The sequence below is a fragment of the Stegostoma tigrinum genome, chromosome 19, assembly GCF_030684315.1.
Source record: "Stegostoma tigrinum isolate sSteTig4 chromosome 19, sSteTig4.hap1, whole genome shotgun sequence".
NCBI classification, from domain to species: Eukaryota; Metazoa; Chordata; class Chondrichthyes; order Orectolobiformes; family Stegostomatidae; genus Stegostoma; species Stegostoma tigrinum.
The window spans coordinates 4,622,325-4,766,503 of NC_081372.1; the positions used below are offsets into that span (position 1 = coordinate 4,622,325).

At 44.9% G+C, this 144,179-nt stretch overlaps 1 protein-coding gene across 1 annotated transcript; it reads right to left on the minus strand.

Moving 5' to 3' along the window:
- Positions 1-2,213: 2,213 nt before the first annotated feature.
- Positions 2,214-121,191, minus strand: rims4 (regulating synaptic membrane exocytosis 4). The gene is made up of 6 exons (XM_048549973.2): positions 120,891-121,191; positions 70,867-71,008; positions 34,035-34,147; positions 15,812-15,913; positions 13,644-13,783; positions 2,214-8,522 (listed from the first exon to the last, which is right to left on the minus strand). Exons 1-6 carry the CDS (start codon positions 120,916-120,918, stop codon positions 8,304-8,306), a joined length of 744 nt encoding a protein of 247 aa, XP_048405930.2. The 5' UTR covers positions 120,919-121,191; the 3' UTR covers positions 2,214-8,303.
- Positions 121,192-144,179: the final 22,988 nt, after the last annotated feature.

Here is a 144,179-nt window from a genome sequence, read left to right on the forward strand (position 1 = left end):
TTAAACAGTGGTGTCACGTTAGCGATTTTCCAGTCCTCTGGGACCCTCCCTGACTCGAGCAATTCCTGAAAGATCACCAATAATGCTTCCACTATCTCTTCAGCTATCTCCTTTAGAGCTGTGGGGTGTAGTCCATCTGGTCCAGTGTATTTGCCCACCTTCAGGTCAATCAGTTTTACTAACACCTTTTCCTTGGTGATGGCCACAGTACTCAGTTCTGCCCCCTGACTCTCTTAAATTTTTGGGAGATTACTAGCGTCTTCCACCATGAAAACTGACACCAAGTAATTATTCAGATCCTCAGCAATGCAATGAGAGGTTTCTGCTTCTCCCACTTTTGCAGGCAGTGAGTACCAGATTCCCACCAGCCTCTGAGTGAAAAAGACTTTTCTTCACCTCTCCTCTAAACTTCACATCCCTTACCTTAAATCTATTCCCCCTGGTGTTCCGATGTATCTGCTGCCCCTGTCCTTCTAGATGGATGCGCTGGTGGGTTTGAAAGGCACTGTTGACAGAGTCTGGGTGAGTTACTGCAGTGCATTTTGTGGATGGTATACACTGCTGCTCCTGAGTGTCAGTGGGAGGGAGTGAACGTTTAATGGATGTGCTGTCAATAAAGCAGAACACTTTCTACTGGAAAATTAAGGATGGATCTGTACTGGGTATTCTAGTAACAATAAAGTGTGCAATATCTTAGCTTTACTTTGGCTACATTGAAATTTGAATGGAAATCTGGTTCTGCTAGCTGTATGAGTTTGATAAAATATTCACTCAATGCGCCAGTCTCAATTATTTTACACTGAATTGACAGCATGGAACAAGCTATCTGGCCCAACTGATCTCAGTCAGTGATTATGCTCCATAAGAATCCCCGCCCCACCCCTTTGTCACATGCTCTCAACATACCCTTCTATTTCTTTCCTCCTGACGTACTTCTCTAGCTTTGCCTCAAATACCATAGAGCTGGGGTTGGGGTGAGGAATCAGTTCTGTTCCTCCAGTTTCACAGGAATTGAGATTTGCAGAGAAATAAACTCAACTTTTACTGGCAGCCTCCAACAGTGGCATTTAAGAATCTCCGGTTGGCCAGGTGTAGACCCCAGAACTCTGCATTGGGCATTTAGTCAGTCCCATTGAACTTCCAGTTAAAGACCCTTACTGGAAAATACAAAAGGTCCTAGCGTCTTTTTCAGCAGTTGTATGTAATGGTTCAACTTTGCTTGCTACATTGTCACACTGGATACACTTTAGAATAAACTGAGACGGTTTGAGACCAGAAACAGAGACAATGACTGCTTTTTTTTTATGTCTTATTCAGTGTGGGAAGGCAGGAGAGAACAACAAATCCAATTTCCCTCTTAGTGCTCTATATTTACATGAATTAACTCAATATCGATAGGATTAGGATGTCATCGACTCCTAAAGAGCAAGAAGTGCCAGAAATAATTAAAGGATAATAACTAACTGAAGAGGTCACTTGGATTTAGCAGCAAGACTAGACCCTGTGCAGATTAAGCCAGGACCATCTCACTGGGAAATTAGTTAAGCTTGAGCAGAAGGACGTAAGGCATAGGAGTTGATACAGGCCATTCAGCCCCTTAAACCTTTACCACAGTTCAATACAATCATGGCTGATCTTCTTCGTTGACTTCACTTTTCCACCCGACATCCCTTTGCCCTTGATTTCCTACAATCCAAAACCCTTTTGAATTCTAATATGGTTAATAACTTGAATAACCACAGCTCACTCTCCAAATGCTATTCCCCTCCCTCTGGCTCTATTTTCTGTCTCAAGATTCTCACTCCATCTCCCTCCTCTCTGTGACTTCACCCTTCTCTCTCTTGCTCTCTTTTCCTTCTCTCTCTGACCTTCATTCTCAAGGCTTTCATTCCACAGTCCCTCTCTTCACCATTCCTCTCAACCCATGTCTCCTCCTCCAAACCCACTTTCCAGGCTTTCACTTCACCACCCTAAAAGCACTTTATTGACTCCCGTTTTATGCCCATTCACACTTGGGAAACAGGAACGGCACATACCAGTGTACCCTCTCTGTCCCCGCAGTGAGCATCTAAGGGAAAACATGGTCTGCAAAACCAGGAGCCTAATGCAAATCTTTTTTTTCCATCACCACCACAGCCAACCCACTGCCCACCATGCACACACCTCCACTCCACCCCACGCACCCACCCACCCCCACCAACCCCGTCCCCGTCCACATCCCCCAAATAGTACTTCAGTTCCAGAAAGGAAATTCCAAACTGCAAAGCTCTGAAGTGAAACGTGTACAAGTGATAGACAAAAAAGTATTCACTGGTCCTATTTCCTGCTTCGTGTTAGAACAATTATTAAGGTCTTTCATTCGTTTATGTTTAAAATTAAGTGGGTACTATAACTGCTGGGGCCTTTGAAAAACCATTAGGAAACAATCACTTGCAAGTATGGAACGAATAGCCAGAGCAAGTACAGAAACTCGTACAACTATATCATTTAAAAAGGAATCAGGATGGGTATATGATAGGGAAGGGTTTAAGAGGGATATGGGCCAAATGTTTGCAAAAGGGATTAGATTTATTTAGGAAACCTGGTCAGCATGAATGAGTTGGGCTGACGGGCCTGTTTCCTTGCTGTACAGCTTTACGACTCTATTTCAGAATGTGTATATTGCTGAAAACAGGCTTCGATTTGGCAAGCAGGACGCTGACGCTGGAGAATCTGAGATAACAAGGCGTAGAGCTGGATGAGCACTGCAAGCCAAGCAGCATCAGAGGAGCAGGAAGGCTGATGTTTCGGGTCTGGACCCTTCTTCAGAAATGGGGGAAGGGAAGTGGACTCTGAAATAAAAAGAGAGAGGAGGGGAGGTGGATGGAAGATAGATAAAGGAGCAGATAGGTGGAGAGGAGACGGACAGGTCAAGAACGCAGGGATGGAGCCAGTAAAGGTGAGTGTAGGTGGGGAGTTAGGATGGAGGTTGGTCAGTCAAGGGAAGATGGACAGGTCAAGGATGTGGGGATGAGACTGGTAGGTAGGAGCTGAGGGTGGGAGTTGTCCAGTGAGGTGGGAGGAACGGATAGTTGGGAGAAAAGACGGGCAGTCAAGGAGGCAGGGACAAGCTGGGCTGGTTTTGGGATGCGGTGGGGGAAGGGGAGATTTTGAAGCTTGTGAAGTCCACATTGAGACCATTGGGCTGCAGGGTGCCCAAGTGGAATATGAGTTTCTGCTCCTGCAACCTTCGGGTGGCATCGTTGTGGCACTGGACGAGGCCCAGGATGGGCATGTCATGCAAGGAGTGGGAGGGGGAGTTGAAGTGGTTCGCGACTGGGAGTGCAGTCGTTTGTCACGATCCGAGCAGAGGTGTTCTGCAAAGCAGTCTCCAAGCCTCCACTTGGTCTCACCGATGTAGAGGAAGCCACATTGGAAACAGCGGATACAGTATACCACATTGGCAGATGTGCAGGTGAAGATCTGTTTAATGTGGAAGGTTTTCTTGGGGCCTGGGATGGGGGTGAGGGAGGAGGTGTGGGGGCAAGTGTAGCACTTCCTGCGGTTGCAGGGAAAAGTGCCGGTGGTGAACAGCTGGTGGGGAGTGTGGAGTGGACAAAGGAGTCGTGGAAAGATTGGTCTCTCCACAAGGCAGATAAGGGTGGGGAGGGAAAAATTTCCTTGATAGCGGGGTCGGATTGCAGATGGCAGAAGTGCCGGAGGATGATGCGTTGGATCCGGAGGTTGGTGGGGTGGTACATGAGGACTAGGGGGATTCTCTTTTGGTTGTTATTGCGGGGACGGGGTGTGAGAGATGAGTTGCGGGAAATCTGAGAGATGCGGTCAAGGGTGTTTTTGACCACTGTGGAGGGGAAATTGCGGGTCCTTGATAAACAAGGACATCTGTGATGTTCGAGAGTGGAATGCCTCATCTCAGGAGCAGATGTGGTGGAGGCAGAGGAATTGGGAGTAGGTAATGGCATTCTTGCATTCTTTGTTTTGGCAACATGTACATAACACTTTAATAACATTTTAAACAACCTATTTTTCATCTCCCTTTTCGGAGTGGACATTGTCCACTTTTTAAGACAGCATTAGTTGGACAGATCTCAGTCAATGGCAGAGCAGACTCAATCTGCTTCCGCTGCTAAGTTTTATCATACTAAAGGCTTTTAAAATGAAAAACTGAAGGCAAGACAGTGAGGTCTGTACTCTGTATGCAATACTGCGCACCCAATTTTCCTCTCTTAATTGTAATACCTTACACTTAAAGCTTTGGAAGATACCATCTAAGGAGCCTTGCTCAGATTCTGTAGTGCATCATGTAGATCGTACACACTGCAGTGTTTTTTTTTATTTTGAAAGCGTACTTTATTCATAAAAATATACCTTACATTAAAGATATATTATGTCATGCTTAGCATTTGCTGCCAGTGCTCTCACACTCACCACTGCTTTGAACACATAGTAAAGCACTAGGCATGTGAGACTTTCTAATTATTCTCCCAAACCTTATATGGAACGAAATGTCTTTTGAAACAAATTTTCTGATTTAACATGCAGTAATAATATTTAAGAAGTGTGACACCATTCAGGACAAAGCAACCCACAAGATTGGCACCAGATCGACCACATTCAACAATCGCTCCTTTCACCACCAACTCTCTAAGTGTAGTGTTTAGGGCACTACCTGTGAGACTGTTCATGTACGCTCATCAGTCTGCACCACGACACACTGCCCTCAAAGTGGCTACAGGGGCGTAGAGACTGTTACACACACCTCCTGCTGGAATGTGCCTTTGTGAAGAAAGCCTGGGGAGAGATGCAGTGATTTTTGTCAAGGTTCATCTCTAGCAGCTCTGTGATGCGGCACTCTGTGCTCTATGGCCTGTTCCCTGGGACGCACATTGAGACAAACACTGACAGCACCTGGAGGACCATCAACTCCGTGGAAGACACTCTTTGGTCTGCCTTCCTAAACAAGGAGCTGCCCCTGGCTGAGTGCTGCAGACTGGCACATTCCAAGCTGCAGGACTACATGCTGAGGGATGCACTAAAGCTGTGGGAGCAGCTGCTGCCAAGGTGCAGTGGGGAAAGACCACCGACTAACATCTTTCTGCCAAAGTTAAATGGGGGTCTGTTCAGTTATCGGACCCTCCCGATGCTTCGAATGTATGTAAATATATTTTGTACAAGTCAGAAATGCCTTTGGTTTGTTTTCTGGATTGAGTCAAACTCCAATGTTTGTTTCTTCACATACTACTGCACAGAACCGAACTGCTTCAGTGACTATGCGTGTATACAAAGATATTTTTATGAATAACATATCCTTGCAAAACAAAAAACACACTGCAATGTGTACAATCTGTAAGATGCACTACAGAATCTGACCAAGGTTCCTTAGACGGTATCTTCTGAACCAATTATCACTTCCATCTAGAAGGACAAGGGTAACAAATACATGGGAACACCACCACCTGCACGCTCCCCTCCAAGCCACTCACCATCCTGACTGGGAAATATAACGCCGTTCCTTCACTGTCACCCGTCAACATTTCAGCATTCCCTGATTACATTATGGGTTTATCTACCAGCACACGGTCTACAGTGTTTCAAGCAAGCAGCTCATCACCACCCTCTCAAGGGCAATTGTGGATAGGCAATAAATGCTGGGCCAGCCAGCGACATCCACCTCTCTTGGATAAATGTGCATTTTTACAAATCGGAATGATTATCAGGATAAACATAGCAACAAAAGTCATTCTCTAACCTTCTCTGATGAGAGAGCTCCATAACCAAGTGCAACACAGCTCACTCGAGAAAGGTCCTTACAGTGCACAACTCTAAAGGTTTAAAACAGTTTTAAAAGTTCAAAGTTAGTTTTATACATATATTAAATTAAACCACTAGCAGGCTTTCATAGATTAAAGCAATCAAGGAAAATGTATCCATAATAATAATCACCTAGATAGGAGTTTTGTTTCTGTATGCTCACATTATCAATTGTTCTATAGTTATAACTCAAAACTGCTTGTAGTTTTGCAGTAATTTTGAACCCTGTTCTTCTTATTTATTACTAATGTCTACAATAAGGCTACTTTTTCAATACATTTTCTCATATTTTCCAACATATTGAATTGCTATGTGGCTGAGTACAGCCTGTTCCTAAGCTGCTACATCTGCTGTATCTACAGGTTTTAGTAACTACTGACTAGTGTAGAAGTAGTTGTGTCAGAATTTAGAAACGCGTTTTGACTTTCAAGTCACCACAGCTTTAACACCCAAGCATGCAGAGAACTAACTCCTCATCAAGTTAATCTAATGGTTAATACTTAAACCTATTGTAACAGCAACCAGTAAACATGAGATTTCCTTCACTAAGTCTCTTTATCAATAAGCCTAGAAGATGTCACAACCTTATCTTCCAGTACCATTAAAAAAAATGCCAATTTTCTTCCAAAAGTTGCTGTATGATTATTCTAAGGTAGAAAATCTGGGTTAAATATGAAGAATTTCTTTTCTAATAAAGAATAACATGATAGTAGGGATTGTAACTACATAACTACAGTTGTGTGAAACAGAACTGTTCCATCAATTAAAAAAGTCAGTGCTAGTTGGAAGGGAATGGTCTGTGATAATTCTGTTCTTAATTTAGTGCTTTGAAGGAATTAATTCCTTACAATGTCATTGACAAATCCTTCTGTATCATAAGTTAACAAAAATTAATTTTGGGTTTTCCTATTTTAATACGGGCAATTATTCCAACTCAATCTAGTGTATTTGGAAACCACACAAAGAAAGTGCTGATTTGATGCATTTAGAACTAGGTTTAATTTAATAGGCAGCAATAAAAAAAACTGATTGAGAGTTTAAGAATAGCCAGTGATTTAAAGGCTGAAGATTGTGATTAAACATCGATTTTTTTCTGATAGATTAAAAGCAAGATTTAATTTGGAATACGAAGAGAAGTTATCATGAGAATTCTTCAATTAAACTGAAGATCTCCCTCCCAACTTCAGCTTGCCAACCATTTGTTTTCATTTATTAGGACAAAGCTGGTACAGTTCTGAACACACTTGCTCCATGCTAAATCCAAAATTCTTAGTCTAAAATACTATGCTTGCATGCTGCAACCTACAACTATTGCATCCTCTCTTGATACATGGAGAATGTCTTAAAAGTTTCAAATTATTTTTAATTAAATAGAATTGGAGTTATTTTACAAAATATTCAATACACATCCTTGCGCTGCTTTCCCAACTCCATCGTGTGCAAACTCTCTTCACATCCTCTCACAATCTTTCTTCAAATAAACTGCTGCTCCTAATTCACATCCATTAAACTGATCCTAATCCATGAACGACATTGAATGTTGACACAATATTCCACACCTTGCGAGACAATTATTGCCAAAAATAGTACTGCTATTCATTGATTTTTTTTCTCAAAAAAACAGTGCAATAATTGGTGTAATAAATTAAAGCAGCACTGAGAACTACATTTAAAATATTTATTGATGTAGACTCTAATGATAGCAAACTGTTTATATAGAGTATGTGGGAAGCATGTGGTAACATAACTAAAGTACAACCTCGACCCAGCGTTGTGTTCATAAAGAACTCGCCAGGGAAATTGGTCTTCCAGTTCTCAGGCATAATAGATTTTCTCTCGAACTAAAGACCTAAGACATCCCGTTTGTTCTACAGCTATCAACATCTCCAAACTACGTTGATGAGTGGAGCTCATAAATAGGCGTCAAGTTTTAAAACCAGCTTTCCATTTTTAATTTTGGTGGTCGTCGACTCATTCAGCACAGAAAAGGCTCAGAGTCTGCAGTGGCCTATCCACACTATAACAACCTCACTTTCCAAAGCTGTCAAAGCACATTGCTTGCATTCTAAAGAGGTGGGCCTTTCAAATGGTTGTGGCTTTGCCTGCCACTGTAAAAGTCTAAGGAACTATCAGTAGGATTGTAAACTGTGGTTGGAGAAATCCACTTGGCACATTGACTAGATGGTGAAGTAATTAAGTCTACTTTTTTAAAAAAAAACGTTGTGGATTTAGACAACGGCCACATGAAACAATGAAACTACCACCATCCTTCACAGGGACAGTGCCAGACACAAAGGTGCCATATTTACCTCCTCCCCTCTTTGATGCTATTGCCAGGGACTCAATCACCCTTTGGCCAAAAGAGGCTCCCAAGGTGGAATGACCGAGTCAAACATGCATCTTGTGGAAGGACACCCACCTCCCTCTAGGGGGCCCCCCGCACAGCCCGAAAGCTCGGCACTAAATAAAGAATGAGAAAGGTTCCACCGCTGTTATGACCGGTCGCAGCAGGGTCCCACTGTGCTCTCCAGGGAAAGCTGTGAGGCGTTACGCAGGAGAGGAGCCAGGGGTGGGTCCACCATGGAGCAGGTGGGAAAGAGCTTGTACCATCCAACTGCTGCACTCGAAAGATCCAACTCCTCCAGCAGCACTTGAGCCACCCCCATGAAGTATTTGCGATCCATCCGGCCATAGTTACCCCACACAATCACCTGGTCACACAGAGAGAGAAAGGAGGGAAATCAGTCAGACCATGCAGATTCTCATCATGTCATCCTTGTAAAACAAAGCACTGTTTTATATTCAAATGCACATGAGACTAGAAATTGTTTTTTGCTTCATTCGCAGGATGAAGGTGTAACTGGCCAGGCAGCATTCATTGCCCATCCCTAATTGCCCAGAGGGCAATGAAGAGTCAACCACATTGCTGTGGGTCTGGAGTCACATGTAGGCCAGACCAGGTAAGGATGGCACTTTCCTTCCGTAAAGGACATTAGTGACGATTCCTCATCGGGCCCATTCACCAGACAAGGAGGAAAGGCCCCCAAAACCATTTTGACTTTGGTCATTTTTCAGGCTCTTGGATCTTTCCCCATAATCTGGTAACCTTTTCGCCTCAAGCACTTGATCCAATTCCTCTCATAACCCACAAATGAATCTGTATCCGCTGAAAACAAAGAAACAGAGCAAGTAGGCTTAAAGAGAATCCCAAAGCATTTACACATATTTTACGAGCAAGGGGGTAACTAAGGAAACCGTAGGTCTACTTGAGGCTAAAGAAAGGAATTTGTATATGGAGACAGAAGAAGTAATACTTTGCATTAGTATTCATCAAGAAGACAGACATGAACAATGGTAAATTTAGAGACGGGTTTGTTGATAATCCAAGGCATGTCAATATTAAGGAGGTGGTGGTGTTGGCTGTCTTGAAAAACATTAAGGGCCTGATAGGGTATATCCTAGGATACAGGGGGAGGCAAAATATGGTTGAGGACTTGACAGAGATCTTTGTATCCTCTTTATCCAAAGGCAAGGTCCCCGAAGGCTAAACAATAGGACATCAGGGATATTCCAGGCAATTAAAGCCAGAGAGCCTTACATCAGTAGTAGGAAATTATTGGAGAAAATTCTTTGGGAGAGGGTTCACTTGTATTTGAAGAAGAAAGGACTTATTATGGGTTATTAGCATGGCTTTATCCAGGGGAGGCCTTGTCTCACAAATTTGATTAAGTCTTTTGAGGAAGTGATGAAGATGATTGCCGAGGACAGTGCAGTGGATGTTGTCGACATGGACTTTAGCAAGGCATTTGATGAGATCCCTCATGGTAGGCTGATCCAAAAGATGAAATCCATGCTGAGTTCCTAAGCTGGATACAAAATTGGAATATTATGTTCACTTCTGGTCACATCATTATAAGGAGGATGTGGGAGCTTTAGACAGGGTGCAGAGGAGATTTACCAGGATGCTGCCTGGACTGGTGGGCAGGTCTTATGAAGAAAGGTTGAGAGAGTTAGGGCTTTTCTCAATGGAGTAAAGAAAGACAAGAGGTGACTTGATAGAGGTGTACAAAATGATGAGAGGCATAGATAGAGTGGATAGCAGAGACTTTTTCCCAGGGTGGAAATAACTATTACGAGCGGGCATAATTTTAAGGTGATTGGAGGAAGGTATAGGGGAGATGTCAGAGGTAGGTTCTTTACAGAGTGGTGGATGCGTGGAATGCGCTGCCGGCAGTGGTAGTGGAGTCAGATACAAGGATGTTTAAGCGACTCTTGGATAGGCACATGGATGATAGTAAAATGTAGGGTATGCAGGGTAGATTGATCTTAGTAGGATAATTGGTCAGCACAACATCGTGGGGCTGAAGGGCCTGTACTGTGCTGTACTGTTCTCTGTTCTAAAGTTGGCTTGGCTATAGAAGACTGAGGGTAGTTGTGAAAGAGTGGTATTTTTGCCTGGAGGTTTGTGACCGGTAGTGTTTCTCAAGGATCGGTTCTGTTGTTTGTAATATATACAAATGATTTGGATTACGTGTCAGTTGTCTGATTAATAAGCTTGCAGATGACATGAAAATTGATGGAGTTGTGGATAGTGAGGAAGGTTGCCAAAGGATACAGATGGATATAGATTAACTGGAAAGTTGGGCAGAGAACTGGCATATGGAGTTTAATCCAGGCAAGTGTAACGTGATGTATGTTGGGAGGTCAAATGCAAGAGGAAAGAATATGGTAAATGGCCACACCCTTAGAAGCATTGAAATAGAGGGATTTTGGGATCCAAGTCTATAGCTTCCTGAAAGTGGCGACACAAGTGGATAAGGTGATGAGGAAGGCATTCGGCATGCTTGCCTTTATCGGTCTGGGCACTGAGCATAAAAGTTAGCAAGTCATGTTGCACCTGTGTAAGATTTTAGACAGGCCACATTTGAAGTACTATGCAGTTATGTATAGGAGGGATATGGAGGCTTTGGTGAGGGTACAAAAGAGGTTTACAAGAATGTTGCCTGGGCTGGAGACCATTAGCTATAAGGAGCGGTTGGACTGTTCTCACTACAGCATCAGAAGCTGAGGAATGACCTGAAAGAAATCTATAAAATGATGAGCCGCATGGGTAGGATGGACAATTGGGGTGCCCTGGCAGGGTAGAAATCTCAAACAATAGGGAGCATAGGTTTCAAGTGTGAGGGAAGATGTATATAGGAAATTAATATAGAACTCCCAAAGTGTGGAAGCAAGCCATTTGGTCCACTGAGCCCACACTAACCCTCCAAAGAGCATCCCACCCAGATCATCCATCTATCTTTTCCCTGTAACCCTGCATTCCCCACAGCTAATCCATCTAGCCTACATATCCCTGGGCAAAATGAGCAATTTAGCACAGCCACCTTGGGAGGAAACCGGAGCACCCGGAGGAAACCCACGCAGACACAGGGAGAATGTGCAAACTCCACGCAGACAGTCGCCCGAGGCTGGAATTGAACCTGGGTCCCTGGTGCTGTGAGGCTGCAGTGCTAAACATTGAGCCACCGTGCTGCCCCACATGAGTTTTTTTACACAGAGGGTGGTAGGTGCCTGGAAAGGACTGCCACACAAAATGGCAGAAACAGATACGATAGCAAAGTTTAAGAGGCATTTAGAGAGACACATGAACAGGCAGGGAATACAGGGAAATGGTCCATGCGCAGGCAGATGGGTTTTGTTTAGAAAAGCATTGTGGTCAGCACAGACATGGTGGGCCGAAGGGCATGTTCGTGTGCTGTACTGTTCTATGTTCTAAGCGCCAACAAGAAACTTGAAAGGGACCACACACTATAGGCTGGAAATCAGAAACTGGACACTGCTACGTAGCTAAAAAGTACAGAAACTTTCTCTTTTGCCTGCAACTTGAAGATCAAATAGGATGGCGTAGTGAATGTTTTCGTTATCTAAGATTGTGTTACTGCTTGGATCAATGAGACGAATACTTTGTGGGACAGAGTGGCACCAGGAGTCTGAGATCAGAAAAAGCTGAGAAAAATAAAATCTCATGCCACCTTGTGGTCTGGATTCTTGTACTAAAGAATTTGTTTCTCTTTCCCTCTGTATATTTATCCCACCCACAATAACAGGCATCAAATTGGCTGTTATTATTGCAATCGTGTTTGTGAATTATTTGTGTTTAAGATTTTAAAATTGTTGCTTAGTGTTAAAGATATCGCTTATCCATTTCCACCTGTTGCTTCCTAAAGAATATGTTGTTCACAACATATTTACTGTTAATGATGAAACCTGTTCTGAAATATTTTGGCCCAGAGTAGCAGTCAGTCAGGCCATCCTGGCAGTTTATCAGGTATTAAACATTTGTGATGGTTTCTGAAACAGCGGCACCTGATTATCAGCACACTCCTTGCAACTGGGTCATGATAAATTGAGCTTGTGAAAAATAAGAAATTTGCATTTCTTCAATTCTTATCACAGCTAATAAATTATTTTGTGAAGTGCGATTCCTGTTGAAACGTAGAAAATGCAGCAACTAATTCACACACAGCAAGATCCCAAAAAGAGCAAAGTGATAACGATAAAGTCATTGTTTTAGTGTTGTTGGTTGAGAGATAAGTATTGGACAGTTTCATTTCTGCCTGATTAACTCAGTTTAACGTTTAATCCAAAAACATGACACCTCCAACAGTCCAGCATTCCTCAGTAAGAAAGGATCAGCTTGGATTCTTTGCTCACATCTCTGAGTGCACAAAATGATGCATGGTCACTCTGGGAACCGACTGTGAGTGAACAAAGAAAATCAGTCTTGACCCTCTAAGAGTCTTGAATCATCTCAGAAGTACCCTATACCAACCAGTGTGGTCACGCACTGTGGGAGGCATCTTAAAATCTCATTGCCAAATTTCAAAGTGAAGTCTCCATTAGAAGGGATATCATCTTTCTGTACCCATTGGGTGAATAGTGTCCACGTTGCAGGGCCGACAGAGTGCAGAGCTTCCAACATCTGGGGCAGATACAGGTATCAAGTGGGACTTGGGGCAAGATTGTTTTGCAAATAGCACTCAACAACTCCCTGAAGCCTCTGCATCACACACCTCCAACCTTTTACAGTGCCACTACTTCCTTTGCCCCATCATTGGTGCCTCAACAGCTGAGGGTCAAACCTTTGCAATTCCTCCCTCTCATTCCTGTCTCCTTGACCTGACACAATGTGTCCATCTTCTCTCCCACCTATCTGCTCCGCCCATCCCACTGACCACTCCCTACCTGCACTCACCTATCACCATCCCACCTGCCTTCCCCAGCCCCACCCCTCCCCTCCTCTCTTTATTTATTTCCCAGCTCCCTTCCCCTCTTTATTTCTGAATAAGGGTCATGACCCGAAACATCAACTTTCCTGCTGCTCTGAAGCTGCCTGGCCTGCTGTGTTGGCTTTGACTCCAACATCTGCAGCTTTTGCTATCTCTGTCTGCCACTAGGTTTGCTTTTTAGGGCAGCCCTTAAAATTAGTGTTCTTAACAGCCAACACAAACGCTCACCTATGCATTCATACATCCTCATACTCACACGCATTCAGGTACGTACGTTCACACGCTCACACACACACAGAGACAGACACAGAGACAGACACAGACACAGAGACAGAGACAGAGACAGACACAGAGACAGACACAGAGACAGAGACAGAGACAGAGACAGACACAGAGACAGACACAGAGACAGACACAGAGACAGACACAGAGACACCCCCCTGTCTGGCCAGTCCTATGAGCTATAACCACTCAGTGTATCCTTTAATCTTACTGCGTCCTGGAATTTAGACCCATCTCACCTCAATGCTGCTATGCACTGACCTGTAGGATCTTTCCCTGTGGATTCTCAGTGAAGATCAGGATTTGCTGATACAGGGGATCCAGAGATTTCCGAGCCATCTTCGTTTTCTTTTTCGCCACACACGTTCCATTCTCCAACAGGTAGAGTTTAATGTAAGCAGCTGAAAGGAGAAAAAGAAAGCAGTTAGACTCATAGAGGTCTCCAGCACGGAAACAGGCTCTCCATGCAGCCCAGTCTTCACAATTAAACTAGTCCCATTCACCTGCATTTGGCCCCGATCCCTCCATACCTATCCACCCAAATGTTTCTTAAATGACAAAATTGGACTCATCTCCACCATTACCTCTGGCAGTCCATTCCAGACACTCACCACCTTCTGTGAAATAATTACCTCCTGGACCCTTTTGTATCTCTCCCCTCCCACCTTAAACCTATGCCTTTTAGTTCTAGACTCCCCTACCTTCGTGAAAAGCTGTCCACTTTCTACTGTATCCATGCCTCTCACAATTTTATATACCTCTATAAGGCCACCTCTCAGTCTCCTATGCTCCCAGAGAAAGATATCCCTGCCTGTCCAACCTCTTCCGATAACTCAAATTATCCTGTCCAGGCAGCATCCTAATAAATCCTTTCTACATTCTTTCTTGTTTAATATCCTTTCTATCGTAGGACCCTCAGAACTGCATGCAGTATTCCAAATGTGGCCTCAGCAACATCTTGTAGAGCTACATCAAGACAACATGTTGATTGGGACAACACATCCATCCTAGGACAAACCAAACAGAGACACGCACGAGAATTCCTAGAAGTCTGCCATTCCAACCGGAACTCCATCAACAAACACATTGATTTGGAGCCAATCTACCATCCTCTGAGAAAAAGAACAGGAAATGACATCACCAACCCAAGGGAACCTAAACAGATAAATAGAAAGCGGGACATAACACCAGCACTTCACTGGAGGCTCACTGATGATGTTACCTAGAATGGTGACGAAATGTCTGAAAACTAACCTTCCAGCTCAGCGAGCAAACTCACATCCAGCTACATCAAGACATCCCACCTCTGATACTCAATGCTCTGACTGATGAAAACAAGCTCGCCGAAAGCCTTCTCCATCATCCTGTCAACCAGTCACTCCACTTTCAGAACATACAGCAGTACAGCACAGTACAGGCAGAGGGCTATCATTAAGTATATTCAAAGCTAAGATTGATTTTTAATCAGTAATGAGAATTAGGAGTTGCAGCAAAAGTCAGGAAAAGCATAGAATTATAGAATCCCTACAGTGTGGAAGCATTTAGGCTGTCAAGTCCCATACTGACCCTTCAAAGACTTAACTTATCCCTAACCTATTCCTGCAACCTTGCATTTCCCATGACTAATCCACCTAACCTGCATGTTTGAATTATGGGAGGAAACTGGAGCACCCAGAGGAAACCTATACAGACACAGGGAGAATGGACAAACTCCACACAGACGGTCACCCAAGGCTGGAATTGAACCCGGGTCCCTGTGAGCCAGCAGTGCTAACCACTGAGCCACCATGCTGCCCCTAGACTTGAAGATTATCAAATCGATCATGATTTCATCAGATGGCAGATTAGACTCAATGACATGAATGGCCTACTTCTGCTTCTCCATTTTATGGCCTGATCATGCAAATTGCAGCATTTTATTCTTGCAGAATTGAGAATCACTCTGGGTAAGATATCAGCTTCCCAGAAATCCTTGAAAGGACTATTCACGTGTTTTTCTGACCCCAATGAGTCTGTCAAAGTATAAAGTATGTCTATAATCTCATCATGACAAACCACTTCCCCTTTCTCACCCAAGCCAGATTGAAGAAGGGACAAATGAAATAATGAGGGAGGGGAGTGGACAGTCAAGGTGGAATGGTTAGATGAGGATCAGTTGGTTTGTCAAGTGGGGGGGGGGTCACTATATAGTCAATGAAGTGGCTAGATGGCCAAGGTGAGGTCAGGATGGTCACTGAGGGGACAGGATGGTCACTGCAGGGACTGGATGGTCAATGTCGCAAGTGGATGGTCAGTGAGGTGATTAGGCAGTTGGGGGGGGGGGGGGCAGGAGATCTGGATGGTGATTTATGGTGGTGGGGTTGGGGTCGCTGGAAGTTGGGGGTGGGGTGAATTGAACAGTTGCAGTGATCAAGGCCAGAACACATTACCTGGAGGAGACTTTGTGCCTGGTTTCGGGGTGAGGCCACGAGCTTGAATCACCTCCACCTCGAGCTGTCCGTTCCTCTCCAAAATCCCAATTTCCACATCACCTGTCAATCAAATCAGAGCAAAGATATCTCAGGGGCGTTTGTTGCTTCGTGTCATAGAACCAGGAGCACCACAACCTGATAGGAACAAGGATGGATGTGGAGAAGAGAAAGACTTCCATGTCTACAAACACAAGGTACTGGAGAACTGCAAGGAAAACATAATGTGCTGGAAAGGCAGTACCATTGGCACGTCCCAAAACAGAATTAAAGAGTTAGAGTCCCCTCACAAGTCAGGACAAGCCTATCACTGAGAGTGGAAGGTTCACTGTTACTAAGAGGGGCAATGGAATAGCAAAGGCCTCTGAGGGGATCTATTGCTCAGGGTCCATTTACAGAGATGGACATGGCAGCTAGTCACTGAGAGACCCGGGCACTGTGCTGAAATTGATCAGAATTGGGATTTCAGCTCAACACAGAGGCCCATTCATCGGCTATTGAAATGCTAGACTCTATATCCCTCTCCATTGATACAGCTTGAGTATCTCCAGCAATTTCTGTTTACATTACATTTAAATAGTGCTTTTCATAACCTCATAATATTTCAAATTTACAGTTTTTTTTTCTAAATCATCATGTTCAGACACATTATGATAAACATTCAGAGCTTGAACCCTGGACTCCTGGCTGAGAGGTAGAAGCACTCCCACTGCACCACAACAGCCCTCCAAAACTGCTCTCCACTGTGTGTAAAAACCTGGTCATCAGGGTAAAACTCTCTCTCTGTTGTTGCACATGGTGCATGTCTGGCCCATTCCCTGAACCTGAACCATTGTAGTCACCTCAGCCATCTTCCACTCCATCTTCAGGTCTAGGATGGACAAAACTCTGGATAAGGTGGGCAAGAACATTAAGAACGCCACCCTCATCCTGATGGCCATCTTTGTGCGTGGCTACAGCAAGCTGTGCATAGACTCTCAGTACACAAACACCACATTGTCAGTACTTGCTGTGGTATTATGAAGGATAGATCTGACCTCATTGGAGGAGTAATTGGACTGTGCTGTATCACATGTCCTTCATAGTGAACTTACAAAGAAAAGCATCTTTGACCACAGGTCCATCAAGAAGTGGTCAACATGCAGCATCCTCGAGCTGCTGTAGGAAAATGAGAGGCAGGATTGTGTTGGATGGTTCCCTGAGCAGACGGTCAAAGTCATTTAGTAGAATTGCCCGATCCCAGGACTTACCAACAAGCACCAAGACATCGCCTGGTTGGTGGTGAGAAGGGCGCTATCTGTGAGATCCTTCATGTACACCCAGACTCTCTGTACCACCACGCACTGCCCTCTAAGCAGCTGCGCTGGTGAGGACACTGTCACACATCTCTCTCTGGAACATGCTTTTGCAAAGGAAGTCTGGAGAGAGAGATGCAGTGGTTTTTGTCGAGGTTCATCCTGAACAGCTCTACGGGTCTGTTCCCAGAGACAAACATCAACTGCGCCTGGAAGACCATCAACTCGGTGAATGCCACGCTTTGGTCTGCCCGAAACGTGCTGGCTTTCCAACTGAAAGAGTTGAATATACTTAATGTGGCAGATTGGCACATTCCAAGGCCAATGACTACAGGCTGAGGGACCCACTAAAGACTGGGCCAGCTGCTGCCAAGGCACAACAGGGAAAGACCAGCATCTAAGGCCTTTCTGCCAAAGCACAATGGGGGCTCAGTCAGTTATTAGACCCTCCCGATGCAGCAGATACATGTAAATAGTTCCTCGTAGCTAGCATAATTAAGAAATATGTTTGGATCTGTTGTAACTATCAAGAAAGTCAAACCCCAATGTTTGTTTTCTTCTCCATATGCAAAATCTGTATAAATCTGAACTGCTTTAGTAACTGAAATGTAAATAAAGATTTCTGTTTTGTATCAATAAAGTACATTTTTCTCAAAAAATACTTGTTTCTTTTGTCTTCCTCTCTACAACAGGTTTTCATGTGAAATAACCTTCACCTTCTATGATCAGGAATATTTATCTGATAAGTCACTTCATTAACCCTCATAACTATGGTGTACGGACCACTGAATTCATTTTCAGAAGATACAGAGAATAAAGCTAACACTGCATCTCCTATTTAAAACAGTTTGCTTGTCCATTCTTTCTGTTTTGCCTGTCCTGTTTTTAAATGCTATTTGACAGGCTACTGTTGTGAGTCTCTAGAAACATGGGCATATAATCCAACATTGAGAATTTGTCTTTTTGCCTTAAAAAAACTTCTCCTTAATCAATTTTAATGGACCTCTTATCTCATGACCTTAGACCAAGTCAAATGAAGTAAAATTAATAGATTTATTTGGCAGAATCTAGTGGCGAGTAATAAACTCTCAAAAGTAGGAACTGAAAGAAACAGTTAGGACAAAGCTTATTAGTGTGATAGGGGAAGGAATTCTCACTCTCCCTGGTATTTCAGTATTGTAAAGGGATGCCATTGGGATATGTGGAATTTTATTTTGCTACATGTTTTGAAATTTTTAAAATTACGTTATTTGTAAATAGTTCAGTTTATTCTATTTTATCTTCATTGTTTTTGCATTACAAACTTTCGTTTTATTATTGAAACCAAATTTGCAGTAATTTTCTATTTTCTTAAATCACATAGAGAATGCCTCCACATCCTTCCCTTCATTTTACTTATATGGCCTTGACAAACAGGCCACAGCGTATGGCTAGGACTTTCCCCACTAAAGTTTCCATTGGCATCTGAAGTTCTTTTAATTAACAGGATCATTGTAAGTTATTTTTCCCTATCTCTGTCCTGACACACTCATTTCTTCTCACTGAAATCCAAATTCAAGTCTTTCCATACCCATACTTCTAATTTATGTTTCGTATTCAACCTATTTGAACTGCAATTGAAAATTTGCTAACTCAAGTAATTCTCCACTCTGTGCATTTAATCCTGCCTGTTTTCTACCAATCCCAGATATTTTGCCAATTATCTCTCAATTTTAATCATCTCTGCCTTCTTGGCACTGGCAGACAATCCCACTTTGCATGTATTTGCTAATTCCAGCAGGCTGGCTGTTATTAATTCCTGTCAATCAATCAGGGATACCTAACTCAACAGCAGATTGGTTTTAGCTGTTTCTGATGTTATCTTATTTCAATATTTCTTCCTTTATCCTTTACCATTAACCATTACTCCACAATGGATCTTATATGATGCTCATCCAAAGATCCTGGTGGCAAACCCTTCAACCTTTGTCAGGAATTAATGGGAAAAGTGCGCCAATCATCATGCCTGATGCTTCTCAAGCTCTGACAGAATGTATAAATGTGTAAAAATCCAAAGTAAACCATGAAATAGGCCAATTTGTCTGGCTGACTGCTACTCTGGGCAAAACCAATTCACACCAGGTTTCATCATTAGCAGAAATGAACTGTTGGTTGCAACATAGTTAACTTTAACAAAAGCACATGACAAATTAGCTTTCTAATCAGTTCCATACAACTTAAGCCATATGCCGTCAGTATCCCAAAGGCACAGGCACATAATCACAATTAAGGCAGACAAAAGTCAAACAGTTTAACACAGATACTATGGGTGGAAAAGGAGATATACAGGATAAACAAAACTCCAACATTCAAAAGTTGAGACCACAAGGTGAAAGTCATTTTGCTCACTGTGCTTTTGTGTTTTACAATGATCACACACTGCTGCCTGTCGGGTATTCTTCAATTCAGTTGTTAATCAAGCCAACTCAACACATTTTTGTATGTTTTTTTTCCTTTTAAGATTTTTTTTTGTTACTTTTTCTCTGGCAAGGGGCAGACATGGTGCTTTCTGCCTGTAGGTTCTGGATGGTTCTTCCCCTCTGCTGCTCTTGGAACTTACAGCTTTTCAACTCAAGAAATCGGCTGCTGTTAGCCTTGAATTCTCCTTCTTACTGATTCAAAAAGCAACCATTGTTTTGCACAGCTCAACTGTACACTTAGCATTATTGTTGCACGTTGTTAAAATTTCTTGGTATTCCAATTATAACAGGCCAACATCTATTTCTGTTTATAGTCCCAAAAGTAAAAAATATCCAGGCTCTTAAAATATTTAATTCCTTTGAATGCAAAAATAGGATTTATACTCATGCCCCAGATATGGGGAAGGTAATGGCCTAATGATATTATTGTTGGACTGTTAATCCGGAGACCCGGATAACCTGGGTTCGGATCCCACCACGATGGTGAAATTTGAATTCAATAAAATATCTGGAATTAAGGATCTAATGATGATCTTGAATCCATTGTCAGGAAGAACACATCTTGCGAGTTTTGAGAAGATTTGTAGCTGAGGTTGAGGTTCTGGATGTGAGTTTGCTCGCTGAGCTGGAAGGTTCGTTTTCAGACGTTTCGTCACCATACTAGGTAACATCATCAGTGAGCCTCCGACAAAGAACACATCTGGTTCGCTAAGGTCATTTAGGGAGGGAAACTGCCATCCTTACCTAGTCTGGCCTACATGTGACTCCAGACCCACCACAATGTGGTTGACTCTCAATTGCCCTCTGAGAAATTAGGGATGGGCAATAAACATTGCTTGGTCAGTGACCCCTCATCCCGTGAAGGGGAAAGTAAGCTTGTGACACTAGATTACTAATATGTGACATTAGCAATATGCCACCATTTCCATTCCCCTTACAATATCCTGGGTGTTACTAGAAACTGAACTGGACCAGCCATATAAACACAGTGGTTACAAGAGCAGGTCGTTGGCTTCAAATCCTGCAGTGGGTAGCTCACCTCCTGACTCGCCAAAACCCATTCATCATCTACAAGGCACAAGTCAGGAGTGTGATGGGATACTCCCCACTTGCCTGGATGTGGGCAGCCCCAACAACGCTCTAGAAGCTTGACACCATCCAGGGAAAAGCAGCCGTTTGATTGGTACCACATCGATCACCTTCATTCTAGCCATTACTGATGCACAGTGTGCACTGTCTGGAAGATTCAGAGCAAAACTCCCCTAACCTTGTTTGACAAAACCTATAATGGTGACAAAACGTCTGAAAATGAAGTCTATGGTGTCTTTACTACCTTTTAGATATAGGTAAAGGGATCAAAGAGCACAGGGAGAAAACAGGAACAGGGGACAGAGTTGGACAATCAGCCATGATCATATTGAATGTGGGACAGACTCAGAGGGCTGAATGGCCCAGTCCTACTCCTTGTTTCTATATTTAAAGTTTCATCCAGAAAACAACAATTCCAAATGTGTACGATTTCCTCCACACTGTCCTAACAACACTGGCCTAGATTCTGGGATTTCAGAATCTGTACAGGGTCTACCTTCTTACTCTTGGACCAAGCTGCTGACTCACAGCTGCCCCACAGAGAAACCTAGAAACCAACTTTCCCTTTCCCCAGTCACATAAATCCTGAAGAGTCTCACATTAATTCGTGGATGTAGGATGGTGAGAGTTTGGTTGAAATGAAGGCCCAAACCACATCAGAAACCGTGAGGCCACTGTTGGATGAAACCGGATGATCCCTGTTTGATTCCTGAGATTCATTCGCTTACTGCAGACCGTCTGGTGTTTTGAAATTAAAAGTTGCCCTCATGAATTTTTGTTAACGTATTTATCGAAACACGGGAATCAGGCAAATAAATGTCAGGAGGGAGTTTTCATTTACATTAAATCAACCCTACAAGGCACCTCTAGCATATGTGGGACTTGAACCCCTGCCCTTCCAACCCAGAGGCAGGGACATTACCACTGTGCCATGCCCCTGAGGAAAATGTGAGTGCTATTTGAAATAAGCTGAGGAATTGTTTGCAGAGACTTAATTGTCCTCGAAAGGTGTTTTAATTCTATTGTTAGATAGTTTGAAGGAAAGACCCATAAAGAAATATTGGAGAAGGCATTAGGAAGCTGCTCATGTGGAAAATGAATTCCCAAAAGTGACCGATCGTGAAAATGGCTCTTTTCCCACCTTTTCTTTCCTTTCTCATATAATTTAGGAACTTGATGATTAATTGCGCTCAAGGGACTCGAGATATGGTGTTACACTGACACCATGTGGCACAAAGGCAGAATTGATGCCAGATTCAGGAACATGAGGGTGAAACCTTCACCACAGTGGTACTGAAAAATCAGGCTTATTTTGGAGACCTTTTACAGAATCTCAGCTACTCAACGGCACAGGGAATGGTGATCTCTTTAATTGGAGTGGTTTAAATGTAAAGTTGACCAAAACGTGGTCTTATAGAAGGAAATAAGAGGCTGTGCTGTACCCCTATTAAGAGATTTATTTCCAGTTTAACAGATTGCGAAGGAGCGGGTCTTAGAATGGGGATGCACTAGATGATGGACACTGTATAATGGGGAATTCCTACATTAATGATGATGATGTACATATTGGTGCAGGCCCAGCATCAACATTCACATGGTATCACGACTCAAAGAAGAGAAAAATTGAACAACTGGATGTAGAAATGTAGGAACGTAGAAATTAGTACAGATTTCCAGATTCACAATCCCTTGAGTGAAGAAACCTTTCCACATCTCAGTCTAAAATGGCATACTCCTTGCTCCTAAGACTATTTTCTTTGGATTCCCCTAGACTCTGCAATCAGGGGAAATATCTTCCCTGCATCTAGTCTGTCCAATCCTGTTAGACTTTTACACATTTCAATCAGGTCCCTTTTCATCCTCCTAAACTCCAGCGAATATAAGCCCAATTGAACCAATGTCTCATCATAGGACAGCCCTGCCATCTGCGGTCTCAGGCTAGTGAATGTCAGCTGCACTTCCCCTGTCACAAGTAAATCCTTTCTGGGGTAGGGAGACTAAAACCATCTGCAATGCACCAGGTGTGGTCTCACCAAGGCCCCGTGTAACTGCGGCAAGACATCCTGCTTCTGAACACAAATCCTTTTGCAATGAGGGCCAGTTTACCATTTGCCTTCCTAACTGATTGCTTCACTTGCTTGTCAACCTGGATTCAATTGTACATCCAGAGTTCCCAATATATCATCATCTAAATAAAATTCTCCCTTTCAGTCTTTCACAACAAATGTATAACTTCATACTTATCGATGTGGCACTGTGTCTGCCAGGAATTTCCTCATTCACTCAACCCATCTAAAGCACCTTGAAGCCTCCTTACACCCTCCTCATATCTCATAACCTTGTCCAGTTCTGTGTCATCAGTAAACTTAGAAATGTTGTATCTGGTCCCCTCCCCAAGTCACATGGATTAGACACCATAATCAGTAGATAGTAGGAACTGCCGATGCTGGAGAATCTGAGATAACACGGTGTAGAGCTGGATGAACACAGCAGGCCAAGCAGCATTAGAGGAGCAGGAAGGCTGATGTTTTGGGTTTTCTGAAGATGGGTCTCGACCCAAAATGTTAGCTTTCCTGCTCCTCTGATGCTGCTTGGCCTGCTGTGTTCAATCAGCTCTACACCTTAATCAGTATTCTGGTTGTGCAAATGAGCAAACTAGAGCAAGGAAAGAGTTACTCTGATGAAAGGTAAAAATGTGGATGAAGTGGTCTCTGAGTGGGAAATAATACATAGAACACTGGAGAAACTCAGCAGATCTAGTAGCATCTATGGAGAGAGAAACAGAGTTAGTGTCTCGAATCAGGTATAACTCTTTCTCAGAACTTAGTTCTCAAATTCAGTTTCTGGGAATATTACTGAGATGCAATGCAGCTCACCTTAAAAAGTTAATTTCTCTTAATTGGAATAGTAATGAATTGAAAATGGGTTTTAAAGATTGATTTAACTAGATAGCAAAGAACCAAATTAGAAAAGGGTATAAGGTATGGAAAGGTCGGGGTCAGAGATGAAATAACATCATCACTACATGGAGGCATTGAGAATTAGGAATGTCCCTCACATTTTAATTCTTTTATTGAGAATGTCATCAAAACCAGATCATAGGTGGGGCAAATTCCATAAGGAATCCAAAAGTGCAAGGGATAATAGTGATTTAGTGGTAATGACATGGGCTGGTGTTGCAGACGCTTCTGTTAATGTTTTTTCTCTGGAGGGTTTTGGCATTGGTTCGAATCCCACTGCAACTGGGGGACTTTGAGTTCAACTAATAAAGCTGGAATCAAAAATGAATCTCAGTAAACATGACCCATGGCACTCAATGTCAAAAAATACCATTCTGGTTGACTTTTAGGAAGGGAAATCAACTGTCCTTAACAGATATGCAACTTATTTCTTAAATGTTAAGAAGTTGCAAAGTTTCAAATATTTGATGCCTTGTCAATAAGTCATTGAATGCTAACAGTAAGCTATTAGGTAGGCTAATGGAACATTCATCTTTACTACAAGAGGATTTTACTCCAGGAGTAGTGAAGTCTTGCTTCAGTTGTATTAGAGCTTGATTAGACTGGTCCAGGAGTTTAGATCTCCTTATTTCAGGAAATATTTTTGCAATAGAGAGAGTGCAGCAAAACTTCACAGACTTCTTCCGGGGGTAAAGAGACTGACCTATCAATAGAAATTGGGTAAACTGGGCCTGCACACTCTCGAGTTTTGAAGAATGAGAGGACGATGCCCCTTATGCCCAGGGCAAGTGATTTTATTTTGTCAGGGGATTGAGAACATTGGGAATTCTTGACTCCAGAGGATTGTGGAAGCTCAGTCTGTGAACATGTCTAAGGTAGATGATGATAAACATCTTGTTACCAGTGGTGTACAGGGTTATTATAGGGCTGCCGTGGATAAAAGGTATAAAAGTATTCGACAAATCATGATCCTACTGAACAAAAGTAGTAGTTGCAGATGCAAGAAATCAGAAACAAGATCAGAAATTGCTGAAAAACCTCAGCAAGCTTGGCAGCACCCCTGGGGGGGGGGGAAACAGAGTTAATAGTGACCCTTCTTCAGCAATTTCTGATGTTCCTGTTAGAATGCAAGGCAGACTTGTCAGGCTGAATGGCCTACACCTGTTCCTATGTCCCCACATGGATGTTACAGGAATATGATGTCACATCACAGTGAATAACTTTGATGCTATAGCTGAGAAAATAAGATCTACATACACACTAAATTAGCAACGAAAATCAACAGTGTCTTTTCAACAAAATTGTCTATTTGTGTAATATACAGAAATGCGATATTCCCATCATACACACATACAACCATATAATACACACCAGCGCTGCGATGCTCTACAAATATAAACAGGAGTTGCTACCTGCTACAATATATACAGGAGCTGAATCCAGTACGGTACACACAGGAATCTGCTATTCTCTATAATATACACAGGGAATGGCTATTCTCCATGCTACACACAGGGAACCGCTATCTATGATATATACAGGAAACTGCTGTTCTCTATAATACACACAGGGAAGTGTTATTTTCTATAATATACACAGGGAATGGCTGTTCTCTCTAATTTACACAGGGATTGCTATTCTTATAACATACACAGGGAACTGCTATTCTGTATAATATACACAGGACTTGCCATTCTCTATAATATACACAGGGACCTGCTGTTCCTTACAATATACATAGGAGCTGATTTTTCTACAATATACACAAGCTTGCTGTGTATATTCTGTGTAGAGATTGCTATTTTCAGTCATCTGCACTGCAGTAGTTCTTCTCCATATTGTGCACAGGGTGTGCTGTTCTCTGCAATATATACAGAAGCTACTATTCTCTGTAATAAATACAAAGATTTGTTATTCTTGCAAGGATATAAAGGATTTTTTTCACTCTCAGGATGTGTGCATCACTGGCTGAGCCAGAATTTATTGTTAATTGCCATTTACCTTGGAGAAGTGATGGTAAGCTGCCTTCTTGAACCGCTGTTGTCCTTCAGGGTGTAGGGACCCCGACAGTTAGGAGGGAATTTCCAGAATTTATCCCAGCATCAGGGAAGGAATAATAATGTTTTTCCAAGTCAGGGCAGTGTGTTGTTTAGAGAGGAACCTGCAAGTGGTAGTGTTCTGGGTCTGCCCTGCCATTGTCGTTCTTGGTGGCATGTAATATATATTAAACATAGACATTGCCATTCCCTATGATACATACTAGAGCTGCTTTCCTCTACAATGAAAACAGAGACTGCAACTCTTTATAATATATGTGTAAACACATGAACAAGAGCCACTAGAGGAGACAATGGCAAAGTGGCATTTAGAGTCATAAAGATGTACTGCATGGAAACAGACCCTTCGGTCCAATTTGTCCATTCTGTCCAGATACCCTAAATCAATGTCATTCCATTTGCCAGCATTTGATCCATATCCCTCTAAACCCTTCCTGTTTACACACACAACCAGATGCCTTTTGAGTGTTATAATTGTACCAGCCTCCACCATTTCACCTGGTAACTTGCTCCATGCACACACCACCCTCTGCGTGAAAAAGTTGCCCCTCAGGTCACTTTTAAATCTTTTCCCTCCCACTTTAAACCTACGCCCTCTAGTTTTAGACTTCCCCACCCTCAAGAAAATACCTTGGCTATTCACTCTATTCACGTCAGTCATGACTTTATAAGCCTCTTTAAGGGCATCCTTCAGCCTCCGACGCTCCAGGGAAAATAGCTCCAGCCTATTCAGCCTTGCCCTATAGCTCAAACCCTCCAAACCTGGCAATATCCTTGGAAATATTTTCTGAACCCTTTCAAGTTTCACAACATCCTTCCTACAGCACGGAGACCAGAATTGCACACAGTATTCCAAACGTTGCCTAACCAATGTCCTTAACAGCCGCAACATGACCTCCTAACTCCTGTAGTCAATGCACTCGCAACAGACGAAAGTATACCCAACACCTTCTTCACTATTCTATCTACCTGCAACTCCACTTTCAAGGACCAATGAACCTATACTCCAAGATCTCTTTTTTCAGCAACAGTCCCCAGGACCTTACCATTAAGTGTATAAGTCCTGCCCTGATTTGCCTTTCCAAAATGTAGCGCCTCACATTTATCTAAATTAAATTCCTTGGCCCATCTGATCAAGGTCTCACTGAACTCTCCAATTTTGGTGTCATCTGCAAACTTACTAACAATATCTCCCATGTTCACATCCAAACCATTTATATAAATGGCTAAAAGCAGTGGACCCAGCGTCGATCCCTGTGGCACACCGCTGGTCACAGGCCTCCAGTCTGAAAAGCAACCCTCCATCACCTTCCTCTGTCTTCTACCTTCGAGCCAGTTCTGCATCCAAATGGCTAGTTCTCCCTGTATTCCATGGGATCTAACCTTGTTAATCAGACAACCATGATGAAAATTGTCGAATGCCTTACTGAAGTCCATATAGACCACATCCGCCACTCTGCCCTCATCAGACCTCCTTGCTACTTCTTCAAAAATTTCAGTCAGATTAGTGAAACATGACTTCCCATGCACAACCCCATGATGATCCCTAATCAGTCCTTGCCTTTCAAAATACATGTAAATCCTGTCCCTCAGGATTCAATCCAACAACTTGCTCACTACCATTGTCGGGCTCACCGGTCTATAGTTCCCTGGCTTTTCCTTACCACCTTTCTTAAATAGGGGCACCACATTAGCCAGCCTCTAGTCTTTTGTGACCTCACCTGTGGCTATCGATGGTACAAATTTCTCAGCCAGGGGCCCAGCAATCTCTTCCCTAGCTTCCCACAGAGTTCTAGGGTATGCTTGATCAGGTCCCAGGGTTTCATCTACCTTAACACATTTTAAAATGTCCAGCACCTCCTCCGCTGTCATATGGACATTTTTCAAGATGTTGCTATTTATTTTGCCATGTTCTCTATCTTCCATATCCTGCTCCACAGTAAACACTAATGCAAAATACTGGTGTAGTATCTCCCTATCTCCCGTGGTTCTACACATTTGTTGTGACAACAGGTCAGGATTCCAAAATACTACAGCAGTTTTAAGCCTCAATTCCAAAACTCATTGTAAACAAGGACTGCTACAGAGGCATAGTATCTGTAGGGATGAAATGACAGGCTGTCTGGCAAAAATTCTGAATGGCACCATTAGGGTATAGCACTTAAAGCAGTCAAAGAATCTTCAAACAGACTTGACTATGATCTCTTGTGGCTACAAAGTTAACAAAAAGCTGACAATCCTCTGTTCAACAACAAGCCACTGTCTTCAGATGTGTAGACGTTGTGTTTTGCTCTTTGAAGAAAGCACGGGCATTAGATTAAAAGGTCAGTTTCAGCTTTAACATTGTACACATTAGAATGAATGTTTTTGGGTGCACCAGCTTTGGGCTCATACATCAGTATGAAACGAAGATTACAGTCGAATAATTATTTTCCAGTTACCTCTACATTGCAGGTTAGTGTAAACTCTCACACGAAGCACTACAAACAAGATTTTTTGAGAACGGAATCAAGACAAAGGAACTCCAATTAGCCTACAAAACCCAGAGCCTCAAAAATTGAGCTTTTCATAACCAATGACAATGCAGTAATTAATTTCCACTGCGTTAGCTACAATTTTCAACAGTCCACTCGTTGCAAAAAGTCAGAGAGTGATCCTTTTTTTCCATTTCTAATTTGTGCGTCCTGTGTATTGCAATAGTAATTCTTCTCAATTTTAATCATTAGTAAACCTACACTTTGTTAACTAGGAAACAGTGTATCTGTCCTTTCTCAGGAGTTTAACAGTTTAAGGTATTCCATCTGGAATTGTAACAAATTGAAGAATATTGTCTGTGGTCTGGATTTAACGTGCTGTCATTGGATTAGTAATTCATAGACACAGGTCTGAATCTCACCATGGCAGATAGCGAAATTTGTATCTTTTGTTTTCAAATGACCTAAAAAGTTTAGTGATTTACCGCATAACCATTTTCAATTATCGTAAAAACCCATCTGGTTCACTAATGCCTGTTTGAGTAGGAGACTGCCCTCCTTACTTGGTCTGACTGAGATGTGACTGCAGATCCACAGCAATATGGCTGACTCTTTACCACCCTCCGAAATAGCAAAGGAAATCTCTTCATTGTATCAAAGCACAACGCAAGTTCATAAAGGGAATGGGACAGGAATGGAACCTATTATTAACCTGAAGAAGGACAGTGACAAAATCAGCCCTGTTGATTCTGCAAGGTCCTTATTACTAATGACTTGGGGTTAGCGCCAAAACTGGGAGAACTGAGTCACAGACTAATCAATAACATCCTGAGATAGTTATAGTCAAGGATTCACACCTCAAACTCAATAATGACCCAGAAGGCACTATCACTATCATTGGGTATGTCCTACCTTAGAAGCAAAGGTGACAGCACAGTGGTATACAAATGGGAGGTTGCTGACCTGGGGGTCCTCAAACATTGATGCTGGACCCTATGAAGTCTCATGGCATCAGGTCAAATATGGAAACAGAGAAATCTCCTGCTGATGGCCACGTACCACATTCCCTAGACTGATGAATCAGTACTCCTCCAGAATGTCCTCTGAATGTGGGACTTCAATGTCAACACCAATAGGAGCTCAGTAGCATCAATACTGAACAAAATGCATGAATCCTAACGAACATTGCCGCTAGGCTGGGCCTGTGACAGGTGGTGAAGGAATCAACATGAAGGGAAAACCTCATCCTCACCAAGCTGCCCTTGACAGATGTGTCTATCAACAAAGCAAAGTTCCATCTTCACTTTGAGAATACCAATCATGGTGTCATGTGGCACAACCACCATACTGAATGGGATAGATATTGAATAGATCTATCAACTCAAGGCCAGTTTTCAACAGCAACAGAATTGTACTCCAACACAATCTACAACCTCATGGCACAGCATATCCCCCGCTCAACCATTAACATCAAGCCAGGGGATCAACCCTGGTTCAGAGGAGAGTGCAGGAGAGCATGCCAGGAGCAGCACCAAGCAGCACCTGAAGATTAGGTGTCAACCTGGTGTAGCTATGCAAAAGGACTACTTACATATCAAGCTTCATTAGCGGCAAATGATTGCTAGAGCTAAATGATTCTACAACTAATGAATGGATCAGATCTAAGCTCTGCAGTCTTGTTACATCATGTGAATCATGTTGGACAATTAAACAACTTCACTAGAAGAAGAGGATCCAAAAACATTCCCGCCCTAATTGATGGGAGGCCCCGACTCACCAGTGAAAAAGATAAGGCTAAAGAGCTTACAGCAATCTTCAGCCAGAAGTGTCGAGTGGATGATCCATCTCGGCCTCCTCCGGTGGTATCCAGCATTACAGATACCAGTCTTCAGCCAATTTGATTCACTCCACATGATATCAAGAAATGGTTGGAGGCGTTGGATACTGCAAAGGCTATGGGCCCCGACAACATTCCAGCATTAGTACTGAAGACTTGTGCTTCAGAACTTGCCACTCCCCGAGCTAAGCTGTTCCAGCACAGTTACAACCCAGGTATCTATGTGACAATGTGGAAAATTGCCCAAGTATGTCCTGTATGCAAAAAGCAGAACAAATCCAACCCTGACAATTACCGCCCCATCAGTCTCCTCTCGATCATCAGTAAAGTGATGGAAGGTGTCAGTAACAGCGCTATCAAGCAGCTCCTGCTCAGCAATAACCTGCTCAGTGACGCCCAGTTTGGGTTCCGCCAGGACCACTCAACTCCTGACCTCATTACAGCCTTGGTTCAACACCTGGACAAAAGAGCTGAATCCCAGAGGGTGAGGTGAGAGTGGCAGCCCTTGATTTCAAGGCTTAATTCAACTGGTTCGAGTGTCAAAGATCCTTGGCAAAACTGCAAGAATCAGGGTGAAAACTCTCTGTTGGGTGGAGTCATACCTGGCATACACAAAGATGGTTGTGATTTCTGAAGATCAGTCATTTCAGCTGCAGGACAACTGCACCAGTGTTCGTCAGGGTAGTGCCCTAGGCCTAACCATCTTCAGCAGCTTCATCAATGACCTTCCTTTCAGCATAAGGTCAGAGTGGGTATGTTCATTGATGATTGTACAATGTTCAACACCATCCACAACGCCCTCGATACTGAAGCCATGACCAAATTAGGCCAGACCTGGACAATTACCAGGCTTGGGCAGTGAATGGAGAGTGAGATAGAAATGTCAAGCAATGACTATCTCCATCGTGACAGAATTAAACTTCAACCATTGATATTCAATGATGTTACCATCACTGAATCTCCCACTATAACATCCTATGGGCTATCATTGACCAGAAACTCAGCTGGACTAGCCCATAAATACAGTGGCTACAAGAACAGGTCGAAGCCTTAGGAAGACTGCAAGTAACTTACCTCCTGACTCCCCAAAGCCTGCCCACCATCTACAAGACACAAGTCAGGAGTGTGATGGAATACTTCCCATTTGCTTGGATGCATGCAGCTCCAACAACACTCAAGAAGCTCGTCTCTATCCAGGACAAAGCCATGCATTTGAATCACAGAACTGTTACTGTACAGAAGGAGGTCATTCAGCCCATCATGCCTAGATCATGATTGATTGGCACCAGATCCTCTTACATTCAATCCCTCCGTCACCAATATTCAGCAATGTGTTACCACTTACAAGGTCAGTTGCAGAAATTGAGCAAGGCTCCTTAGAGAGCACCTTCCGAACCCATGATCACTTCTATTTAAAGGGGTAGGACAAGGGCATACACGGGAACATCACCCCCTACAAGTTGCCTCCAAGCCACTCACCATCCTGACTTGGAAATATATCGCTATTCCTATAGTGTTGCTGGGTCAAAATCCTGGAATTCCTTCCCTAATAGGATTGTGGGTCAACCCTCAGCACATGGACTGCAGTGGTTCAAGAAGGCAACTCACACCCACCTTCTCGAGGGGCAACAAATGCTGGGCCCAGCCAGTGATTCCCTCATCCGTGAATGAATAAATGTTAAATGTGAACTCTCCAGCATGCTCCACCACATTATAAGATCATTGATGTTCAGATTGTAACCTCAAATCTACATTCCCACCTACTGGGGCAGTATGGTGGCTCAGTGGTTAGCACTGCTGCCTCACAATGTCAGAGACTCAGGTTTGACTCCAGCGCTGGGAGATTATTTGTGTGGAGTTTGCACGTTATCCTTATGTTTGCGTGGGTTTCCTCCTGGTGTTCCATTTTTCTTCCACAGTCGAAAGATGCACAGGTTATGTGGATTGGCCATGCTAAATTATCCAGGGATGTACAGCCTAGGCGAATTAACCATGGAAAATGCAGGTTTAGGCAGGTGCGACCGAGTGAGATGCTCTTCAGAAGGTTAGAATGGACCTGATTAGCCAAATGGCCTCTTTCTACACTGTAGGGATTCCACAATACTCCAGATAAACCTTTACCCCTTTTCTTACTCTACCTTAAAAAATTTCAAAATCTCTTCTTTCACAGACATTTTGGAAAAGGGGACCCAAAAATCTATGATCTTCCAAGCAAATAAAATTCACTTCAACTTTGTCTAAAATTGATGCCCCCTTTATTCTTAAACAGTTCTAGTCCCTAGTTCTAGATTCTCCAATGAGAAGAAACATCCATCCACATCCACCCTGTCAAGAACTCTCAGGATCTTGTATGTTTCAATTACATCACTTCTTACATTTCCAGACTGCAGTGGACACAAGTCAAGTCTCTCCAGCCTTTTGTTGTAAGACAACCCATCCATTCCAGGTGTTAGTCTCTGAGCTACTTCCAACACATTTATATTCTTCCTTAAATAAAGTGACCAACACTGTTCGCAATTGACATCTCACCATAGCCCTATAAAACTGAAGCACAACTTCCTGATGTCTATATTAAATTACTTCCTCAAAAAATGATCACATTCTACAGGCTTTCTTAATTACATGCTGTACCTACATACTAGCCTTTTTATGATTAATGGACTGGGACACCTACATCCCTCTGTATCTCAGAGTTCTGTAGTCTCTCAGCATTTAGATCATAGGCTTCTTTTTAATTCTTCATTAAGATGCACATGGGTCTGCTGCTTTGTACAATATTTAGAGTGGCTGGTTTTCCCAATAACAAACATGGAAAGCTATTCATCTCAGTATACACTGAGACTGCTATTCTCTATGATATTCGCAGTGGTTGCTATTCTCAGTAATATACACAAGGACTGCTATCCATCTGAGCGTAGACAAAGCTGACATTCCCTGGATATGCACAGGGGCTGTATTCTCCATAATACAGACAGTTACTGCTAATCTCTAAAACAGAGACAGGGACTGCTGTTGACTACAAAAAGTTGCTGGAATAGTTCAGCAGGTCTAGCAGCATCTGTGAAGAAAATATCAGAGTTAGCATTTCAGGTCCGGTGACCCTTCCTCTCACTGCTATCGTCTACAGTGTACATACAGCCTGCTATCCTCTGTCAGAGACTGCAATTCCCTGAATGATACACAAAAGCTGCTGCTGTCTACAATCTAAAAATGAAGCTACTATCCTCTGTAATATAGGCAAATGTTAACATTCACAGCTGCTGCGATTGTATACTATTTATGTATATATATCAATATTTCTGGGATCTTGCCATGCACATGACAGCTGTGATTTTCCACAATAGACAACTGAAAGCAATTCATTGGTTGCTAAATGCATTGAAAGATAGTGTGGAGAGAACAGGTGATAAGGAAATGCAAATTGTTTGCAGGAAAAGTTTTGGAACATTTCTGTGGCATGACACAGCAGTGACATAAAAAGACTCGCCTATATCTCTTCCCTCATACTCCTTCTTCCCAATGTTTAATGGTCTGTCTCTTTCTCACTTTTGCTGTCTCACTCTCTACATCTTGAACTGTTGTTAATTTTTTCTCACTTTGTCACTCACTCTCTCTTTCACAGTCTCAAACATATTGCACATGAGGTCAATCCTCCATTATGTGTGGTTGAAAGTCCTACAGAAGCTGATATCAAGAAATATACCACATGAATCAAGTTCCATTTTACCCCCTTTTCAAAGTGGGTGGGTAACTTTGTGTGTCCTGTTGTGGGCTGGGGACAGAGGACCTCATAATCAGATTGAAAACATGCTCCCAGGGTGAGTTGAAGAATTGTAGATGGGAGCCAGGAAAGCTGGAAGTGAATATGTAAGGAGCTGCTGAGTTCAGCAGGTTGAGTTCCCCTGATCATGTGGTCAGGATGACCATACTCTTAATATCTCTCTCATGTGGCTCACAAAATCACACTGGGTCAATGTTAAAGTTAGAATTAATGAGGTGTCAGAGTGTCTTACCCATCGATGGTGTGGCCAGTGTCTGACGACCCACAAACTGTGCTGGACCCATTCCATCCAGGAAATCCCTGAAGAGCCCATCAGATGCCAGGCAAACTCCGCTATAGTTCAAGCTGAAGACAAAAGAACACAATAGTTATTTGTATGGCAACACATGTACAGTTGCAACATAATCCTTATACTGTGTTTGACCAAGTTTAGACATGGGCCATGTCATTAAGCAGTACACATAATAACTTGCAACATAGTCATTGCTAATTCTTCTGATCATGATGCTCTCTACTACTGATAAGGAAAGTCAAGACCTTTATGAATTTCAGTCACACACACAATCCTAGTGGATTGCTTTTAACTTGAGAACACTTATTGTGAATAAGATCATCAGAAACAAGCTTGTTGTTACAAAATACCAAATGCTAACTTGTCCACCATCCTGATACCTTGCTCACTTCCTTTGTCTACCTCGCTATTATGGAGGAGTGTGCTTAGGATGCAGGCTTGGCAGTTCGGTGCTCTTAGTCAGACTGTTGTTGTTCCACACTTTGTTACTCAGCTTGGAATATAGCAGCTGTAACTTTTGCAATGTGTGCTGATTTCAGTATAAAGTGACAGATTGCTGGTGATTGCAGTGCCCAGATATATAAAGATATCAACAGCCTTCAGCATCACATTGTCAACGGTGATGGATGGCATTATGACAACATGGCAAATCATCTCAAACACTGCAACATCTCTTAAATAGACCTATTTATGGTGTTTGATAGATATGTAATATCCATTGTCAAATATATGGCACTGATTCAGAATGCTGGACTTTCCAATGAACATGTTAACAAGCTCAAAAACATTCAGAAATGAGCGCTGAAACTGATCCTAGGTAACATAGACCAAATCTAGTTCTGAGGAAGGGTCACTGACGCAAAATGTTAATGCTGATTTCGCTCCACAAATGACCTGCTGAGCTTTTCCAGCAATTTCTGTTTCTGTGTCTGATTTCCAGCATCCTCAGTTCTTTCAGTTTTTATTTATGTACCAAATCTACTCCCACACAAACAAAGTAATCTCTCGCTGAAAAACAAAGAACTGCTATCTAGATTTTGTTGGAACACCATCGAATCCTGCTTCCCACTTCCACCAACTCTTGCCTCAACCAGAGAAAAGTAAATGGAGTGATGGAATTAAGGAGAAAAGCTCCATGAGTACGCTATGAGACAGGTCAACCCCCTACTTTATAAGATTGATAAATAATTGCAACTGATCGAGAATATAATTAACTCAATCTGACAACATAGACTTTAATACACAATCTAAGAATCAATTGACCTTTCATTTTTATTCTGTGGGTTAAGGAGACATGCATTTTGCATTTGTAATTATTTATCTTCTTATCTTCATAACTGTGAATAATTTTATTATTTTCTACATTTTTAAAATTATTGTTCTGTAACTGTTAAATAATTATTTGGTTTCTTTTAGAATCTGGCTCTGACTCAATAATCATGAAGTGCTTCGAGACGCTAGTCATGGCCCACATCAACTCCAGTCTCCCAACCTGCCACGATCCCGTACTGTTTACCTACTGAGAAAAACGGGTCCACAGAGGATGCCATATCCCTAGCCCTGTAGTCATCCCTGGAACATCTATACAAAGACACCTACATCAGACTCCTGCTCGTTGACTAGAATTCTGCCTTCAACACCATTATCCCATCCCGACTGATCTCAAAATTGTGTGATCTTGGTCTTGGCTCTGCCCTCTGCAACTGGATCCTCAGCTTTCTGACCCACAGGGCGTAATCAGAGAGGATAGGTAACTGCACCTGCTCCACAATAACACTCAACACTGGAGCCCCCTTCACCCTGCCAAGGATGTGTCCTCAGCCGGTACTGTACTCCCTGTTCACCTGCGACTGTGTTGCCAAATTCTGAACGAATGCCATTTATAGGTTCGCTGACAACACCACCGTGGTGGGATGGATATCTAAAAATGACAAGTCAAAATACAGAAGAGAGACAGAGGGCTTCGTTATGTGGCGCAATGAAAACAATCTGTCTCTTAACATGGACAAAGCTAAAGAACTGATCATCAACTTCAGAGAGAAGAACGAGAACATGCCCCCATCTACATCAACAGAACTGAGGTCAAGAGGGCGAAGAGCATCAAGTATCTTGGACGAATGACAACCAAGGACCAGCCCTGGACTTCCCACGTAGATTCGACAATCAAAAAGGGCACAACAACGCCTCTTCTTCCTCAGGCAACTCAGGAAATTTGGCATGTCCATAGTCCTTCGCCAACTTCTATTGAAGCGCCACTGAAAGCATACTGTCCAGTACCATAATGGCCTGGTACAGCAACTGCTCTGCCCAGGACTGTAAGAAACTACTGAAGGTGATGCGCACAGCCCAGACCATCATGGAAGGAAACTTTCTATCCATGGACTCTATTTACACGGCTTGCTGCTGTAAAAAGGCGGCCAACATCACACCCCAGTTCAGGAACAGCTACTTCCTGGGCATTATTAAACTGATGAATGGGCTTTCTAGACTTAAACAATGATGATCTTACTAATGTTGATCTCATGCACACAGTGTGTAACGTAACCTGTATGTCTCTAAGTCTTTTTACAACCTCTGAACTGTACATCCTTGCTTGTTATGATCTGCTTGTACTGTTCATAAACAAAGCTTTTCACTGTACTTCGGTACATGTGCCAATAGATCAATATCATTATCACACTTTAGCACTTGTCGCCATGAGGATGTTTTAATGAACTACTTGTCCATTAATTACTTATCAACATAGGAGTTCAGTAGTTAGCTTACTGCCTCACAGCACCAGGGCTTGGGTTCGGTTCTACCTTTGATTTGCTGCCTGCGTGGAGCGTGTATGTTCTCCCTGTGTCTGTGTGGGTTTCCTCCAGGTGCTCTGGTTTTCTCCACAGTCCAAAGATGTGGTCAGTCTAAATTTCCCATAGTATCCAGGGATATGCAGGCTGGGATGGGTGATTAGCCATTGGGAATACAGGGTTACGGAGATAAGGTGGGGATCTGGATGAGGGTGGGATGCTCTTTGGAGTGCAGACTCGAGGGGCTGAATGGGCTAGTGCAGAATCGTCAGTGTACAGTTAACACAATGAAACACACCTACATCTTGATCCCAGGTCCTGGTATGAGCAGAGAGACCACCTGTAGGTGAACTGAATGCCTAAAACTCTCCAGCACTGCTTCACTTTTGAGATACTTCTTTGTCTAGCTGCTTGGCTTCCTGTCTTAATAATTCCTTATTTTCTCTTTTCATAGCCTACTATAGAGCACCTTCGGATGTTTTACTACAGCAAATGTGCTATATTAAGACAAGTTGTTGTTGTCATCAAGTCTGACCTGGAGTAAAGCAGGAAATTAATTATTAGCAGCAGGTTGCATTAATTTCACTCAATCTGCTTTTGAAATTCTTACACAGCACAATTATATAACGAGTTCCAAACTGAGACACAGTAATGAGTCATTTATCATTTTGACTGAATTTTACAGTCTAGAACATTTGCTAAGGTTTTATTTTGAGTAGTTCATGCATATGGCCTATGCTGAGTGAGGATAACAGATCAAAGAGTGTTCCAATTGAAATCAGTTTAGAGTTGTCGCCCCTTCCCCCACTGCATCCCAAAACCAGCCAGCTCGTCCCCTCCCCCCACTGCATCCCAAAACCAGCCAGCTCGTCCCCTCCCCCCACTGCATCCCAAAACCAGCCCAGCTCGTCCCCTCCCACTACTGCATCCCAAAAGCAGCCCAGCTGGTCCCCTCCTCCCTAACCTGTTCTTCCTCTCACCCATCCCCTCCTCCCACCTCAAGCCGCACCTCCATTTCCCACCTACTAACCTCATCCCACCTCCTTGACCTGTCCGTCCTCCCCGGACTGACCTATCCCCTCCCTACCTCCCCAACTGTACTCTCCTCTCCACCTATCTTGTCCTCTATCCATCTTCAATCCGCCTCCCCCTCTCCCCCTATTTCAGAACCCTCACCCCATCCCCCTCTCTGATGAAGGGTCTAGGCCCGAAACATCAGCTTTTGTGCTCCTGAGATGCTGCTTGGCCTGCTGTGTTCATCCAGCCCCACTCTTTGTTATCTTAGAGTTGTTGATTGGTTCACTGAGCTGACTGGTTTTCATGCAAACATTTTGACTCCCTTTTAAGTGACATTGTCAGTGCTGTGTAGCCTCCATTGAAGCGCTGTTGTTCTGTCCTGCTCTGAATTTATATGGTCCGCTCTGTCATGGTGATCTGTCTCATTTCTGATTTTGTCCCATAGTGGTATGTAGATGGGGTTTATTTCAACATGTTTGTTAATTGCATCAGAGGTTGAAAACCAGGCCTCCAGGAATTCTTGTGCCTGTCCTTGTCTCATTTGTTCTAGTACTGTAACTTTGTCCCAGTTAAACAGATGCCCTTCTATGTTGGAGTGTACTGAAATGAGGGAGAATTAGTTGTACCGTTTTGCTGCGAGTTGGTGTTCATGTATCCTGTTGGCGAGTTTCCTGGCCGTCTGTCCTGTGTAGTGTTTCTCGCAGTTGCTGCATGGCAGTTTATATGTCACATTTATCCTGCTCATTGTGGGTATGGGGACTTTTGACTGAGAGTAAGTGGCAAAGTGTGGCTGTAGGTTTGAGTGCTATCTTGACACAGCATTTGGAGAATTCCTTACCAGCATATACAGAAAGACTACACACAGACCAAATCCTGTATTACAACAGTAACCACACCAGCACCCACTAACAGAGCTGTGTTAAGACTCTGTTTAAACAAGGGATAACTCACTGGAACACCCTGGAGCTGCACAAAAACGAGGAGGAACACCTCTACAGAGTCAACCACCCTACCCCATGTCAGAAACACATCAGAACTGACTTCTATAACCTCTTGGAATAAGGACAGCGCACAAACCAACAGCCACACCTCGCCAGTTACTCTCAAAGACAAAAGACCCCGTACCCACAATGAGCAGGACAAATGTGATATACAAAACACCATGCATCAACTGCAAGAAACACAGCATAGGACTGATGGACAGGGAACTCGCCACCAGGATACATGAGCATCAACTCGCAGCATAATGGCATGACCAACTCTCCCACAGTACACTCCATCGTAGAAGTACATCAGTTTAAGCAGGACAGAGTTACAGTACTAGGACAAGTGAAACAAACACAGGCATGAGACTTCCTGGAGGTAACAAGGTATAGAGCTGGATGAACACAGCAGGCCAAGCAGCATCAGGGGAGCAGGAAAGCTGAATGCCTGCTGTGTCCATCCAGCTCTACGCCTTGTTATCTCAGATTCTCCAGCATCTCCAGTTCCTACTATCTCTGAAAGAATTCCTGGAGGCCTGGCTTTCAACCACTGATGTAATTAACAAACATGTTGAAATAAACCCCATCTACATACCACTATGGTACAAAACCGGAAATGAGACAGATCACCATGACAGAGCGGACCGTATAAATTCAGAGCGGGACAGAACAACAGCGCTTCAGTCGAGGCTCCACAGCACTGACAATGTCACCTACAAAGGGAGACGAAACATTTGTATGAAAATCAGTCAGCTCAGCGAACCAACCAACTCCAACCACAACTTGAGCTACAGATCTTTGTTAAGACATAAGATCAGTTTCCCTGAGTTAGTTAGAAAAGTCTCAATTAAAAAGTTGCAGAAGTTTTTAACCCTTTGTTGTTCTACAGTGCCTCCTCCTGTTGAACCTGAAACAGGCTGGAAAGGGTAGGGGTTAGTAATTGGAGCAGATCACGTACCATTCACACTGCATTGTCCTTGATGCTGAGTTCCCCACTATCAGGCAAATGGAGAGTATTCCATCACATTCCTGACCTGCATTTTCTGATTTTGAAAAAGTTTTAGGAATCAGGAAATGGGTGTCTGCCTGCAGGATTCCTAACCTCCTGACCTGCTCTTGTCATCACAGTATTACAGTTCAATGGTAACCCCCAGGATGTTAATAGGGGGGGTGTTCAGTGACAGTAATGCTTTTGAATGACAAAGGGAAATTCTCTCTTAATGGAGAATATCACTACCGAGCACCAGTGTCACACAAGTGTTACTTGTGGTTTATCTGAAACCAGACATTGTCCAGACCTTCTTGCATTTAGCCATAGACTGCTTCAGCTTCTGAGGAGTCACGAATGGTGTTGAACATCGTTCCCCAGTTTTGAGTTTATGATGGAAGGAAGGTTATTGATGAAGTAGTTGAAAAACGACCAAAGGCATTTCTCTGAGGAACTCTTGCAGAGATGTCCTGGAACTGAGATGACCGACCTTCAAAAATCGTAACCATTTTCCGTCATGCTGGGTGTGACTCGACCCAGTGGGATTTTTACCCCCTGATTCCCATCAATTTCATGTTTTGCTACGGATCCTTGATGCCAAACTTAAGTTGCAGGCTTGATGTCAAGGGCCATCACTCTCATTATACCTTGGAAGTTCAGCTTTCCTTCCAGCCGTATTGGATGCAGGCGATAATAAAGTCAGGAGTTGAGTGGCTGTTTGTGAGATTGTCATGACAGGAGTGAGAATGGGTGCGCTCTTTTGGACAATCCACAATTAGACCAAATGCTTGACCATCACAATGCATCCTCTAGGTCTGGTGTCAGTGCAGCGGGATTTGACTTCCATAAAATAATCAAATGAAGACTGATCAGCAAAAAATTCAACTGATCGTTTCATTAATATGAAATCTACCTGGTTAATTAGCTTAAGTGGATGGTCGCAATGTCTCAGCACAAAGGTTTGATAAATCTGGCTCAAATGCTTAACAAAACAATGCACTCAATTAACAGCATTAAAGAAGAATTTTTTGACAATTCATCAACAGCCCCCTATTTGGCAAGCTCATTGAATTTCACTGGAGATGAGCAGAAGTTCTGACTCAGCTCCTGTGTTGTGAGTTAGCAAATGAAGGCGAGTTACTTTTAGTTTTATAAAGAGTTCACATAAATCGTTGCTCCTGTGAATTTTCTTGATTGGATAAAAGATTTGTTCAGGTCAAATAATGCTGAATTATTTTCACTGAGGGTAACAGGTAGAGCCGGTGAGGTAAAGCAATTGATGTGTTAGGTTTGTCTGTGAAGCTAAAGACTGAAACAATAGGCTGTGGCACAGTGGCAGTGCCTATACTTCTTAGCTAGAGGGCTCAGGTTCAAGTCCTACCTACTCTAGATAAAATACCTGCACAGATCACACAAAATATCAGGAATAATTAGCAGCAAAGGTGTGAAACATACAGGGCAGAGCGCTTTCTTTTTAACTTGAGTACGTAGTGAGGGTCCCAGAATTTAGTATCAGGGCCATTGCTTTTCTCAAACTATTTCAATGACACAGACCTGGGAATGCAGGGTACAATTACCATGGATGAGGGATTTGTGTGGCGTGAATAGATTGAAGAAACTGGGATTGCTTTCCTCGGAGCAGGGAAAGCTGAGAGGACTTCTGATCCAGGTGTTCAAAATCATGAGGTGTCTGTATGGGCTATGACAGAACAGAAATTCTTCAGAGATAGTAGGAAATGCAAATACTGGAGAAACTGAGATAACAAGGTGTAGAGCTGGATGAACACAGCAGACCAAGCAGCATCAGAGGAGCAGGAAAGCTGACGTTTCGGGCTTAGAACCTTCTTCAGAAATCTGGCCTAGGCCCAAAAAGTCAGCCTTCCTGCTCCTCTGATGCTGCTTGGCCTGCTGTGTTCATCCAGCTCTACAGAGAAATTCTTCACATTGGCAGGGGGATTGGAACCTGGCATAGCTGATTTATGAAGTAAAAACCAAAAGAACTGAGGATGCTGTAAATCAGGAACAAAAACAAAGTTGCTGGAAAAGCTCAGCAGGTCTGGCAGCAGCTGTGGAGGAAAAAACAGAGTTAACGTTTCAGGTCCAGTGGTCCTTTCTCAGAGGAAGTGATTGACAAAGACTGACAGGCATGAAATGAGAAAACCCCTTTGTAACTCAGAAACTGGTTGGGATTAGAACCCACCGAGTGTGGTGGAGGCAGGTTCCATCAAGGCATTCATAAAGGAATAAAATGAGCTCTCACAGGGAGCCAGTATGAGCACAATAGGCCGAATGACCTCTTTTAGTGCTTTACCTGTTCAATAGTGCTAACAGCTAGAAATAGTGCCAGTGAGAGTGTGGCATGGGAAAAGATAGAAGCGAGAATTTTGCACAACCCTTACCCAAGTTGATGACAAGAGGTTAATGGGTCTGAGGCTCTGTAATCCAGAATGTGTGTTCTCATCAGGGAACACCCAGCTCCAGGTGCAAAAGTGCAAATGAAGCGGTCATGTTACAGGGGTGGCACAGTGGCTTACAGTGCCAGGGACCCAGGTACAATTCCCGCCTCCGGCGACTGTCTGTGTGGAGTTTGTACATTCTCCCCGTGTCTGCTGTTTCTCCGGGTGCTCCGGCTTCCTCCCACAGTCTAAAGATGTGCAGGATAAGTGGATTAGCCATGGGGAAATTGCCCTGCTGTGTTCAAAGATGAGCAGACGAGGTGGGTTAGCTGTGGGAAACTCAGAGTTACATGGTTAGGGGGTTGGGTATAGGAGGGATGCTCTTCAGAGGATTGGTGTAGACTGATAGGGATTCTATGATTCTACAACAACATTGAATATCCCATTTTCTGGCATTTCTGCCTGATCCACATGGGCAACACAGGATTTTACAGCAAGGGAAGAGGCCATCAGAACCACTGACTCTGTGCTGCTGATTAGGCTGCATGTGAATCTCTTCCCATCCCTCTTCATCTGACCCTTCGACTCCATTGTCCTTCATGCATTTCAATTTCTCCCTGAAGTACTTCATCGCACGTGTTCAATACGTTTGACAACATGAATAGCTAACACTTTTATTTCTTTATGAAGCTACATTGGCATCTCCTTTAGTGCCATATTTAGAAGTTTTTCTTCTTACCATGCTCTCCTGCACAGGGTGCAACATTCATCAGCTATTCCTCAGTACTGATGTTTCTTGGAAGAAGAGGAAGAGTAAAGAGACACCCAGCCTCTCGTGTCCCAGCCCAGAGTGTCATTGATAGACAGGTTCTTACCTATCGTCAGTTCACTGAGTAACATACAAAGAGGAAGATCGGTACACGAATCGTTCCTGAGCCTATGTGTATAACAGGAGTTAACGGAAAGGCTTGGAAGATCTGATCAATAAAATTAATTGAAGAAGAGTTAGTTCACTGGAATTCTATGCAATGAATTAACAAAATTATCCATTAGCAGTCTAAGGGTAGGACTGAAAGGGAATAGTTTCGTGCATTGGGAATCTAGTCAATAGGAGCAAGTGAAAGTGTGATTATTCATTGAGATTCCACACATTGCCGTGGAATATTAAAGGCTTGTACATTGGGATATAGTTCATGAGACTCAGTGCCAAGGAGAAACTGGTCTGAATACGTTTCACTTAATGAAACTGATTTTAATACAGATACAAGATATTTCCAATTCTCATCCCCAACTGGTGACAGTGAGAATAAGGAATGGTTTTTCCATGGTTTATTTGTAATAGGACAGCATGCTCTTTCATATATAGAATAACATAATATAAGATAATATAAATGTATTATATATAACTTGTAATATATTATATATAATAATATATTTATTATGTATAAATATAATTATACATTTTATGTATAATGAGGTTAAGTGTGTGGAAACTAGAAAATTCTACATTGAGCATGTCTGGCAGCATCTGTGAAGAGAGAATCAGAGTTAACATTTAAAATATTTAAGGCCTTAGGCCATTCATCATCAGCGAGCTGAAATGTGCTTTCTTGTTCTCTCCCAAGATGCTGCCAAACCTGCTGAGCGTTTATTTTTAACATTTTCTTCTTTTTATTTCATGATGCCAGCAGCAGTTATACTTTACTCTCATCCATAAGTCAGATCGATTACTTTAATCTGCAAAAATCTACCATGATTATTTATGTTGCAGAGATTCTTAAGCAAATTCCACAGTTCATCAGAATTCATGTTTCATTGGCGCTTGCGGCTACAATCTCAATGATGGATTGACAGGAACAGCAACACCATTGTCATGTCACAAACAGCATTCTGTGACCATTTGCTTTAACAACACAATTGTCTTTCTATCGAGATATTGAGCCAAGAATCTGGGCGCCATGTACTCCCTCGGCTGGGCATGTGGGAAGTCATGACTCCACTAAATGTTGGGTAGGGGAGGGGCTCCTCCCTGGACTAACCTATTTGAACTCATTCACAGGATGTAGGCATCACTGGCGGGGTCAGCATTCACTGTACATCCCTAGTCATGGGTCACATACAAATCAGGATGACTGATTTCCTCACCTTAAGGACATTAGTGAGCCAGATGGGCTTTTAAGAAAATTGACAATGGTTGCATGGTCATGAGGTAGATCTTTAATTCCAGAGCTTTTTGTTCAATTGAATTCAAACTCTACCATCTGCCGTGGCAGGATTTGAACCCATTATCCCGAGCACGTTAGTAGCTGATTTTGGCCCACTGATAATACCACTAGGTCACTGCCTCCCCTATAATCTTTCACCTGGTTAGAAAGTTCCTGAGCGTTAAGGATACATAGAAGGAGTTGCATTGAATTATGCTCACAAGAAATAGACTGGTATTAATATTTCTAATATGTTATTGCTTTCTTTAATTTGCTGTCACAGGTGCACAGCCAGCACTTTCTTATTTAGCATTTACATGGCTGTTGTGTGGTGTGATGTTCTCTTGGTGGTGGAATCATCCCCAGAAGCTGAGACTTTTGCTGCGTAATTTCAGGTGGAAATTTACAACTCAGCTAATCAATCATTTTAGCCACAATAAAACACCTTTTCAACAAACGTGATAACAGAAACTGAGCTCAGATACATATCTTGATTTTTTAAAATCATTTCCATTTTCTTCTTGTGTTTTGGTGCCTGGTGTTGTATACTTATCACTCAAATAAACATCATAAAAACAGCTCATCTCATTATGATCACATTTGTTTGTGGCAGCTTGCTGTGCGGTGGTCATGTTTCTGACATTACAACAGCGGCTACAGTTCAGAAAGTAATTCACTGGTTGTGAAAAACTGAGAGGTCCTGAGGACGTGAAGGGTGCTAGATAAACGCCAATCTTTGGGGTTTCATTTGCTACTAGAAGCAAGAGAGCATAAAACTGTCACTAATATCCATCCAGCTCACTAATGTCCTTTAGAGAAGGAAATGCACCCTCCCTACTTGGTTCGTTTCCGAATTCTCCAATTGACACAGTCTCCCGGCTGGTTTGAAGGAGAGGGGATTTGAACTTCCAGTAGTTCCTGACATCACCCATGAATGGCCTGGCTCTGATTTCGAAGTTATATTCATCGCCCTGCCTTTCTTATGGACTAGCTCCATTCCCCAGCTAGAGGGAACCATTTTTTCTACATCTAACCTTCAATTCCTCTAAACTCCTCAAGTGGTTCATCTTTAGTCCTCTACACATAAAGGAGAAGAAAATATAGATTTCCTATATGTAATATGACCTCATAATTTAAACCTTTCAGCTGTGGATTCACTCCTGCTGGATCTGTTTCCACCTATGATAACAAATGGCTTTTCACAGCTCTCTCGGTTTTAGATCCACACTTTAACCACAAAGGATCCTTCATTCCTTTCTGTCTGTGCTGTGGCTAGATGGTGTGCTGGAGTACTGTGTGCCATTCTGGTCACCCAGCTGTAGGAAGGATATTATTAAACTGGAGAGGGTACAGAAAAGATTTACCAGGATGTTTCCAGGGCTGGAGGGTTTAAGTTACAAGGTGAAGCTGGAGCCTTATCACTTGGGTGGGAAAGAACTTATAGAAGTTAGAGTCATGTAGATAAGGTGAATGGGATTTTCCCTAGGATGGGGGATTTTAAGACTGGGGGGCTGTATTTTCAGGGTGAGAGGAGAAACATTTAACAAGACATAAGAGGCACCTGTTTTTTGCACAGAGAGTGGTTTGTATGTGGTATGAACTGCCAGAGGAAGTACTGAATGCAGGAACAGTTACAATGTTTAAAAGGCTATTGATAAGTACATGTATAGGAAAGATTTGGAGGGATATGGGTCAGGAGCAGGCAGGTGGGACTAGTTTCGTTTGGGAACATGGTGGACGAGATCTGGTTAGACTGAAGGGTCTGTTTCTGTGCTGTATGACTCTCTGGCTGCTTTTTGATACAGACTGACACCAACAGTGAGGGTTCAGTTCCTGCACTGGCTGAGGTTACCATGAAAGACTGTCCTTCTCAACCTCCTCCCCTTACCCTGAGGTATAATGTGTCGACCCTCAGGTTAAACCATCACCGATCGTCATCTCTAATGAGAGAACAGTTCCATGTTCCTCTGGGATTGTGGTGACTCTACAGTCAACAGTTGGAGACAGATTAGCCTCTTGTTTGCTTTTAAGGCTGGAGGAAGCCGTCAGCAAGTTAATAATTGTTCATCACAAAAGAAAAGTCAAAGATTGCCTACAGTGTGGAAACAGGCCCTTCAGCCCAACAAATCTATGCCAATTGTCAGAATATCCCACCCAGACCCATCCCCCTATAACCCACCTAATCTACACACCCCTGGACACTATGGGCAATTTAGCATGGCCAATCCACCTAGCCTGCACATCTTTGGCCTGTGGGAGGAAACCGGAGCACCCGGGAGGAAACCCACGCAGGCATGGGGAGAATGTACAAACTTCACACCCTGAGGGTGGAACTGAACCTGGGTCCCTGGTGCTGTGAGGCAGCGGTGCTAGCCACTGAGCCACCGTGTCACCCACAAAGTGTTTGATTTTGTTTCTGACAGACTGCACTGGCATGGAAGCCAGTTGGATACAGTTGATGTTTTTATTCCTGACGGAGATGTTATTGTTTCTGGCTTGAAATAGCTTTATCTCACACCATCATTCCTTCCCATCTTTTAACTGCCTTCCCCCATCCCACAGGATCAGAGACTGTCCCTTCCTTTCTTTCCTCCTCTTCACCCTACCCTATCTCGGTACTTGCTTGAAATCCATCACTTTTCCAACTTTTTCCAGTTCCGTTGAAAATTCACCAACCTGAAAGTTACCTCTCCTCCACGATGTGACCTGACCTGCTGCAACTTTCAGTAATTTCTGCTTTCAATTCAAATTCCCAGTCTCTGCACTGGTCTACTTTCCTTCTCACCTCTCAGCAGCATAGTTCCATCTGCCTCTCAGGAATAATATTTCCAAGTGGATTATTTGTCAGAAAGTGGGACTCGGTATTGAGATCAGGAGTTGCAGAAAATGACACATTGTGCAATGCAGAAACAGGCTGTTTGGCCCATCTGGTCAATGCTTTAAGCAGCCTCCATCAAAACCCTCGACTGCATTCTTCCTCCTGTACTCAGAATCATTCAGTCATCGAGTTGGACTGTACAAAAACATACCCTTCAGTCCAACCTGTCCATGCCGAGCATAATCCCAAACTCGACTAATCCCACGTGCCTGCTGCTGGTCCATATCCCTCCAAACCTTTCCTATTCATGCTCCTATCCAAATGTCTTTTAAATGTCATAACTATACCCACATCCACCTCTTCCTCAGGAAGTTCATTCCACACACGAATCACTCTCTACGTAAAAAATTTGCCCCTCCTGTATGCTTTAAATCTCTCTCCTCTCACCTTAAAAATATGCCCCTAGTCTTGAAATCTGCCATTCTAGGGAAAAAGACACCTACCATTAACCCTATCTGTACCTTTCATGACTTTATAAACCTCCATAAGGGCACCTCTTGACCTTGTATGCTTCTCTGAGAAAAGTCTAAGCCTATCCAGCTTTTCTTCATAACTCAAACCTTCCACACCTGGCAACATCCTCATAAATCTCTACTGCACCGTCTCCAGCTTGATAATATCCTTCCTGTAACTGGGTGATCAGAACTGGACACAGCGCTCTAGAAGAGGTCTCACCAACAGTCAGTACAGCGTCAATACGTCTTTCCAATTCCTGTGCTCAAAGGACTTCTCTGGTTGTCCTTTAATACATGGAAATCTATAATCTCAGAGAAGGAGTAGGCCATTCGGCCCTTCAAGGCTGCACCACCATGCCATATGTTCTCAATAGCATATCCCTGCTTTCTTCCCATACATGTTGATGCTTTTAAAATAAAACAAATCTACTTCTTCCTTGAATAGTTGGTTTTACTGCCTGAGTTTGAGGCTGGTGACAATGAGAGATGGAAGACGTTGCAGGCAATTGTGAGAGGAGTACAGCATGAGCCGTAGTGGGAAGTGGGTACAGGAGCACAGTGAGAGTGAGGGTGAGGTATCAGAGAGAAGATGGTGATAGTTACCCTGGTGGAGAAGGGCATTGATCTTTTCCTGCAGCACAGGCCATTCCTCCAGACACTGAGACTGCTCTAACCTGGGTGGTAACCTCGGACCTGACTGGGCACAGTTTGGTATTGTGTACTGTCCTCTTGGTTGAGGTCGATGTCGAGGTGGGAGGGTCGCGGGGGTGGGGGGTAGTAATCTTGCCTGTGCGCTGCTCTGTCCAGCTCCAGATCCCTGCCTACCCAGTAAGGCGAGTATAGCCGCCTGTCTTCTGCATCTGGCACTCAAGTGAGGAACGGCTCAGGGCAGCTCCTGGCTGATGGTGCTTGTCCAGGGCCATGACAAGCTTCTAAAGATGGCAGCTGTGCCAGGGATGCTGGTGAATTCTGGGAAATCCCAGCAGGCCTCAGCATCACTATAGCAGTGGGGGTAAGGCTTGGTGAGATAGGGTAAGATCCTTCACTCAGCCCAGTAGTGAGAAACCCTCCAAAGGAGGTGCTAAGACAGGTTCAGCCCTCCATCCATCTCCCCACAGAAGCTGTTAGACCAGCAGAGTTCCTCCAGCACTTTCTGTTTTTATTTCAGCTTTGTAGCATCTGAAATCTTTTCATTATATTGCTGTCATAAGGTTGGTCATTTAAGACTCACCAATAATGTTTATGCCCAGCTGTGGTTCCACATTCATTTCTGCACAGCTCCAAGAGATATAGTGTCCTTGGAAAGCACACAACATAGATTCACCAGGATAACATTGAGTAAAAAGTAATGAATTACGAGAACAGTTGCATTGACTTGTGCTTGTGTGTTCTCCTGAATGGAGAAGATTAAGGGCTGATTGATTTGAGTTGTTTAAGATGATTGAAGGAACTGTTGCTCTAAATAGAGAGAAACTTTATTTTCCTGGGGAGACAGGTCAGAACACAAGAGGAGAAAACAAGCAACGACTGTTAATACGTTTCGATGACAAAAAAAACAGGTTGGATTGCGAGGAGGACACAAAAACACTTCAAGGTGATTTACACAATGCCAATGAGCGGGCAAACACATGGCAGATCCAGTACACTGCAGGAAAATATGAAGTTATCATAGAGCTCTTATGGTGCAGAAGCAGGCCATTTAGGGGAGATGATGATCTAGCAGTATTATTGCTGGACTGTTAATCCAGAGACACAAATATTGTTCTGCGGACCTGGGTTTGAATCCCTCCACAGCAGACGGTGGAATTTGAATTCAATAAAATATCTGGAATTAAGAATCTAATGATGAACATGACTCCACTGTCGATTGTCAGGAAAAACCCATCTGGTTCACTAATGTCCTTTAGGGAAGAAAGCTGCCATCCTTACGTGATAAAAACAAAAATAACTGTGGATGCTGTAAATCAGGAACACAGTTCTGAGGAAAGCTCACCGGACCTGAAACGTTAACTCTGTTTTCTCCTTCACAGATGCTGCCAGATCTGCTGAGCTTTTCCAGCAACTTTGTTTCTGTGCCATCTTTACCTGGTCTGGCCTACATGTGACTCCAGACCCACAGCAATGTCGTTGACTGAGCTGCCCTCTGGGCCAGTAGGGATGGGCAATAAATGCTGCCTGGCCAGTGACGCCCTCATCCTATTAATAAATGTAAAAAAAATAAAAGTTTGCCCATCAAGTCCACATTGACCCCATAAGCCTACATTCCCCACAGCTATCTCACAAACCGCTGGGACACTATAGCAAGGCCAAACCATCTAACCTGCACATCTTTGAACTGTGGGAGGAAACCAGAACACCCAGAGGAAACCCACACAGACACAGAAAGAATGTGCAAACTGCACGCAGACAGTCCCCCGAGGGTGGGATGGAACCAGGGTCGCTGGTATATGGCAGCAGTGGTAACCCCTGAGCCACCATACCATCCCAGACTCCCTGAAAAACAGAAGAGTATTATTTAAATGGTGATCTATTAGAAACTGAATGTACGAAGGGATCTAACTGTCTTTGTGCATTGTCAATAAGAATACACAAGCAGATGCAGCGAACAATTCCAAGGCAAATGGTAAACTGGCCCTCATTGCAGGAGGGTTTTTTCAGAAGCAGGATGTCTTGCCGCAGTTACACGGGGCCTTGGTGAGACCACACCTGGTGCATTGCAGATGGTTTTAGTCTCCCGACCCCAGAAAGGATTTACTTGTGACAGGGGAAGTGCAGCTGACATTCACTTGCCTGAGACCGCAGATGGCAGGGCTGTCCTATGAGGAGACCGGAGAGTGAAGGGGTCTGTATTCAGAGTTCAGAAGAATGAGCGGGGTCTTCACTGAAATGTCTAACAATGCTGGACAAAATAGATGCAGGGAGGATGTTTCTCTTGTTGGGAAGTCCAGGACTGGGGATGCAGCCTCAAGCTATAGGACAAACCATCTCGGACTAAAATGAAGAAATTATAACCATCCCCTGCTATAATTTCTAGTGGGCAGCACGGTAGTACAGTGGCTGGCACTGTCACCTCAAAGTGCCAGAGACCCAGGTTTAATTCTATCTTCGGGGACTGTCTGTGTGGAGTTTGCACATTCTCCGGTTTCCTCCCATGTCCAAAGATGCGCAGGTTAGGTCGATTGGCCTTGCTAAATTGCCCATAGTGTTCATAGATTAGGGGAATGAGTCTGGGTGGGAAGATCTGAGGGTTAGTGTGGACTTTTTGTGCCAAAGGGGCCTGTTTCCACAAAGTAAGGGGCTCTATGATTCCTTTACTCAAAGGGTAGTGATCTATGGAAATCTTTAACACATGAGGCCAAATCATTGAATATCATCAAGAGAGAGTTTTTTTTTTAAGTTTTAAAGGAATCGAGGGGTTTGGAGTGAAAGCAGGAATGTGGCACTGAAATAGAGGTTCAACCATGCTCGTAGAGAACGGCAGAGCACGCTCGATGGTCTGAATATCCTCCTGTTGCTCCTAATTTCTGTCTCCTTATCAGTATCTCACACAAGTGCAATGAGAGATGGATTTCACTTTGCAAGTTAGCTCTATATTCAGGCAAGTGAAACTTCATTAACAAGATCCTTTTCAGCAGTTTCTGCCTGTCCTTTGTGGGGAGCAATGGTTTAGACAACGGCAACTGCTCCCTACACAATCATTTTGTATCGGTAAACATCGAGAGACCTGGAATCGAATCAGACAAAACCCGATGCTGGGTGACATAGGTAAATATTACAGCAGGAGACCACAAAAGCATGGACAAACAGTTTGGAATTAAAGAGCATCTTAAAGAATTTTTTTTTTAAAAACAGGGAGGTTTCAGGAGGGTATTTCAGAGCATAGTGCCCATATCGCTATGAGCACGCATACTCAGAATGTCAGGTTTTGGATCAGAGTCACAAGACTTGGATTAAGTCCTGGTTCCTGGCAATGAAGAGACTAATATGCTTTCAGCAGCTGCCATACAGATCTGTATAGTCACCCAAGGCAAGTGCCTGGAAATTTGTGATTTAATCATGCCCTGAGTTTGAACCTGGGAAAATCAGTACATGACTGTGCCTCATTTTTGCAAAGATTCCCATTAAATTATACAAACTGTCCAATTATGCAGAATTTAACCATCCCTTGAAAGGCTTTCATCTGAATCCTGTTTTGTATACCCAGTCAGAGTTGAAAAATCAATTGTTTCACAAAAACACTAGGGTTGCTCTGGAAGCGACCATGGCAGGGACTATCATCTGGGGACACAATGATCATGTGTTGACTGACAGACAGACAGACAGAAATGGGCCCAGGCTCGAGGGAGAAATGTGCTGATTCACAGAGCAGGCACAAAGGGGAACGGAGGGCTGGGCATGGAGCTAGTTCCGACAGGCACCTTGTAAGAAATGCACTTCAGACAGAATCCAAAGACGAGGTCACAACGGGGGAGCAGAAACTACAAGACAAATGCTAATACAGGGGCAAGCTCATTGACAAAGGAACTGCATCCATGGAATATAAATGCACTCACTGAAAACACCGAGCAGGCTGAAGGCTCCTTCCTCCAGGAAAAGCAATGGCTGAGAGGTAGCCTGACAGAGTCTTTCAAATTGAACTGGATCTATGTCAACTTAAAAAACAGTAGACCATAAATGGAAGACAGCAGTGGATCAATCCAATTTGGAATTCATGTGGCCTTTCTTTACCTAACAGCTGAAATGAAGACTTAACAGAATATTGTGAAGCTAAAAGGAATAAATTATCAACCCAGGTTGTACAGTCCACATTGAGTGTATAGCAAACAAAGAAGTGAGGTGTGTTTGGTGGTGACTGAGCTATTTAATTATCTTGAAGAGAATTTATTTTCTCTCGTACAAGAGTTCACAATAAGAAACAGAAGCTTAACATCGGAGCGAAATAATTCATGGGTGACTTTAGAAAGCACCTTAGTGCTGGAGTAGGAGCTCTAACAAAATAAGTCTAATAATTCTAGTTTAAGGTGTTAATTGTAAGTTTAAGAGATATCAGGAGAGGCCAGCTGATTGGACCATGCAGGAATACTTGATGCTGTCGGGGTCCGAGATGTCCATATGTTCATGAAATGCTCCCAGCCACATAAGCTGGAGCTCTGGGTCTCTGAGCGTGGGCAGTGGATGGAGACACTGTGGCACATCCACGAGGCTGAGATTTATATGGTTAGCACATTTATGGAGGTGGTCACAATGCAGCTCAAAGGACGAGAGGAAAGTAGGGAATGGTGGACCACCAGACAGCCCAGAAAGAACAGGCAGGTAGTGTGGGAATCCACTGGGTTTCCCGTTCACTAAGCAGGATTCCATTTTGGAAGCTGATGTGGGTGCTGGTACCTCGGAGGAGTGCAGTCAGAGCTAAGCTCCTGGCACCACAAGCAGCTTGACTGTATGGGGGCTGAGGAAGAAGAAATGAAGAGCAACTGTGATAGGGGAGTCTTCAGTCAGTGGAGAAGAGAGTTGTTTCTGCAGACAAAGGTGTGACTCTATGATGGGCGATTTCAAGGCTAGGGTCATATTTTAAAGGTGAGTGGAGAGAGATTTTTAAAAAAAGACATCAGGGCACCCTTTTTGCACAGAGTGGTTCACATGTGGAGTGAACTTGCTGAGGAAGAGGTGAACGTCAGTATAATTACACCATTTAAAAGACATTTAGGAAAGGTTTGGATGGATATGAGCCAGGATCAGGCAGGCAGAACTAGTTTAGTTTTGGGATTATGCTCGGCATGGGCTGATTGGAACAAAGAGTCTGTTTCCATGCTGCATGACTAGGATGCCAGAATTAGGGACATCACTGAATGGCTTCAGGGTACCCTGACAGGGGCGGGTGATGAGTTTGAAGTCACGGTATATGTTGGTATCAATGACACAGGCAGAGTGAGAAATGAGATCTTGCATCAAGAATTCAGGGAGTTCGGCAGTAGATTAAAAAGCAGGACCTCAATGGTTGTAATCTCTAGATTACTTTGTGCCACATACGAGCGAGTTTAGAGATAGGAAAATAGGGCAGATGAATGCATGGCTCAACTGTTGGTTCAAGAGGGAGGGTTTTAGGTTCTTGGATCACTCGGACCGTTTTTGGGGGAGGTGGGACTTGTACAAACGGGACAGTCTGCACCTGAACCACATTAGGACCAACAGCCTCGCAGGTAGGTTTGCTCGTGCTGTTGGGAGGAATTTAAATTAGCCTGGCAGGGAGAAGGGATACAGAATATTGCTGAAAGAGAGAAACATCATGCTACACAAAGGAAGCAAGTCACAGAGAGTTCAGCAATGTTGAGTGTGAAGAGGTGGATGGTCCTTAATGCTTAGAGAGTGTAATAGGCAAGACTGACAAGTTAATGCTTGGATTGACACATGGAAGTGCAATATTATTGTCATCACAGAAACATGTTTGAGGGAAGGGCTGGACTGGCAACTCAACCTAAGTTGAGTTTAAAGGATCTTTAGCCGAGACAGAGGAGGGTGGAAACAGGGTGATGGTGCAGCATAATAATTAAGAAGTGAATTACTGCGATAAGGAGAGATTATATCTTGGAAGGGTCCTCAAATGAGGCTTAGTGGGTGAAACTTGAGGATGTTAAGGAGGCAGATACTTTACTAGGAGTGTATTATAGGCCCCCAAAGATTCAGTGGGAAATAGAGGAACAAGTATGTAGACAATTCACATAGGTGTGTAAAAGTGAAATAAGTTCAGAAAATCCTTGCTGTCTGGGACAATTCAGGGCAGCATGAGGAAGAAGAGAAGGGCTTTTAGCACGTCCAGAGGGAACAATTCAGCTGTAGCCCCAAAGGAAGTGCAGGAGGGAACTAACAAAATCAATAAGGAGAGCAAAAAGAGGGCATGAAAAAGGATTCATGGACGGGATTAGGGAGAATCCTAAGATATTTTATCAATGCATTGAAGGTTAAGAGGCAAACCAGGGAAAAACCACGGCTCGGCAGGGGCCAGAAGGGCAACCTGTGTGTGAAACCACAGGATGTTGGAAGGCTGTTGGCTGAATACTTCAGTCTTCACTCTGGAAAAGAACAGCATAAGTGTGGAATTCAGGAAAAAGGGACCATGAAGAACTTGCACAATTTGACATAAAAACGGGGAGATATTGGAGTTGCTACTGGGCTGTAAAACAGACAAATCCCCTGGTCCGGATGAATTGCATCCCAGGCTGCTGTGGGAGACGAGGTAGGAAATTGCAGGGACTCTGGCAGGAATTTTTAATTCCTCTCTGGCCACAGCGAAAATACCAGAGGACTAGAGGGTAGTTAATATGGTTTCACTTTTTAAGAGGGGTGGTAGGGATGCAACAGGAAATTACAGACTGGTGAGTCTCACATTAGTGGGACGGAAATTATTGGATAAAATTTTGAAGTAGCAAATTAATACCCATTTGGAAAGGTGTGGGTTAATGAGTGATCAATCATGGCTTTTTCAAAGAGAAGTCATGCCTTACAAATTTGCAAGAATTTTTTGAAAATGTCATCAATATGTGTAGATGAGGGAAGCTCAGTTGACGTAGTTTCTATGCGTTTTAGCAAAGCTTTTGACAAGGTCCCACATGGGAGGCCCATTGAGAAGGTTAAAGCGTATGGATTTGAAGGTAATTTGGCGAGATGGATCAGAGACTGATTTAGTAATAGGACACAAAGGGTTGTGATAGAAGGCTGTTTGAGTGACTGGATGCTGGTGTTTAGCAGTGTACCACAAGGATCAGTACTTGGAACCTGAAAAAGGGTCACTCAACCTGAAATGTTAATTCAGATTTCTCTCCACAAATGCTGCCAGACCAGCTGAGCTTTTCCAACAACTTCTGATTTTTTCCTCTTGTTTTACAGCATCCACGGTTCTTTTAGTTTTTTTTCATTTAGTACCAGGATTCTTATTGCTTGTTAAATATATAAATGACGTAGATGAAAATGTGGGAGGAATGTTAAGCAAATTTGCACTTGGCACCAAGATTGGTAGGAGTAGTTAATGATGAAGATGATGGTTGTAGGTTACAGGAAGATATAGATGGATTGGTCAGATGGACAGACCAATGGCAGATGACACCTAACCCTAATAAGTGTGAGGTGTAAGAAGAAACAACATAAGGGAGTATTTCTTGAATGGCAGGACACTGGATATCTTAGAGGAACAGAGGAATCTTGGGATAATTATTCACAGACCCCCGAAGTAAGCAGAGCATGTGAATAGGACAGTCAGGGCGGCATATCATCAGTCGTGGTACAGAGTATAGGAGTAATGTTGGAGCTGTACAGAAAATTGATTAGGCCACAGCTGGAGTACTGTGTGCCATTCTGGGGGTCACCGCACTACAGGAAGGATGTGATAGCACGAGAGGGGGCACAAAGGAGGTTCACCAGGATGTTGCCTGGAGGGAGACATTGAACGATAAAGGAGAAACTAAATAGTCCTGGATTGTTCTCCTTAGAGTAGAGAAGACTGAGGGGGGTGGGATATGGATAGGGTAAGTAGGAAAACAGCTGTTCCCCTTGACTGAGGTGTGAATCGCAAGAGGGAGCAGCACTCCCTAAAAACAAAACTAATGTTGGAAATCACATCAGGCCAGCAGATTCCAGCATGTGCAGCAGTTTGCTCTGACAGTGCGGCGCTGGCCCTCCGACAGTGCCCGCTCCCTCAGCACTGGCTCTCCGACAGCGCGGCGTTCCCTCAGCACTGACCCTCCGACAGTGCAGCACTCCCTCAGAACTGACCCTCCGACAGTGCCCACTCCCTCAGCACTGACCTTCAAATAGCGCCCACTCCCTCAGCACTGACCCTCCGACAGTGCAGCACTCCTTCATTGGTGACCCACTGACAGTGTGACGCTCCCCAGTCCTGACTTTCTGACAGTTCGGCACTCCCTTGGTTTGGTTCTCATACCGTACTGACCCTTTGATAGCACAGCACTCAGTACTGAGGGACTGAGGGAGTAAGACATCAACTAGAAATAACCTCACTGGAGAAGCAAGATATCACTCACCTATAACTGGTAACTCCTGCGCCATTCTGTTGCTGAATCAGTGATTTCTGGTCTCAGTCCTGTCTGTGGGGATTATTGAATGGCTCTCTCTGTACAGATCTGTCCAAGCTGGGACAGATGCAGAGATTGCGTTAATCAATAATAATGAGTTACTTTTGTTGTATCTCAATTCGTCCTTTAGTTTTTGTTCCTGTTTGACTACTTATATCCCTTGTGTGCAATTTGAAACCAATGTCCAATTGTAGCGAGCCCAACACACATTGTCAGTAAGCCCCAGACAATCATCATATTCATTCACTACTAATCATTATAAAATATTAGGTGATATCAGCCTGAGAAGGCAGCACTCGATACTGAGAACTCATTAACAGTTTGCACGCTGCCCAAGTCAGTATTTTGTTGGCGTTAAAGGATAATTATAAGAATGTAGAAACTGAAGAAGGCCATTCAGCCCCTCAAGCCTTCTTCATCCTAACAGATAATGGCTGATCATCCACCTCAAAGACTCATTCCTACCTGTTCCCTTCTCCCTTGATATCGCTTCCGTTTAGAGATCTACCAATCTCTGATTTATATTTTCTCAATGGCTGAGCCCTGAAATCTGTGGAAGCTCAAAGATTCACTGTCTTCGACAGGGTTTTGAGTAAAGGGCCAAGGAAAGCATTCTGCACGCCATAAGATGAAAAGGGCAGGAGGAGGCTATTCAGTCGACTGACGTTGCTCCCCCCAGTCAATGAGATCATGGCCAGTCTCATAACCTTCAACTCCACTTCATTCCTTTCCCTGTTACTCTTGATCTCTTTACTGATTAAAACTCAATCTCAGTTTTGAATATTCTGAATGAACCAGCCTCAAAAAGCCCTCTATGACAAAGAATTGCAGAGATTTGCACCTCCCTCTGTATCGGTCTTAAACGGACAACCATCATTCTGAAATTATACCCTCTGCAACAAGGAGAAACAACCTCTCCTCATCTACGCTGAGAAGAACTCTAAGAATCTTTTCTGTTTCAATAAGGTCACTTTTCATTTCTCTGAATACTAACAAGCACAAGCCCAAACGATTTGAATTCCCCCCAAGAGAAAATACCTCCATTCACAGAATCAACCCAATGAAACTGCTCTGTATTGCTTCCTTAAACAAGGGGGTGGGGGAAACTGTTCACGGTATTGCAGCGTGGCCTCATGAGTATCTTGTACAGTTTTAGCAAAACCTCCCTATTTTTATATTCCATTCCCTTTGAAATGAAGGCCAAAAGTCCATTTGCCGTCACTATTACCCACCAAACTTGAATGCTAGCCTTTTTTTTGTGGTTCACGCACAAGGTCCCCCAAATCCCTCTGTTCTGTAGCATTTTGCTGTCTTTCTCCCATTTAAATAATATTCTTTATTCTTCCTGCCAAAGTGCATAGCCTTGCATATTGCCACGTGATATTCCATAAGGTCACAACAGAGAGAGCAGAATTAGGCCATTTAGCCTCTCAAGTCTGTTCCACCATTCCATCATGGTTGATACTTTTCTCAACCCATCCTCCTGCCTTCTTCCAAAGAGGAGGAGACCTGATATAGGTCTACAAAATTATGAGAGGCATTGATAGGGTGGATTGTCAGAGGTTTTTACCCCAGGGTTGACATTCAATTACAGGGTGAACAAGTTCAAGGTGTTTAAGTGAGATGTGAGAGTAACATTTTTCATGCAGAGAGTGGTAAGAGCCTGAAAGAGGTGTTGGTGAAAGCAGGCACATTGGCAGTATTTGGAGGTATTTGGATGGATACATGAAAAGGGAGGGAATAGGGATTGAATAAGGGCAAAAGGTTGTTTTTTAGTTTAGTCAGGGCATGATGATCGGCACAGAGTTGGAGAGCTGAAGAGCCTGTTCCTGTGCTGAACTTCTCTTCTGCTCTTTCATTCTTTTGAAAGTATAAAAGAACTTAAACAAGGAATCAGAAGGGCTAAAAGAGGTCATCAAAAGTCGTTAACAAACAGGATTAAGGAGAATCCCAAGGCTTTTTATATAAAAAGCAAGAAGGTAGCCAGACAAAGGGTTGGCCCACTCAAGGACAGAAGAGGGAATCTATGTGTGGAGCCAGAAGAGGTAGGTGAGGTCCTAAACAAATACAGAGTGCCAGTATTCACCACAGAGAAGGAATTGGTGGAGGATGATCTCAAGGGAGGTGGTGTCGAGTTTCTAAGCCAAGTTGTCATTAAAGAGGAAGAGGTGCTGTGCCTCTTAAAAAGTATTAAGGTAGATAAGTCCCCAGGTCCTGATGGGAACTATCCCAGAATATTGAGGGAGGCAACAGAACAAATTGCTGGAGCATTGACTGATATCTTTGTATTGTCTTTGGCCACAGGTGAGGTGCTAGGGGACGAGACAATAGTCAATGTTTAAGACGGGTAGCAGGGGTAATCCAGGAAATTACAGGCCTAAGAGTCTCATGTCAGTGGTAGGGAAATTATTGGAAAAAATTCTCAAGGGTGAGATCTTTACACATTTAGAAGCAAATGGATTTATTAGTGACAGACAGCAGGGTTTTGTATGGGAGAGGTTGTGCCTCACTAACTTGGTCGAGTTTTTTGAAGATGTGATGAAGATGATTGATGAGGGAAAAGCAGTTGATGTTGGCTACATGGGCCTCAGTAAAGCCTCTGACAAGGGCCCTTATGGCAGACTGGTACAAAAGGTGAAGTCCCATGGTATCGGGGTGAGCAGGCAAGATGGATACAGAGCCAGCTTAGTCATAGGAGACAGAGGGTAGCAGTGGAAGGATGCTTTTTGGAATTGAGGGCTGTGACTACTGGTGTTCCACGGGGATCAGTGTTGGTACCTCTGCTGTTTGTGATCTACATAAATGAATTGGAGAAAAATGTGGCTGCTCTAATTAGTAAGTTAGCTATGAAAAAAGGTTGGATCGACTGGGTTTGTTTTCACTGGAACGCAGGAGGTCAAGGGTGAATGGCTTGGATAGAGTGGAAAGTAAGAGGTTTTTCTCCCCAGGGTGGAAGGGTCAGTTACCTGGGTCACGGGTTCAAGGTGTAAGGGGGGAGTGGGGGGGAGAGTTTAAAAAAGAGATGCGAGTGGCAGGTTTTTCACACAAAGGGTGGTGAGTGAGTGCCTGGAACACGCTGCCAGAGGAGATGGTGGAAGCAGACACAATAGCAGTTTTCAAGAAACACCTGAATGAGTACGTGAATAGGAAGGGAATAGAGGGATATGCAGCCTGTATGTAAAGACAGTTTCAGTATGGAATAGCAAAATGTGTTGGCACGGGTTTGGAGGGCCAGAAGGCCTGTTCCTGTGCTGTATTGTTCTTTGTCCTTCTTTCTTTATAGATATAGGGTCCAAAACCGCATTACATCTCTGATATTGTATTGTATACCTCTTGAGATGAATGCTAACATTGCATTTGCCTTCCTAACTGCTAAGTGAACCTACATGTTAACCTTAAGAGAATTCCGAACTTGGACTCCCAAGTCACTTTGTGCTGAGCAACAATGCCCTCAGTTCCTTTGTCTAGATCGTTAATGTATAACATGTTTGACTATGGTCCCAACACAGGCCCCTGTGGAACTCCACTAGTCATCAGCTGCCATCCTGAAAAACAGCCCTTTACCCACACACTGTGCCTTCTGTCAGCCAATCCTCTATCCATACCAGTACCTTGCCCCTGACACTATGGGCTCTTATCTTATTTAGCAACCTCTTGTGCAGCACCTTGTAGAAGGCCTTCTGTAATCCAAATGTCATGACCATTGGCTCTAACTTGCTTGTTACCTCCTCAAAGAGTTCTAACAGATTTGTCAGGCATGACTCACCCTTGACAATGTTGTGCTACTCAGCTCTATTTTACAAGAAGGTTACTTCACAGTACAGCAGGATCTTAAATCAGATCAGCCAGTGGGACAAGGAGCTCCTTGAGAGTTTAATGGAACTTAATTTGGATAAATGTGAGGTGCTGCATTTTGAAAAGGCAAATCAGAGCAGGACGTATACACATAATCCTGGGGATTGTTGCTGAACAGTGACCTTAGTGTGCAGATTCATAGTTCCTTGAAAGTGGAGTCACAGTAGATAGGATAGTGAAAAAGGCGTTTGGTACGCTTGCCTTTATTGACCAGTGCAATGCGTGTAGGAGTTGGGAAGTCATGTTGTGGCTGTACAGGGCATTGGTTAGGCCATTTTTGGAATAGTGCTTACAATCCTGGTCTCCCTGCTATAGGAAGGACATTTTTAAACATGAAAGGGTTCAGAAGAGATTTATGAGGGTGTTGCCAGGGTTGCAGGGTTTGAGCTATCAAGAGAGACTGAATAGGCTGGGGATATTTTCCCGAGAGTGTTGGAGGCTGAGGGGTGACCTTATAGAGGTTTATAAAATCATGAGGAGCATGGATATGGTATATAGTCGAGGTCTTTTCCACGGCGTGGAAAATCCAAAAATAGAGAGGGTAGATTTAAGGTGAGAGGGAAAAGATTTAAAAGGGGCAACATTTTCATGCAGCTCATGTATGAAATGAGCTGCCAGGGGAAGTGATGGAGTCTGGTGCAATTACAACATTTAAAAGGCAGTTGGATGGGGACATGAATAGGAAGGGCTTAGAGGGACATGGGCCAAATGCTAGCAAATGGGATTAGATTAATTTAGGATATCTGGTCAGCATGGGCAAGTTAGACTGAAGGATCTGTTTCTGTGCTGTAAATCTCTATGGCTCTATGATTAAGTATTCGACAATCTCATCCTTATTAATGGACTCTTAAAATCCTGCTAATGACCGAAGTCTAACCAGCCTGCAGTCTCCTGTTTTCTGCATCCCTCCATTTTTAAACAGAGGTGTTATATTAGCAATTTCCAGTCCTCTGGAACCCTCTCTGGAAGATTACCACAATCTCAACTATCTCCTTCAGAACCGTGGGGTATCATCTATCTTGTCCAGGTGATTATCCACCTTCAGAACCTTTCAGCTTCCCCGTTACCTTCACCTTAGTGATGGCCACCAGACTCACCTCTGACCCTTGACTCGTTTGAAGTTCTGGTATGCTGCTGGTGTCTTCCACTGTGAAAACTGATGCAAAGTACCTATTCAGTTCCTCACCCAATTCTTTGTTCCCCATTACAACTTCTCCCACCTCATTTTCCAGCAGTCCAATGTTCACTCATGCCTCTCTTTTATCTTTTAGAATTTAAAGCTTTTTAATCAAATAAATCTCTTGCAATCTTCTTTTATATTATTAGCTAGTTTACTTCATATTACACCATTTCCCCCGATATTGCTTTCCAAAATGCCCTCTGCTGGTTTTTTCCCAGACCTCTGGTTTCCCACTAATCATTACCATTTCGTATTTTTTTTTTCCTTTTGCTTTCATACTGTCCCTAACTTCCCTCATCAGCCATGGTTGCCTTGTCCTACGTTCTTCTTGTCTTTCTTCTTCCTTTGGATGAATTTCTGCTCTGGCCCCCCCAGAAGCTCCTGCCACTGCTGCTCCACCTTCTTCTCCACTACAATGCCCTTCCAATCAACTCTGGCCAAGTCCTCCATCATGTCTTTCTAGTTACCTTTACTGCATTGTAATACTGTTACATCCAATTCCAGCTTCTTCCTCTCAAAATACAGGGTGAATTCTATCATATTATGTGGATTTTTCACCTTAAGCTCCCTCATCAAATCACATTACCAAATCCAGAATTACCTGTTCCTGGATGTGAGTTTGCTCGCTGAGCTGGAAAGTTAGTTTTCAGACATTTCATCACCATTCTAGGTAACATCATCAGTGAGCCGCCAACGAAGCACTGGTGTTATGTCCCACTTTCTATTTATCTGGGTAGGTTTCCTTGGGTTGCTGATCTCATTTCCTGCATTGGTGATGTCATTTCCTGTTCTTTTTCTCAGGGGATGGTAGATTGGCTCCATATCAATGTGTTTGTTGATGGAGTTCCGGTTGAAATGCCATGCTTCTAGGAATTCTCATGCGTGTCTCTGTTTGGCTTGTCCTAGGATGAATGTGTTGTCCCAATCAAAGTGGTGTCCTTCCTCATCTGTGTGTAAGGATACGAGTGATAGTGGGTCATGTCGTTTTGAGGCTAGTTGATGTTCATGTATCCTGGTGGCTAGCTTTCTGCCTGTTTGTCCAATGTAGTGTTTGCCACAGTTCTTGCAAGGTATTTTGTAGATGACGTTCATTTTATTTGTTGTCTGTATAGGGTCTTTTGTGCTCATTAGCTGCTGTTTTAGTGTGTTGGTGGGTTTGTGGGCTACCCTGATGCCAAGAGGTCCGAGTAGTCTTTCGGAAGTGTCTTTGATGTAGGGGAGAGTGGTTATGGTTTCTGAGCCCGTTTTGTCTGTTTGTTTGGGTTTATTGCTGAGGAATCGGCGGACTGTGATCATAGGGTACCCATTCTTTTTGAATACGCTGTATGGGTGATTTTCCTCTGCTCTGCTCTGGATCCAACACACCATGCTTCTACGGACTACCAAAAATTCACAAACCAGGAGCCCCCCCCCCCCCGAGACCCATAGTCTCGCTACCTGGAACACCAACCTACAGATTAGCCAAGGAACTACACCAAAGACTAAAACACCTAGTAGAAGACTACCCCCCACTCCATTCGCTCCACCCAAGAATTCCTGAACACCAAAGACACCAATATAGAAGAGGATGAAATAATGGTCTCCTTTGACGCAACAGCTCTGTTCAGATCCATCAACATCAACCTGGCCAAAGAAACACTGACTACACTATTAGAAGAACCGAAGACACATACACCAGACACCACCAACCTCATCAGCAAGGACAACATCATCAAGCTAGTGGACCTATGCCTCACCACCCACTTCACTTTCAATAACAAAACCTACAGACAAACCAACGGTACACCCATGGGATCTCCGATATCAGGGTTCTTAGCAGAGGCAGTAATGCAGAGACTCGAACAAACAGCTCTGCCAATCACCCAACCCATACTTTGGGTCCACTATGTGGATGACACCTTTGTCATCACTAAACAAAACAAATTAGAGGAAACCTCCAAGACCATCCATAATACCCTTTACTGGCATAACATTCACAAAAGAGGAGGAAAACAGCAACAAACTGCCATTCCTAGATGTCACAGTAGAGCGAACAGCCAATGGGGAACTTCAAACCAGCGTCTACAGGAAAACAACACATACGGACCAAATACTGAACTACAGGAGCAACCATCCCAACACCTACAAATGAAGCTGCATTAGAACATTATTTCAACGATCCACCACACACTGCAGCACAGAGGAACTACGCAGAGCAGAGGAAAATCACCTATACAGCGTATTCGAAAAGAATGGGTACCCTATGAACACAGTCCGCCGATTTCTCAGCAACAAACCCAGACAAACAGACAAAACGGGCTCAGAAACCATAACCACTCTCCCCTACATCAAAGACATTTCCGAAATGACTGCCAGACTACTCGGACCTCTTGGCATCAGGGTAGCCCACAAGCCCACCAACACACTAAAACAGCAGCTAATGAACACAAAAGACCCTATACAGACAACAAATAAAATGAACGTCATCTACAAAATACCTTGCAAGAACTGTGACAAACACTACATTGGACAAACAGGCAGAAAGCTAGCCACCAGGATACATGAACATCAACTAGCCACAAAAAGACATGACCCACTATCACTAGTATCCTTACATACAGATAAGGAAGGACACCACATCCATCCTAGGACAAGCCAAACAGAGACACGCACGAGAATTCCTAGAAGCATGGCATTCCAACCGGAACTCCATCAACAAACACATTGACTTGGAGCCAATCTACCATCCCCTGAGAAAAAGAACAGGAAATGACATCACCAATGCAGGAAATGAGATCACCAACCCAAGGAAACCTAACCAGATAAATAGAAAGCGGGACATAACACCAGCGCTTCGTCGGAGGCTCACTGATGATGTTACCTAGAATGGTGACAAAATGTCTGAAAACGAACCTTCCAGCTCAGCGAGCAAACTCACATCCAGAACCTCAACCTGAGCTACAAATCTTCTCAAAACTCACTATCACCTGTTCCCGCGTGGGTTCTCGTGGCTCCACCAAGAAACCATCTCATAAGCATTCCACAAATTCCTTAGTGTGGAGCTGGAGGAACACAGCAGGCCAGACAGCATCAGAGGAGCAGGCAAACTATATTTTGGGTTGGGACCCTTCTTCTGAAATGGGTCCTATTTCAGAAGAAGAGTCCCGATCCGGAACGCCAGCTTTCCTGCTCCTGTGATGTTGTCTGGCCTGCTGTGTTCCTCTAGCTCCATACTGCATTATCTCCGACTCCAGCATTAGCAGCTCTTACTATTTCCACAAATTCCTTTTCTTGGGACCCACTATCAACCTGATTTGCCCACTTGCACATTGAAGTCCCCCATGATTGTTGTAATATTGCCTTTTCTATCTCCTGATTTACTTCCTGCCCCACATCCTGACTACTGGTAGGAAGCCTGTATGTAACTCCCATCAGGGTAGTTTTCCCTTTGCAGTTCCTTGACGCTACCCACACAGATTCTAAGCCTTCGAACTCGGCATCACTTGTTGCAATCGATTTAACTTAATTTCGATAGAATGTGTATCCTTGGATATTTACTTCCAGCCCTGATCGGCCTTCAGCCCACACTGTGATGCCTAGAGCATCATACCTGCCAATCTTCTGCTCACGTCACTCAACCTGTCTATAACCCACTGCAAAATCATTACTTCACTCTGAGTAGTTGCCAGCCCATCTAATTTTGCGTCTTTCACAAACTTGACTATGGTATTCACTTCCATAATCTACGTCATGTTTTACATTTTGTAAATAACTGTGGCCCCAGTCATGATTCCTGTGATACTCCACCAGTTACAGGTTGCCATGCTGAAATGCCTACTTTATTCCAACTCCCTTTTTCAAGTCAATTGAGAGCAAAGCATGTATCAAGATCTGAAGTGCTAAGAAATCTTTTGGTGGAAGAAAGTGAGAAGTGGTATTTTTAAGAAAGCGAGGTTAAATCAATGAAACTATCTTGCAGTGAGAAACTACTATTAATCCCAGGCTGGATACAGTCGCTGGAAAAGGAGTAAAATTTTGAAGTTTTGTTTTCCAAAAGAAGAAAAGGAATTCAAGAAATAAAAATTAGAGACTGCTGGAAAAGTTCAGCATGTCTTAGTATCTATGAAGCAAAATCAGAGTTAATGTTTCAGGTCCGATGACCCTTCCTCAGAACAGGAATTGAAAAGAATTGCAGCTTTGTCTGTGATAGTGTACCACTGGAAGAAAACTGGCATAATAATAATTAAGAAAAAGTTATCTACAGTTCCAGCAGATGATTTGAAACTTTAATTACTTCTAAAAAGGAAAAACAAAATTTCTCTGTTCTTGAGGAATAAATTGGTGTGGGTCTTGCTAGTGGTACAGTAGCTAATGTTCTTAGAATTGCAGCAAAGAAAGCTGTACCAAACTGTACTGATTCTAATACGAAGCTGCTGCTTCTGTTCAATATATGAAAGAATGACTGGGTTACTTCTACTTCATGTTTAAAAAAATTGTTATTAGAGAATCATGTTTTGTCTTCATTTCTTTTGTCAATAAACTTCTGTTTTACTGTTAAAACAAACACTGCAACATTGTGTTTATACCTTTGGTAATAAAAGAATAAAATTTATGAAGTTCCTCTCAGGAATCAGACTTGTCTGGTACAAACAATCCCTAGGTGCTTCCTCGTACAACTGGAGCAACAATATCATAATATCCATTGTAACACTTTCTGTAATAGACTCTAACATGAATGTTAAGCTAACTGCGATATCACTACCTGTTTTGTGGCTCCCTCCATTTTTTGAATAAGCCTGTTACATTGGCAGTTTTCCACTTCTTTGAGACTTTAGTATTTAATTCCCAGTCTTGGTCACCCTACAGCCATCTCTCCATAATGGTAATTGAATCATAATCTTTTGATTCTAATATCATAAATTTACCTGTCTTATTTTGAATGCTGCATGTATTCAGCTAGAATTTTTTTTTCTATTTTGCCTTTTTGATACAACTCTGTAATTTGACCCTGGGTGATTCAGGGATTTGTTTCTGCTTCTTTCCACTTTTATTTACAAAAGATAACTTCTTGTAACCAGCTTCAATTTTATTCAATCTGAATTCCCTCTCAAATTCCCGTTCCCCTGAACAACTGGGTTGAAGTTCTCTGAAATTAGCAAATCTCCCCTTGAGGATATTAGTTCCAATCCTGCTAAGGTGTAACCAATTTTCAACATACAGGTAAAATCTAAAATTGCTGGAGAGACTAAACAGATCTAGCAGCATCGGTGAAGAGAAAACAGTTAACGTTTTGAGTTCTGTGACCCTTCAAAACCTTAGGAGTCATTCTGGACTTGAAACATTAACTCGGTTTCTCCCTCCACAGATGCTGCTAGATTTTGTTTTATTCATTGATAGGCTGAAGGAATCACTGGCCAGGTTCACCGCTGATCTCTAATTGCTGAAACAGTAGTTAAAAGACAACCACATTGCTGTGGGTCTGGAGTCACGCGTAGACCCAACCAAATAAGGATAGCAGTTTCCTTCCCTAAACAGTATCCATGAACCAGATGGAACTTTCTAACTATCAATGGTCATCATTAGATTAGACTTTTTTTCCCTTGAATTCAAATTCCCCCATCTGCTGTGGTGGGATTTGAACCAGGGTCCAACGAAAATTACCTGGATTTCTGGATTAACAGTCTAGCAATAAATACCACTAGGCCATCGTCTCCCCTTAATATCGCCAACGGAAATTATGTTGTGAAAGGTATTAACTCCTGTTACTGAGTGCCAGCTGTGATGTGAATGCATATTTGTGGATGTGGGCTGCCCAATCCTGGACGGTGTTGAGCTTCTTGAGTGTTGTTGGAGCTGCACCCATCCAGGCAAGTGGGGAGTGTTCCATCACACTCCTGGCTTCTACTTTGAAGATGGTGGACAATCTTTGGCGAATCAGGAAGCGAGCTATTTGTTGTCAGAATCTTTGACCTTGACCTCCTCTCGTCATTGTTGTTGGAAATCACTCACTAACGAGTCAGATTATTAACCGCAGAAGTTCCATGTCACTGCTCGCACATTCTGTGGATCCTCGTGTAGCTGATGAGCCTGTTCCTAGAGCCCCATCTCCCACCACACATTTGGCAGATGTTCCCAGAAGGTGGGAAGGAGGCCTCAAGATTATTGACATTCCTTTCTCTGGTTCCTTTCTCGTACTTCCTCTTGATTCCAGGTACTCTCAAAGAATCGAGTCCCTTCGTACAGGAGTTTCACCGCAAGAAAGTTTCTCCTCAAAGAGGATCTCCCACGCATTAACATCCATGTTGCACTTTTTGAGGGAAGCCTTCAGAAAGTCTCTGAAGTGTTTCCTTTGTCTAGGTCTCATTCAAATACCTTTCTTGAGCTGGTTGCCTAAAGATGAAAGTCTTGATGACCATTACATCTGTGCTGATACCAAGAATCTTGCGTATAAGGCAGGCATCATTCCAAATCTTCAATATGCCTCTAAAATGTGGACTATGGTTTGGACACCACCTCAAGACCCTTGAAATGTAGAGAAGTGCTTTCAACTTTGTTTGGGACAGATGGTCCACATCAGCTGGGAGGACAGGCTTACTAATATCATTAAGACTGAAGCAGCCAGTAGCACCAGTATTAAAGTCATAATCATCCAAACCCAATGCTTCTGGGCAATAATTTACTTAGGATGCCTGAGTTCCAACTAGCTACAGTTTTTATGTGGCTGGTCCAGTTCAGTTTCTAGTCAAAGGTGACCTCCAGGATGTTGATGTTGGAGTTTCAGTGATGGTGATTCATTAAACATCAAGGGGAGGTGATTAAATTCTTTTTTGTCAGAAATGGCCGTTGCCTGGCACTTGTGTGGTATGAATGTAACTTGCTGCTTTCAGCTTAAGCCTGGATACTGTTCAAGTCTTGCTGTATTTGGACGTGGTGTGCTTCGGTATACGTGGAGTTACATATAGAGCTGAATGTCATATTGGCAAACATCTGGCTTTAGGATGGAGTGAAGGTCAGTGAGGCAGTTGGAGGTAAGGTTGTAGGCATGCTCATCGAGCCTGTGGGTTTGGTTGCAGACATTTCATCACCCTGCTAGCTAACATCGTCAGTGTGCCTCGGTGAAGCGTCGGTGTTCTGTCCCACTTGTAATTCATGTGCCTCAATTTTTGGGGTGTTGGCTACCACTTCCAGCGATGTTTCTCAGTGGTTTGTACATGGGGTCTATTTCAGTGTGTTTGTTGATGGAGTTCTGGTTGGAATACCAGGCATCCAGGAACTCCCTGGCATGTCTCTGTTTGCTCGTGCGATTATGGATTTGTTGTGCCAGTCAAATTCATATCCCACTTTATCCGTATGTAGTGAAATAAGTGAGAATTGGTCGTGTCGCTTGGTGGCCAGTTGGTGTTCATGTATCCGTATTGTCAGCTTGGCCTATGTAGTGTTTCTCACAGTCCATGCATGATACACCAGTTTTGCTGGTTTTGGGTATGGGATCCTTTATGTTCGTCAGTAGCTGTTGTAGGATGGTTGTTTGTCTGTGGGTTACCCTGATACCGAGGGGTCTGACTAGGCTTGCGGTCATCTCTGAAATATCCTTGATGTATGGTAGAGTGATTAGTGAGTCTGGTTATGCGACGTCTTCCTGTTGCGGTCAGTCTCGGAGGTAACAGTGGATTGTGCTTTTTAGGCATCCATTCCTTTTGAAGACTCCACATAGGTGCTCCAGTTCAGCTTTGCATAGTTCCTGTTTTGCTGCAATGTGTTGGGGCTTGTTTAAATACTGTCCTGATGCAGCTCTGTTTGTGGGTGTTGGGGTGGTTGCTAATGTAATCGAGTATCTGGTCCATATGTGTGGTCTTGCTATTTCCTCAGTGATTCTCAGCAGTACTGATGCATACATCTACGAGATGCACTACAGAAATTTACCCTGAAGATGGTGGGGATCCAGGATGCACTGCGTGGGAGGGTAGTTGAGGCAAGAAGCCTCAAACCTTTAAAAAGGTGCTTGGATGAGTACTTGAAGTGTCAGAACTTTTAAGGCTGTGGGCTGGAAAGCGGGACTGGTGTGGGTAGCTGTGTATGTTCGTTGGCACAGATTCAATGGGCATAGGTCTTCCTCTGCACTGTACGATTCTATGATTCATCAAAGCTCCTTCAACAGTACATTCCAAACCCACAACCACTTCCATCTTGGAGGACAGGAGCAGCAGATGCACAGGAACACCATTCCCTACAATTTCCCCTCCTACCCACTCACCAATTTGATTTGGAAATATTTGGCCATTCCTTCAACGTCACTGGATCAAGATTTTGGAATGCCCTTTGTGTGGAACTACCTATATCCCACAAACTGTCCGTCAAAAAGGTAGCTCAGAGCCACCTTCTCTAGGGCAACAAGGGATGGGCAATAAATCTTTACTGAAGTGGCCATATCCACAAAGCAATAAATGTAAAGCCTCCAGTTTGAGTGATCCCTCACCAGTTGTGGGGAACATTCGCTGGAGCAGCAAATCTCCGGGCCATTAATTTCTGATCTTTGTGGAAATCTAAAGTTTATCGACTGATGTTCAGTGAGAAAACTAGAGCAGGGAGAAAGTGAAACATAACAACCGCATAAAATTTTATGGTCAAGATTTAGGAAATGGGCCTGTTATCAATTGGACCAACAGACTCCCATTAGGTCTGGTCTGTACATTCTGTTCCAGAAATACTGTGAGAAACAGGAGTTTTGAAATATAGGGTTGACTGGGAATGAAATGAGTTCTGGGAGCATGGGAATCTCTTGCTTGATTTATACTTTATCCAGTTCTCTTCTGCACAGTTATCGGTTTCAACTTTCCATAACCCTCCCAGCTTCTCAGGAATGAGAAGTCAATGCAAAATTATTTAATCCCTCACATTCCCCTCTCACTACATCAGACCCGAAGACCCTGTGCTGGGTACACCCCATCCTGTCACCACTTACTTCCCTTCAGAGCCATAGCTATTCATGCTTTCTTCAATGGACTCATGGCTGGCTTGGCGAACAGTCCTGCTTGGCATCTCCACAGCAAGTCCTGTCTCCGTGCTGCGCTGGATTGCACCTCGTAGTTTACGGCCATCACCATCTATGAGATACAATAAAATCCATGTCATTGGAAGACAGTGTGCCTGGCCACATGATTCGAACATCAGGTGAGAAAGAGGAACAGCAGTTTAGATTGACCCCGTAAAGGGAAAGATCTTCAACACTATCCTAGAGAGATAGCTGTCCAACCTACAGCATACATATGTAAATAAAAGGAGTGGTACAGTTGATGAGCTTTACTTAGTGATAAGGAGCCAACAGCCTCATGTGCAGAGTCCCAAGGCCCAGAGTTAACTCAATTTTTGTCACAGTCACGATGAAGGACGAGAGGTAGCTTGATAGAAGTGTACAAAATGATCAGAGGTATAGATACAGCGGGCTGCCAGAGACTTTTTCCTAGGGAGGAGGTAGCTATTACAAGGGGGCATAGTTTTAAAGTGACTGGAGGTAGATATAGGCGAACAACGAGATAAGGTGGAGTAATGAAACAAAAAACTGCAGATGCTGGAAATGTGAAACATAAACACAAGGTGCTGGAGAAACTCGGCAGGTCTGGCGACATCTGAAGAGAGAGAAACAGAGTTAATGCATAAAGTCCAGTCATCCTTTGTCAGAACTGAAAGCTTCTGGGAAACGATGAACAATAGGGTTGGGAAAGGAGTGAATAGAGTATATGGAGATGGGGCGCAGAGAGAAGAGAGAGGGAAAGAGAAGCAGGGGAAAGTGAGGGTCAGAGAGAGACAGAGAGAGAGAAGAAAAAGACACGATAAGCTGAGAGGGAGGTAAATGCTGTATGAGAAATGTGAATACTCAAAAATGGTTGATGCCCATTCAGAACCAGACCTGGGGGAGTAAGGGGATGATGACAAACATGGAGGACGGTGCTCAGGTACTGAGCCAATGTTGAGTCCTGAAGGCTGTATGGTGCCCAGCTCAAAGATGAGGTTTTGGTCCTCCAGTTTGCTCTGAGCCTCACTGGAAGACTGCAGCAAGCCTGAGACTGAGGCTTTGGCCACGGAACAGGGTGGAGGGTTGACGTGGCAGGCAATCGGAAGCTCAGGGTTATGCCTGCAAACAGAACATACAAATACGGTGAAGCGGTCATCCAGTCTGCTTTCATCTTGCGACAGACCACATTGTCAACAACAAATGCAATCGACGCGATTCTGTGAAATGCAGGTAACGTGCTGTTTCGTTGGGAAGGTGTGTCGGGGGCCTTCGATACTGGGGAGGGAGGAAGTAAACAGCCAGGAATTACACCCTCGCTGGTCACAGGGAAAGGTGCTGTGGGACAGTTGGGGAGGTTCTGGCAGTGAAGGAAGAGTGGACAAGGGGGTCCCATAAGGAATACTCAGTGTTGCCACCGTGATATTCCCCTCGCTTTCCTGTCAGCTTGAGAGGAAGTCATTGATAAAGATTAGACATTAGCCACTACATTCCGCCCTCAGCCCCATTAGCCACTACATTCCGCCCTCAGCCCCATTAGCCACTACATTCCGCCCTCAGCCCCATTAGCCACTACATTCCGCCCTCAGCCCCATTAGCCACTACATTCCGCCCTCAGCCCCATTAGCCACTACATTCTGCCCTCAGCCCCATTAGCCACTACATTCCGCCCTCAGCCCCATTAGCCACTACATTCTGCCCTCAGCCCCATTAGCCACTACATTCCGCCCTCAGCCCCATTAGCCACTACAATCTGCCCTCAGCCCCATTAGCCACTACATACCACCCTCAGCCCCATTAGCCACTACAATCTGCCCTCAGCCCCATTAGCCACTACATTCCACCCTCAGCCCCATTAGCCACTACACTCCATCCTCAGTCCCATTAGTCACTACTGCCTGGTATGGAGGGCACTAGCTATGAAGAGAGGTTGTATAGATTAGGATTATTTTCATTAGAAAGATGGAGATTGAGGGGGGGCCTGATTGAGGTCTACAAAATCATGAGGGGTATAGACAGGGTGGATAGCAAAAAGCTTTTTCCCCCCCCAGAGTGGGGGACTCAATTACTAGGGGTCATGAGTTCAAAGTGAGAGGAGGAAAGTTTAAGGGAGATATGCGTGGAAAGTTCTTTACACAGAGGGTGGTGGGCGCCTGGAATACGTTGCCAGCAGAGGTGGTAGACGCAGACACGTCAGCGTCTTTTAAGATGTACCTGGACAGGTACATGGACGGGCAGGGAGCAAAGGGATACAGACCCTTAGAAAATAGATGAGAGGTTAGACAGAGGATCTTGATCGGCGCAGGCTTGGAGGGCCAAAGGGCCTGTTCCTGTGCTGTAGGTTTCTTTGTTTCTTTTTAGTCTGCCCTCAGCCCCGGTGGCCGCTGCAGTCCGCCCTCAGCCCTGGTGGCCGCTGCAGTCCGCCCTCAGCCCCGGTGGCCGCTGCAGTGCGCCCTCTGTCCCACTATAACCCTGATTCCCATGTTGGTAAAAGGCAAATTGAACAAATATGCTCTTTTAGGAACACAGAAAAAAGGAACAGGATAGGCCATTCAGCCCTTTGAGTCTGTTCCACTGTCCAGCATGATCATGGCTGATCATCCAACTCTGTTCTTGCATTTAGCCCTCAAAACTAAATCTAGCTCTTTTTGAAAAATCTTTACTGTTTTGAGATTTATCACTTTCTGTCGCAGAGAATTTCACAGATACATCACTCTCTGGCCGAAGACCTTTGTCCACATTTCAGTCCAAAATGGTCTACCCTGTGGCCACCCACCCCCGCACCCCTCCCCCCGCCCCAGGTTGAGATCCCCCGATAATCAGGACCACCCATTCATCTCAGTTTTCACGTATCTGAAACACTAAACTGTTGGGTAGAAGCAAAAGCAGAATACATCGTAAAGATCTCTGTCATTGTAAGAAGTGCCACCTTTCCTTGACTCGGAGCTGTTGGATTCCAAAATATTTATCAACATTAATTTACACTCCACCTACCACATTAAAATCCCCAATAATAAAAATGGCTCATGAAATGTCAGTAATTATTGTTCAGCATTTTCTGTTTCCAAGTGACTCACAGTAATTATGCAATTTGTTTATGAAAAATGAATTCTAGTAGCTGGAGACGGCATCATTACAGAGCCAGCAGGAACGGAAGGATCCACATTTTAATGGTTTGGATCAATCAGGCCTTGTCACACAGAGGAAAGGATAGTCATTGAAGGGAGGCCAACGATTAGATTTCAGACCATAAGACCAGAAGAAATAGGAGCAGTATTAGGCCAATTTGGCTCATTGAGTCTGCTTCACCATTTGATCATGGCAGATATGTTTCTCCACCTCATTCTCCTGCCTTCTCCCTGTAACCTTTGATCGTCTTATCAATCAAGAACCTACCTATCTGTCTTAAATACTCTCAATGACCTGGCCTTCATGGCCCACTGTGGCAGATTCACCAACCTCCAATAAAGAAATTCTCTCTCATCTCAGTTTTAAAGGGTATCCCTTCCATCTGAGGCTCTGCCTTTGGACAGTAATCTCTCCTAATAATGAAATCATCTTCTCCACTCCATCCAGGCCTCTTTGTACTATGTAAGTTTCAATCAGATCCCCGCACATCCTTCTAAACTCGAGTACAGACCCACATTTTCAACCACTCCTCATATGGCAAGCCTTCACCCACAGGATCAATCTTGTAAACCTCCTCTGGACTTCCTCCAACACTAACGCATCCTTCCTTAGAAATGGGACCCAAAACTGTTCACAATATTCCAAATGTGGTCTAACCAGAATCTTATACAGCCTCAGCAGAACATCTCTGCATTTGCATCCTAGCCCCCCTTGAAATGAATGCTCACATGGCAATTAGGAAGACAAATGCAAACTGAACCTGCATGTTAACCTTAAGAGGAGTCTGAACTAGGACATTCAAGTCCCGTTGTGCTTCAGATTTCCCAAGCCCTTCCTCATTTATAAAATAGTAAATGCCTCTATGCTTCCTGCAAAAGTGCACAACCTCACACTTTCCCACATTATATTCCATCTGCCTTTTCTGCTAGCTCTTCAAGTCCTTCTGCAGCCTCCCTGCTTCTCCTCTACCCATCTTTGTGACATCTAAAAACTGAGCAAAAGTGCCCTCAGTTCTCCCATCCAGAGAGATAACATATGATGTTATTAGTTGTGGTCTCAACATGACGCCTGAAGAGCTTCATTAGCCACCAGCTTCCAAGCTGAAAATGACTCCTTTATCCGTACTCTGTCTTCTAGCAGTCAACCAATCCCCAATTCATGCCATCGCCTTGACCCAAAACCATAAGCATCTTATTGTTCTAGAACCTCACCATCCTAACTGAAATCTCCAGCTATGTTGTCTTTCTCCTCTGTGAAAATATGCGAAGTATTCATTTAAGACCTCACTCACATCCACTGGTTCCACGCAATGGTAGATATTTTGGTCCCTAATAGGTTTCAACCTTTCCCTCATAGTCCTCGTACTCCTCATATATGTATAAAATGCCTTGGGATTTAATTTGATCCCATCTCCTCTATACTTCTTGCTCCTTACCTTAAAACTGCTCCTCCTGGTAACTGACCCCTCTAAGGGGAAAATGTTATCCTAATCTACTCTATGTCAATCATAGTTTTGCATATGGCAATCAGACCACCACCAACACACCCCCAACCCGCTACCCCACAACCCAGACTTCTCTAAGTAAAACAGCCCCAGCCCATCAAAGTCTCACATCATCGCTCATGAATAGGATTGTCGGCGGATTACAGCGACTAATGGGAGTGAGGGCGGATTAAAGCGACTAATGGGACTGAGGGCGGATTAAAGCGACTGATGGGAGTGAGGGCGGATTGCAGCGACTAATGGGAGTGAGGGCGGATTACAGCGACTAATGGGACTGAGGGCGGATTAAAGCGACTAATGGGTGTGAGGGCGGATTACAGCGACTAATGGGGCTGAGGGCGGAATGTAGTGACTAACGGGAGTGAGGGCGGATTAAAGCGACTAACGGGAGTGAGGGCTGATTACAGCGACTAACGGGAGTGAGGGCGGAATGTAGTGACTAACGGGACTGAGGGCGGATTGCAGCGACTAATGGGAGTGAGGGCGGATTAAAGCGACTAATGGGTGTGAGGGCGGATTAAAGCGACTAATGGGACTGAGGGCGGAATGTAGTGACTAACGGGAGTGAGGGCGGATTAAAGCGACTAATGGGACTGAGGGCTGATTACAGTGACTAATGGGGCTGAGGGTGGAATGTAGTGACTAACGGGAGTGAGGGCGGATTAAAGCGACTAATGGGAGTGAGGGCTGATTACAGCGACTAACGGGAGTGAGGGCTGATTACAGTGACTATGGGAGTGAGGGATGATTACAGCGACTAACGGGAGTGAGGGCGGATTAAAGCGACTAACGGGAGTGAGGGATGATTACAGCAACTAATGGGGCTGAGGGCGGAATGTAGTGACTAACGGGACTGAGGGCGGATTACAGTGACTAATGCGACTGAATCACTCCATTTCAGGCAACACCCTGGAGATTCTCCTCTGCACCCCCTCAGGTGCAATCACATCTTTCTGACAGTGTGGTGATGAGAACTGCGAACTGTACTCCAGCTGCAGCCTGACCAAAGTCCTGTACAGCTTCATCACAACTTCCAGCTCTTGTCTTCTATACCATGACTGATAAAGAGATGCATCGCTTGTGCCTTGAGAAATTCAGCAGGTCTGGTTGCATTTTATTTTCTTTTATTCGTTAATGGGATCAGGGCATCACTGGCCAGACAGCATTTATTGCCCATTCCTAATTGCCCAGAGGGGAATTCACAGTCAACCACATTGCTGAGAGTCTGGAGCCATATGTTGGCCAGAGAAGGTAAGAATGGCAGTTTCCTTCCCTTAAGGACATTAGTGAATCAGATGGGTTTTTCCAACAGCCAACAATGGATTCATAGTCATCGTTAGATTCTGAATTCTACCTAATTTATTGAATTCAAATTCCACCATCTGCCATGACGGCATTTGAACCTGGGTCCCTGTAGCATTACCTGGCTCTCTGGATTAACAGTCTAGCAATAATACCACCTAGGCTATCACCTCCCCTTAAGTGGTGGCCACTTCCCCTGTCCTCTGCAAACAGAAGATCTGACGAATTGTCACCAGCCTCTAAACATTAACTCTGTTTTTCTCTCCATCGGTGCGCCAGACCTGCTGAGTTTCTCTAGAAATCTCAGTTCTTGTTTGGCTCAGATCTCCAGCACCTGCAGTTTTTTTTTATATATACCATATACCTTCTTTACCCCCTCATCTTTCCATCCTGTCACCTTCAAGGAGCCATGCATATGCACAGCAAGATCCCAACAGTACTCAGCATGAATAGCATGCAAAACAGTTCCAAATCATGCATCTGTTTGATGTTGATGAACTGTTCATTTGAAAATAATTTTATCAGACGAATGAGTGAAGTTGACAGCCTGAAGGGCCTTTGTGTAGAGATTGGACTCTGATATAATTTTATTGACAAACCCAGCAAGGCCTTGCATTGAACAGCTCAGTGTAATTATGCTGATTACAGGCTAAAACGTCCTGATTGAAACAGGAACTAAAGGTCACTTGAGACAATTCCGAGAAATCAGGAGCATGGATAGTGCAGTAATTCACATCTTTAGCCAGATGGATCACATAAAACCCAGAACAATAGGCCAAATAGAAATGAAGGTAAGAGTCCACTAATCAAAGGATGAAGCAGCTGGGGGAAGAAGCAAGAAAAATTGTGAAAAATACAGCTAAAGAAAATGGAGGGAGAGAAAGAAAGAAATGGTGAATATTACAGTGCTAGCAATGGGAAGAGTACAAATGAATTGATTATTTCCATTAGTCGCTCTCTTCTCCTGTAGGAAGAGTTTGCGATAAGAACAATGAACTAGTTAAAGAATTCACGATAATAAAATGTGGAGCTGGATGAACACAGCAGGCCAAGCAGCATCTCAGGAGCATAAAAGCTGATGTTTCAGATGAAGGGTCTAGGCCCAAAACATCAGCTTTTGTGCTCCTGAGATGCTGCTTGGCCTGCTGTGTTCATCCAGCTCCACACTTTGTTATCTTGGATTCTCCAGCATCTGCAGTTCCCATTATCACTAGTTAAAGAATTCCCTTACTTTTAGTCAAAATAATATCAAGTGGTCATTCATGACCATCTGAGAGGCCAGATCGATGTCTCAGAAGCCTCAGTGTGTTCCTGCAGTGAATTTATATTCAGGAACCTGAAACCTCACAGATGACATTATTTGAATGTAGTCATCCAGTCCCAATCCAGGCCACGAGCACCCTGCTGGATACCCGATGTTGAGGGTTAAGGGTCACTAAAGTCAATGAAGAAACGTTGCTCTGTGCTGGCAGTTTCTGGTTAATGGGTGGGGCAGGCACTCTCTCTGGAGTCAATGGAGAAATGCACCATTCTTCCCCATAATATGAGTGAGATTGGATAAAAGACATCAGCGCCAAGTCAGTGGCTACAGGCTCCATTGGATGTATGACCTTCCATAATACTCACAATATGTACTGAAAATCCATGATACATGCAAGGCTTGGTGTAGAATGCACTGTCAGATATATGGAGGAAGCAGGTTCAACTGGGTCATTCCAGAGAGGCATGGCTGATTATGGAGCGAGTGCGGGAGACTGGCACTAGGGATTGATGCTTGTTAGAAGGGCCTGTGCAGGCGTCCAAATAGTGTCCTTCTGCACCATAATATTTCTGTGACACAGACAGATATGCGAGCCATATTGCCTGAGCTGGCTCTCAATATTCAACAGGGTTTTATTTACAGCATTGTCCTCCTGTCCCTGTGTATATTCTTTCCCTCACCACCTAAAATGTTACATCTCCAGTTTTATTGCCCCATCCAAATATTTACACATACTCAGAATGAATTGTATAAGAAAATGAGAGTGTCTCAGTTTGTTCCTCCAGTCACAAAGTGCATGTGGAGTGTGCAAAGTGGGAGGGGAGCTGGGTGAGAGGAGGGGGAGGGGTACTTGGGGAAGGGTTGTGGGAGGGAGCAGGGTAGTGACAGGGGAGGGGAGCTCAGTATGGATGTGCACTTGGGGGAGGAGAGCTGGGTTGAGGGGAGGGGACATGCAAATGTGGCGAGATGGGGGCAAACGAGTTGAGAGGATGAAAGCACGAGCTGGGTGAAGATGGAGGATGAGGGTATGAGGAGTGAGGGAGTAAGTTAGGTCATATAGAGTCATGAGTAATACAGCATGGAAACTGGTCCATGCTGCCCACTCAGCTCGTTCCAATTGTCTGCATTTGGTTATGTCACTCTAAACCCTTCCCATCCATGAACCTATCCAAATGATTTTTTAAATGTCGCAATTGTACCTGCCTCAAACACTTCCTCTGGCAGCCCATTCCATTCTCTGAATGAAGTTGCCGCCCCTCAGATCCTTCTTAAATCTTTCCCCTCTCACCTCAATTCTCAATTCCCCATCCCTGGAAAAAAGACAACATACATTCATCTTATCTATGCCCCTCATGATGTTATACACCTCAATAAGGTCACCCCTCATTCTCCTACATTCCAAGGAATAAAGTCCTATCCCAGCCATCCTCTCCCTATAACACAGGCCTAGTGGTCCTGGCAACATCCTCTACATATTGTTCACACACTTTCCAGTTTAACAAATGTCTTTCCTATAACAGGGTGACCAAAACTGTACACAATCCTCCAAGTGGGGCCTCAGCAACGACTTATACAATTGTAATATAATGTCCCAAAGGTGAAAGGTTTAGGGCAAGAAATAGACGAGGAAGAACTCAAGTAAGAAAGGAGGGGTGAGATGAGTAAAAGAGAAATGGAGAGACATAGTTGGGCAGGGATAAGGGGCTGGGGTGAATATTTGGAGTGATTTAGACGAGGGATTGATGGGGTAAGCAAGAGAAGATAAAGGGATTTGAGTGAATGAGTTGGATGAGGTGGTAAAAGGGGAGGAGATGGAGGTCTGAATGGGGATGAACTGAATGAAAGAGAAGACAAGCTAAAAAGGAAAGGAGAGGGAACGTTGTGAAGGTTGAGATAGATCACAGGATAAAGTGGGAAGAGATGGAGGTCTGAAAGGGGTGACTGGATAAGGGTAAAGAGGGAGCAGATGGATGGTTTTGAGGGTGTGAGTTGGGTGCCCAGTCTTCCCACTGTGGTCCTGAGATGTTCAGGATTGGCATATCCCAGGATATTGTCCAATTTCTGTGGGTCACCACAGAAATAGTGATCTATCAGAGACCATAGGAACTGCCTTCTGATGAAGGATCTAGGCCCAAAACATCAGCCTTCCTGATCCTACGATGCTGCTTGGCCTGCTGTGTTCATCCAGCTTTACACCGTGTTATCATAGAAATAGCAATACCTTTTGAGCTGAGACTGGCCATAATGAATGGGTAATAGCAGCCAATGTCACTGGGCTGGTCTGGTTTGATTCCCTGCAGTCAAACAACATTCTACTGTTCACTGGCTCAGCTCGCACACAAAGAACACTGACTTTAACAGAATATCCAGATTGCTGGACCAATCAATAGCAAGGCGAGGAGACTATTGGAGGAGCAAAGATCACTGAGCTAAATTGCTCAAATTCTGTGCTGTTTGATAGTACGAATCATTCACAGAAAGATTTCTAGTTGAGGACGACACCAAGGAACGCATAACATTATTTTTGACAAAAGAAATTATACAGCTATACTTGTAGCTTTCAAATCTTTGAAACAAATTTAGCAGCTTTTAGAATGTATGTCATTGCTGACAGATTAAGGTCGGTTAGTAAGAACAGAAAATCAAGCAAGTACAAGGATTATAGCTGAGCAAGTAAGCAGCTACTACTTCATTGACTGGAGTTACAGAGTTGAGCAAGTATGTTTACAGTAAATAAATGACAGTACGTTAAAGATATTGATTAAAACTGTGCCATTTCAATGGCAAAATTCCGGTTGAAGTGAAAACATGGATGGATTTAAATCACCCTGTTGAAGTAAAGCAAGGAAGATATTCTAATTTCCAACATTAGTAAAATAGATTCTCTCTCTGGGATCTGACTTTGTACATGTGTTTGAGACTGTGTTTCCAAGACCTCAGCAACTCTGCTTCACAATGTCTTTATTAGCTGTGAAGGGCTCCGTAAAACCCTGATTTTGCGGAAAATGCAAAGGCGATACAAGTTCTTTCTTTAGTTTAAAAATAAATCAAAGCAGTCACCAGTTCAAACAAACCACTGCATACACTCCTTCCATCTGCAGTTCTATTAATAAAGATTTGAACAGGAAAGTCACTGTACAGGTGCTGCTCAGTCTGAACACCTAACCTGCAAATATTTCACTCAAACAAGACTTACTCAGGCATCAGTAACACACATTGCCCACTAATGATAGGACAAGATCAGGCCATTCAGGCCATCCCAGTGTCTATGTATCAAGATCCCCTGAGATGAAAATGGAGGTTAGTAATGAGCTACAAATGCATGAAAAGTGTGTGAAGAAGGCAATCTCTGTTTCAGACTCAAAATGTTACAGATTCAAACCCCACCCTACACACACAACCCAGCCAGATATTTCACTCAGGTACTGAGGGAGTTCACTGTCATAGGTGCTATCTTTCAGATGAAAATTCTAAACCGAGGCATTGTCTGGCCTGCTGCAATGCTTCAAATTCTCTGCAGTTTGATGGACAGTTGTGAAGGAAGGTATCATCAACAGTGCTGTCATGCAGCACCTACTCAGCCAGAACAGGCTCACTAACGCCCAGTTGGGTTCCACCGGAGCCACCTAACACCCAAGATCATTACAGCCTTCGTTCAAACATGGACAAAAGAGCCGCATTCCAGAGGTGAGATGAGAGCGAGAGCACTGGGCCTCAGGACTGTATTTGGCCGAGCTGCCAATGCAAAACTGGAGTCAATGCGAACCAGAGGGAAAATTCTCCACTGGTTGGAGTCATACCTGACACATAGGAAGATGGTCATGGTTGTCAGAGGTCAATCATCCCAGCTCCAGGACATCTGTGCAGGAGTCTCTCAGGGTAGTGTCCTAGGCACCAACCATCTTCAGCTGCTTCATCAACGACCCTCCCTCCATCATAAGGTCAGGAGTGGGGATGAGCGCTGATGATTGCACAATGTTCAGCAACATTCATGATTCCCCAGATACTGATGCAGTCCACGTTCAAATACAACAAGATCTAGACAATAACCAGGCTTAATTTGACAAGTGGCAAGTAACATACACATTACACAAATGTCAGGCTATGACCATCTCCAATAAGAGACAATCTAACCACTGCTGATGACATCCAATGGTAACACTATCCCTAATTCCCCCACTGTCAATATCCTTTCGGCGGTGAGCTAGGGATAGGTAATAAATGGTGGGCCAGCCAGTAACACCCACATCCAATGGGTGAATTTTAAAATAAAACTCCCTCAACCCACAGATTATCTGTTCACTTTAACAGATTTCAATTTCTTACAAATCGCCTGCTACATTTCCAAAAAGAAATTGACTTATTTATAGACACAAAGGGAATGGAGATAGTGTAGGAAGGCAGAGTGAAGATCACAAATCAGATCCTAGTGAATGCAGTAGAAGATCTGAGGGTCTGAAAGTTCTCTTCCTACTTGCTTCTTACAAGAACAATTTCTCTTAGCCATTCACAGACGTGGGCATTGCTGGTTTCACCAGCATCAGCTGCCCATCCCTAATTGCCCCTTTTGAGGTTCCTTCTTGACAGCCTGCAGATACAGTGCCTCCATCACTAAAGCACACCATTGGCTGAGAAAGCAGTTAGAATGTCTCAAATTTAAAAAATGGATTGGCATTCCTAAACTTCAAGACCACCTGGCACACCAAAATGCTCGACAGCTGACGAAATACTTTTCCAAGTGTAGCCGCTGTTGTAACAGGGGTAGCAGCCAAACTGTGCACTGCAAGATCCCACAAAGAGCCATGCAGTAATGACTGGATCTACTCTTTCAGAGCTATCGATAGAGGGATAAATATTGGTCAGGATCCTTCAAAGAGAGCTCTCATTTTCTTTACAGGAGTGCCATTGGATACCAGTGGGACGGCACAGCATAAGGAAATCAACAATATTTGCAAATGAACGAACTACGATAGGGACAAAAAGTAACAGCAACATTTCAAGTCCTGTGACACATCGTTGGGACAGGTTATTCAGGCGATCTGAAGCAGGATTACTGGACTTGAAATGTTAACTCTGCTTTCTCTCCACTGATACCACCATGGCCGCTGAGATCCTTCAGCAAATTCTGTTTTTGACTGCTCCAGATCTCGAGCATCTGAAGTTCTTTGTTTTATTTTAGGTTTAACTATTCATGGCACTAAATCTGTTCCACATACTGCACTCAGTTTAGCAGTATGATGACATTTCATATTTCAAGCAATATTCTTTAAAGTATGCTTTTATTAACTAATTGAACCAATACATAATTGAAATTCAATCGATCAGAGCAAAATGCAAGGTAGAATAAACTGCAGTTTAATGGGTTAGCAGGAAGCCTGTGTCTGCCAGTAAAAACCATCACGTCATCTCAGCTTTACCCTTTGGTCCCCTACATCTAGAATGTTCGCATTTTAGAATCCAGGGACTGATACGTCATAGAGTCATAAAGTCATACAGCGCAGAGACAGACCCTTCAGCCCCACCAATCCATGTCGACCGTAATCCCAAAATAAACTAGTCCCACCTGCCTGCACTCTGCCTCCAAACATTTCTTATTCATGTACTTATCGAAATGTCTTTTAAACATTGTAACTGTATCTGCCACCACCACCTCATTCGATACACAAGCAATTCTCTTGTTTAAAAAAAGGTGCCCCCCCCACCTTTTTTTTAAAACGTTTCTTCTCTCGCATTAAAAATACGCCCCCCAGGGAAACAACACCTTTCATTCACCCTATCTTTATCCCTCATGATTTTATAAACCTCAATAAGGCCATCCCTCAGCCTCATATGCCCCAGTCAAACAAGTCTTGATTCGAATTGATGATTAACTTTCACAAGTTTATAATTTTGGTTGTACAACATACTGTCAGAAACTAGGAAGCACCTTTGTTGAAAGTTAAGATGTTGAATCTAAACAGGGACTTGGATGCGTATTTGAGGATGACTAACTTATCCAGAATTTTGCAACCCACTGTCATACTGTTTGGAGGCTTGAAAATCTTTGCAACTGCTCATTGAGAATCATGAAAGTGGGGCATGAGGGGTGTCTGAGAGACCAGGGCCTGCAATTTGCAGAGAGAACAGGAGTAGGCCATTCAGCCCTTCGAGCCTGCTCCACCATTCAAAATGGTCATGGCTGACCATCAACTCAATGTCTAGTTCCCACTTCCTCCTCTTTAGCCCTAACAACTATATCTTGAAAACATTCAATGTTTTGGCCTCAAGTGCTTTCTGTGGCAGAGAATTCTACAGTCACCACTCTCTGGGTGAAGACCTCTGCTGTAGTTTTCTGATAGTAGTCTCTAGAATATTCCAGAAGCAGATTCTGCCTCAGTAAAAAGCAGCACTATGTAGGCTACCGCTATTCTTGCAAGCTGAAAACATCAACATTTGGCACCTTAGCTGTACCAAAAGGAGTTTCAATTGACCAGCTGTTTTTATTTTCTTTGTTTTTCCACAGGATATTTGCATTTTAATCCTGCAGAATCGGCCTGGAGTTTCCAGACACTAAAGATTGATGCTCAGCACATTATGTCGAATCCTGAAGGCAAACCACAGGAACATTTAAAATAAAAAATGGAGATCTGGTCATTTTCTTTGTACATTTCTCAAGCAGATATAAAAGTATTGAAAATGGAGTAAAGAAAAGACATTTGGCAGACAGTCGAGAATCATCCCATTGGCTAATGATTCCTTTTTGCTGGTGTATTGGCAGAGGAAGGCAATATAACAAAGATGGATGCATTGGTTGGCCAAAGGTCAGAGACTGGAGGCCAGTCAGTTGACAAAAACCCCATTTTTCATGTTTAGCATCTCTACCTGTTTCCCAATCCTGAGCACCCTTAAATAGAACAGCTTGCTAGGACCATTTCAGGGGTCAATTAAGAGTCAACCACATTGCTTGGGTCTGACGTCAAGTGGAGACCAGACCAGGTAAGCATGGCAGACTTCCTTCCCTAAAGGGAGTGTGTGAAACAGATGGGTTTTTTTTGTGACAATCAGGGGTGTGATGGAATACTCCCCACTTCCCTGGATGTGTGGAATGCTAATAACACACAAGAAGCTTGACACCATCCAGGACAAAGCAGCTGCTTGATTGGCACCACATCCACAAACATTCCACTCCCTCCAACACCGATGCTCAGTAGCAGCAGTGTGTACTGTCTACAGGATGCGCTGCAGCAACTCACCAAAGAACCTCAGACAGCACCTTCCAAACCCACAACCACTTCCAACTGAAGGACAAAGGCAGCAGATACATGGGAACACCAGCCCCTGCAAATCCCCTTCAAGCCACTCACCATCCTGACTTAGAAAAACATCACCATTTCCTCAGTGTCACTGGGTAAAAATCCCAGAATTCCCTTCCCAAGGTCATTGTGGGTGTACACACAGTACATGGACTGTAACTGTTCAAGAAGGCAGCTCATCACCACCTTCTCACGGGCATCTGGGGATGGGCAATAAATACTGGGCTAGCCCATGTCCCACAAGTGAATAAAAATAAGATGATCATTGACACAGTCACCAGCAGTGGCAGTTTATTTCAGATTTTCATCAAGTGAAATTAAATAAGAGTTGGCATTTTGACCCAATCTCCCTGGAGCATAAAGCTTGCCTCCAGATTGCTTGTCCAGTAGTCTATCATAATGTCACCACATTATGCACTTGCACTCAGAGTCAAGTGAGTTGGAGAGCTGCAAACAGGAAGTCCTGGACTCCTCGAAAGAAAACAAGAATGTACATCAGCAATCCTACCCTGGCTCAGCCTGGATTTCAGTTTTTTGTTTTGTTCAAAACTTGGAAAAGTATTAATAAAATATGTCACCATGTGGGCAGTTTTTCTATTTCCAAGTGTCTTTCAGCATGGCATGCTGTACTAAAATGTGGCAGTAACTCCAGGAGTAAGTGCCACACACGCTGCTTATCATACACATATTGCAGCACAGAATACTGGCCTAAACACTGCAGTGTGAAATAATGCTGTAACAGGCAGATAAACTGCACACTGAAACATTACACAGGAGTGTTATACACTGTCGCTCTATAGATTGTTGTGCCCAGTTATTGTCATATACACTGCAGGATTAAATAGTGCTGTTAGACGCTCTATATTTTAAGCATGACATTACTCTGATATAAACGTCTGCCCTAGATACTGAGGTATTAAATAATGAATGTTGTTTTCTGCCCTACATCAGTACATAAGAAATAGGCACAGTAATGGGCCATTCAGCCCCTAGAATCTGCTCTGCCATCACCGTGACCATGTCTCATCTTCCCATACTATCCCAATATTCTTTAATTCCCCTTCAACCCCAAAACCATCAATCTTTGCCTTTAATAACTGAACAGCCACAGCCCTCTGCAGGATGCCTACACTGACTGGTACTCTGCACTGTTAAATTGTGCAGCTTTACACTCTCCCAATATGGGCGTGGGCAGCCCCTTTACCAAGCTCCTCGTGAATAAGATGCACTTAATAAACTTGAAGGTAGCTGTGCAGTGTGTTAGGTGCAAGTACAGGGTACCACGATTAAAATGGTCTGCTGTGAATCTTGAGGCGTGCGCAATAAATTTGAATTGTGTGAATATACACAGATCTCCAATTTACCGCATGGAATTACACTGTCCTATATTGCTGCAGTGCTGGGGAAGCTTTCCTGACCACATAGAAATATGTGCTTTATAATGAGCACTGTTGCTACAGAAATGAGTGGTAGTGATGTCCTGTGGATTGGGAAACTGCCCTAAATGTCCAAACACCTAATGCGCAACCTCATTTGTCAAACACCACAATACAGGCTGAACAAAGCACCAGATTGGAACCAAATCAAACGCGCACATATATACTAGATCCTCTCATTCACAGCACTCCTGGCCCCTTCCCTCTCAACAGGATTATGCCACAACCATCAGGTTAGTTTCTGTCAGTAGCACACTCTCTTCTGAATCAGCAGGTTATGGGTTCAGAATATAAGCATGTAATCTAGGCTGAGATTTCAGTTCAGTTCCGAGGGAATCCTGAGCTCTCCTATGTCCTACACATCAGAAGAAGTGTTAAACTGATGCACTGTGTGTTAAAGATCCTACAGCTGCTATTCCACAAAGAATAGCTGAATTCTTCCTGGAGCCCAGGCCAATGTAAATCCTTTAACCAATGGCAATCACAAATGCTACCGCTCAAAAGGAGGCCATTCTGCCCAGAGTGCCTGTGCTGGCTCTTCAACAGATTTATCCAATGGCTCCTCGTTCTTTCCTATGTAACGCGGTGACTAAACTTTTCACTGTATTCATTTGCATATGTGGCAATAAAGCTAATTCAATTCAGATTGCCTTCATCCACCAACCATCATAATAGGTCCACACAGACACCATTTTCCTGGCCCTACACTCAATCCCTGGAACATCTGGATAACAAGGATATCTATGTCAAGCTCCTATCAACTTTAGTTCCACTTTCAACACCATAATTACAAACAAGCTCATCTCCAAACTCCAAAACCTAGGACTCTGCTCTCCACTCTGCAATGAGATACTTGACATCCTGACCCACTGACCACAGTCAGTAAGGGCAAGTGACAACACCTACTTCACAATAATCTTCAACAGAAGTACTCTGCAAGGCTGTGTACTCGGCCCCTTACTGTACTCCTTATACACTCACGGCTGTGTGGCCAAATTCTGCTCTAACTTCATGTACAAGTTTGCTGATGACACTACTGTAGTGGGTCAGATCTCAAACAATGATGAAACAGAGTACAGGAAAGAAATATTGAGCTTAGTGACATGGTGTAAAGATAAAAATTTCTCCACCAATGTCAGCAACACGAAGGAGCTGGTCATTGACTTCAAGAAGTGGACTGGACAACATCCCCCCCCCCGTCTATATGAATGGTGCTGAGGTGGGCATGGTTCAGAGCTTCAGGTTCCTAGGAGTAATATCACCAACAATCTGTCTTGGTCCATCCACACTGATGCTACAGTCAAGAAAGTACACCAACAGCTCTATTGCCTCAGGAGGCTAAGGAAATGCAGCATGTCCACAATGACTCTTAGCAATTTTTATACATACACCAAAGAAAGCATCCTATCCAGATGCAGCACAGCTTGGTCTGGCAACTGCTCTGCCCAAGACCACAAGAAATTACAGCGAGTTGTGAACGCAGCCCAATCCATTACGCAAACTAGTCTTCCATCCATTGACTCCAACTACATTTCCCACTGCCTCGGGAAAGCAGTCAAAGACCCCTCCCACACCAGTTACCCTCTCTTCTAGCCCTTTCCATTGGGCAGAAGATACAAATGCTTAGAAACACATATGAACAGATTCAAGATCAGCTTCTTCTCCATTGTTATCGAGCTTATGAACAGACCTCTCATTTATTAGTGTTGATCTGTTTCTGCACCTTCTCTGTAGCTCTAACACGATGCTCTGAATTTTGTTCTAGCACCCTGATGTACTTATAGAACATAGAACATAGAAAACTACAGCAAAGTACAGGCCCTTCAGCCCATGATGTTGTGCCGTGGATTAATCCTAATCCAAAACTAAAATAACCTAACCTACATTCCCCTCAATTCACTGCTGTCCATGTGCATGTCTTGCAGTCGCTTAAGGTAACAAAAGGGGTGAGTCATTGTCATGTAAGGTATGATTTGCCTGGATAGCACATAAAACAATACTTTTCACTTTATCTCGGTGCATATGACAACAATAAATCAAATCAAATCAAACCAGCATGAGAGCCACCATTTTCTCTCTATAATCTCACATTCACTCTATCTCTACTTCAGAATTCAACTCCCACCAAGGCTCATGCTCTAGCACTCTCACTATTGCCTATAACATTTTCCCTCATGAGGGTTCATAGAGGCTGGCACATGTCAGATGTCAACGTGTATGGACTTCAGTCGTTCGCATTCATGGTGCCCACAGTGCGCGCCCTGAGATACTGACACTCAATGCCCAACATATTGAGATTGGTTGGCTCACCAAGCTGGTTTGTTGTTCACACTACTGAACTTCAACAGTAACCATCCCAGCACACACAAACAAAGCTGTGTGCGAACACTATTCAAAAGGGCAGCAACATGGAACTACGCCAAGAGAAAGAAGAACACCTCTTCCGGGTTTTTAAGGATAATCGATAGCCAAAGAACTAGGCCAGGAGATGCCTACACATCAGAAAGATAGTACATGCCCTGACACACTCATCACACTACCCTACATCAGGAATACGTCGGAAATCACAACAAGACTCCTACGACCGCTGGGCATCAAATTGGCACACAAGCCCATGTCAACCCTCTGACAACTGCTCACCCAAACTAAAGACTCACTCCCTGCCATGGACAAGACCAATGTCATCTACAAGATTCCCTGCAGAAACTGTGAGAAACACTACATCAGACAAACAGGAAGGAAACTAACAAGAGTACATGAACACCAAGTGGCTGCAAAAAGACAAGACCAATACTTGCTCATCTCAATCCACGTGGACAAGGAGAACCACCACTTTGACTGGGACAACACCAAAATCCTGGCACAGGCTAGGCAGAGACAGGCACGAGAATTCCTGGAAGCCTGGCACTCCATGAAGCATGCTATTAATAAACACATTGAACTCGACCCCATTTATGTTCCACTACGAAGGAAAACCAGAAGTGAAGCAATCCATCTCAATGGACCTCAGAGTTTAAAAACCAGGCAGGAATATACACCAATGCTTCATCAGAGGCTGCACTGAGGATGTTACCCAGCATGGTAACGAAACGTCTGCAAAACAAGAAACCAGCTTGGTGAGCCAACAAACCTCAACACCCACAACCCAAGGAACAAATCTACTCCAAAACCTTACAGCCCAGCATATTAGATCCTTCAGACCACGCAGTGAGCTGATATTGCCAGGTACCCGCTCGGAACTCCCTGTGGAGAATTCTCAGTGTCGAGCTTGTTTGGAAAGTTTGGTAAGATAAGGACTAGTGCAGATTTATAGCAGTTTTTGCTGGTGCAGACACGATGGGCTGAATGGTCTCTTCCACACTGTCTGAGTCTATGATTATTGGAGATGGTCATTAGCAAGCCATAAACCCCTCCTAAACGGGCAACTTGCCTCATGATAAACTCACCTCACCTCTCGGCAAATGCATAAAAGCTGGAGTGCATCGTCCCAATATTTGATGTTCTGGTTTGTAGTAGAATCAGGCCAACTCCAGCAATACCTAGTTCTACACCAGGGCAACTCACTCCACAGTTACTGCATTTGCCAAGCAGTGAGGCGGGTTTCTCACCAGACAGCAACGAGTTGTTCATTAAGGGGGTTATAGCTTGTTAATGTTGATGATGCGTGAAATCTCAGTATATGCTGAAGAAGACAGTAACAGACTTCTGAAGGACATGGACAAGCATGTGAAATAGGTAACCAGATAGCGGACGAAATTTGATGCAGAGAAGTGTGAAGTGATTCATTTTGCAAAGAAGAACGAGTTGAGGCCATGTAAGCGAAATGGTGTTGTTCTAAAGAGGAGGCAGAAACAGAATGTGGAACGTTATAGGGACCTAAATATTTGATATCAGAGTATGAACTTCGGTTGCATGCATACATGGTGCCCATGGAACATGCCCTGAGATATTGACACTCAATACCCAACATATTAGGCCCATCAGGCTATGCAGTGAGATGAAATTGTCAGGTATCCGCTCTGCACCCCTTGTCGAGAGTTCTCGGTGTGTAGCTTGTTTGGAAAGTTTGACAAGATTAAATAATCACAGACTCAGACAGCACAGAAGAGACCATTCAGCCCATCATGTCTGCACCAGCAAAAGCAGCTATAAATCTACACTAGTTCCTATCTTGCCAAACTTTTCATACAAGCTACACACTGAGAATTCTTGACAAGGGGTTCAGAGCAGGTTCCTGGTGATTTCAGCTCACCACTTGGTCTGAAGGACCTAATATGTTGGGCATTGAGTGTCAATATCTCAAGGCATGTTCCATGGACACCATGTATGCATGCAATCAAAGTCCATATTCTGATGTTAAATCTTTAAGCCCCGATAACGTTCCACATTCTGTTTCAGCCTCCTCTTTAGAACAACACCATTTAGTTTACATGGACTCAACTCCTTCTTTATAAAATGAATCACTTCACACTTCTCTGCATCAAATTTCATCTGCCATCTGGCTACCTATTTCACATGTCTGTCCGTCTCTTTCAGAAGACTGTTACTGTCTTCTTCAGTATATACTAAGGTTTCACATCATCAGCATTCTAGATCCTAACAACTCACCACATTAGAAAAGCTCATTTCTCTCTTGTATTTTTACAAATGACCTCAAATTCATGACTTCCCATCACCAACACCTCCGACCCCCAATGGAAACAGTTTCTTCTTGTTTACATGAACAAAATCCTTCATCATTTCAAACTATTGTACTCTTTCATCAAATCTGCTTCTTAAACATAGCTAAAAGGAGACAAAAAACTGGAGCTTTTCATCCCACACTCATCAGAACAAGGACATTAAGAAACAGACTTGAACGTAGGGAAATCCAAACACGAACACAAGATAATAGGCTGAAACTCCATTTGTGACCAGCTCAGGAAAGGCTGCCTTTTAGGAAGGTCAGTAGGAATTCCCTCAAAAATTTCTTCAGAAGCACCAACAAGAACTTCCCTGGGGTGACTTTCAGGAATCTTGTTTAAGAAGTGCAATGACTTGTGATTGGGAATACATCAGGAGACAAGAAGGATCTTGGCTTGAAGCAATTTACAAATGTGCCTCAGAATGTGATTGTATACATGCACAGGTCATTCAAGGTGGCAGGACAGAGAATCAGAATCAGAGTCATTCATAAAGCAGGAAGTACAGGAGGCAGGAGGTGATGATGAACTTGCCTACCAGGAATTTTTTTTTTAATTCATTCGTGAGATGTGGGCATCACTGGCTAGGCAGCATTTATTGCCTATCGGGCAGTTAACAGTCCACATACTGCTGCGGGTCTGGAGTCACATGTAGGCCAGACCAGGTCAGGAGGGCAGATTTCCTTCCCAAAAGGGCATTAGTGAACCAGATGACAATCGGCAATGTGTTCATAGTCATCATTAGATGCTTAACTTCAGATTATTATTGAAAACAAATTCCAACATCTGCCATGTTGGGATTTGAGCTTAGGTCTCCACACAATTACCCGTGTATCCGGATTAATGGTCTGGCACTAATACTACTGGGCTATCACCTACCCAATGCAGATGAGAACTAAACTTCCTGACGAATGGTACCAACACTTTATTAGGATCACTGTCACTTGGTCTCATTTACAAAATTAATCCAGATTTCAATCAACTCCAAAATACGTCTCTATGAAATCTCCGTGAACCTTTTTGGATGTTCTCAATCTCCCCGCTTTTAATTTAAACAATGTGGCTGAAATAACTTCACTGAGGCTGGTATCCTGTCAACAAGTCACCCCTTATTTACATGCAGAGAGTCCTTGACATTCATCCAGCTCCCTCAGAGCTAGGTCTCAGATTGAACAGAAACTCTGACATTTTTGTATATATTTGTCAGCCAAGGCTCCCTGGTTGGACCAGGTGAACAACCCCAATCAAGGAACTCATGGAATATGACTTCCACCTGGCTGGCTTCGTTTCAATCACTACATGCCTACCCCTCTGAGTCAGAGGACATAGGCTGCTTTTTTTTGGAGTTCCTCCTGAGCCATTTTAGCACCGAGTCAGTTTCCTCTAACTCTGCCTTGGATAGGGGTAGCATGTAATACACAGGGGCTTGCAACTTGCAACCAGAGCATATTGGGAAGAAATTCATCCTCCTCTTCAGGCAGCAAAAGGGACTGAGGTTATGACATCCGTAGTGTCATAGAACATAGAACATTACAGCACAGTACAGGCCCTTCGGCCCTCGATGTTGTGCCGACCTGTCATACCGATCTCATGCCCATCTAACCTACATTAGTTCATGTACGCCCATATGCTTACCCAATGATGCCTTAAATGTACCTAAAGTTGGCAAATCTACTACTGTTGCAGGCAAAGCGTTCCATTCCCTTACTACTCTGAGTAAAGAAGCTACCTCTGACATCTGTCCTATATCTTTCACACCTCAATTTAAAGTTATGCCCCCTCGTGCTCGCCGTCACCATCCTAGGAAAAAGGCTCTCCCTATCCACCCTATCTAACCCTCTGAATATCTTATATGTTTCAATTAAGTCACCTCTCAACCTTCTTCTCTCTATTGAAAACAGCCTCAAGTCCCTCAGCCTTTCCTCGTAAGACCTTCCCTCCATACCAGGCAACATCCTAGTAAATCTCCTCTGCACCCTTTCCAAAGCTTCCACATCCTTCTTATAATGCGGTGACCAGAACTGTACACAATACTCCAAGTGCGGCCGCACCAGAGTTTTGTACAGCTTCACCATAACCTCTTGGTTCCGGAACTCGATCCCTCTATTAATAAAAGCTAGAACACTGTACGCCTTCTTAACAGCCCTGTCAACCTGGGTGGCAACTTGCAAGGATCTGTGCACATGGACACCAAGATCTCTCTTCTCATCTACACTACTAAGAATCTTACCATTAGCCCATACTTTGCCTTCCGGTTACTCCTACCAAAGTGCATCACCTCACACTTGTCTGCATTAAACTCCATTTGCCACCTCTCAGCCCAGCTCTGCAGCTAATCTATGTCTCTCTGCAACCTGCAGCACCCTTCGTCACTATCCACAACTCCACCGACCTTAGTGTCGTCTGCAAATTTACTAACCCATCCTTCTACGCCCTCGTCCAGGTCGTTCATAAAAATGACAAACAGCAGTGGACCCAACACCGACCCTTGCGGTACACCACTAGTAACTGGTCTCCAGGATGAACATTTCCCATCAACTACCACCCTCTGTCTTCTTTCAGCGAGTCAATTTCCGATCCAAACTGCTGTATCTCCCACAATACCATTCCTCCGCATTTTGTACAATAGCCTATTGTGGGGAACCTTATCGAACGGCCCTAAAATTATTAAATCTCCTGTCGGGAATCTATGAAAAAAAATGATTGAACTTGACATTAAGTCCAGATGTCTGCAGGATCCCAAAATGGAAAATGAATGTTGTTCTTTCAGCTTGCACTGAGCTTCATGGGGACACTGCAGCAAGTCTGAGATGGAGCTGTCAGCCAGAGAACCGGGTGGTGTGTTGAAGTGGCAGGCAACTGGAAGCTCAGTGTCTGAAGAGGAGGATATTTGATCAATTGGTCTTTTTAAGCAGCTGCCCAGTTTAGTCTTATTTCCTCAGTCTTTCGCCATAACCGTGCAAATTAGTCCTGTACAAGTACATGTCCAAATGCCTTTTGAAATATCTTGTGCAATCTAACTCCATCACTTTCAGGTTATTTTTACCCATTCATGGCATCGGGCATCACTGACATGTGCATTCCAATTCATCATAACTGTTTCGTTGAAAACTTTCTCCTTATTTCCACAAGACCTTTAGAAACCAAAATTTCCAATTCTGGCAAAATCAAAGACTTGCTTTAAAAGTTTCTCCATACTTCCTCAATCAACACCTGGGTTTAGTCTGCTAATTAGTAAGCAGGTTACCCCAGGGATTCACCATCTTGAATAAGAGAGAATCTGAACTTTTGATTTATTGTTGCATCTACTGAGATGCAGTGAAAAGTATTGTTTTAGTGTCCATCTCAGATTCCAGGGTATCTTGGATGTTCAATGGAGAGGGAGAGCCCACAGGTTCTAGAATATTCAGAAAGGCAGTTGAGGAGCGAGGCACATTTTGTTCCCACACAGTTTGTGACTTTGCAGCTTTCATATGGTCCACGTGCTTGTTCAGGATCATTGCACCTTCCCGAATACGACATGTCACTAGACCTGACCTCACGTCAACCATGCCTCCTATCCATGCAGGGCTATCCTCATAGCTCCTACATCAAACTTTGTCATCTTAAATAAACTGTGTCTCTTGCTGAGCGGAGTCTGATGGCCAGCTTTGACACCCCTGATGCTATTTCACCAAGATACTAGATAGAGGCCAGATCATGTGTGAACTTTCTGTAATAACTCACCAGCGCAGGGAAAGGCCTAAGCTCTGGTACAGACATGGGAGCCCAGGGCACCTTCAATCGCCCTCACTTTACCTTCCAACAGGTGTAACCCAATCTTGTTGACTCTGTAGCCCAGGTAGGTCACTTCGGGTGCCTGGAACACAGGTAAGGCGCAAGCCTGCCTGGGAGAAATGTCTAAGGACTACATATAAGCTCTTGAGGTGCTCCTTATTAGTCTTATCTGATATTACACATCATCTAGATAAATGGTGATCTAGGGTAGACCTTGAAAATGCTCCCCATCGTCCACTGAAAAATTGCACAGGATGACAATACCATAAATGGAAATCTTGTATATTGGTATAAATCCTTACGGGTATTAATTGTAGCATACTTCTGGGAATCCTCATGTAACCACAATTGCAGGTACACATGGCTCATGTCCAACCTGACAGCTTTATGTACAAATCCTCTATTTGGGGATTAGGTATTTATTCAGTTGTGAAAAGCAGTTTATCATTGTTTAAAATCTCCACAAAGACAAACCAATTCACTGGGGCTTCACAATCTCTCTGTCTGGTGCCGCCCATTCTGCAAACTGGGTTGATTTGAGATTCCTTCACCTTCTAACCTCCTGATTTCTACCTCTACTTTTGTCCGTAAGGCATAGGGCACTGGGTAGGTCTTGCAGAATTGCTTCCTGGTCAATGCGCAAAGTGGACTTGTCTCCTAGGCCTTCCTGAAAAATCTCTGGGTATTTAATTAGAACTTCACACAGACAGCCATTTGCTAATCAAAAAAATATTGAGCCCATCTAGATCAATCTTTCTCCACCAATTTCACTCCATCAACCTTGGGCCAGAGCCTTTTACTACAATCAGTGGTAACTGAACCAGCTACTTCTCATAAGAGACCGGAACTATAGTTGTACCCTTCATCTGTAAAGGTTCCCTAGTACAGGTTCTCAGTCCAGCCAAGGTCTGGTGCAAAATTAAGGGTTGGAGTCCAGAGTAAATTGTGTTAAAGGCTGGTTCTGTAATCACTGAAATGGCCGTGGGGGTATTGACCTCCATTAGAACTGGGTGACGATTAACCAGATGTTTATTTTGATTGGTTCTGATTTGGATGATGCTAAGCAATTTACCTGTTCCCAACCAGACCTAGGTGGACTTTCCAGGGTGTGCACTGCCCTGGATGCTGGGCCATGAGTTCTCTTACTCAATTTAAGTCTAGTTGGATTCTTTTGCTATGTAGAGCCCACATACCATCAGCAACTACAATGGTTTGTCAGCCCAGATCCTCAAGAAAATGTTAAGCTTTTGGCCAAAGCCTGGCTGTTTTGGGGTTTTGCTGTGGGCCAACCTCAAGTCGCTCTGTTCAGGATACATCCTGAGTGAGACTATATAATTGCCTTCACTCAAGTGGTGCTCTCCAAGCTCAGTGGGCCTGGAGAGGGTGTCCACTTCCATTGGAATACCCTGTAACTCATATTCTCTACTTCCCGAATTTTCTAATGATGAAGCCAGTTGTAGCACCTGCTGGAAGCCCAGCTGAGCTTCAGCCAGCAGGCATTTTTGCACGGTTACGTCATTAATCCCATATTCCAAACAGTCCCTCAGCATCTCATTAAAGGTTAAATCAAAATCACATGGCTCTGTCAGTTGTCTTAAACTAGTCAAATATCCTGATATGGATTCCCCTGGTTTTTGAATTGCCGAATAAAACCGATAGTGTCTCAGAATTAGAGGAGGCCTGGGGTCGTCATATTCTTTAACTAAATCAGTCAACTGTTGAAAGATTTTAGTATCTGGAGCCTCATGTTAAGTGAAGCTTCTAATAACCAAAAAAGCAGCAGGTCCACAAGCTGTCAGGAGAACATTTGTTGCTTTTCATCTGCCCCAATATCATTTCCCCAGAAAAAGTGACATTCTTTCTGCATACTGGGCAGAATCTTTGACGGCAGGATCAAACAGCCCAAGCTTCCGAATTAGCAGCATGATGCCAGAAATGTTTACCCCAACTTAAAGATGACTGTTGCGGAAAAATTTCTTCAGGAGCATGCTTTTCTCTTGTCACCACTGTCACTAAGTCACCCATTATTTACACGTGGAGAGTCCATGGCAGAAATTCAGCTCCCTCAGAGCCAGCTCTCAAAGCGAACAGAACCTCTGCCACTCCTGCTTATATCTGTCAGCCAGGGCTCCCTGATTGGACCAGATTAACAACCCCAATCAGGGAACTCGTAGTGTGAGGTCCGCCTGGCTGACCTCATTACAATCACTATGGTGACAATGTGTAGACAGCCACGCACTGTATCCAACTGGCTTGAACTGCTGACTGCAATGTATACCAGCCTTCAGAACAGGTATTAGACGGAGCCGGTCTAATGCACCCTCCTCTACAGGTACCTGCAAAGATTCTGAACAAACTGAGTTAGCACTATTGCAATAAGCCTTCCAGGAAACTAGCACAGCACACTGCCCTGAATCCAAGAAAATTTGCAAGAGCCCAGCAATCTCATCAGTAATTAGCTTGGGGATATTCAGAGTTTCAGACTTATAGCAGTCCCATCGTGCTCGATACAGGAATGTCAGAGCCATTAAACACCATCAAATCATCAGCACAAACATAGAGAATTGTACCCCATATACAAAACACATACAGATTAATACCGGAAATGACAGCACTTACCATAACAGACCAAACAGTACAAATTCCAAGTGGAGTAGAGTAACATCTATTCATCGGAGGCTGCATCAATGATGTCACTGAGCGAGGTGACAAAACGTCTGAACGAGAACAAGCCAGCTTGGCGAGCAAGTCAACCACCATCCCCGGGACCTGAGATGCCAAAACTTTAAACTGAGGCCACAATATTAAACTCCACTGAAAATACTTGACGGTATGAGATAGAAATTAAGGTAATGAAGAAAAAGTAGATTAAAAAGAAAATCCATGCATAAGGCAGGGGTTAGCAAGAAAATACAACAGACAGCATCATAGAATCCCTATTTTGCAGAAGCAGCCATTCGGCCCATTGAGTCCACGCCAACCCTCTAAACAGCATCCAAACCAGATCCACCCCACTACCCTATCCCAGTAACCCCACATTTACCATGGCTAACCCATCTAGCCTGCACATCCCCGAAGACTATGAGCAATTTCACATGGCCAATCCACCTAATGCACACCTTTGGATTGTGGAAGGAATTGTGGAGCGCCCCGAGGAATCCCACTCAGACACAGGGAGAATGTGCAAATTCTGCATAGACAGTCGCCCAATTCTGGGAAGGCCCAAGAGGCTGGAACCAAACATAGGTCTCTGGCGCTGTGAGGCAGCACTGCTCACCACTAAGCTACTATGCCACCTTTAGGATATAGCTTGTTGAAAGTTGCATCACATGTAGACAGGGTGGTTGAGAAGGCATTTAGCACACTTCCCTTCATTGCTTAGACTTTGGGTACAGGAGTTTAGACATCACGTTGAGGTTGTACAGGACATTGGTATAGCTGTAGTTTCCTGTGCACAATTCTAGTCACCCTGATACAGGAAGGATGCTCTGAAAATAGAAAAGGTTTAGAAAAGATTTACCAAGATGTTGCCAGGAATGGAGGGTTTGAGTTATAAGAGGAGGCTGGGGCTTTTATTGCTGGAGAGTAGGAGGTTGATGCGTAGTCTGAGAGAGATTTATAAAATCATGAAGGACACAGATAAGGTGAACAGCAAAGTTCTTTTCCCTTGAATAAGAGAGTTCAAAACCAAGGGGGGTGTATTTTTAAGGTGAGAGGAGAGAGATTTAAAAGGGACTTGAGGACAACTTCTTCACACAAGAGGGTGGTCAATGCAGGTGCATCAATAGGAAAGGTTTGGAGGGATATGGGCCAAACTCAGGCAAATGGGACTAGTTTAGTTTGGGAAACTCAGTTAGCACAGATGGGTTGGACTAAAGGGTCTGATCTGTGCTGTATGACTCTATAAAATAAATCGAGAAGGTTCAGAGGGAAGGTGATAAAGAAAATAAGAGAAGCAAAAAGAGATTGTGAGAAAAGGCTGGCAGTTGACATGAAGGGAATTTCAAACTTTGCTACAGGTGCATAACTAGTAAAATGTTGGAAAGAAGTGGAATGGGGCTGATTAGGAACCAAAAAGAGGATTTATACCTAGATGCAGGGGTTTGGCTGAATGAATATTTCCTAGCTGTCTTTACCAAGGAGGTAGATGCAGCGCAGCCCATGGTGATGGAGGAGGAAGCTCCGTCACTGGAAGGATTTGAACCTGATCAGATAGCCTGATGATATTTAGATTCAGACTTGATGAGATGGAGCCATGGATATTGAAGGAAGTGAGGTGAAATTGTAGGGCCTCTGGCAAGTACGTTCCAACCTTCACTGAGCTTGGGGTGATGGCAGAAGATTGGAGAATTGCAGGCTTTACGGCCTCATTCAAAAAAAGTCGTAAAGATGAACCCAGCAATTGCAGATCAGTCAGTTCATTCTTAGTGGTGGAGAAACTTCCAGAAAGAATTAATTGTCACATTTCAGAAGGATAATCAGATTTAACTAACTTGCTAGAGTTTCTTGAAGTAGGAACAGAGAGGTGAAGCTGGTGTTTGGTACACTTGTGTTTATTGGTCAGTGCATTGAGTATAGAGGTTGGGAGGTCATGTGGATGCTGTACAGGACATTGGTTAGGTCACTTTTGGAATACTGAGTTCAATTCTGATCTCACTGCTATAGAAAAGCTGTTGTTGAACTTGAACAGATACAGAAAACATTTACAAAGATGTTGTCAGTGTTTGGAGGGTTTGAGCTACAGGGAGAGGTTGAATGGACAGGGCTATTTTCCCCCACAGCATCGGAGGCTGAGGGGTGACCTTATAGAGGTTTATAAAATCATGATGGTCATGGACAGGGTGAATAATTGAGATCTTTTCTCCAGGATAGGGGAGACCAAAACTGGAGGGCATAGGTTTGAGGTGAGAGGCAAAAGACTTGAAAAGGACCTGAGGGGTAACATTTTCAGCAGAGGGTGGTGCGTGTATGGAATGAACTACCAGAGGAAGTGGGGAGGCTGGTACAATTATCGCCTTTAAAAGCCATCCAGACGGATGTATGAATAGAAAGGGTTTAGAGGGATATGGGCCAAATGTTGGCAAATGAGACTAGATTTTAGAATGAGAGAGATAGTAGGAACTGCCGATGCTAGAGAATCCGAGATAACACGGTGTGAAGCTGGATGAACACAGCAGGCCAAGCAGCATCAGAGGAGCAGGAATTTTAGAATATCTGGTTGGTATGGATGAGTTGGACCGAAGGGTCTGTTTCTGTGCTGTACATATCTATGACTCTATGAGGTCGATGAGGGCAATACTGTTTGTACAGTATGCACTGACTTCCAACAGATGATGGATGCAGTAGTGGAAAGTTACAGCTCATGAAATGAGACAGAGTGTAGCAGCATGGATGCATGAGTGATAGGAATCAGAGTCATGGTCAATGAATATCTTTCGAGGCATTAGATGAATATTTAAATACAAATAATATGCAAGTTTTCAGGAAAGGTGACAGATTGGCACAAAGACTTGTTGCTCACCCAGAGCAGTAGAGCTGAAATGATGTGCCAAATGGCCTCCTTCTGTACAATTAATAACTCTGCGAGATCAATAAATGCAAACTACTCAAAATTCATGCAACTTGGAAGTGTCTTTGGAGAATCTGTTCGTTTCAATGAGTTGCAAGGAAGGATGAAAAAAACAGTAAAAAAATTCAAAAGAACTGCGGATGCTGTAAATCGGTAACAAAATTAGAGGTTGCTGGCAAAGCTGAACATTTCCTGCAACCTCTAGTGTTTTTTTTCTGGTAGGGAAACCAATGCTTGACTCTGTGATAAGATTCATTTTTTGGAAACTTGTCAAGAAAATAAAGACAGACTCAAAGAACTAACTTGGATTTATATAGCACCATCTCGGGATGTCCCAGTACAACTTCCAGTGAATGAAGCACTTTGGAAGTTCAACGTAACATGGTAAATGCAGCAGCAATTTTTTCACAACCAACCCCCAATGAGACAACGAACAATAGCAACAAAACTATGTATTTATCAAGCATTTTTAACAACGCAAAAATCAACATCGGAAGATGGTCCTCAGGTATGATAGGAGGTAAAATTTGAAACCAACACATGCAAGGTGACATTAGGACTATTTTCAATGGAGAATTGAAGAGGCATGTTTTGGGGAGTGACAATTGACCAGCAATTCTGTTTCTGTGATGGTGGTTCAGCAATAAATACCAGCACAGCAAGAAGGAGTAGTGTGTTCTTCCCTGAAACAGGAATCTCTCATGCTGACCCGAGAGGGCACACAAGAATTGGTTTCATCTTCTATCTGAAAGATGATCCTGTTCAAAGCTGCAGGTTTTGCTCAGTACCACGCTGAGTGTCAGGAGAGGATTATGTGCTCAAGCCAATTCAACAAATTTCTGACTCAGTGGTGTGAGTGTGACACAGCTGACAGGGAACACTGAACACAGAGTATCGGGTCTGAGGACAGCTTAGTGTCTCTTCTTTCTGTGCAGGACAGTTGAAAGCCTTCCTTTCTCAGAAACTATTAACCATCACCTTGTCAGGTACCACAAAAGTATCTGTGAGGCATGTGTGCCAGTCCCTGGCGAGGCAGGCGGCTAGGGTACCTGGCCACTGGCGGATTGCCTCTAGGCAGGCATGGTGATCCAGATGGCATTTACAGACCACTGTAAGTGAAGCAGCTTTCTGATCAAATACCTCTTCCTGATAATTCACTTTCCCTGTCTTGTGATTCTTTACACATCACAGGAAGCATGAATTTCGAGGTGAAAATGTTGCTGGTTTGCTTTCTGACCTGCTGTTGCTTTTCAGTGACTAATACAGAGCGAGTTCTGCTCTCATCCTATTTTGCTGTTGTACAGCAGTTGGACGCCTTGGGGAAGTTATATTGCATGACCTCCTGACTTTTCCTTGTTAAAATGAGATCCAGAAAAGTTAATAAAACGCAGCATTCATGAAATGGGTTTGTGGAGTGGGGGGGGTGGTGGCGAGGCTGGCAGCAGTGAAGCAGCCCTTGATTTCTCTCCTTTTGCAGATTACTCATCATGTCCTGAAGATTCCAGCATGATCCAGCAGCTGGCTGGTAATGCTAACTCCACAATTTAATAAAGAGTCAAGGTCCTTTCGTCTAGAAGCCGAGGGACGACCAGACAAAGGTCCTTAAAATTGTGAAGGGATTTTGATAAGAGTTTAAGATTTTAGTTTTGTAGTGATGCCTAAAACCAGAAGTCTTCAATTAAAATAGTCGTCAATAAATCAAATAGGGAATTGAAGAGGCATTTTGTGCAGAGAGTGGTGAGTGTGTGGAACTGATTGCAACCACAAGAAATTATTGTGGAGACGAGGATTGATGTACTTAAGGAGAAGCTAAATTAAAACAGCAAGAGAAAGGTATGGGAGAATATTCAGAGCTAGTGAGACAAAGAGGATGGGAGGAGAACATTGGTGAATTGCCTGTTCCTGTGCCTTTGAACTAAGAATAAATCCATGACATTCCCCGATGGGCTCAGTCACCTTCTCTAAACATCCCACATTCAATGTTAATTCAGTAAGTTCTGGGGTAGATCTCAGATACTAACAGCCCTCTCACAGTAGTAAAACAGACTGCAAAATGGTGCATTAGTAATGCAGAGGTTATACGACTGAATGATAAGCCAGGAAACATAAATTCAAATCTCTCCCTTGGCAAATTTGAGAATTTATAATTCTTTTATTTGTAAAACAGGAATGAGGAATGATAAACGTTAGTGCAATTGGAGCAGTCGGTTTATCATGCAATCACAGCACGTTGACTGATGTCCTTCAGGGAAGGAAGCCTACCATCCTTACACAGTCTGGGCTTCTATGTGACTCCTATCCCATGCCTGTGCAGTTAGTTATTAAATGATTATTGAAATGGCTACACAGATGCGGCTACAATTAAAGCGATTCAGCAGGGACACTCACCACCACCTGCAGAGAGGCCATTGAAGACGCACAATAAATGTGAGTGTTGTCAGCAACACTGCATCCTCGAAAATAAAACAAAATAAAAAATAGTTGCTAAATGCACATTGCTCCCTGGGATATTTTAAAGCAGGCAGAAGTAACCTGGGGCACTGCAGTTCTAAATTGGAGGTAAAGGTTTAAGGTTAGAGGGGAAAGATTTAAAAGGGGCCCAAAGAGTAACATTTTCATGCAGAGGGTGGGTGCGTGTATGTAACAAGCTGCCAGGGGAAGTGGTGGAGGCTGGTACGATTACAACATTTAAAAGGCATCTGGATTGATAATATGAATAGGGAAAGGTTGGAGAGATATGGGCAAATGCTGGCAAGTGTGGTAAGGTCAGATTGGGATGTCTGGCCAGTGTGGATGAGTTGGACCGAAGGGTTTGTTTCCATGCTGTATGACTCTCTAACCGAAAGGCCAAACTATAGAATTGAAAAGAAATGGAAATTCTGACAATCCAAAAACTGTAGTCCAAGTAGATCAGTGAAGGGGCCTGAGATGTTTGATTCCTTAATACCTCAGAGGAGCATTAATATCCAGTGTTAGCCTCGCCAACAGCAGAGTTGAACTACGCAAGTTCTAGTCCGTGACCAGGACTTGAGGACATGATACCAGTTGTCACTGTTCTACAGTACTGCACAAGTGTCACACCATCATTCTGACATCTACACCATACAAATGCCAGGCAATGATCATCTGCAACAAGAGAGAATCTTATCATCATCCCTTGGCAGTCAATAAATTACTCTCACTGAATTCCCCTGGTGTCAACATCCTGGCAGTAACCATTGACCAGAAACTGAACTGGACATGCCATATAAATACTGTGGCCACAGAAGCAGGTCAGATTCTTTGAATTCTGAGGTGAAGTTTATTGGAAGTTTGTCCACCATCACCAAGACACAAGTTTAGAGTGTGATGAAACACTCACCCCCCTCCCCGACTTGCTTGCATGGGTGCAGTTCCAACAGCACTCAACAAGCTTGACACCATCCAGCCCACTTGATTGGCACCCTACCCACCATCTTTAACATTCACTTCCTTCACCAACAATGCACCTACGCCACTGTGTGTGCCATCTACAAGATGCACTACAGCAGCTCATCAAGGCTCGATTGACAGTCCCTTCCAATGAGTCCACCCAGGACTGGAGGTCCTATACTTTCGGGAGAAAATGAAGTCAAAATGATTCACCAGAATGGTTCCAGTGATGAGGAACATCACTTCTGTAGAAAGACCAGTGAAGGTGGGGTTGTTCTCTTTATAGGAGAAGGGATTTGATGGAGGCATGAAGAATCCTGAGAGGTTGGGTAGATAACACAAAGCTGTTCCCTTCAATTTGAAGGATGGAGAACTAGGAGCGTTAACTTAAGAAAACTAGCAAAAGAAAACACAACAGCTATATGAAGATAAAACTTTTTCATGCAGTAAGTTGTTATCATGTGGAATTTACTGAGACTGTGTAGGCAGTTTCATTTGTGGTTTCCAAATTGAAATTGGACCATTTTCTGAAATGAAAATTGTGGAGAACGAAAGGAGAAAGTGTTGTGGCACAAGGCAGGTTGCCCCTCAACAGAGTCAGTACAGACATGAGAGATGAAAGGTCTCCTTCTCTAAGATCATTTTAAAATCTCATGATTTGGGAGGATCAGGGCAGCAGATACATGGGAACACCACCCCCTGCAAGTTCCCCTCCAAGCCACCCACCATCCTGACTTGGAAATACTTCACTGTGACAGGGTCAAAATCCTGGAATTCCCTCCCTTAGAGCATTGTGGATCCAATTATAGCACATGGACTGTAGCAGTAGAAGAAGGCAGCTCATCACTGCGTTCTCAAGTTCAACTAGGGTCGAGCTATGAAGCTGAGCTGGCCAGCGACACCCACATCCCTTGAAAAAAAATTATTAAACATGACTTTCTGCTCAGAGGAGACATTAAACAATAAATATATTTATTTACATATGTATTTCTAAAGCATCACATTGCTCTTTCAGTGAGGGAGCCCCGCCATTATCCCAGGGTCCTACACAATATCCATTCCTCGGCTCTTGTCTCTGAAAGCAAGTAAACTGCTCATTCATCCCATTGCTGTCTTTAGGAATTTGTTTAGCAGGTGAGAATGAAATATCTCAATATACATACCAGTAAAGTATAAATTGAGAGTTTTGAAGAATCTAACAAAGGTTCCCAAAGCTATTAAAGAACTTTGAAAACTTATACAGTGGCAGGTTGAATTAATCAAAAGAGACAGTTAGAATAAAGATTTTCCGATGTTTGATTAGGAAACTGAATGCTGTACCACAAGTGACAAATCAGACAGATTTGCCTCCGGGGTTGGCTACATTAATGCTTCCCTCGGCTACCAGTGGGTTTTCACTCATCATCAGCTTCCACCTTCTGAGTCTCTCCTGTCTGGATCTTCATTTGCACCAGGTTGCTTCCACCCATTGCGCCTTTACTCGCTGTTTTGCATTGGCTCCCAGTGTAGCAATGTCTTAGTTTTAATTTTTGTCTTTGGCATATAAAATTCCTTCAATATCTCATACTTCCCTATCTCCGTAATTTCTTACAGACCAGCAATTCTGAGGGAAGCAACGGCCTAGTGGTATTATCGCCAACTGTTAACCCAGAGACCCAGATTAAGTTCTGGGGGCCCAAGTTCAATTCCCACTTTGGCTGATGGTGGAATTTGAATTCAGTAAAATATCTGGAATTAAGAATTTAATGGTGACCATGAATCCATTGTCGATTGACGGAACACCACATCTGGGTCACTAATATCCTTCAGGGAAGGAGACTGCCATCCTTGGCCTGTCTGGTCTACATGTGACTGCAAGCCCACAGCAATGTGGTTGACTCTGGGCAATAAATGTTGCCTAGCCAGCAATGCCCTCATCCTGTTAATGAATAATGGAATCCCCTAAGTTCGCTGCTCTCTTCCAAATCTAACTTCTATCTCGATTTTAATCACTTCACCATGGTGACTGTGCCTCCAAAGTCCCAGAGCTGAAGCCTAGTATTTGCCTCCCTGTAACTCACCATCTCTCATTTTAAAAGACTTCTTGAAATACTCTCCTCAACCCAACTTTCAAATTCCTCCTGATGTGACTTGGTGTTAAAATGTATTTGATAATCTCTCCTGTGATACTTCTTAACAAATTTGAGTCCAATAAAAGTGCTGCATCAATTCAAGGTCCTGTTCTTACTGAGAAAACAGGAGCAACTCCAAAACATGAAGGATTCTAACACTGTAGACTGGATTTTCCAACCCGCACTCCCTAAAGGTCACAAGGCTCTACACGAAATATCAATTAAGAATTGTAAAGGTAACCAATACAATCATTCACCTGAAGACTATCAAACACATTTTGAGACAATATAGAGAGAGCTTTACTCAGTACCTAACTCCATGCTGACCCTTTCCTGGGAGTCTTTGACAGGGGCAGAGTTGACCATGGTGTTGATGAGTCAATGGGTATTCTCAATTTCTGTTCTTTTCATAATCACGGAAGTGTTGTCCAGTCTTTGCACGATTGCCTCAGTGACTGGAACAAACAGCCCTCCCAACGAATAACCCAAGCTTTGGATCAGATACATGGATGATGCTTTTGTAATTATGCAAAGAACAAAAATTGAGAACATCACCAACTCATCAACACCATACATGCAGGGCTCAAATTTACAAGAGAGGAGGAAAACAACAAACTCCCATTCCTGGGTGTGACGGTGGAAAGAAAAGAGAACAGTGACATCAATACAAAATAATACAGGAAATCCACACATACTGACCAGGTCTTAAACTATCACAGCAACCTCCCTAACTCACACAGGAGGAGCTGCTGTTAGGGCCCCGTTGAAAGGGCTGCTACACACTGCAACACACCTGATCTGCAGAAGGAACAACGACATCTCTGCAAAATCTTTAGAAGGAATGGATACCCCGGCAGCTTCATCCACAGATGCCTAGCCAACAGACAACACAACCAGGACACACCAAAACCTGAAACAATAATCACCATAACCATATGTAAAAAATGCCTCAGAACAGACAGACAGACTACTTAGACCACGAGGAACCACAACAGCACACAAACTGGCAACGATAGCAACTGACCAGAGTTTAAAAACCCAATAGATACAATGGACAGGACAAATGTTGTTTACAAGATACCATACGGAAACTGCACAAAACACTACATGGGACAAACAGACAGACAACCAGCAACCCACATCCACAAACACTAGCTAGCATCTAAATAACATGACCAGATGTCCTTGGTTTCAGTACACACAGACGAATAAAACCACACTTTCAACTGGGACAAAACTACTATCATAGATAGTGAGACTATCATAGGTCAAGCCAAACAAAGGACAGCCAGCAAACTCCTGAAGGCTTGGCGTTCATCTGTGGACCCCATCCACAAACATATTGAATTAGACCCGACGTACTGACCATTCTAATGCCCAGCCGAAACTGGCACCTACCAGAAGCACCAAAAACTACACATATAAATTCGAGCCGGCATAAGACAACAGCGCTTCATAAGAGGTTCCACAGCACTGATGAAGTCACTTAGTAAGGGGACGAAACGTCTGCTATCAAACCTCCCAACTCAGCAAACACACCAACATTTACAACCAGCACCTGAGCTACAAATCTTCACTCAAACCCTGATTATAAGGTTTTAAAAGAGATATAAAGGGCCAATTGATCCAAGGAGGGGCACAGGCTGATACAGGAGATATGAAGGGCCATAGGTTGGAATGGGTGAAGTATGGGGAGTGCATGAGGTGGTGCGAGGGGTGAGGACTGGATAACTTTTTATGTTTTATTGGTTTTTTTTGAAAGAAAAAAGAACTTAGACACGGTTCCTGTGCATGCGGACAGGGCTGTTCCCAGATCACCACCTCACCCAGCAGCCTCTACATTCACATTGGGTTTGCCAACCTCAAATACCACAGAACACAACCACCCTAACCTGTTCCTTGGGTTGGGTTTATGGAGTCCACATTGCTGACAGAGGAGTGAAATTTCCGGTCTCTCTCTGTTATTGATCACCGCTAGCCCTCTGTTGGGTAAGTTGGAAAAACAGTCAAAAAGGCAACAAGTTACATGCTTAAGTTAATAAGAGGCTGAGAACCTATAGACATGCGACAGCTAAAGCCAAGATAAAAGAGAAAGACAAGTTTTCAGTCATGAATTGTGGCACATTAATGCAGATAGAAAATGGATTTAGACAGTAGGTCTTACTCAAAATTCTTGTTATATAAACAGAGAGAGCTCACACATATTTTTCAATTGCTTGGACTTCAGTTGAAGTTATGAATGAAAGCATTGAGAGGAAAAATTTTATTGCTCTTGAATGACGACAAGTAAAAGCATTCACAAAGGTTTCTTTTCACTTGATGTTTTAAAGACTGAACTCATGATTTTGCTACTGTTTGTCATCCAAACAATTACTTCCTCCTTATATTTCAGGTGAATTCTAAATCAGGATTGTGTGTCTATCTGATGCAATGAGTGGGTTGAAATAAAAATCTGCACAGCCGTCAGTATCTGGTGAAGGGCAGATGGTGTGTGTTTTTCTATCAGTTTATTTGACTCAGAATCATCACAAGATCCATCACAAAAGGATGCTATTCGGCCCATTAAACCGTGTGGCAGCTCCCTGGAAGTGCTGTTTGAGGTTTGTTCTTATCCCATAAGAGCTGAAAGAACTGCAGATGCTGGAAATCAGAAACAAAAACAGAAATTGCTGGAAAAGCTCACCAGGTCTGGCAGCATCAGTGGAGAGAAATCAGAGATAACATTCCAAGTCCTGTTTTCTGAGGAAGGGTCATTAAACCCGAAACGTTAACTCAGATTTCTCCACAGATGGTGACAGACCTGCTGAACCTTTACAATAATTTATGTTTTTGTTCCTACCCCTCAACTTATCCAAGTCCCTTTCGAAATTTACCACTGAATCCATTTTAAGAAACATATCCCAAACCCTAATGTAAAAAGCAATTATTTAGTCGAATTGCTAATTTCATTGCGGGATTGCTGCGTCCCCGGTAATGAAAAAAAGAACATAAATAATAGGTCAGGAAGAGCCATTGTGCCCTCTGAGCAAGCCCTGCTACTCAGTAAGATCATGACTAACCTTCTATTCCAACACCATTTCCTTGCGCTATGTTCATATCTTTTCATATCTTTAATCAATCCACTGTCTCCAACACCCACTTTTCATTTTGGCTTTGGTAACATTTGCTGTCTTGGTAAAGAAAGCAGTAAAGTACCTATTTAGTTTTAGCTATTAAAAAGTCACTTAAAATTATACAGAATAAGGTCAAATACTCGCAAGGCAGGTGCAGTACATGGCTTTACTTCGGTGATAGTTTCAGATCAGTGTACAAGACACAGTCTGGGAACGAGTCACAGCTCAGATCAACAAAGCAGAACAGGGTGATAAAAGTGTTGTCAGAAACTGCAAAAGTTATAAATCCCAACAGGTTCATCCTTTTGTTGTTTAGTCCCTGCACCAATTTACATTGCTTCAGGCTCTATAAACCCCCCCACTGGCTTTCTAAAATCCTCAACTGCCTTAACTTCACAGAGGTGACTCTGAAGGAGATTAGGATTTCCGAGCACCATCCCACAATGCCATCCCACTCCCCACACCTTTATCCTCACTGGTATAAATCTCATCCCTCGCTATAATACTCTGATATACTCCATACCCCTCATTGCAAAACTCTGATAGACCTCACACATCTCATTAAAACAATTTCTTACATACCCCACACTTCTTACCCCACACAGGAACACTCTGATACCCCACACAGATTACTGCAACATTCATTGGTATATCCCACACCGCTCTCTGTAACACTCTAATACACCTCAAATGCTTCACTGTAACTCTCATTGATATACCCAACACATTGCAATGGAACAATTTCTGATAAACCACACACTGAAACACTCTGATATACCTCATACCCCTCACCGTAATACTCTCTGACCTCCCTCACACATCATTCATCATTGTTATATCCAATGCCACTCTCTGTACCACTCTGATACACCCCACACTCCTCACTGTAGCACTCTGGTACACCCCACACCCCTCACTGTAGCACTCCGGTACACCCCACACCCCTCACTGTAGCACTCCGGTACACCCCACACCCCTCACTGTAGCACTCCGGTACACCCCACACCCCTCAGCAACTCATAATTCACTTGGGTAGCCTGCAGCCCAATGGTATCAATGTGGACTTCACAAGATTCAAAATCTCCCCCTCCACCCACTGCATCCCAAAACCAGCCCAGCCTGTCTCTGCCTCCCTAACCTGTTCTTCCTCTCACCTATCCCCTCCTCCCACCTCAAGCTGCACCTCCATTTCCTACCTACTAACCTCATCCCGCCTCCTTGACCTGTCCATCCTCCCCAGACTGACCTGTCCCCTCTCTCCCTCCTCACTTATACGCTCCTCTCCACCTAGCTTCTCCTCTATCCATCTTCGGTCCGCCTCCCCCTCCCTCCCTATTTATTTCAGAACCCTCTCCACATCCCCCTCTCTGATGAAGGGTCCAGGCCCGAAACGTCAGCTTTTGTGCTCCTGAGATGCTGCTTGGTCTGCTGTGTTCATCCAGCTTCACGCTTTGTTATCTTGGATTCTCCAGCATCTGCAATTCCCATTATCTCTGATCTCTCCCTCACTGTAACACACTGGTGCACCCCACACCCCTCACTGCAGCGCTCTGGTACACCCCACATCCCTCACTGTAATGCTCTGATATACCCCACACCCCTCACTGTAATGCTCTGATATACCCCACACCCCTCACTGTAATGCTCTGATATACCCCACACTCCTCACTGTAGCACTCTGACACATTAAAAACATAAGATCTCCCTCACACATCATTCATCAGTCATTGTTATATCCAATGCCCCACTCTGTAGCACTCTGACACCCCACACCCCTCACTGCAGCGCTCTGGTACACCCCACACCCCTCACTGCAGCGCTCTGGTACACCCCACACCCCTCACTGCAGCGCTCTGGTACACCCCACACCCCTCACTGCAGCGCTCTGGTACACCCCACACCCCTCACTGTAATGCTCTGATATACCCCACACCCCTCACTGTAATGCTCTGATATACCCCACACTCCTCACTGTAGCACTCTGACACATTAAAAACATAAGAACTTAAGAAATAGGGGCAGGATCAGGCCATTCAGCCCTTCAAGCCTCCACTACTATTCTGTAAGATCATGAGCTGATCTGCCCCAGGCCTCAATTCCTCTTTCTTGCCTGCTCCTTATTGTCCTGAACTGCTGGCTATTTCAAACATCTACCTTCCTCTTCTTGAAATACTTTTAATTATTCAGCCTCAACATTCTCTGGGGTAGATAATTCCAGACATTCACCATGCCTTAAGAGAAGAAATCACTTTGCATCGCAGGTTTAAATAAAAGTGACCTGTAATTCTGTAACTTTGACCCCCATTTCAAGGTTCTTCAACAAGCAGAAACATATTTTCTACATCTACATTGTCAAGTCCCCTCAGAATCGTGTATGTTCTATTGAGATCACCCCTTATTCTTCTAAATTCTATTGATTGAAAGCCTAACCTGTTCTGAATAAGGGTCTAGGCCCAAAACGTCAGCCTTCCTGCTCCTCTGAAGCTGCTTGGCCTGCTGTGTTCATCCAACTCTATACCTTGTTATCTCTAAACCTTGAGGAGGATCCTTGTATATCTCAGTTTCTCCAGCATCAGCAGTTCCTACTACCTCTTAATAAGTCAGGCCTTTTTTCCCTGGAATCAGCCCAGTAATGCTCTTGAATTGCTTCCAGTGCCAACATATCATGCCTTAAATTGAGGGACCAAAATTGTTCACAGTACTCCAGATGCAACTTCAACACCCTGTACACTTGTAACAAAACTGCCTTATTTTTAAACTCTTAACACACTCGCAATGAAGGTCAAAGTTCTATTTGCCATCTTAATTGCTTGCTGCACCTGCAAGCTAACCTTTTGTACTTCATACAAGAATACTCAGGTCTTTCTGCATTGTATTTGTTAGGCATCTCTCCATTTACATGACAGTCTGCCTTCAATCTTTCTACCTACATTATACACCATCTACCAAGCTCTTGCCCAGTCACTCTATCTCCTTACAGATTCTTTATGCTGTGATCACAACATGCCATCCCACCTATTTTTGTACCATCAAATTTGGATACATTTCACAGTGCTCCCATCTCCAAGTCATTAATACAGGTGGTAAATCATCGAGGCCCTAGGACTCATCATCGTGGCAGTCCACTGGTTAGACCTTTTCAATGTGAAAAAGACCCTGTAATCTAGACTCTGTCTTCTCTCTATTTTAACCAATCCTTAATCCATGCTAAAACATTATTCCAAATATTGAGAGTTCCCAACTGTGCAAAAGACTTTTATGTGGCACTGTATCAAATGCTCTCTGGAAATCCAAATTCATTACACCCACCAGCTCCTCTTTATCTACTGTGCTTGTTCTATTCTCAAAGAGCTCCAGAAAGTTTGTCAACAAGATCAACCTTTCACAAAACTCTGTTGACTCAGTTTGATTGCAAGATGCCTTTCTAAATGCCCTGCTATTTCTTCCTTAATAACAGCTTCTAGCATTTTCCAACAACAGATGTTAGGCTAACTGGCATACAGCTTCCTGATTACTGTCTCCTCCCCTTCATGAATACTGGTGTCACATTGGTGATTTTCTAATCTGCTGGAACTCTCCTAGAATCCAGTGAGTTATGGAAATTTTATGACCAATGTCACCACTATCTCTGCAACCACTTCCTTTTAAACCCTAGAATACAGGCCATCAGGTACTGGTCACTTATCTGCCTTCAGTCCCATTAGTTTGCCAAACAGGATCGTTTCTCCTTGCTTATATGTTACCTTCAGGGCATTTATAGTATTCCACCATGAAGCCCAATGCAAAATATTGATTTAAATCATCTGCCATTTCCCGGTTCCCTCACTATCTTTACCTGCTCTTTTTCTTTTTACATACATGCATAAGCTATTGTTTTTTTTAAATATTTATTACCAATTTACTTCCATACATCTAAAGTTTTTAGGTCATCTCCTAATGATCCCCAAGATAATCCCAAACCTCTGGTCTTACCATTAGCTTTTGCAGTTTTGAGATCTTAGTTTGTGATCATATACTCTGTGACCACCTTCATTAACCACGGGTAAATCATCTCACACCTCTCGGGGAATCACTCTAATGTACCCTACACCCCTCAGGCAGTCAACCTGATATACCTCACAACCCTCACTGTAACACTGATACATCCCATACCCCTCATTGTAACACTCTCTGACATATAACATTGTGATGTACCCCAGATGTCTCACTGTAATATACTGATATACCCCACACCCCTCATTGTAATACTCCGATATATCCCATACCCCTCGCTGTAACACTCTGATATGCCCCACACTTCTCACTGTAAAACCATAATACATCCCCACACTGTAACACTTGGATCCTTTTATATTTTTTCATTGACGGGTGAGGGTCTTGTCGGTTAGGACAGCAGCTATTGCTCAGAGGGCAGTTAAGAGTTAACCACACTGTTGTGGGTCTGGAGTCACATGTCAGATGTCAGTCTCCTTCCCTAAAGGACATAGGAAATGGATGGGTTTTTTGACAATCAGCAATGGATTCATGGTAATCATTGGGCACTCGATTTCAAATTTCACCATCTGCCATGGCGGGATTCAGACCCAGGTCCCCAACATGTTACTGGAGTCTATGAGAAGGCCATCACCTCCACTGACAGTGTAGGATTAGTAATATTGTTCTAAGACACGAATGCTGTGTCATTTCGAAGGGAACTTGCTTGAGATATATCTGCCGCCCCCTGTCTTTCTGGATGGTAGAGGTCACAAATTTAGAGGGGGCTGTCAAGAGAACTTGGCAAGTGTTTGCACTGCATGTTGTCAATGGTATGGACTGCTACCACCATGTGGATTTGGTCAAGGCTGACAAGTTGTTGGCCATCCCGAATTACCTTTGAAATGAGCGGCTTGTTAGGGTCATTTCAGAAGTCAGTTAAGAGTCACATTGCTGCGGGTATAGAGTCACATGTATGCTAGACCAGTTAAAAACAGCAGATTTCCTTCCCTAAGGATCTTTAGTGAACCAGATGGGTTTTTAACAAACTAATCACAGACACAGAAAACTAGCGTTCAGTTCAAGATTTTTTGACTTGAATGAATGTAAACTCTGCCATTGCCACAGCACATTTGGATCTGACGCTCACAGGGCATTAGCCTGGGAGCCTGGATTACTACATCCATCACATAGAGTCAATACCACCATCTTCCCCTACAAGGAAGTGATTGTTGAAGATGCTAAATGTGGCACCAATGAGCTGGGCTGCTTTGTCCTGGATGGTGTTGAGCTTCTTGAGTGTTGTTGGAGCTGCACCCATCCAGGCAAGTGGGGAGTATCCCATCACATTCCTGACTTGTGCCCTGTAGATGGACAGCCTTCGGCAAAGATCCCCTCTTCTGACTTCATGATGGAGGGAAGGTCAGTGGTGAAGCAGCTGAAGATGGTTGAGTCTCGGACACTCCCCTGAGGAACTTCTGCAGACATGCGTTGAAGCGGAGGTACTGACCTCCAACAACAATGGTCCATGTGAAAAGTGTGACAGCAACAAATAGAAAGCGCGGCCCAATTCCTATTGGTGTCAATTTTGCTAGATATTGAAGAGTGACACCACTTATAAATTAAATTCATGGACTGTGCTTGATTTTGAGGCAAAACAGATGGTTCACAGAGCTGCCCTCATTTTAATACTAACTTTTACTTAGATAGGCCCCACATTAATTTTCCACTTCAGGACATATGGCTGTGTTTTACACTTCAGAGGGCTTGAGTTTTAAGGAGAGGCTGGCTGCTTTGGGAGTTTTTTGAAATGGAGTATAGGAGGTTGAGAAGTGGCCTTATGGAGGTTTATAAAACCATGAGGAACACAAAAAAGGTGAAGAGCAGAGTTTTTTTCTGGCGGCGTCGATGCTGGGGTGGGGGGGTGTGGGTAGTTCAAAACAAGGGGGCATATTCTTAAGGGGAAGAAGGGGAAAGATATTAAAAAGGCATGAGGGACAATTTTTTTCCCCCACAGATTGTGGTTCAACAAAGAACAAAGAACAAAGAAAATTACAGCACAGGAATAGGCCCTTCGACCCTCCAAGCCTACACCGATCGAGATCCTCTGTCTAAACCTGTCGTCTATTTTCTAATGGTCTGTGTCCATTTGCTCCCTGCCCATCCACGTACCTGTCCAAATATATCTTGGAAAACGCTAACGTGTCTGCGTCTACCACCTCCACTGCAATGCGTTCCAGGCATCCACCACCCTCTGCGTAAAGAAATTTCCACACATATCTCCCTTAAACTTTCCTCCTCTCACTTTGAACTCATATGTGTTCACGTGTGGAATGAACATGCAGAGGATGTGGTGCATAATTACATGGATAAGAAACATTTGGAAGGATATGGGCCAGACACAGGCAGGTGGGACTGGTTGAGATTGGGAACGTGGTCAGTGTGGACTCGTTGGACCAAAGGGTCTGTTTCTGTGCTGTGTGACTCAATCTATTGGCAGAAATAATACACCAGCTTTTACGTTGCAACAGGAATTCTATTTCCTGCTTGCGGCTGCTTATCGAAGAAGTGACCACACCAGGTTTAACTAATCAAACTTGGTAAGAAGCCAACAGTCAACACCGTCAAACACCGAACAATTAAACACTAACGTTGCGGATTGTAAGAATTGGGACCGGATCAGCCTCCCCAAGGAGTTTTCAGGTCTTCAACATGAGAAATAAAAGTTAACATCACCTTAGTTTTTCCAGACCATGGAGCTGCTGTCTCATTAGCACAGGATAATGGGTGGTGGTTTCAGAGATAATAGGAACTGCAGATGCTGGAGAATCCGAGATAACAAGGTGTGGAGCTGGATGAACACAGCAGGCCAAGCAGCATCTTAGGAGCAGGAAAGCTGATGTTTCAGGCCTAGACACTCCATCAGACGTGAGGGCCATCACGCCTCAGGGTGAGGGGAGAGGTTAAGAAGGAAAACCCTCTACAGTAACCGCATGGGAATTGAATCCACACCGTTAGCGTCACTCTGTGTCATGAACCAGCCGTTCAGCCAACTGAGCAAGCTGACCACAATGTCAGATGTTATAAATGACAAGGCAATGTCTCTGCTTTGAAACATAAATATGAATGGCAGCCCTCGAAGTGTTGCAGTTCCCTTGGCTTCCTCATGCATCACCCAAGCGTGGTTCAGGGCAAGATTTTTTTTTCCTGAACCTGAACAAACAGCTAGCAGCAAGCACTCCTATAGGAAAACCTGGTACAGTCCACGCAGTAAACTCCTGTGATTCCTGATTAACATTTCACTTCCTTTTTAAGAAGGACCAGAGCTAAAATGTCTGCTCCATGCCTTCCTTCCCAACCATCGCTTCCTTTGGAACATGGGGGCCCGGAAACCGGAGGTCATATAGATATAGGAATAACAGTCAAAACATCAAGGTGGGGGGGTGTGGGGGCGGGGGGGTGAGGAGATATTTCTTTGTACAGAGGCTGGTTACAGGCTGCAACACATAACCTGGAAGGCAGATTCCACATTACAGCACATATAGTTACTCAGGACTCATTTATTGGGGAGAGTGGAGGTATGGCAATAAATGGACATCACAATCAACTCAACACAAGTTTGATGAACCAAATGGCCTCCTCTTGTCTGATTCCAAAAGTCTGAATGCTCAATGCAGTAATGAAGGACATGGCTCACCTTTGGAGAGTTTTACTGAATTATGGACGGATCTGCAATCTAAAAGAATGACCTTCCCCTCGAAGTAAGACGGGTTGAGTGCTGTCAAATTATCTTTTGCTAAATGATGGCTGTGCTTACAGAAAACTGGATTTTTGGGATATACCATTGATTTGAGAACGAGTCCTTCCACAGGCTCCCATTGCACTGGGGAGTAGGTACCTATCTGCTTCTCAGGAATAAATAACTTCCATCAACATTGCTAATACTTAGGGAGTGCTGAACTATCACAAGTGCCATTTTTCAGAGGAGGCATCAAACTGGGATGCTATCTGCCGTCTGGGGTCACTGTCAAACATCTCGCAGCTGCTGTATGAAGTGCAGACCAAGACAGTTCTGTTTTGAGGTCCTAGCAATTGTTTTTCTCTCTCAACCAAAATTGATAGAAGTGGATTTTGCAATCATTACCGAACATTGCTGTTTATGGGATTGTGCTGTGCACAAATAGGCTTCAATGTTACAACAACACATCAGCAGTACTTCTCTGGCTGTAAAGTACTCAGGGACGTCTCGGGTTCACGGAATGCAAATCTTTCATCTTACAATAAAACTGTTTCACCAAAATCCAGATGTTGACAATCCAAAGGAGATCATTCACTCTTTGGTGCCTATGCTGGCCCCTGGCTTGAGAATTAATCCCACTGCTACAGGCTTTTCACTGGCTCTGAATCTTCCTCTGCTTTATCCATATGTTCCTTTATAATCTCTGTGGCTAAACATGACATGCTCCAATAACCCTGCTCAAGATAATTCTGCTTTCCTGTCTGTACATACCATCAATGGCACGTTTAAATTTAAGATCTCCTTTCTCCAACTCTCCAACAGGAGGAAATATTACTTTCCAATCCCTCTACCAAAGCCTTTCACATATAAAATAAATCTTAATTGCAGTGAGAATTAAGGTTTTAGGTTATTGTTTCTTTTGTAAACTCTACTCTCCTGATATTACCCTAGAACATTCGTGGCACTTTTGTTAATATTTCCAGTAACAGCAGAAATTTCCCAGCAGTGCACAGTCTGCAGCAAATGAAGGATTCAGTGGTAAGTTTCTACGCATTATGTCTTACTGCCATCTTCCCAGTGGCCAGCTCCTAGTGGCCCTTGTGTCCCCATCTGAATGAGGATCTGGAAAGAGGCAGAAAGTCATATTGTTCCCCTGCCTGTACCACAAAACCAGAGCATTAGACTATCACCAACAACTTACATTCATTTGGTGCCTCAGTAAAAAGACGCAAGATACTTCACAAGAATGAGCACCAAAATGTCTGATACTGACCCACATAAGAGGAGATTAGGACAAGTGACCAAAAGCTTGGTCAAAGAGGCAGATTGTACATATGGGGATGGACTGGATCACTGGGCTTGTGGTCATTGGAATTTGGAAGAATTGTGGGGGGTGGGGGGGGGGGGTATCTCATCAAAACATAAGATCTTGATGGGACTGGACAAGCTAGATGCAAGAAGAAGGTTGCCAATGATGGGGATGTTTAGCCACAGTCTAACAATAATCGGTAAGCCATTCAGGATTGAGATGAGGAAGAATTTCTTCACTCAGAGAGCTGTGACCCTGTGGGGCCAGTTCATTAGGTATATTCAAGAGGGAGCTGGACATGGCCCTCACAGCTAAAGGGATCAAGGAGTAAGGGAAGAAAGCGGGAGTGGAATACTGAAATTTCATAATCAGCCACGATCATGTTGAATGGTGGTGCAGGCTTGAAGGGCTGAATGGCCTACTCCTGCACCTATTTTGTATGTTTGTGTGTGTCAATAAGGAGCTTCTGAGAAGAGGAGAGAGAGGTGGATGGTCCAGACAGGGAATTCCAAAGTTTAGGACTCAGGTCAATGAAAGCAGTGATTGAGAAGGCATTAAAATCAGGTCACCTACGAGACTAGAATTCCAGGAGAGATCAGGATTAAGAGTACAGTAAGATTTGTAAATCAGGATGAGAATGTTAAAGACTGGGCACTGATGAATGGGGTCAGCTACGACACAGTGGGCAAGTGTCTAAACTGAGTGGCTTCTCATTCACATGTTTAAAGTTCTCGATGATCACTTAACCATAAAATCAATTGTTCAATGGGATGATGTGATCCTGACTAAACCATAACCACATCCGATGATAACATAGAAGGCCAAGCAGCATCTGAGGAGCACAAAAGCTGACGTTTCAGACCTCGACCCTTCATCAGAAAAGCTTTTAGTCTAGGCCCCAAAACGTCAGCTTAGTGCTCCTGAGATGCTGCTCGGCCTGCTGTGTTCATCCAGCCTCACACTTTGTTATCTCGGATTCTCCAGCACCTGCAGCTCCCAGCACATCCAATGAGTTACTTTATGTAGAATCAACCAGTGGAAACTAAAGGACAGTGAATGGGTGGATATTTTCCTGACCAATCCATTTAGGGAAGGTCATGACAGACTGCTGGAGCAGGTGGGACTTGAACGTAAGCCCCCTAGCTCAGAGGTGGTGACATAACCACTGCATCACAAGGGCCAGTGCAAAGGTGGAGTGGTACGAATTGACAAGACCCACCTGCAGGGAGGTAACAGGACAAACTGAGCAGAACTGTCTGGTCCTCCTACACTCTAGAAGCTTCTGCTCTGATGCAACTGGGAGACATTCCCCTAGTCTGGAAGAAGCTGGGGGTGTGACAGTATTCTAAAAGATTGGCATGAGAGACATTAACACTGCAATGAAAGATGCTCCAATGCGCACATTTCAGCCTTACAATGCTGACAAATAAAACCCCAAAGTTCACTTCAAATCTTACATTGAATTAACCTTCATCGACAACCAGTGATCCTGGACTTCTAACCGTGCCCCACTACCAGAACCAAATGTACATTACCCCATCCTTTGTGTATGACCCAGCACTCAGTGCATCGGCAAGACAGATCTGCAATGCCTTATTTATCTCCCTCTTTTTCACAAATACACCTTCCTCTCCGACTCTGTCACCTTCTGTTTCTCTCACACACCCTTGTTCCAAATTCCTTCTACTTGTCTCACTGTTTCATTGAGAATCGCTGGCTGACCATTCCTTTTGCTTTTAGTTCTTACAGTTCTTTGTCTCTGTCTCTCTCACACACACACACACACACACACACACACACACACACACCTTCTTCCTCTTCCAGTACAACTCTAGACGGACTCCTTCACATTCCACCTATTGTGTAGGATTTTCAGGACAGGTAAGAGAGAGGGATAAAACTACTCTGGCAAAAAAATTATATCAAGCAATCACATATGTTCAGAATCAATCAATTTACGTTCTTGGATGAACTCGATAACATTGTGGATTTGCCAATATACCAGTTGCAAGTTTCATTCATTTTGTGTCTATCCTCCTCCCTATTATTTCCAATGACTGCCACTTTTATCTCCTCACTATTTGTATAGTCTCTTCCTCCTTAGTATTTGCTCTCTCTCTCTCTCATTCTGCCTTTCTTTCCAACAGTCAAGGGTAGACTTACTCTCGGTGTTTCTATTCATTATTTCCACAGACTCCATCTCTTCCATTCTCCCTGTCGTCCTCACACCTACACTCCTCTCTCATTCTGTCCATCTGGGTCTCAGCTCTCCTCGCTTCCTGGAACCATTCCCTCCATCAGCTGTCGCCCTTCGTCCAGCAAGTTCAGTCCCAGCCCTAGGTCAGTGCACCAGGGAGGCTTCCACTTACCAGCATCGTCCTCATCGAAGGAGTTCATACACGGAAAGTAGATAGCCAGCGCTTCGAAAGAAGCGGACAGGCTGATCCGACTCTGTGACCTCTCGATGGGAAATGCGCCTGGGGCCAGGTCGGAGCTGGGCGCTGCTTTCGGCGCTCTCGGAGGCGCATTTTTCACTCGCAGTACTGCACGCGGCGTCTTGGCAGGTTTGGACGATCCAGGCACTACCAGGAAACCGCAGCCGTTACAAAGGGCTGACTCTGTCTCTCTCGGTGTTCCCCAGCTCTGTCTCTCTGTCAAACACTGTCTCTCTCAGCACGCTTTGTTCAGTCTTGCCCACAGTGAATGCCACTCACACTCAACAAGGACATTTCTGAGCTGGTTCCAGTCTCTCCCTCTCTCTCTCACACACACACACACACACACACACCAAATCTTCCCTTCCAGCAGTTGCTGCTCACACTCTAATTCACTGAGAGCTCAGGGTTTGCTGGATGGATGTTTCTGTGGGTGGAGGGAGAGCGGGACAAGGCGAGAGGTGGGGATGATCTCACACCTGACGTCTTAATCCACCAATCTGTGCCTGGGCTAGGAACTGGGGCGTGTAGTCACTCGGCTGGGGGGCAGACTGTGGAGAATGAATTCAGTCTCAAAATAGACAGCGGCTCTGCATTTTACTGCCATTTTCTAGCTTTCCCCGGATTATCTGTCAGTATGCCTGTGTAGCTGTGTTTTGTCCGTCTGTTTGTGTGCCTGAGTGTCTCTATGTGTGTCTGTGCCTGTGAGAGTCTGCCTGGGTATGTGTATGTGCGCGCCTGAGGGTCTGTCTGTCTGTCTGTGTGTGTTCGTGCCTGAGTGTCTGTCTAGTTTCTGTACCACTACATCTCTGTGTGTGTGTGTGTGTGAGAGAGAGTGTCGAATTTCTGTACCCTGTGTACGTACCTATTTGTGTCTGTCTGTTTTGCGTGTGTATGTGTGGCTTTACTTGAATTTGTGGTTCCCTGTTTATTTTTATGTGTGCGTGTGTGTATGCCTTTGTGTACTGCACATACTTGTGTGTGTGTAAGAATGTGTCCATGTGCTTCTGCATTTGTCTGTGTACCTGTACTTAAGAGTGTAGAGGTCTGAATGCATGAGTCTGTACATTTATATCTATGTATTTATATGTCCAGAAGGTGTAATGCCTGCAGCAGGAAAGGACAGCTGTCAGTCTTCAGGAGGGTGAATGACTTTCAGCCACATTCTCAGGTCATCAGCAAATGATGAGATATTGTTCATGGGCAGCAGTCATTGTAGCTGCTCTGAGTGTCCAGTTTTGCTATGCTTAGGAGGAACCTTCTCAACATCTGGTTTGCCACCCTGCAGTTAACCGTCGCCAAGAGAGGAAGGAAAATTCATTCCTGACAGAGCGCACAATTGGTGGAAGGTTTGCCTTTAGACTCCTGCTGAACCCAATCAAGGATTTCTAGCTGCCTTTAGTTCAATTAGATTAATAGGATTGTATTTACAGGTGAACATTTGGCAAACACATAAAAACGAACAAGACATTTTCTTTATACATATGTTGAAAAGGCTGTTGAAGTGATACAGAGCAAGGGTGCCATATAAATTCAAGTTCTTGCCTTCTTTCTCAGGGACATAACAAATAGGACCAAGAGTAGGCCCTTCAGCCCTCTGGCGCTGTGCTGCCCTTCAGTATGATCATGCTGATTATCCAATTCAGTCCCCCATCCCCCCTTTCTCCCCATACCCCTTGATCCCTTCAATCTTAGGAATGATATCTAACATCTTCTTGGAAATACTTAATATTTTCCCCTCAACTACTTTCTGTTCCAGAATTCCATAGAATTTCTGGATAAATGTTCTAATTTTGAATGGCAGATGTTAGAGAATCACGCAACATGGAAAGAAGCTATACTACCCTTTATGCTGGTACCAACTCTTTGTAAGAACTATCTGATCAGTCATTCTCACTCTTTCCACATAACTCTGCAGTTTCTCTTTTCTCCTGTTCAGGTATTTATAAGAAGAGATCAAAATGCTTAACACTTTTGCTTCACTTTTATGAAAAAGGTTTATGGAATGCTGACCATTATCTCAAGGGATTTGGAATGTACCAAACAGAAAGGAATGTTCCAGATGTCAGGCTCCAGCTATGTTCAGTGTGTTCAGTTCCAGATACCTCAGGAAGGTAATATTAATGTCAAAGGAGATTCAGCACAGATTCAGCAAATTGACAAAAGGTTAAACTGTGAGAAGTTGCATAAATAATACTCGAACTCCCTTGCATTTGGAAGGTTGAGGATGACCTAATCAAGGTTTAAAATGATTAAAGGATTTGATGGGCCCACAACAGAGAAACTATTTCCTCTAACAGTGGAACCCAGAACAAAAAGGCACACTCTTAAAAGAAAAGCTACAAGGGAAATCAGCAAGTACTTTGTCACAAAGTGTAATGGGAATCTCGAATGCTCCTTCCCAAAATTGAAGGACAACCTGAATTTTCACAACTGAGTTTGTCAGATTTTAAGGATCAATACCGAGGAGCGAAAGCAGTAAAATGAGATTTATTTACAGACCAGACATAGAGCCATGGATCCTTCAGTCCAATTCATCCACATCAAATGGATATCCTAATGGACCTCATCCCATTTGCTAGCATTTGGCCCATATCCCTCTAAACCCTCCCTATTCACGTACCATCCAGATGCCTTTTAAATGTTGTAATTGTACCAGCCTCCACCACTTCCTCCGGCAGTTCATTCCATACAGACTCCACTGTCTGCATGAAAAAGTTACCCATCAGGTCCCTTGTAAATCTTTCCCATCCCACCTTAACCCTCTGCCCTCTAGTTTTGGACTCCCCCACCCGAGGAAAAAGACCTTGGTTATTCACCCTATCCATGCCCATCATGATTTATTAACCTCTATAAGGTCCCCCCCTCAGCCTCTGACAATAAAAAACAGAATGGACTCGAAAGAGCTGAATGGTCTTCTGGTGCCCATTATCAATAATCTGAGTTGACCCATGATTTCATGTGAGTCTTTGTTACTTTGTAGACAGCTAATTGTTCTGATGCACTGCCTGAGAGGTGAACAGTAGTTTCATTAGCCCAGATCATGTGGGTGTAATGATGGTGAACAAGAAGGATTTACAGCTCGAGTTCACATCTGCACAGTTAAACACTGTTCTTAATGTTTCAGTTATCGGCCAGAGTAAACACAGTAGGCAGAAGCTTATTGGAGCAATGAGGGATATATTTGTAACAGAATGGGATAGGAATTCTAGTGAAGTCCATCTCGATGTCTCAATCCTATTCCATCTTTACAACTGTGCCAGTTCACGGTGAGAAACACATTCGAGCCTAAGTGATGGAAATCCCTCCAAAACATGCAATACAATTCAAACTTGCCCCAAAAAACCGTAAGACTCAACCTCATGAGGACACATCCCTCTCCTCATTCAGTACACTGACAACGATGTCAATATTTGTGCTGTTGGGCTCACTGTAAAACCTTTGACTATTCTACACTTTATTCGAAGAATTCTAATGGAATTTTTTTGAAACTGCATGCCAAGTTCATAATTACTACTAATCATCCTCACTGATCCCAAAATAGCTAATACTATTTTTGTAGAATGAGTTATTTCTCTATTAGCATAAAAATAACACTTTCTTAATTTTTTAAATTAAAAAAAATTACCAGTGATAAATTGACCTCAATATCGGTCGAATCATAATCTCAATGGTAGGGTTTGGGTAGAGAGGAGAATGGAAATTGTGCATTCAATAATCTTACCAAGTCTCCTGAACAGTTTTCTGGACAACAACCTGAAATATTGAAGAGACCAGAATGAACACGATCATCCAACACAAACAGATTCTCCTGTACAAACAGCACTGCCAGACCCAAGCTGTCAGACTGACACCACCAAACACACAATATCAGAGTGACACCATTAGACCCGCACAAAGAAATCCACACGGTCAGACTGACACTATCAGATGCTCACTAACAAATCCACACAGTCAGACTGACACTATCAGACCCACAATCACAAACCCACACGGTCAGACTGACACTATCAGACCTGCACTAACAAACCCACACGGTCAGAGTGACACTATCAGACCCGCACAAACAAATCCACACGGTCAGACTCACACTATCAGATGCACACTAACAAAACCACACGGTCAGACTGACACTATCAGACCCGCACTAACAAACCCACACGGTCAGACTGACACTATCAGACACACACTAACAAATCCACACCGTCAGACTGACACGATCAGACCCGCAATAACAAACCCACACGCTCTGACTAACACTATCAGACCCTCACTAACAAATCCACACGGTCAGAATGACACGATCAGACGCACACTACCAAATCCACACAGTCAGGGTGACACTATCAGACCCACAGTAACAAATCCACACGGTCAGACTGACACTATCAGACCGGCACTAACAAATCCACACGGTCAGACTGACACTATCAGACCCTCACTGACAAATCCACACTGTCAGACTGACAGTATCAGGCCTGTACTGACAAATCCTCACAGCCAGACTGACACTATCAGACTCGCACTAACGAATCCACACGGTCAGACTGACACTAACAGACCCACACTAACAAATCCACATGGTCAGACTGACACCTTTAGACCGACACTAACAAATCCACACAGTCAGACTGACACTATTAGACCATCACAGACGAATCCACATGGTCAGAGTGACACTATCAGACCCGCTCTGACAAATCCACACGGTCAAACTGACACGATCAGACCCGCACTAACAAATCCACATGGTCAGGCTGACACTATCAGACCCATAGTAACAAACTCACACGGTCACACTGACACTATCAGACCTGCACTAACAAATCCACATGGTCAGACTGACACTATCAGACCCGCACTAACAAATCCACACTGTCAAACTGACACTATCAGGCCCGCGCTGACAAATCCACATGGTCAGACTGACACTATCAGACCCTCACTAACAAACCCACACGGCCAGACTGACACTATCAAAAGCACATTAAAAACCCCACATGTTCTGACTGACACTATCAGACCCGCAATAACAAATCCACACGGTCAGACTGACACTATCAGACCCACACTAACAAATTCACACAGTTAGACTGACACGATCAGACCCACAGTAACAAACCCACACGGTCAGACTGACACTATCAAACGCACATAAACAAACCCACACGGTCTGACTAACACTATCAGACCCTCACTGACAAATCCACACGGTCAGACTGACACTATCAGACGCACACTAACAAATCCACACAGTCAGGGTGACACTATCAGACCCAGAGTAACAAATCCACACAGTCAGACTGACACTATCAGACCCGCACTAACAAATCCACACGGTCAGACTGACACAATCAGACCCAGACTAACAAATCCACACGGTCAGACTGACACTATCAGACTCGCGCTAACAAATCCACACGATCAGACTGACACTATCAGACCCTCACTGACAAATCCACACTGTCAGACTGACACTGTCAGGCCCGCACTGACACATCCACACGGTCAGACTGACACTATCAGAGCCACACTAACAAATCCACACGATCAGACTGACACTATCAGACCCACACTAACAAATCCACATGGTCAGACTGACACCATTAGACCGACACTGACAAATCCACACGGTCAGACTGACAATATCAGACCCTCACGGACAAATCCACACTGTCAGACTGACAATATCAGACCCACACAGACGAATCCACATGGTCAGACTGACACTATCAGAGCCGCTATGACAAATCCACACGGTCAGACTGACACTATCAGACCTGCACTAACAAATCCACACGGTCAGACTGACACTATCAGACCCACACTAACAACCCCACACGGTCAGACTGACACTATCAGACCATCAGTGACAAATACACACGATCAGAATGACACTATCAGACCCACTCTAACAAATCCACACGGTCAGACTGACACTATCAGAACCACACTAACAAATCCACATGGTAGAGACTGACACCCTTAAACCGACACTAACAAATACACATTGTCAGACTGACACTATCAGACCCTCACGGACAAATCCACACGGTCAGACTGACACTATCAAAAGCACATTAACAGCCCCACATGGTCTGACTGACACTATCAGACCCGCAATAACAAATCCACACGGTCAGACTGACACTATCAGACCCACACTAACAAATCCACACAGTCAGACAGACATGATCAGACCCACAGTAACAAACCCACACGGTCAGACTGACACTATCAAACGCACATTAACAAACCCACACGGTCTGACTAACACTATCAGACCCTCACTGACAAATCCACACGGTCAGAATGACACGATCAGACCCTCACTAACAAATCCACACGGTCAGGGTGACACGATCAGACGCACACTAACAAACCCACACAGTCAGGGTGACACTATCAGACCCACAGTAACAAATCCACACGGTCAGACTGACACTATCAAACGCACATTAACAAACCCACACGGTCTGACTAACACTATCAGACCCTCACTGACAAATCCACACGGTCAGATTGTCACTATCAGACGCACACTAAGAAAACCACACAGTCAGGGTGACACTATCAGACCCAGACTAACAAATCCACACAGTCAGACTGACACTATCAGACCCGCACTAAGAAATCCACACGGTCAGACTGACACTATCAGACCCAGACTAACAAATCCACACAGTCAGACTGATACTATCAGACCCGCACTAAGAAATCCACACGGTCAGACTGACACTATCAAAAGCACATTAACAGCCCCACATGGTCTGACTGACACTATCAGACCCGCAATAACAAATCCACACGGTCAGACTGACACTATCAGACCCACACTAACAAATCCACACAGTCAGACAGACATGATCAGACCCACAGTAACAAACCCACACGGTCAGACTGACACTATCAAACGCACATTAACAAACCCACACGGTCTGACTAACACTATCAGACCCTCACTGACAAATCCACACGGTCAGATTGTCACTATCAGACGCACACTAAGAAAACCACACAGTCAGGGTGACACTATCAGACCCAGACTAACAAATCCACACAGTCAGACTGACACTATCAGACCCGCACTAAGAAATCCACACGGTCAGACTGACACTATCAGACCCAGACTAACAAATCCACACAGTCAGACTGATACTATCAGACCCGCACTAAGAAATCCACACGGTCAGACTGACACTATCAGACCCAGACTAACAAATCCACATGATCAGACTGACACTATCAGACCCACATGGTCAGACTGACACCATTAGACCCTCACTGACAATTCCACACTGCCAGGCTGACACTGTCAGGCCCGCACTGACACATCCACACGGTCAGACTGACACTATCAGAGCCGCACTAACAAATCCGCACGTTCAGACTGACACTATCAGAATCAAACTAACAGATCCACACGATCGGACTGGCACTATCAGACTCGCGCTAACAAATCCACATGATCAGACTGACACTATCAGACCCACACTAACAATTCCACACGGTCAGATTGACACCATTAGACCGACACTAACAAATCCACACGGTCAGACTGACAATATCAGACGCTCACGGACAAATCCACACTGTCAGACTGACACTATCAGAACCTCACAGACGAATCCACATGGTCAGACTGACACGATCAGAGCCGCTATGACAAATCCACACGGTCAGACTGACACTATCATACGCACACTAACAAATCCACACTGTCAGATTGACACTATCAGACACAGACTAACAAATCCACACTGTCAGACTGACACTATCAGATCAACAGTGACAAACCCACACGGTCAGACTGACACTATCAAACCTGCACTAACAAACCCACACGGACAGACTGACACAATCAGACCCACACTAACAAATCCATACGGTCAGGCTGACACTATCAGACCCACACTAACAAATCCACACAGTTAGACTGTCACTATTAGTCACACAGTAACAAATCCACACTGTCAGACTGACACTATCAGACACACAGTAACAAATCCACACGGTCAGACTGACACTATCAGATGCACACTAACAAATCCACACGGTCAGACTGACAATATCAGACGCACACTAACAAATCCACACGGTCAGACTGACACTATCAGACCCGCACTACCAAACCCACATGCTCACACTGACACTATCAGACCTGCACTAACAAACCGACACGGTCAGACTGACACTATCAGACGCTCACTAACAAATCCACACGGTCAGACTGACACTATCAGACGCACATTAACAACCCCACACGGTCAGACTGACGCTATCAGACCATCACTGACAAATACACACGGTCGGAATGACACTATCAGAACCACACTAACAACTCCACACGGTCAGACTGACACTATCAGAACCACACTAACAAATCCACACGGTAGAGACTGACACCATGAGACCGACACTAACAAATTCACATTGTCAGACTGACACTATCAGACCCACACGAACAAATCCACATGGTCAGACTGACACTATCAGACCCACACGAACAAATCCACACGGTCAGACGACACCATGAGACCCTCACTATCAAATCCACATGGTCAGACTGACACTATCAGACCCACACTAACAAATCCACATGGTCAGACTGACACTATCAGGCCCACACGAACAAATCCACATGGTCAGACTGACACTATCAGACCTACACGAACAAATCCACACTGTCAGACGACACCATGAGACCCTCACTAACAAATCCACATGGTCAGACTGACACTGTCAGACCCTCACGAGCAAATCCACACGGTAAGACTGACACTATCAGACCCACACGAACAAATCCACATGGTCAGACGACACCATGAGACACTCACTAACAAATCCACACGGTCAAACTGACACTATCAGACCCTCATGAACAAATCCACACGGTCAGACGGACACCATGAGACTCGCACTAACAAATCCACCCGGTCAGAATGACACTATCAGAACCACACTAACAAAATCCACATGGTCAGACTGACGCTATCAGATCCTCACTAGCAAATCCACACGGTAAGACTGACACTATCAGACCCACAGTAACAAACCCATACGATCAGACTGACACTATCAGACCCGCACTAACAAATCCACACGGTCAGACTGACACTATCAGACACACACTAACAAATCCACACGGTCAGACTGACACCATTAGACCGACACTAACAACTCCACACGGTCAGACTGACACTATCAGACCAACACTCACAATTCCACAAGGTCAGACAGACACTATCAGACCCTCATGAACAAATCCACACGGGCAGATGGACACCATGAGACCCGCACTAACAAATCCACACGGTAAGACTGACACTATCAGACCCACAGTAACAAACCCATACGATCAGACTGACACTATCAGACCCGCACTAACAAATCCACATGGTCAGACTGACACTATCAGACCCACACTAACAAATCCACACGGTCACACTGACACTATCAGACACACACAAACAAATCCACACCGTCAGACTGATACTATCAGACACGCACTAACAAATCCACATGGTCAGACTGACACTATCAGACCCACACTAACAAATCCACACGGTCACACTGACACTATCAGACACGCACTCTCAAATCCACACGGTCAGACTGACACTATCAGACCCACACTCACAAATCCTCATGGTCAGACTGACACTATCAGTCCCGCACTCTCAAATCCACACGGTCAGACTGACACTATCAGACACACACTAACAAATCCACATGGTCAGACTGACACTATCAGACACGCACTAACAAATCCACATGGTCAGACTGACACTATCAGACACGCACTAACAAATCCACACGGTCAGACTGACACTATCAGACCCACACTAACAAATCCACACGGTCACACTGACACTATCAGACGCACACGAACAAATCCACACGGTCAGACTCACACTATCAGACTCGCACTAACAAATCGACGCGGTCAGACTGACACTATCAGACCCGCAGTAACAAACCCACACGGTCAGACTGTCACCATCAGATGCACACTAACAGACCCACACGGTCAGACTGACACTATCAGACACACACTAACAAACCCACACAGTCAGACTAACGCTATCAGACCCGCACTAACAAATCCACACGGTCACACTGACACTATCAGATGCACACTAACAAATCCACACGGTCAGACTGACACCATTAGACCGACACTAACAACTCCACACGGTCACACTGACACTATCAGACCCACACTAACAAATCCACACGGTCAGACGGACGCTATCAGACCCGCACTAACAAATCCACACGGTCAGACTGACACTATCAGACACGCACTAACAAATCCACACGGTCAGACTGACACTATCAGACCCACACTAACAAATCCACACGGTCACACTGACACTATCAGACGCACACGAACAAATCCACACGGTCACACTCACACTATCAGACTCGCACTAACAAATCGACGCGGTCAGACTGACACTATCAGACCCGCAGTAACAAACCCACACGGTCAGACTGTCACCATCAGATGCACACTAACAGACCCACACGGTCAGACTGACACTATCAGACACACACTAACAACCCCACACAGTCAGACTAACGCTATCAGACCCGCACTAGCAAATCCACACGGTCAGACTGACACTATCAGCCCCACACCATCAAATCCATATGGTCAGACTGACACTATCAGAACCACACGAACAAATCCACACGGTCAGACGACACCATGAGACCCTCACTATCAAATCCACCCGGTCAGACTGGAACTATCAGACCCTCACTAGCAAATCCACACGGTCAGACTGACACTCAGACCCGCACTAACAAATCCACACGGTCAGACTGACACTATCAGACCCACACTAACAAATCCGCATGGTCAGACTGACACTGTCAGAACGGCACTAACAAATCCACCCGGTCAGACTGACACTATCAGACCCGCACTAGCAAATCCACACGGTCAGACTGACACTATCAGCCCCACACCATCAAATCCATATGGTCAGACTGACACTATCAGAACCACACGAACAAATCCACACGGTCAGACGACACCATGAGACCCTCACTATCAAATCCACCCGGTCAGACTGGAACTATCAGACCCTCACTAGCAAATCCACACGGTCAGACTGACACTCAGACCCGCACTAACAAATCCACCCGGTCAGACTGACACTATCAGACCCACACTAACAAATCCGCATGGTCAGACTGACACTGTCAGAACGGCACTAACAAATCCACATGGTCAGACTGACACTATCAGTCCTACACGAACAAATCCACACTGTCAGACGACACCATGAGACCCTCACTAACAAATCCACATGGTCAGACTGACACTATCAGACCCACACTAACAAATCCACATGGTCAGACTGACACTATCAGGCCCACACGAACAAATCCACATGGTCAGACTGACACTATCAGACCCACACGAACAAATCCACACGGTCAGACGACAGCATGAGACCCTCACTAACAAATCCACATGGTCAGACTGACACTATCAGACCCACACTAACAAATCCACATGGTCAGACTGACACTATCAGGCCCACACGAACAAATCCACATGGTCAGACTGACACTATCAGACCCACACGAACAAATCCACACGGTCAGACGACAGCATGAGACCCTCACTAACAAATCCACATGGTCCAACTGACACAATCAGACCCACACTCACAATTCCACAAGGTCAGACTGTCACTATCAGACCCTCATGAACAAATCCACACGGGCAGACGGACACCATGAGACCCGGACTAACAAATCCACCCGGTCAGACTGACACTGTCAGACCCTCACGAGCAAATCCACACGGTAAGACTGACACTATCAGACCCACACGAACAAATCCGCATGGTCAGACTGACACCATTAGACCGACACTAACAACTCCACACGGTCAGACTGACACGATCAGACACGCACTAACAAATCCACACGGTCAGACGGACGCTATCAGACCCTCACTAACAAATCCACCCGGTCAGACTGACGCTATCAGACCCTCACGAGCAAATCCACACGGTAAGACTGACACTATCAGACGCACACTAACAAATCCACACGGTCAGACTGACACCATTAGACCGACACTAACAACTCCACACGGTCAGACTGACACGATCAGACCCTCACTAACAAACCCACACGGTCAGACGGACGCTATCAGACCCTCACAAGCAAATCCACACGGTAAGACTGACACTATCAGACCCACACTAACAAACCCATACGATCAGACTGACGCTATCAGACCCGCACTAGCAAATCCACACGGTCAGACTGACACTATCAGCCCCACACCATCAAATCCATATGGTCAGACTGACACTATCAGAACCACACGAACAAATCCACACGGCCAGACGACACCATGAGACCCTCACTATCAAATCCACCCGGTCAGACTGGAACTATCAGACCCTCACTAGCAAATCCACACGGTCAGACTGACACTCAGACCCGCACTAACAAATCCACACGGTCAGACTGACACTATCAGACCCACACTAACAAATCCGCATGGTCAGACTGACACTGTCAGAACGGCACTAACAAATCCACCCGGTCAGACTGACACTATCAGACCCGCACTAGCAAATCCACACGGTCAGACTGACACTATCAGCCCCACACCATCAAATCCATATGGTCAGACTGACACTATCAGAACCACACGAACAAATCCACACGGTCAGACGACACCATGAGACCCTCACTATCAAATCCACCCGGTCAGACTGGAACTATCAGACCCTCACTAGCAAATCCACACGGTCAGACTGACACTCAGACCCGCACTAACAAATCCACACGGTCAGACTGACACTATCAGACCCACACTAACAAATCCGCATGGTCAGACTGACACTGTCAGAACGGCACTAACAAATCCACATGGTCAGACTGACACTATCAGACCTACACGAACAAATCCACACTGTCAGACGACACCATGAGACCCTCACTAACAAATCCACATGGTCAGACTGACACTATCAGACCCACACTAACAAATCCACATGGTCAGACTGACACTATCAGACCCACACTAACAAATCCACATTGTCAGACTGACACTATCAGGCCCACACGAACAAATCCACATGGTCAGACTGACACTATCAGACCCACACGAACAAATCCACACGGTCAGACGACAGCATGAGACCCTCACTAACAAATCCACATGGTCAGACTGACACTATCAGACGCACACTAACAAATCCACATGGTCAGACTGACACTATCAGACCCACACTAACAAATCCACATGGTCAGACTGACACTATCAGACCCACACTAACAATTCCACATGGTCAGACTGATATTATCAGACCCGCACTAACAAATCCACACTATCAGACTGACACTATCAGACAAGTGCTATCAAATCGAAACGGTCAGACTGACACTATCCGACCCACACGAACAAATCCACACGGTAGGACGACAGCATGAGACCCTCACTAACAAACCCACACGGTCAGACTGACACTATCAGACCCGCAATAACAAATCCACACGGTCAGACTGACACCATCCGACCCACACTCTCAAATCCACACGGTCAGACTGACACTATCAGACCTGCACTCTCAAACCCACACGGTCAGACTGACACTATCAGAACCACACTAACAAATCCACACGGTAGAGACTGACACCATTAGACCGACACTAACAAATCCACACAGTCAGACTGACACTATCAGACGCAAACTAACAAATCCACACGTTTAGACTGACACTATCAGACTCGCACTAACAAATCCACACGGTCAGACTGACACCATTAGACCGACACTAACAAATCCACACGGTCAGACTGACACTATCAGACCCTCACGGACAAATCCACACTGTCAGACTGACACTCTCAGGCCCGCACTGACAAATCCACATGCTCAGACTGACACTATCAGACCCGCTCTGACAAATCAACACGGTCAGGCTGACACTATCAGACCCACAGTAACAAATCCACACGGTCAGACTGACACTTTCAGATCCACACTAACAAATCCACCCGGTCAGACTGACACTATCAGACCCGCACTAACAAATCCACACGGTCAGACTGACACTATCAGACCCGCACTAACAAATCCACACGGTCAGACTGACACTATCAGACCCACACTAACAAATCCACACCGTCAGACTGACACTATCAGACCCGCACTCTCAAATCCACATGGTCAGACTGACACTATCAGACACGCACTCTCAAATCCACACGGTCAGACTGACACTATCAGACACACACTGACAAATCCACACCGTCAGACTGACACTATCAGACACACACTAACAAATCCACATGGTCAGACTGACACTATCAGACCCGCACTAGCAAATCCACACGGTCAGACTGACACTATCAGACCCACACTCACAAATCCACATGGTCAGACTGACACTATCAGTCCCGCACTCTCAAATCCACACGGTCAGACTGACACTATCAGACACGCACTAACAAATCCACACGGTCAGACTGACACTATCAGACCCACACTAACAAATCCACGCGGTCACACTGACACTATCAGACGCACACGAACAAATCCACACGGTCAGACTCACACTATCAGACTCGCACTAACAAATTGACACGGTCAGACTGACACTATCAGACCCTCACTAACAAACCCACACAGTCAGACTAACGCTATCAGACCCGCAATAACAAATCCACACGGTCGGACTGACACGATCAGGCCGGCACTTTACAAATCCACCCGGTCAGACTGACGCTTTCAGACTCTCACTAGCAAATCCACACGGTAAGACTGACACTATCAGACCCACAGTAACAAACCCATACTATCAGACTGACACTATCAGACCCTCACTAACAAATCCACACTGTCAGACTGACACTATCAGACCCACAGTAACAAACCCACACGGTCAGGCTGACACTATCAGACCCACACTAACGGATCCACACGGTCAGACTGACACTATCAGATCCACATTAACAAATCCACCCGGTCAGACTGACACTATCAGACGCACACTAACAAATCCACACGGTCAGACTGACACTATCAGACCCGCACTAACAAATCCACACGGTCAGACTGACACTATCAGACACACACTAACAAATCCACACGGTCAGACTGACACTATCAGACCCACACTAACAAACCCACACGGTCAGACTCACACTATTAGACCTGCATGAACAAATCCACATGGTCAGACTGATACTATCAGACCCGCACTCTCAAATCCACACGGTCAGACTGACACTATCAGACCCGCACTCTCAAATCCACACGCTCAGACTGACACTATCAGACCAGCACTAACAAATCCACATGGTCAGACTGACACTATCAGACCCACACCATCAAACCCACACAGTCAGACTGACACTATCAGACCCACAGTAACAAACCCACACGGTCAGACTGACACTATCCGACCCACACTCTCAAATCCACACGCTCAGACTGACAATATCAGACCTGCACTCTCAAATCCACACGGTCAAACTGACACTATCAGACCCGCACTAACAAACCCACACGGTCAGATTGACACTATCAGACCCGCACTAACAAACCCACACTCTCAGACTGACACTATCAGACCCGCACTCTCAAATCCACACGGTCAGGCTCACACTATTAGACCCGCATGAACAAATCCACACGGTCAGACTGATACTATCAGACCCGCACTCTCAAATCCACACGGTCAGACTGATACTATCAGACCCGCAATAACAAATCCACACGGTCAGACTGGCACTATCAGACCCACACTCTCAAATCCACACGGTCAGACTGGCACTATCAGACCAGCACTAACAAATCCACACGGTCAGACTGATACTATCAGACCAGCACTAACAAATCCACACGGTCAGACTGATACTATCAGACCCTCACTCTCAAATCCACACGGTCAGACTGGCACTATCAGACCCACACTCTCAAATCCACACGGTCAGACTGGCACTATCAGACCCACACTCTCAAATCCACACGGTCAGACTGGCACTATCAGACCAGCACTAACAAATCCACATGGTCAGACTGATACTATCAGACCCGCACTCTCAAATCCACATGGTCAGACTGATACTATCAGACCCGCACTCTCAAATCCACACGGCCAGACTGACACTATCAGACCAGCACTAACAAATCCACACGGTCAGACTGACACTATCAGACCTGCACTAACAAACCCACACGGTCAGACTGACACTATCAGACCCGCACTAACAAACCCACACGGTCAGACTGACACTATCAGACCCGCACTAACAAACCCACACGGTCAGACTGACACTATCAGACCCGCACTCTCAAATCCACACGGTCAGACTGGCACTATCAGACCAGCACTAACAAATCCACATGGTCAGACTGATACTATCAGACCCGCACTCTCAAATCCACACGGTCAGACTGACACTATCAGACCTGCACTAACAAACCCACACGGTCAGACTGACACTATCAGACCCGCACTAACAAACCCACACGGTCAGACTGACACTATCAGACCCGCACTAACATATCCACGTGGTCCGACTGACGCTAACAGATTAACACAATGAAACTACACAACAAGACTGGCATGATCAGACTGACAGCTTCAGATTGACACCAGCAGACAACAACATCAGTGCCTCTCTGCATTTTTGCTAAGCAATCATCAAGTGACAAATGAAAGGACTCACATTTAGATGCTACCTTTCATGACGTCAAGATGTTCCAGAGTGCTTTATAATCAATAGCTAGCACACAGAGAGTAGACACTGTTATAACACTGCAATCATGGCAAACAATTCTGTGCACCACACGCTCCCAAATACTGTACTGTGAAAATCACCTGTTCATCAAATCGGATGATTTTCAGTCAATTGTGGCTGTGTGTAAAGCAGACAGAGGGAAACCCGTTCCTCTCCTTCTAATGTAACTTTTGGCATCTACCGACGAACAAATCGAAAAGATGGCAGTTCAAACAGTACCGGCCCTCCGACAGCACGGCACTCCCTCAGTACTGATCCTCCGACAGTGCACCACTCCCTCAGTCATGCCCTCCGACAGTGCGGCGCTCCCTCAACACTGGCCCCCTGACAGTGCAGTGCACACTCTGCACTGACTCTCTGACACTGCGGTGCTCCCTCAGCACTGACACTCTGAGAGTGCGGCACTCCCTCAACACTGACCCTCTGACAGCGTGGCGCTCCCTCAGTACTGACCCTCCGACAGTGCGCCGTTCCCTCAGCAGTGACCCTCCGACAGTGCGGTGCTAATTCAGCACTGACCCTCCGACAGTGCCCACTCCATCAGCACTGACCCTCCCACAGTGTGGTGATCCCTCAGCACTGACCCTCTGACAGTGCCCACTCCCTCAGAACTGACCCACCAACAGTGCCCACTCGCTCAGCACTGACCCTCCGACAGTGCGGCGTTCCCTCAGTACTGCCCCTCCGACAGTGCGGCGCTCCATCAGCACTGACCCTCTGACTGTGCAGTGCTCCCACAGCACTGGCCCTCCAGCAGCACGGCGCTCCCTCAGCACTGACCTTCCGACAGTGCGCCGTTCCCTCAGCAGTGACCCCACGACGGTGCAGCACTCCCTCAGTTTTGAGAAAACTGAGCAAACTCACATCCAGAAATCCCTCAGCACTGACCCTCCGACAGTGCGGCGCTCCCTCAGCACTGGTCCTCCCACATTGCCCACTCCTTCAGCACTGACCCTCCGACAGTGCCCACTCCCACAGCACTGACCCTCCGACAGTGCAGCACTCCCTCAGCACTGACCCTCCCATAGTGCGGCGCTCCCTCAGCACTGACCCTCCCACAGTGTGGCACTCCCTCAGCACTCACCTTCCGACAGTGCGCACTCTCTCAGCACTGACCCTCCAACAGTGCGGCACTCGCTCAGCACTGACCCTCTGACAGTGCAGCACTCCCACAGCACTGACCCTCCGACAGTGCAGCACTCCCTCAGCACTGACCCTCCCATAGTGCGGCGCTCCCTCAGCACTGACCCTCCCACAGTGTGGCACTCCCTCAGCACTCACCCTCCGACAGTGCGCACTCTCTCAGCACTGACCCTCCAACAGTGCGGCACTCCCTCAGCACTGAACCTCCAACAGTGCGGCGCTCCCTCAGCACTGGTCCTCCCACATTGCCCACTCCTTCAGCACTGACCCTCCGACAGTGCCCACTCCCACAGCACTGACCCTCCGACAGTGCAGCACTCCCTCAGCACTGACCCTCCCACAGTGTGGCACTCCCTCAGCACTCACCTTCCGACAGTGCGCACTCTCTCAGCACTGACCCTCCAACAGTGCGGCACTCGCTCAGCACTGACCCTCTGACAGTGCAGCACTCCCTCAGCACTGACCCTCTGACAGTGCCCACTCCCTCAGCACTGACCCTCCCATAGTGCGGCACTCCCTCAGCACTGACCCTCCCACAGTGCAGCACTCCCTCAGCACTGACCCTCCCATAGTGCGGCACTCCCTCAGCACTGACCCTCCCACAGTGTGGCACTCCCTCAGCACTCACCTTCCGACAGTGCGCACTCTCTCAGCACTGACCCTCCAACAGTGCGGCACTCGCTCAGCACTGACCCTCTGACAGTGCAGCACTCCCTCAGCACTGACCCTCCAGCAGTGCGGCGCTCCCTCAGCACTGATCCTCCCACAGTGCCCGCTCCTTCAGCACTGACCCTCCGACAGTGCCCACTCCCACAGCACTGACCCTCCGACAGTGCAGCACTCCCTCAGCACTGACCCTCCCATAGTGCGGCGCTCCCTCAGCACTGACCCTCCCATAGTGCGGCCCTCCCTCAGCACTCACCCTCCGACAGTGCGCACTCTCTCAGCACTGACCCTCCAACAGTGCCCACTCCCTCAGCACTGACACTCCAACAGTGCGGCACTCCCTCAGCACTGATCCTCTGACAGTGCGGCGCTCCCTCAGCACTGAACCTCCGACAGTGCGGCACTCTCTCAGCACTGACCCACCGACAGTGCGGCGCTCCCTCAGCACTGATCCTCTGACAGTGCGGCGCTCCCTCAGCACTGACCCTCCGACAGTGCGGCACTCTCTCAGCACTGACCCACCGACAGTGCGGCGCTCCCTCAGCACTGAACCTCCGACAGTGCGGCACTCTCTCAGCACTGACCCACCGACAGTGCGGCGCTCCCTCAGCACTGAACCTCCGACAGTGCGGCACTCTCTCAGCACTGACCCACCGACAGTGCGGCGCTCCTTCAGCACTGACCCTCCGACAGTGCCCACTCCCTCAGCACTGACGCTCCAACAGTGCGGCACTCCCTCAGCACTGACCCTCCGACAGTGCCCACTCCCTCAGCACTGACCCTCCAACAGTGTGGCGCACCCTCAGCACTGACGCTCCAACAGTGCGGCACTCCCTCAGCACTGACCCTCCGACAGTGCCCACTCCCTCAGCACTGACCCTCCAACAGTGCGGCACTCCCTCAGCACTCACCCTCCAACAGTGCCCACTCCCTCAGCACTGACCCTCCGACAGTGCTGCACTCCCTCAGCACTGACACTCCAACAGTGCGGCACTCCCTCAGCACTGATCCTCTGACAGTGCGGCGCTCCCTCAGCACTGACCGTCCGACAGTGCGGCACTCTCTCAGCACTGACCCACCGACAGTGCGGCGCTCCTTCAGCACTGAACCTCCGACAGTGCGGCACTCTCTCAGCACTGACCCACCGACAGTGCGGCGCTCCTTCAGCACTGACCCTCCGACAGTAAGGCGCTCCCTCAGTACTGACCCTCCGACAGTGCCCACGCCCTCAGCACTGACCCTCCAACAGTGCGGCACTCCCTCAGCACTGACCCTCCGACAGTGCCCACTCCCTCAGCACTGACCCTCCAACAGTGCGGCACTCCCTCAGCACTCACCCTCCAACAGTGCCCACTCCCTCAGCACTGACCCTCCGACAGTGCTGCGCTCCCTCAGCACTGATCCTCTGACAGTGCGGCGCTCCCTCAGTACTGACCCTCCGACAGTGCCCACGCCCTCAGCACTGATGCTCCAACAGTGCAGCGCTCCCTCAGCACTGACCCTCCGACAGTGCGGCACTCCCTCAGCACTGATCCTCTGACAGTGCGGCGCTCCCTCAGCACTGAACCTCCGACAGTGCGGCACTCTCTCAGCACTGACCCACCGACAGTGTGGCACTCTCTCAGCACTGACCCACCGACAGTGCGGCGCTCCTTCAGCACTGACCCTCCGACAGTAAGGCGCTCCCTCAGTACTGACCCTCCGACAGTGCCCACGCCCTCAGCACTGACGCTCCAACAGTGCAGTGCTCCCTCAGCACTGACCCTCCGACAGTGCGGCACTCCCTCAGCACTGATCCTCTGACAGTGCGGCGCTCCCTCAGCACTGAACCTCCGACAGTGCGGCACTCTCTCAGCACTGACCCACCGACAGTGTGGCACTCTCTCAGCACTGACCCACCGACAGTGCGGCGCTCCTTCAGCACTGACCCTCCGACAGTAAGGCGCTCCCTCAGTACTGACCCTCCGACAGTGCCCACGCCCTCAGCACTGACCCTCCAACAGTGCGGCACTCCCTCAGCACTGACCCTCCGACAGTGCCCACTCCCTCAGCACTGACCCTCCAACAGTGCGGCACTCCCTCAGCACTCACCCTCCAACAGTGCCCACTCCCTCAGCACTGACCCTCCGACAGTGCTGCGCTCCCTCAGCACTGATCCTCTGACAGTGCGGCGCTCCCTCAGCACTGAACCTCCGACAGTGCGGCACTCTCTCAGCACTGACCCACCGACAGTGTGGCAATCTCTCAGCACTGACCCACCGACAGTGCGGCGCTCCTTCAGCACTGACCCTCCGACAGTGCCCACTCCCTCAGCACTGACCCTCCAACAGTGTGGCGCACCCTCAGCACTGACCCTCCGACAGTGCCCACGCCCTCAGCACTGACGCTCCAACAGTGCGGCGCTCCCTCAGCACTCACCCTCCAACAGTGCCCACTCCCTCAGCACTGACCCTCCGACAGTGCTGCACTCCCTCAGCACTGACACTCCAACAGTGCGGCACTCCCTCAGCACTGATCTTCTGACAGTGCGGCGCTCCCTCAGCACTGACCGTCCGACAGTGTGGCACTCTCTCAGCACTGAACCTCCGACAGTGCGGCACTCTCTCAGCACTGACCCACCGACAGTGTGGCAATCTCTCAGCACTGACCCACCGACAGTGCGGCGCTCCTTCAGCACTGACCCTCCAACAGTGCCCACTCCCTCAGCACTGACACTCCAACAGTGCGGCACTCCCTCAGCACTGATCCTCTGACAGTGCGGCGCTCCCTCAGCACTGAACCTCCGACAGTGCGGCACTCTCTCAGCACTGACCCACCGACAGTGCGGCGCTCCCTCAGCACTGATCCTCTGACAGTGCGGCGCTCCCTCAGCACTGACCCTCCGACAGTGCGGCACTCTCTCAGCACTGACCCACCGACAGTGCGGCGCTCCCTCAGCACTGAACCTCCGACAGTGCGGCACTCTCTCAGCACTGACCCACCGACAGTGCGGCGCTCCCTCAGCACTGAACCTCCGACAGTGCGGCACTCTCTCAGCACTGACCCACCGACAGTGCGGCGCTCCTTCAGCACTGACCCTCCGACAGTGCCCACTCCCTCAGCACTGACGCTCCAACAGTGCGGCACTCCCTCAGCACTGACCCTCCGACAGTGCCCACTCCCTCAGCACTGACCCTCCAACAGTGCGGCACTCCCTCAGCACTCACCCTCCAACAGTGCCCACTCCCTCAGCACTGACCCACCGACAGTGCGGCGCTCCTTCAGCACTGACCCTCCGACAGTAAGGCGCTCCCTCAGTACTGACCCTCCGACAGTGCCCACGCCCTCAGCACTGACCCTCCAACAGTGCGGCACTCCCTCAGCACTGACCCTCCGACAGTGCCCACTCCCTCAGCACTGACCCTCCAACAGTGCGGCACTCCCTCAGCACTCACCCTCCAACAGTGCCCACTCCCTCAGCACTGACCCTCCGACAGTGCTGCGCTCCCTCAGCACTGATCCTCTGACAGTGCGGCGCTCCCTCAGTACTGACCCTCCGACAGTGCCCACGCCCTCAGCACTGATGCTCCAACAGTGCAGCGCTCCCTCAGCACTGACCCTCCGACAGTGCGGCACTCCCTCAGCACTGATCCTCTGACAGTGCGGCGCTCCCTCAGCACTGAACCTCCGACAGTGCGGCACTCTCTCAGCACTGACCCACCGACAGTGTGGCACTCTCTCAGCACTGACCCACCGACAGTGCGGCGCTCCTTCAGCACTGACCCTCCGACAGTAAGGCGCTCCCTCAGTACTGACCCTCCGACAGTGCCCACGCCCTCAGCACTGACGCTCCAACAGTGCAGTGCTCCCTCAGCACTGACCCTCCGACAGTGCGGCACTCCCTCAGCACTGATCCTCTGACAGTGCGGCGCTCCCTCAGCACTGAACCTCCGACAGTGCGGCACTCTCTCAGCACTGACCCACCGACAGTGTGGCACTCTCTCAGCACTGACCCACCGACAGTGCGGCGCTCCTTCAGCACTGACCCTCCGACAGTAAGGCGCTCCCTCAGTACTGACCCTCCGACAGTGCCCACGCCCTCAGCACTGACCCTCCAACAGTGCGGCACTCCCTCAGCACTGACCCTCCGACAGTGCCCACTCCCTCAGCACTGACCCTCCAACAGTGCGGCACTCCCTCAGCACTCACCCTCCAACAGTGCCCACTCCCTCAGCACTGACCCTCCGACAGTGCTGCGCTCCCTCAGCACTGATCCTCTGACAGTGCGGCGCTCCCTCAGCACTGAACCTCCGACAGTGCGGCACTCTCTCAGCACTGACCCACCGACAGTGTGGCAATCTCTCAGCACTGACCCACCGACAGTGCGGCGCTCCTTCAGCACTGACCCTCCGACAGTGCCCACTCCCTCAGCACTGACCCTCCAACAGTGTGGCGCACCCTCAGCACTGACCCTCCGACAGTGCCCACGCCCTCAGCACTGACGCTCCAACAGTGCGGCGCTCCCTCAGCACTCACCCTCCAACAGTGCCCACTCCCTCAGCACTGACCCTCCGACAGTGCTGCACTCCCTCAGCACTGACACTCCAACAGTGCGGCACTCCCTCAGCACTGATCTTCTGACA

Bases quoted from the DNA above. Each gene is read 5' to 3' on its own strand.
- rims4 (XM_048549973.2), bottom strand. From the start codon at position 120,918: ATGAACTCCTTCGATGAGGACGATGCTG. The intron at 13,784-15,811 runs GTAATGTGTTCT...TTCTCCTTTCAG, and splicing joins AGGCACAAAGTCTCCTCCAG to CTGCTTACATTAAACTCTAC. The intron at 8,523-13,643 runs GTCAGTGCATAG...CTGTGTGACCAG, and splicing joins CACAGGGAAAGATCCTACAG to GTGATTGTGTGGGGTAACTA.